The sequence below is a fragment of the Salmo salar genome, chromosome ssa03, assembly GCF_905237065.1.
Source record: "Salmo salar chromosome ssa03, Ssal_v3.1, whole genome shotgun sequence".
NCBI classification, from domain to species: Eukaryota; Metazoa; Chordata; class Actinopteri; order Salmoniformes; family Salmonidae; genus Salmo; species Salmo salar.
Window position 1 is genome coordinate 18,384,218 of NC_059444.1, and position 101,942 is coordinate 18,486,159.

A 101,942-nucleotide genomic window follows, 5' to 3' on the forward strand; every position below is an offset into this window, starting at 1 on the left:
AGGAGTCCCCTCGAAGCCTACCATCGACTACGTACATACCCAGCGTGTGACAGAGCAGCTGGTTATGTTGTCATAGTTGTGCCTAGGTGGGCATATGGGGGAGGGAATGTTGTCACCTCCAGACAGGTGTTTGTCCACCTGTGTGCTGAGGGTGTCAGGTTCTTGTCCAGTTCTGGCATTTAGGTCGCCACAGACTAGTACATGTCCCTGGGCCTGGAAATTATGGATTTCCCCTTCCAGGATGGAGAAGCTGTCTTCATTAAGGTATGTGGATTCTAGTGGGGGGATATAGGTAGCACACAGGAGGACATTTTCTCTGTTAAGATCATTTCCTTTTCAATTTCTAGCCAAATGTCAAATGTTCCTGTTTTGATTAATTTAATGGAGTGAGTTAGGTCTGCTCTATACCAAATTAGCATACCCCCTGAGTCCCTTCCCTGTTTCACACCTGGTAGTTTGGTGGATGGGACTATCAGCTCTCTGTAACCTAGAGGGCAACCAGTGGGTCCGTCTCCTCTATACCACGTTTCTTGTAGAATGACAATGTCTGTATTTCCCATTTCTTTGATGAAGTCCTGGTTCCTGCTCTTTAGACCAAAGTCAGATGACCTCAGGCCTTGGATATTCCAGGATGAGATAGTGAAGGCTTTGTGTTCCATAAAGTGTTCAATGTTGTTGGTCGTGTGGTTTGGCCTCAGGCCAGTAAGTGTGAGTAGAGCCTGCTGAGCATCTGGCACATGCCATTGGCTTGGGCTAGTGTAAGAGTTGGGGTTGGGCCTGATTGCACACTCACGGCCTGGGCGTATGTGTGACTTCCATGTTGAGGCCCTCTTTGTGGCAGTGGGGTACATGGGGTGGGCAGGAGGGGCATAGGTCTGATCTGAGGGGGCCTAAACAGCACCACCATCCACACCCCCCAGAGCTACACCTAGAGGACCTACATCCAGACCATAACACCACCATCCACATCCACACCCAGACCTACACCTAGAGGACCTACATCCAGACCATAACACCATGACAACATTTGGTGCGATTATTCGCAAATGGAAGAAACACAAAAGAACAGTCAATATCCCTCGGCCTGGGGCTCCATGCAAGATCTCACCTCGTGGAGTTGCAATGATCATGAGAACGGTGAGGAATCAGCCCAGAACTACACGGGAGGATCTTTTCAATGATCTCAAGGCAGCTGGGACCATAGTCACCAAGAAAACAATTGGTAACACACTACGCCGTGAAGGACTGAAATCCTGCAGCGCCCGCAAGGTCCCCCTGCTCAAGAATACATATACATTCCCGTCTGAAGTTTGCCAATGAACATCTCAATGACTCAGAGGACAACTGGTGAAAGTGTTGTGGTCAGATGAGACCAAAATGGAGCTCTTTGACATCAACTCAACTCGCGGTGTTTGGAGGAGGAGGAATGCTGCCTATGACCCCAAGAACACCATCTCCACCGTCAAACATGGAGGTGGAAACATTATGCTTTGGGGGTGTTTTTCTGCTAAGGGGACAGGACAACTTCACCACATCAAAGGGACGATGGACGGGGCCATGTACCGTCAAATCTTGGGTGAGAACCTCCTTCCCTCAGCCAAGGCATTGAAAATGGGTCGTGGATGGGTATTCCAGCATGACAATGACCCAAAACACACAGCCAAGGCAACAAAGGAGTGGCTCAAGAAGAAGCACATTAAGGTTCTGGAGTGGCCTAGCCAGTCTCCAGACCTTAATCCCATAGAAAATCTGTGGAGGGAGCTGAAGGTTCGAGTTGCCAAACGTCAGCCTTGAAACCTTAATGACTTGGAGAAGATCTGCAAAGAGGAGTGGGACAAAATCCCTCCTGAGATGTGTGCAAACCTGGTGGCCAACTACAAGAAACTTCTGACCTCTGTGATTGCCAACAAGGGTTTTGCCACCAAGTTCTAAGTCATGTTTTGCAGAGGGGTCAAATACTTATTTCCCTCAATAAATTGTAAATCATTTTATAACATTTTTGACATACGTTTTCTGGATTTTTTATTTGTTATTCTGTTTCTCACTGTTCAAATAAACCTACTATTAAAATTATAGACTGATCATTTCTTTGTAAGTGGGCAAACGTACAAAATCAGCAGGGGATCAAATACTTTTTTCCCTACTGTATGTCCCTGACAAAAAAAATCCAAGTTTATCTAACTCTAAATCTATCTTTTTTTCCGAACATGCTGAAAAATGCAGGAGCTCATCTGCTCATGACCTCTCTGCTCTGTCTCTCTCTCCCTCTCTCTGTCCTCCTTCCCGCTCCCTATCCTCCCTCTTTCTCCCTCTCTCTCTCCCTCTTTCTCCCTCTCAGTCCTCTCTCTCTCTCCCTCTCTTTCTCTCCCTCCCTCTCTTTCTCTCCCTCCATGTTCAATTCAATGGGCTTTATTGGCATTCTCCCTCTTTGTCTCTCAATGTTCAATTCAATTCAAAGGGCTTTATTGGCATGGGAAACATGTTTACATTGCCAAAGCAAGTGAAATAGATCAATCAAATCCAATTTTATTTGTCACATGCGCCGAATACAACATAGACCTTACAGTGAAATGCTTATTTACAAGCCCTTGACTAACAATGCAGTTTTCAGAAAATACCTAAAAAAAAGTAAGAGATAAGAATAACAAATAATTAAAGAGCAGCAGTAAATAACAATAGCAGGTCTATATACAGGGGTACCGGTACAGAGTCAATGTGCGGAGGCACCGGTGTCGAGGTAATTGAGGTAATTATGTACATGTAGGTAGAGTTATTAAAGTGGATAATAACAGAGATTAGCAGCAGTGTGGGGAAGGGGGGGCAATGCAAATGGTCTGGGTAGCCCTTTGATTAGCTGTTCAGGAGTCTTATAGCTTGGGGGTAGAAGCTGTTTAGAAGCCTTTTGGACCAAGACTTGGCGCTCCGGTACCGCTTGCCGTGCGGTAGCTGAGAGAACAGTCTATGACTAGGGTGCCTGGAGTCTTTGACAATTTTTAGGGCCTTCCTCTGACACCGCCTGGTATAGAGGTCCTGGATGGCAGGAAGCTTGGCCCCGGTGATGTACTGGGCTGTACGCACTACCCTCTGTAGTGCCTTGCGGTCGGAGGCCGAGCAGTTGCCATAGTAGGCTGTGATGCAACCCGTCAGAATGCTCACGATGGTGCAGCTGTAATAAACAAAAGTTAAATTAACAATCAGAAATGAACAGTAAACATTACTCTCACAAGTTTCAAAAGAATAAAAGACATATTCCTGGCTATTTAAAGTGTTGTAACAATGTGCAAATACAAAAGGGAAAATAAATATTATTTTCTTGTGGCAATAGGTCACACATCTTGCTGCTGTGATGGCACATTGTGGTATTTCACCTTATAGATATGTATTTGTTTTCAAATTATTTCTTTCTCTAACACACACACACACACACACACACACACACACACACACGCATACGCACACACACACTCACACTCACCCTCTCCCACACACCCCACCCCCTCTGCGTTTGACACTATTGTCCCCTCTCCTCCTCCTAATGACAGTGTGAGTGTGAGAGGAGTCTCAGTGTGAGGGCCCTAGCTGTCCTCTCCCTCAGACACTGGCTCTTTGTAGTGTAATGTAGTGGCAGTGCTAAGCAGGTGGCTGGGTCTGTAAGTATGGCTGCTAAACATTCAGCAGCACCAACTCCTCATCCCCTTAGCAACAATATAAGATGGGGATTGGAGGGGTGGGGGTTGGAGTGATAAACACACATCAATGTCCCAGTGTGTGTTGCAGTGATGTCAGTGCAGACAGAATAAAAAAAGAACTGTAATGAAAAATATACATTTTATCTATAATAATTTTGTCATCTTCATGATTCATCATCTCTTTTTTGCATGATAACATTTCTGAACTAGTACTTACTTCCAAAATGTGTGGTGATGTGGTACAAAATGCGCAAGGAGGCCAGAGAAAAGGTAGCCTTTCTCCCGCCCTTCAAACTCCATCGACATGACTTCTACCTCATACTGCCAGCTAACAGATGCCGAAAGGCAGGCAGAGCGCTTCACTGGCTTTCATGTGTCAATATTTCCCATTCATGGCCTCCGAGTGGCGCAACGGTCTAAGGCACTGCATTGTTTGTGGCGTCACTATAGATCCGGGTTTGATACTGGGCTCTGTCGCAGCTGGCCGTGACCGGGAGACCCATGAGGCGGTGCACAATTGGCCCAGTGTCGTCCGGGTTAGGGGAGGGTTTGGCCGGCCGGGATGTCCTTGTCCCATCATGCTCTAGCGACTCCTGTGCGGGCCGGGTGCATGCACGCTGACTTCGGTCTTCAGGTGTACAGTGATTCCACTGACACATTGGTGCGGCTGGCTTCCGGGTTAAGCGAGCAGTGTGTGTCAAGAAGCAGTGCTCTCGACCTTCGGCTCTCCCGAGTCCACAGGGGAGTTGCAGCGATGGGACAAGACTCTAACTACCAATTGGGGAGAAAAAGTACAAAATAAAATAATTCATTTTCAATGCACTCAAATAATAAATGTGCATGCGTATTAGCATGAAAAAAGTCATGGGAATGAATGGCAGGAGGACAGGCAGGAGGACAGGCAGGAGGATAGACAGACCTGTGAACGTCACGTCATCTGCCGCCTTTTGGCTGTTACCTTCATTTTCCTGCTAGCTAAAGTAAGCTGATCAGGATGGTAACATATTGTATCTGGAAACAGTTTTCAAAGTTGGATTTTCTAACGAAACAGGGTGATGAGAGACCAACCCCTGAGCTTAGGAACCTACAGTACATCAATATAGAAGGTGAGTATGTGTATGTGCACTGTGCAGGCTAAGCGTGTGTATGTGCACTGTGCAGGCTAAGCGTGTGAGCATACATTAGGCGTCACTGCCAGAATAATGTAGCGACCTTAACCCAACACCTAGTGACCTCATCGAGGGGTTTGGACCTCTTAGCGTAACGGTTAAGGTGTTGGCTTGACAGTCGCTGGACCCGGGATCGAGTCTCGGTCCGGGCTAACCCCTGAATTTGCTACAATATGTCTGTGCAGGCTTACATGTTCTGCACACCAGTGTTGATGACATTATTATGGATGTAATATTTGTCCTCCATTCTTGTGGAGCTTTCACCATACATCTGTATTTTTTGGGATAGTGACTGGATAAATATCAGAGGAGGCTGGTGGGACCGTGGGAGGACGGAATGGAATACATGGAACGGAGTCAACACACACACACACAGAGAGAGAGAGAGAGAGAGAGAGAGAGAGACAGAGAGAGAGACAGACAGACAGACAGAGACAGAGAGAGACAGATAGAGACAGAGAAAGAGAAATGACTCAATTAAGCCCCAAAACAAAACAGACTGGGTAGTATAAACATCACTCAGCTCACAGTGGAGATCCATCTTGGCACAATCAATATTCAGTGTCATGATGAGGTCATTTATGGGGCCAGAATCTTTATGAGACAGAGCGAGACATGATAAAACACTGTAGCAGCTGCCTGAAGATGGATGCCTCTAAAAACCTGTGCTCATATTTCACCGGGCCGCTCCTTTAATTTCACACCCAGGTCCCAAAATCTGAGCGACAGATATCACCCAGGTAAAGTATGTGTAATGAGCGTATCGGCATGGCTTGATTTTACTGTGAAATACGGCGCCTAGATAAGGTCTTTATTGTGAATTACTGCACCCTTAATCCCAATGGTCTCTCAAAGATATGGGATGTTGGAATGCTGGGATTTACCTCCTGTTTGTTGAAAGTTGATTGGAATTTCAGAGATAGGAGTGATTAATTGATTTTGTAGGAGTATTTACATCAGAATGTCTCTGTGAAATACAACGGTTTATGTCATCCAATCAAACACAGCCCCTAGATTTGTGGGATAAGTCAAAAACATCTGAAAGTGCTTGTGGTGAAGGATTACGTGCAACCATTCAATCCGTAGTGCTGAAGATCTGGGCTACAGCATGATTGAAATTTAAAGGCAAAGTTTGCACATTTGCAGAGACCGCATTCATGGTAAACACTGCATATTCCGGCTCAATCAGAAATGACTTAAACATTTCAAGCACGCTGCAGCACAGCTCCAGCTCTAGGGATTGTATCTAGCCCTAACTCAGCAGTACATTCATTCAAACACACTTTCCCACCTCGTGGGGAGAATGTCCTTTATTGTCTTTCTCCAGGAATCCAGTTTCCATTTTTGATTGATTTGGGCCCTGAGTCTTTGTTAGGCCTTCAAGCTATAGGGAATCCCAATGGTTACATACAGTTTCTTTCTGACTTTACAGTTGTATATCTGCCCCCAATGCCAATTCAGTGTTTCCCAAACTCAGTCCTGGGGACCCCAAGGGGTACACGTTTAGTTTTCTTGCCCTAAAACTACACAGCTGATTCATATTATCAAAGCTTGATTATTAGTTGATTATTTGAATCAGCTGTGTAGTGCTAGGGCAAAAACCAAAATGTGCACCCAGGGGGCCCAAGGACCGAGTTTGGGAAATCCTGCGTTCATTTCTATGAATAATATTGTTTGTCAGTCTGGCCCTCAAGCTACAGAGACGCTTTCACTGACTAATACAGCACAGTCTCTCTTGGGCCTCAGAGCTACAGGGAAGCTTTGCAGTGAAATATGGTTTATTTTCAGATTTCCTAGCTACAGGAGGGATACTTTCCAAGGCTTGCTAAGGATTTAATATCCCTGAGATAGTGTTTTCTCACTCGGGCCCTAAAACTACAGGGAAGCGGAATTTTACTACTATAAATTCCCTGGAGGACCATTGAGTGAAAGGCCCCTGGTTGGTTTCTCTCTCTGGGTTTTCACAGTTAGAGTGGCTGCTAAACTTCAGAGTGAAATCTGGTGTCACTGTAAAGGCCTTAAGTGACAGTACTGGAGGACTGTGTGTGGGTGCATGTGTGTGTGTTGTCTCCATGGAGTCCAAAAGGATAGAAGAGCCAACACTAATCAATGAAGCCATGATGAGTCACCACCTCAGGCCTGATTCAAATGACAGTGTTGTGCTGCAGCATATCTTAAACCATAGATTCAATTTGCTAATAATGTAGAATTATAGGACAGAAGTATGTTGTGCTGTTGTCAGGGACTGTATCAAATCCTAGAGTTTGTTTGTACCCCTTATGTATGATACTTGACCCAAACCTTCCCATAATGCTGGCTAACTGCATGAATGACAGCTGACAGGAAAAGTCGAAGAGCATTAGCAAGGTGTGGAGGTGAATAGTACTAACAGGGGTTTTCTATTGCAGTGTGAATACTGGACAGGTTTTGTGCTGTTGTTCTTTCAGCAGAAACCTAACCTCACATCCAGGGCCTGATGGTTGGTTCTCTGTAAGTGAGAAAGTGTGCATGCATGAATGTCAGTGTGTAGGTGTAGGAGGGGAGAACTTATGTACACGTGTTTAAGCGTGAGTGTGTTTTACTGCCCCCAAGTGTATGTGTGTGTGAGTGTTTGTGTGTGCGCATCAGTGGGTCTTTGAATGAGTGGGGCAGGGGAGCAACTTTCACTGGGGACAGGGGAGACATGTCCCCCCACATTCTGAAATGGCATTTTTGTCCCCCCAGTTTTATCATTGGAATGTGATACAAAACTAGGCTACGGTGTGCTTTAGGACCATGCGGACGCCTCCGAGCGTCAGACAGGCTGTTTGGAGTGTTTATCCGACTCGATAAATTTTTTTAAATAATTATGTCCCCCCCAATTCTAAAACAAAAGTTGCGCCCCTGGTGTGAGGTGTGTATAAGTGTGTGTGTGTGTGTGCATGCGTGTGTGTGCAGTGACAGAAGCAAGATACTCATCATGCAGCCCGCCCTCAATGTCACGCGCCACTCATCCGTCTCCCGGGGAACCGGGTGGTGTGAGAGCGTGTGACACTTAAATCCCCTCAGGTGGAGAGGAGGACATCTGCCCCCCTCCTTTCCCCTCCTCTTTTCTCTCCTGCCCCCTTTCCCACCTCTACCAACTGGTGTCTCCAGCACAGGTTACTGCGATCAATCACGTTGCCGTGACTGCGAGGCCCTGGGTCATCATGGCGATTGCAGATGGATTTTTATCTGCGAAGAGCAGAGCCCCCGCCGCCATGGATGGGCTGAATTAGGATTTATCCGGCTGGTCTGCACTTTCAACAAACAGCCTTCTGGACTGACTAGGGCTGCAGCCTGCAGCAGTATCTGGTGAGAGGTGGACCTCTGGGCAGCTTTAGGCCTGGAATAGCTATTTTGCCTGCTGAAATACTGGACTGACCAGATCTAGTTTGGAATAACTATTCTTTCTGTTGAAAAACTAGACTGGGCAGTTCTAGGTCCGCAATATCTATTGTATTTTGTCTGGTGAATGGGTGGGCTGGCTGGATATAGCCCTGGTATGTCTACAGATCTATCAGGCATAAAGGTATATACGTAGATAGTAGTAGCTAGCTGGTAGCTTACCTAGGTTAGGGACTATGTAAATTCACTAGTACTAGTATATTGTCCAAATAATGTGAAATAGTCTGAAACACACTAGATTATAGCCAGGTTTGTATGCAGACCAATGGAAAGGTGCGTGCATGCAGAAGTAGGCCCAAATGGCATCTACAGATGTGTATTAACTCATTAGGGCCTCACAATTAGGATTAGTCTCACTCCAGCAGGCCAGCCTTCTATCCTGAGCACTGAGCAGACACAGGCTGCATCTCAATAGTGTTCATGGTTTCCTCTCCTAGTCTCCTTTCACCTTATCTGAACTTATGTGAAAGAGCTGAACAGTACAGGAGAGATTCTCTATAGAAGGACATTGCATTGCTTTCACCTATCCTTTGTTTTCAGGACCAGTGCAGATGAAAATGAAGATATTTAGGAGAGGAGGCTGTTTATATACAAACCATTGAATAACAGAATCAGGGAGGTTAGCTTGCTTCTGTCAATCTTGACTTGCTTTTAGAAGGTTTGACCTTGTTGTATTGAAGTGCTTTGTGACATTAGGGATGTGAGGGAGCCCTGCACTTCAATGAAATCTAATCTAGCCTACAGTAATTATTCTGCTCTTTGAATCGAGCGTACAGTACAGAGTACACTCAGCTTCCACTACACTTAACCTTGAATAAATGCAATACGTTTGTCCTGTTAATAAGTACATGCATGAATTGAGGGTGTATTGAATAATGGTTATAAGGAGACTGATATAAAGCTGTCATTGTGTCATATTAAATGCAATAACTTTACATACAGTTGAAGTCGGAAGTTTACATACACCTTAGCCAAATACATTTAAACTCAGTTTCACAATTCCTGACATTTAATCCTAGTAAAAATTATCTGTCTTAGATCAGTTAGGATTACCACTTTATTTTAAGAATGTGAAATGTCAGAATAATAGTAGAGAGAATTATTTATTTCAGCTTTTATTTCTTTCATCAGATTCCCAATGGGTCAGACGTTTACATACACTCAATTAGTATTTGGTAGCATTGCCTTTAAATTGTTTAACTTGGGTCAAATGTTTCGGGTAGCCTTCCACAAGTTTCCCACAATAAGTTGGGTGAATTTTGGCCCATTTCTCCTGACAGAGCTGGTGTAACTGAGTCAGGTATGGAGGCCTCCTTGCTCGCACACGCTTTTTCAGTTCTGCCTACATATTTTCTATGGGATTGAGGTCAGGGCTTTGTGATGCCTACTCCAATACCTTGACTTTGTTGTCCTTAAGCCATTTTGCCACAACTTTGGAAGTATGCTTGGGGTCATTGTCCATTTGGAAGACCCATTTGTGACCAAGCTTTAACTTCCTGACTGATGTCTTGAGATGTTGCTTCAATATATCCACATCATTTTCCATCCTCACGATGCCATCTATTTTGTGAAGTGCACCAGTCCCTCCTGCAGCAAAGCACCCCCACAACATGATTCTGCCACCCCCGTGCTTCACGGTTGGGATGGTGTTCTTCGCCTTGCAAACCTCCCCCTTTTTCCTCCAAACATAACGATGGTCATTATGGCCAAACAGTTCTATTTTTGTTTCATCAGACCAGAGAACATTTCTCCAAAAAGTACGATCTTTGTCCCCATGTGCAGTTGCAAACTGTAGTCTGGCTTTTTTATGGCGGTTTTGGAGCAGTGGCTTCTTCCTTGCTGAGTGGCCTTTCAGGTTATGTCGATATAGGACTTGTTTTACTGTGGATATAGATACTTTTGTACCTGTTTCCTCCAGCATCTCCATAAGGTCCTTTACTGTTGTTCTGGGATTTATTTGCACTTTTCGCACAAAAGTATGTTCATCTCTAGGAGACAGAACGCGTCTCCTTCCTGAGCGGTGCCATGGTGTTTATACTTGCGTACTATTGTTTGTACAGATGAACATGGTACCTTCAAGTGTTTAGAAATTGCTCCCAAGGATGAACCAGACTTGTGGAGGTCTACAATATTTTTTCTGAGGGCTTGGCTGATTTCTTTTGATTTTCCCATGATGTCAAGCAAAGAGGCACTGAGTTTGGAGGTAGGTCTTGAAATACATCCACAGGTACACCTCCAATTGACTCAAATGATGTCATTGACTCAAATGATGTCAATCAGAAGCTTCTAAAGCCATGACATCTGTCACGTCCTGACCATGGTAAGCTGTTATTTTCTATGGTAGAGTAGGTCAGGGGCGTGACAGGGGGGTTTATTCTATGTGTTCTATTTCTATGTTCTGAGGTTCTAGTTTTTGTATTTCTATGTTGGTTTGTTTGGGATGATCTCCAATTAGAGGCAGCTGGTCCTTGTTGTCTCTAATTGGAGATCATACTTAAGTAGGGGTTTTTCTTCCTGGATTTTGTGGGTGATTATTTTTGAATAGTGTTTGTTTTTCTCCTCTGCGTCACGGTTTGTTGTTTTGTCTATTCAGTTAGTTGATGTATTGCATAGTTTCACAGAGTAAATCAAATGTGGAACTACACACACGCTGCACCTTGGTCCTCTCCTTTTGACAGCCATGACAGAATCACCCACCACCAGAGGACCAAGCAGCGTGATCAGGAATTGACCTGGGAGGAGATTCCGGACGGGAAAGGACCCGGGAGTCAGGCTGGGGAGTATCGCCGCCCGAGGGAGGAGATTGAGGCAGCAAAAGCAGAGCGCCGTTATTATGAGGCACTATTCCAACCACGAGGCAAGTGCGAGAGGCACCCCCAAAAAAGTTTTTGGAGGGGCACACGGGGAGTTTGGCAGAGTCAGGGTGGAAACTTGAGCCAACTCCCCGTGCTTACCATGGGGAGCGAGTGAAGAAGCAAGCACCGTGTTATGCGGTGATGCGCACTGTCGCCAGTGCGCATTCACAGCCCGGTGCGATCTGTGCCCGCAACCCGCATTCGCTGTGCTAGGTTGAGCATTCAGCCAGGAGGGGTGGTGCCGGCTCAGCGCTCCTGGTCTCCAGTTCGCCTTCTCGGTCCAGGATATCCTGCGCCGGCGCTGCGCAATGTGTCGCCACAGCGTGTTCGCAGCCCAGTTCGTCCTGTGCCAGCTCCCCGCGTTTGCCGGGCGAAAGTAAGCATCCGGCCAGGACGGGTTGTGCCAGCTATACGCTCGAGACCTCCGGTGCGCCTCCACGGCCCAGTATATCCTGTGCCTGCCCCACGTACCCGGCCTCCAGTAAGTCTATCCAGCCTGGTACGTCCTGTGCCTGCTCCTCGCACTTGCCCTGAGGTGCGTGTCACCAGTCTGGCGCCACCTGTGCCACTCCCACGCATCAGGCCTCCAGTGCGCCTGCCCAGTCCAGGGTGTCTTGTTCCTGCTCCCCGCACTCGCCCAGAGGTGCGTGTTACTAGTCTGGCGTCACCTGTGCCAGCCCCACGCATCAGGCCTTCAGTGCGCATTCCCAGTCCAGAGCTTCCGGCGACGGCCTGCAGCCCGGAACCTTCCGGCGGCGGCCTGCAGCCCGGAACCTTCCGGCGGCGGCCTGCAGCCCGGAACCTTCCGGCGGCGGCCTGCAGCCCGGAACCTTCCGGCGGCGGCCTGCAGCCCGGAACCTTCCGGCGGCGGCCTGCAGCCCGGAACCTTCCGGCGGCGGCCTGCAGCCCGGAACCTTCCGGCGGCGGCCTGCAGCCCGGAACCTTCCGGCGGCGGCCTGCAGCCCGGAACCTTCAGCGGCGGCCTGCAGCCCGGAACCTTCAGCGGCGGCCTGCAGCCCGGAGTCTTCAGCGGCGGCCTGCAGCCCAGAACCTCCAGCGATGATCTACGGTCCAGTGGCACAGAAGCAGAGGGATCAGCGGGCGGAGTGGGTGTTACGCCCCGAACCAGAGCTGCCTCCTCTACTGGAGGATGCGATGGATGATAAGGTTCTGGGTACTGCACCAGAGCCGCCATAGACACTGGTTACCCTCCCTTTGTTTTTTGTTTTTTTTTGTTTTGTTTTTGCATTCGGAGTCTGCACCTTGGGGGTGCAAGGTCGCTGGGCCAGGCGGAATACCAGGATGTGTACTCAGAGCACGCACTGACCAGCTGGCAAGTGTCTACACTGACATTTTCAACCTATCCCTGATCTGATCTGTAATACCAACTTGTTTTAAGCAGGCCACCATTGTCCTGTGCCCAAGAACGCTAAGGTAACCTGCCTAAATGACTATCGCCCCGTAGCACTCACATCTATAGCCATGAAATGCTTTGAAAGGCTGGTCATGGCTCACATCAACACCATCATCCCAGAAACCCTGTATGCACTCCAATTCGCACACTGCTCCAACAAATCGAATCAAATTGTATGTATCACATGCATCAAATACAACAGGTGTAGACCTTACAGTGAAATGCTTACTTACACGCCCTTAACCAACAATGCAGTTTGAAGAAAAATAAGTGTTAAGAAAGTATTTACTAAGATAAACTGAAGTTAAAAAAATTAAGAAAAAATAAAATATACAAATTAAAGCGCAAGAATAAAATAACAGTAGCAAGGCTATATACAGGGGGTACGGGTACAAAGTCAATGTGCGGGGGCATAGGTTAGTCGAGATAATATGTCATGTAGGTAGAGATAAAGTGACTATGCACAGATAATAAACAGAAGCTGTTACGAAGCCTTTTGGACATCAACACCATTATCCCAGAAACCCTAGAGCCACTCCAATTTGCATACTGCCCCAACAGATCCACAGATGACGCAATCTCTATTGCACTCCACACTGCCCTCACCCACCTGGACAAAAGGAATACCTATGTAAGAATGCTGTTCATTAACTACAACTCAGCATTTAACACAGCCTATAGGGAGGAAGTCAGAGACCTGGCAGTGTGGCGCCAGGACAACAACCTTTCCCTCAACGTCAGCAAGACAAAGGAGCTGATCGTGGACTACAAGAAACGGAGGGGCGAGCACACCCCCATCCACATCGATGGAGCTGTAGTGGAGCGGGTCGATAGCGTCCAATCACAAAGGAATTAACATGGTCCACATACACCCACACAGTTGTGAAAAGGCACGACAGCACCTATTCCTCCTCAGGAGACTGAAAAGATTTGGCATGCGTCCTCAGATCCTCAAAAAGTTCTACAGCTGCACCATCAGAGCATCCTGACTAGTTGCATCACTGCCTGGTATGGCAACTGCTCGGCCTCCGACCGCAAGGCACCACAGAGGCTAGTGCGTAAGGCCCAGTACATCGCTGGGGCCAAGCTTCCTGCCATCCAGGACCTCTATACCAGACGGTGTCAGAGGAAGGCCCTAGAAATTGTCAAAGACTCCAGACACCCTAGTCATAGACTGTTCTCTCTGCTACCGGACGGCAATTGGTACCGGAGCGCCAAGTCTAGGTCCAAAAGGCTTCTAAACAGCTTCTACCCCCAAGCCATAAGACTCCTGAACTGCTAATCAAATGGCTATCCAGACTATTTGCAATGCCCTGTAGGCTGCTGCTACTCTGTTTATTATCTATGCATAGTCACTTTTACTCTACCAACATGTAAATATTACCTCAATTACCTCGACTAACCTTATATTTCTTAAAACTGCATTGTTGGTTAAGGGCTTGTAAGTAAGCATTTCACTAAGGTCTACCTGTTGTATTCGGCACATGTGACAAATACAATTTGATTTGATTTGATTTAGTCCAGGTAGGCTTTTGATTAGCTATTTATCAGTCTTGTTTAGCAGTCTTATGGCTTGGGGGTAGAAGCTATTCAGGGTCCTGTTGGTTCCAGACTCGATGCACTGGTACCGCTTGCCATGCGGTAGCAGAGAGAACAATCTATTGCTTGGGTGGCTGGAGGGGAATAGGCTTTGTCGTGCCCTCTTCACGACTGTCTTAGTGTGTTTGGACCATGATAGTTTGTTGGTGATGTGGACACCAAGGAAGTTGAAGCTCTCAACCTGCTCCACTACAGCCCTGTCAATGAGAATGGGGGCGTGCTCGGTCCTCCTTTTACTGTAGCCCACAAACTTCTCCTTTGTCTTGATCATGTTGAGGGAAAGGTTGTTATCCTGGCACCACACGGCCAGGTCTCTGACCTCCTCTCTATAGGCTGTCTCATCATTGTCGGTGATCAGGTCTACCTACCACTGTTATGTCATCGGCAAACTTAATGGTGTTGGAGTCATGCCTTCACTGAGCTGTAGTCAATGAACAGCATTCTTACATAGAAGTTCCTTTGGTCCAGGATGGAAAGGGCAGTGTGGAGTGCAAAAGAGATTGCATCATCTGTGGATCTGTTGGGGCGGTATGCAAATTGGAGTGGCTCTAGGGTTTCTGGGATAATGGTGTTGTGAGCCATGACCAGCCTTTCATAGCACTTCATGGCTACAGACGTGAGTGTTACGGGTCGGTAGTCATTTATGCAGGTTACCTTAGTGTTCTTGGGTACAGGCACTATGGTGGTCTGCTGAAACATGTTGGTATTACAGACTCAGTCAGGGAGGTTGAAAATGTCAGTGAAGACACTTGCCAGTTGGTCAGCGCATGCTTGGAGTACACGTCCTGGTAATCCGTCTGGCCCTGCGGCCTTGTGAATGTTGACCTGCTTAAAGGTCTTACATTGGCTACGGAGAGTGTGATCACACAGTCGTCCGGAACAGCTGAAGCTCTCATGCATGTTTCAGTGTTGCTTGCCTCAAAGCGAGCATAGAAGTAATTTAGCTCGTCTGGTAGGCTCGTGTCACTTGGCAGCTTGCGGCTGTGCTTCCATTTCTAGTCTGTAATAGTTTGTAAGCTCTGCCACATCCGACGAGTGTCGGAGCCGGTGTAGTACGATTCAATCTTAGTCCTGTATTGACGCTTTGCCTGTTTGATAGCTCGTCGGAGGGCATAGCGGGATTTCTTATAAGTGTCCGGGTTAGAGTCCCGCTCCTTGGAAGCAGCAGCTCTACCCTTTAGCTCAGTGAGGATGTTGCCTGTAATCCATGGCTTCTGGTTGGGGTATGTATGTAGAGTCACTGTGGGGACGACGTCATCGATGCACTTATTGATGAAGCCAGTGACTGATGTGGCGTACTCCTCAACGCCATCGGAAGAATCCCAGAACATATTCCAGTCTGTGCTAGCAAAACAGTCCTGTAGCTTAGCATCTGCTTCATCTGACCACTTTTTTATTGAACGAGTCACTGCTGCTTCCTGGTTTAGTTTTTGTTTGTAAGCAGGCGGATAGTATTATGGTCAGATTTGCTAAATGGAGGGCGAGGGAGAGATATCTGCATTGACCCTTTTTTTTTTTTAAATAACCCCCTTCACTGACCCTATGCACATACACTGGACTCTACCCACACACTCACACATACTTACACCCTAAAACACACACACGCCCACACATGCCATGCGAACATATGCATACTGATGCCACACACACACACTTTCCCACTCACCACATATGCTGCTACAGCTCAGTCCATGATCTATCCTGTTGCCTAGTCACTTTACCCCTACCTATATGTACTGTACATAGCTACCTCAATTACCTCGTACCCTTGCACATCGACTCGGTACTGGTACCCTGTGTATATAGCAGAGGTGGGACCAAGTCATTGTTTTACAAGTCACAAGTAAGTCTCAAGTCTTAGCACTCAAGTCCGAGTCAAGTCTCAAGTCAAGACCAACAAGTCTAAAGTCCTAAACTTTGAGTTTCGAGTCCTAACAAGTCATAATGTGCTCTTCACCAAATGTAATACCATTTCATATTTTTAACAAGAGTAATAGTTAGTATATTACATTTACGCAAATCATGAATGCTTTTAAAAATATTTAAATGTATTACTTTCCAAATAAACTCTATATTTCCATGGAAATACATGGGTAGCCATGAGAAAGACCCGCCCCCCAATAGCAATCGACTATCGAGGATCGCAATCGGGCGATGTAGGTTTGTACACAATTGCCCAACCTTCACTCTCACACACACACACTCTCTCTCTCTGTGTGGTTACAGTAGGCTAACGTATGTCAATGGTTTTAGGAACAGCAGTAACATCAGGCAGGATTTAGGCTACCAACAGCCTGGCCAGCTGTAGCTCAATCCTGGGAGCAATGATCATGTTCCCGCACTGACTGACTGTGTGGAGGCTCATTGATTTAACGTTACGTTAACCTACATGCTACACTAGCAAAGTTATAAATTATATAGCTGTTGGCTATATTAGCCATGACTTACCGTTCCTTGTGCAGCTTCAAATGTCGAACAAAGTTGGAAATTGTTGCACCTCCATCTGTCATTTTCTTCCCGCATGTTTTGCAAGTTGCAATTCGTTTTTTGTTGATACAGCGTAGGCTTTATATCTGAAAATAATCATTTGGGGTATCATCTTTCCAAGAGCTCCATCTGAATTCACCTGCCGACGTTCCTCTGCACTTCCATGCGCAACATTTCTCAGCTGGCACAATTTGATTGGCTGCTGTCCGATTCAAACTGTAATCCGTTAAATGAAGAGTTGATGTGCTGCACACTTTTTTTAATAGCATAATTTTTTATATTTGGGCTTGGGGAGGGTATCATCGGCTATGAAAAGCCAACTGACATTTACTCCTCACAGGCTCGCCACCCCTCATAGCCTGGTTTCTTCCTAGGTTCTGGACTTTCTAGGGAGTTTTTCCTAGCCACCGTGCTTCTACACCTGCATTGCTTGCTATTTGGGGTTTTAGGCTGGGTTTCTGTACAGCACTTTGTGACATCAGCTGATGTAAGAAGGGCTTTATAAATACATTTGATTGATTGATTGATTGACTGACCAAGTCAGTCCAAGTTAAGTCACGAGTCATTGGTGTTAAAGTCAAAATCGAGTTGTAAGTCATCATATTTGTGACTCGAGTCCAAGTCATGTGACTCGAGTCCACACCTCTGGTACATAGGCATGTTACTTTTACTCGTTATTTATTATTCACTGTGTATTTATTCGTGTCACTATTTCCTTTTTGTCCATCTTTAACTCTGCATTGTTGGAAAAGGACTCTTAAGTAAGCATATCACTGTTAGTGAACACTTGTTGGCTTCGAAGCATGTGACAAATACAATTTGATTCGATTTTTTATTTAAACGTGTTTTTGTTTATTCTTCCTTTTCAAGTGTCCCTGTCTATCACGGAAAGCTTCCCAGACACAATGAATGCTGGGAAAGCACAGGAGAACTATGTATTTCACGACCCACTTCATCGAGAGAGCACGATTATGAGAGACGTCTGTCAGGAGAAAACCAGTCCCCCATCCAGTCTCCTCTCCATCCGTAAACACACACAGGGTCTCCAACTCCCCACCACACGGGCTGCCACGTCTGCCCCTCCTGTCAGTGTGTCACATCAGTAGGTCCATTGGGAGAGCTGCCATTTATGACAACCGCCCGAGTTACCAGACCGACAGCCACCAGCCAGCATATGGGGCCTCCAATGTCCCAGTTGGTTGGAGCATGGTGTTTAGAGCACAAATCTTAGATTTGATTCCTGCATGGGCCAAATATGTTCAAAGGCCCAGTGCAGTCAAAATTATGTTCTGCCTGTGTTTATCACATTGTACAACAGCTGATGAAACTAACACTGAGTTTACCCCTCCCCACTCAGACCACTCCCAGACAGTCCTAGCAAAATTCTTGCTGAAGCCCCCCCCCCATTTTAATAGAAATCAATTGTAGTAAGGTACTTAATTTTACCCAGAAATGATTTTATATTGAAATAAAAACAGCAGAGTTGGGTCTTTTAATGTAAAAGTATTGAGACCCCTTGACTTTACCAATGTTGTGACATTAGAGCCTTATTGTAAAATTTATTGAATAAATGTTTTTCCTCAATCTACACACGATACCCCATAATGACAAAGCAAAAACAGGTTTTTAGGCATGTTTGCAAATGTATTAACAATAAAACAGAAATACCTTATTTACAGAAGTATTCAGACCCTTTGCTATGAGACTCAATTTAGCTCAGGTGCACCCTGTTTCCATCCATCATCCTTGAGCTGTTCCTACAACTTGGAGTCCACCTGTGATAAATTTAATTGATTGGGCATGATTTGGAAAGGCACACACCTGTCTATATAAGGTACCACAGTTGACAGTGCATGTCAGTGCAAAAACCAAGCCATGAGGTCGAAGGAATTGTCCGTAGAGCTCCGAGACAGGATTGTGTCGAGGCACAGATCTTGGGATGGGTACGAAAACATTTCTGCAGCATTGAAGGTCCCCAATAACACAGTGGCCTCCATCATTCTTAAATGGAAGAAGTTTGTAACCACCCAGACTCTTCCTAGAGCTGGCCGCCTGGCCAAACTGAGCAATTGGGGGAGAGGGGCCTTGGTCAGGGAGGTGACCAAGAACCCGAAGTTGCTTCAACAAAGTACTGAGTAAATGGTCTGAATACTTATGAAAATGTTATATTTCAGTTTTTCTTTGTTATTATAGATTGAGGGATAAAACAATTTTTTTGAATGAGGGTGTAACGTAACACAATGTGGAAAAAGTCAAGGGGTCTGAATACTTTCCGAATACACTGTACATTGCTCTGGAAGCATCTGTTGAAAGACCATATCATGAGGCATATGCTAGAACGTCCCAGTAAGAACCCAAGTTCATGACCTTTAGGACTCAATGACTGTGGCCAAATTCTCAAATAGCCTCACTACATCCATATTGGCTCCTTCTCATGACGAAGATAAGGACTAATTAGGGTTGTATGAGATTGCGTTCACCTATAAAGACCTTCTCATCAGGTGAGAGCAGAGCTGGCAATCAGCCAACGTCTCTCGGCAAGTGTCACCTTTCCTCATGTAGGGTAGATGGATAGCGTGGCTGTTCTAGTGTTTTGCAAAATTACAACATATGCAGACAATTACTTTGCTATGAAATTAAATATGTCTGAAATGTGATTCTTAAGTGAATGTAGTTGATTTTATTGAATCGTTAGTGGATATTTGTAATAGACAGAAGCAATGAACAGATTTGGCGAAAAGTGGTCCATCTGCACTTAAAAACCCTTTATTTTCAGATTCTGGGGTATTTACTTCATTTTCTGCTGCTTTCTGACAATATCACCACCATGAATCAACCAACATCATTTAACACTCAAAATAGACATCTACATTTAACATCTAATTTCAAAACAGTCACAACAAGCACTCTGGGTTTGGTTTCCTAGGCGAATATCATGATTCACTTTTATTAAAAGCGTCATAACAACAGTTCATCGTACGATGTTCCAAAAAAATAACAGACACACAAAAAAACCCATTTACAACGTATGTCTGTAAACTTCAAGGCTAGTTAGAATTGAGGTAATGCTGTTCAGCTTGGTGGCTAAAAGAAAGAAAAAGTCCATTCAAAGATAAAAGGTACCTGATTATTTTACTCGTACACCAATGCATCATCAGAAAGAGAGTGAGACGAATTGATTGCAGAACTTTTTAATGTCATCATTTGTATGCAATTTCGTTTCTCTTTTTCACCAACACTTGTGGTTGTAGTTGTGTTAAAATGGGAGAGCGATGTTTGAAACATTCAAAAGCTGCCTTCGGTTATTGCTGTCTCCCTCCGCGTTGTGGGAGAGAGGTCTCTCCTCTGCTCGGCTTTGTCAGTGTCAGACTAAAAACAGGCAGGAGAGTCAGGGCCATCGGTCGCTGTGAAACTGGAAAACTGTTTCTAAAACCAGTGTGACTTGGAAGAGTCAGACAATATGGGTGTTAATAGTGGACAGAAAACTGGTACTGAGAAGGGTAATGGGACAGGAACGGTTGGAAGGTGACGGTAGGACCGTCCGATTGAGACGGGGGAACAGTCAGGTAGGATTGTTTAGAGTGTAAGACTACAGGAATAGACAGACGTGTGTGTGTGTGATCGTCAGTGAGAGACTGGGAACAGTCAGATTATTAGGCCATCTGATTTGTGAGAACTTCCTCCTGCTCTTCAAAGCAGAACAGTACAACAGCAAAATCTAAATTACCCATGATTCTTTTCATCAGCAGCATATAGACAGATGCTTAATGCCGTTAAATTGTGCGCCACTGGAGAGTTACGAGATGCTACTTACTGTCACAATATCCACCAAAAAATTAAATAACTGAAACAGAAAAGCAGCATAGCACTATTGGAACGATTAATTCCTATAATAATATTTGAGGAAATTTCCCATTTCATCTAGAATGCACCATTCAGTGAACAAAGACCAAAAATAACACCCTTTTAACATCCGCAAAACTCTACTTCAGTTAGCTTTTTCCCTGACTATGCCATTAACAATACATTAAGAGCCTTTAGCTACATATGCTCTCCCTGATTTACATTTTTACCTGTCAAAGAAACAAAAACAATGAAAACAAATTCATATGTTTGGATATCAAGTTGGTGTGTGGGGGGTCAAAGCCCAGTTAGATTCAGTCACTCTTCTCTTCCTCCTCAAGGGCATCCTCTCCTTCCTCCTCTTCCTCGGCCTCCAGGTCTTCTGGTGAGTCGGCTTCCTCGGCCAATGCGGAGGCCTCATCTTCTAGCGCAGACGACTCTGCAGTCTTCTCCAGGCTCTCAGCTGAGTCACTGTCATCAGGAGTCTCTGGGTCTGCGGTCGCAGCAGCAGGGCGGTCCAGGGCACCCTGGCTGGGCTCCTTCTCCTGGCCCTGAGCTCCAGAGGCAACCCCCATGGCTCCAGCCATGGCACTCTGCAGGTCGGCCAGGGCAGTGGGGGGGAAGCCAGGCAGGGTGAGACCTCCCAGGCCAGGGGGCAGGAACATGTAGGGGGAAAAGAGCCCCGGGGCCATGGTGGAGAGCAGGAAGGGATTGAAGGCCAGGGAGTTAGCCGACATGCCGGAGGCGGCCATAGCGGCAGCAGCCACATTCAGAGCCACGGCCTCCCCATTAGCCTTGCTCGACGCTGTCTCCTTCCCAGTGTCGTCCTTCTCCTCATCCCGCTCTTCTCCACCCTCCCTGGCATCTCTCTTCGATGTCTCGTCCGAATCGCCCTCGTCGTTGGTGCCGTTGGAGGCTGCAGCAGGCGTGGCTGCAACAGGGGTGGCTACAGCCAGGTTGCTGGCGAACAGGCCTCCCAGGCCAAACACGTTGGGCAGACCACCCATACCAGCCATGCCAGGCAGCACGAGAGGCAGCATGGCCGAGACGTGTTTAGCATCAGCCCCCCCCATGCCGGGGAAGCCCATGAGCTGCAGCTGCAGGCTCTGGAGGCTCTGTAGGCCCTGCAAGCTGGTGAGGTCCATGCCTCCAAACAGGCCGTTTATCAGCAGGGGGTTAAGGCCCCCAGAGGATGCAGCCTGGGCCGCTGTTGCCTTGGCGATCTCCGATTTGGGACGTCTTCCCCGACGACGGACGCCTTCCTCACGCACCAAGGGCCCAGTCAGGAGACGGTCGGACATGGCCTCAGGGAGGAAGCCCTAAGGAAGGGAGAGGAGACCACAGTTAGTTTGACCTTACACTCATGGCAGTCAATGACAATTTAGCATTTAGGCATCAATTTCTGCTCAAACAGAGTTCAAACTGCTTGTTGAAATTCCATCAGATAAAGTCAAAATATAAAACAAGTGCTGATTGCCATCATTTGATGGCTAAACAGGAGAAGGACAAATGACTCACCGATTGCTTGACAATGTCAGTCCACTCTGGAGCGACAGCAAAATCTGGGTTCTCCAGGAGCCATCTGGGAAGATCCTTCATGGGAGGGGCCATGGCACCACCCATCTGGGAAAGAAATGGGACAAAATGGTTCTTAAGCTACCAATACCTTCAGTTTGCCATGAAAAGCCAAATTAGGTCTTTGAAACTGTTGCTACACAGCGACCAATGCATTTGTGAAAATTGATTTGTACCGAAATGAGCCCAAACCTTTCTGTACCAAAATGAGCCCAAACCTTTCTGTACCGAAATGAGCCCAAACCTTTCTGTACCAAAATGAGCCCAAACCTTTCTGTACCAAAATGAGCCCAAACCTTTCTGTACCAAAATGAGCCCAAACCTTTCTGTACCAAAATGAGCCCAAACCTTTCTGTACCAAAATGAGCCCAAACCTTTCTGTACCAAAATGAGCCCAAACCTTTCTTCCGTTTCTTCGGTTGACCACGGGAACCCTCTCTTCTCCGGTGAGCGTGTTGATGTCGATCTTGTTGGGGTTCCGGCAGCGGTGTCTCTTCTGCTTGGGTTTGGGGAACTGGGAGGAGAGGAGCGTCTCCTCACTCTTCTACAGTGAGGCAGACGGGGGAAGGGACAGGGTTTAGGAACCATGACAGGACATCTGAGATTCTTTAATACACTACAACCGTTACAAAATAGAATAGCTAAATGTTATATTTTGTAACCATAGTTGAATCACTGAAAGGGTTGTGGTAAGATTTGATTTAGGAAAGCGACCAGGGGGTTGAAGGTAAGTCATATGCCACATGAATGGATAGTTCCACTGGATAGGGAAATCTGATAAAAAATATTGTATACAAAAAAAATCTAGTACATACTGGTGTGTACGCAGTAGGCATGTCCATGGTGTATGTGGGGTGCTGTCTGAGCCAGTCACTCAGGTCTTTGTTAGAGGGGGTACCAGCCTCCCTGTCCTCCATAGCGCTGACAGAGGGGACACGGGCGGAGGTGCTGGGAATGTTGTGGCGGTGGGAACGTGGTGACATCCCCTCCACTGAAGCTTTGGTCCTGTCTGAATCTTCCTGTTGTGGGAAGGCAGGAGAAACTCTGTTCATTACCATGTCAAATTACATCATGATCTGTTCATTACCATGTCAAATTACATCATGATCTGTTCATTACCATGTCAAATTACATCATGATCTGTTCATTACCATGTCAAATTACATCATGATCTGTTCATTACCATGTCAAATTACATCATGATCTGTTCATTACCATGTCAAATTACATCATGATCTGTTCATTACCATGTCAAATTACATCATGATCTGTTCATTACCATGTCAAATTACATCATGATCTGTTCATTACCATGTCAAATTACATCATGATCTGTTCATTACCATGTCAAATTACATCATGATCTGTTCATTACCATGTCAAATTACATCATGATCTGTTCATTACCATGTCAAATTACATCATGATCTGTTCATTACCATGTCAAATTACATCATGATCTGTTCATTACCATGTCAAATTACATCATGATCTGTTCATTACCATGTCAAATTACATCATGATCTGTTCATTACCATGTCAAATTACATCATGATCTGTTCATTACCATGTCAAATTACATCATGATCTGTTCATTACCATGTCAAATTACATCATGATCTGTTCATTACCATGTCAAATTACATCATGATCTGTTCATTACCATGTCAAATTACATGATGATCTGCTCATTACCATGTCAAATTATATCATGATCTGTTCATTACCATGTCAAATTACATCATGATCTGTTCATTACCATGTCAAATTACATCATGATCTGTTCATTACCATGTCAAATTCAATCTGAGTATTTCTGTGATTTATTTAAAAAAAAAATTTTATCAAATATATACTGAAAAAGAATAAACGCAACACCAGCTACTTCGAAGATTTTACATAGCTCACAAGGAAATCAGTCAATTGAAATAAATTCATTAGACCCTAATCTATGGACTGGGAATACAGATATGCATCTGTAGGTCACAGATACCGTAGAAACAATGGGCCTCAGGGTCTCGTCATGGTATTTCTGCCCATCCCATAACCTCACCTCCACCATGAGGCACTCTGTTCACAACTTTGACATCAGCAAACCGCTCGCCCACATGGTCTGCGGTTGTGAGGCCGGTTGGATGTACTGCCAAATTCTAAATCTACGTTGGAGGTGGCTTATGGTTGAGAAATGAACATTCAATTCTCAGGCAACAGCTCTGGTGGACATTCCTGTAGTCAGCATGCCAACTGCACGCTCCCTCAAAACTTGAGACATCTGTGGCATTGTATTGTGTGACAAAACTGCACATTTTAGAGTGGCCTTTTATTGTCCCCAGCACAAGGTGCACCTGTGTAATGATCATGCTGTTTAATCAGCTTCTTTATATGCCACACCTGTCAGGTGGATGGATTATCTTGGCAAAGATTAAATGCTCACTAACAGGAATGTAAACACATTTGTGCACCAAATTTGAGAGAAATAAGATTTTTTGTGCTTATGGAATATTTATGATATCTTTTATTTCAGCTCGTGAAACATATTTTTCTTCAGTGTAATTTGATGTTTTCATTCCTATCAAATTTATTTGAATGTAGTTTAGTCTAATTGAGAAAGCATGCCTTTTCCCAAAAAGATCCAATACGTACAATGTTCAGGGCATCTTACAAAAACGTTCAAAACTAAATCCATCTGTGTATTTTCTTTAGAATTATTGACATGTATTTCTCTAGTAATGAGTCCTGTACCGTGGCTCCTCTCATGAACAGCAGCTCCAGCCCCTCCACATTTTTCCTGCGGCCCCGCCTCCTCCTGGTGGGCAGGTCAGCCTCGACCAATGAGCAGTTGGCCCTGTGTCTGGAGGGTGTGGACGCCTGCAGAAGCTCCATCTGTGCCTTGAGGGCAGCAGGTGACACCATGCTGCTGGAGGAGCTCGCCGGGGACGGCGCTGAAGACTTGTGGTGCTGGTGCAGAATACCCTGGAAAAGATAAACCAGTATGGAAACTTTTAGAGTAAATGAATAGACTAAATACAATACCCGTAACAAAAATGGAAACTTTAATATAATACAGTCCATAGTGCTTTACATATTTGATTAATTTATATAAATAGATGTTATGATAAATACATTTTATTTTAATGATATCCATTTTACTCCTACACCTGATCCCATTGAGATTAAAAGTATTTAAAATCAGGGACCTGACCCAAAACTATAATTAAAAAATGAAACAATGCAGTTGTAAAAAGTGACGCATAATTCTCATTTCTGAATTGAGTATTAATTCCTAACTCTAAAGACCGTGCCTTGGTAAGATCCATGGCCTGGCTCTGGGACTCTGCAGCGTGAGACTCTCTGAGCTGGGCCACCATATCCATCAGGTTCCTGCGCTTGGCCACACGCTCCGCCTCTATCTCCACCTTCCTCCGCCTGCGACGACGCTGCTTCGGCAATGATATGCTCAGAGCATCCTCCTGTACGGAGGAAGGGAAGAAGAGAGGGATGATTAAGATGTGATCACAACAACAATTAAAATCAATGAAAGTAAATTGCAATGATGTAAGGAATGTGTTTTTATGATTAATAAAGGAATATCTATTTACAGACCGCATCAATACATTAACTTCAATCAATTTATTGTGAAGGACTAATATCTTGATAAATTGTGCAGTTAGAACAAACTAAACCTACTTTGGGAGGGTAGGGATAGAGTCTTCGGTTAGCAGTTTCGGGCCTAGCTAGCGACTTACATTAACCTGGGGCGACAGGGTGAGGTCCTCGCTGCCACTGAAGCTGGTCTGAGCGGCCGCTGCCATCGACAGTTCGGCCAGGCTTCGCCTCGGCATGGGGCTTTCAGACGTCATGGGGCCGGGGTATCCAGGCAACAGGCCCGGGAAGTCGAAGAGCTGGCGTCGGTTGGCGGGCCACTTGCCCATGATGACCACATCGCAGATGTTGTCCATGCGATTGATCATGACACGATCCTGGAAGGTCGGGACAGAGCAGAGAGAAATGGGTTCATTCTAGAGCAGGGGTTGGAACTTTTTATAGAATACCACTAGGGCACTGGACTAGTACCTTCATGATGGAGTGTAGTCTGACTTGAACAGGGTTTTGCTTGTTTTTCAAAAATTCTTTACATAAACTGATTCGTGTTATATCAATACAGAACTTAAAGGGAACTCATGGCTACCATGTTTATGTCTGTGTGTGCAGTTTGACAAAAGTATGTATGCTTGTCAGAAATGTCATTACAAAATCATGGATATTAATATGGAGTTGGTCCCCCCTTTGCTGCTATAACAGCCTTCACTCTTCTGGGAAGGCTTTACATTAGCTGTCGGAACATTGCTGAGGGGACTTACATCTATTCAGCCACAAGAACATTAGTGAGGTCAGGTACTGATGTTGGGCGATTAGGCCTGGCTTGCAGTCGGCATTCCAATTCATCCCAAAGGTGTTTGATAGGGTTGAGGTCAGGGCTCTGTGCAGGCCAGTCAAGTTCTTCCTCACTTTGTGCACGGTGGCATTGTCATGCCGAAACAAGAAAAGACCTGCCACAAAGTTGGAATCATCTAGAATGTCATTGTATGCTGTAGCGTTAAGATTTCCATTCACTGGAACTAAGAGGTCTAGCCCAAACCATGAAAAACAGCCCCAGACCATAATTTCTCCTCCACCAAACTTTACAGTTGGCACTATGCATTGGGGCAGGTAGCGTTTTCCTGGCACCCGCCCAACCCAGATTTGTTCGGACTGCCGAACAGTTAATGTGCTGACGTTGCTTCCAGAGGCAGCTTGGAACTCGGTAGTGAGTGTTGCAACCGAGGACAGAAGATTTGTATGTGCTAATTGCTTCAGCCCTCGGCGGTCCCGTTCTGTGAACTTGTGTGGCCTACCACTTTGCAGCTAAGCTGTTGTTGCTCCTAGACGTTTCCACTTCACAATAACAGCACTTACAGTTGACCCGCTAGCAGTTACGCTAATGCTAGTTAGCAACTTCCTTCAAACTGCAGACAGACATAAAAATGGTAGCCACGATTTCATCTGACTCCGGGGAAGTAGATAACGGGCTTCATTGCCAAAATATTGACGTATCCCCTTAACACTCTGTCCAAGGAGTACAGTCGTGGCCAAAAGTTTTGAGAATGACACAAATATTAATTTCCACAAAGTTTGCTGCTTCAGTGTCTTTAGATATTTTTGTCAGATGTTACTATGGAATACTTTAGTATAATTACAAGCATTTCATAAGTGTCAAAAGCTTTTATTGACAATTACATGAAGTTGATGCAAAGAGTCAATATTTGCAGTGTTGACCCTTCTTATTAAAGACCTCTGCAATCCACCCTGGCATGCTGTCAATTAACTTCTGGGCCACATCCTGACTGATGGCAGCTCATTCTTGCATAATCAATGCTTGGAGTTTGTCAGAATTTGTGGGTTTTTGTTTGTCCACCTGCCTCTTGAGGATTGTCCACAAGTTCTCAATGGGATTAAGGTCTGGGGAGTTTCCTGGCCATGGACCCAAAATATTGATGTTTTGTTCCCCGAGCCACTTAGTTATCACTTTTGCCTTGTGGCAAGGTGCTCCATCATGCTGGAAAAGGCATTGTTTGTCACCAAACTGTTCCTGGATGGTTGGGAGAAGATGCTCTCGGAGAATGTGTTGATACCATTCTTTATTCATGGCTGTGTTCTTAGGCAAAATTGTGAGTGAGCCCACTCCCTTGGCTGAGAAGCAACCCCACACATGAATGGTCTCAGGATGCTTTACTGTTGGCATGACACAGGACTGATGGTAGCGCTCACCTTGTCTTCAACGGACAAGCTTTATTCCGGATGCTCCAAACAATCGGAAAGGGAATTCATCAGAGAAAATGACTTTACCCCAGTCCTCAGCAGTCCAATCCCTGTACCTTTTGCAGAATATCAGTCTGCCCCTGATGTTTTTTCCTGGAGAGAAGTGGCTTCTTTGCTGCCCTTCTTGACACCAGGCCATCCTCCAAAAGTCTTCGCCTCACTGTGCGTGCAGATGCACTCACACCTGCCTGCTGCCATTCCTGAGCAAGCTCTGTACTGGTGGTGCCCCGATCCCGCAGCTGAATCAACTTTAGGAGACGGTCCTGGCGCTTGGTGGACTTTCTTGGGCGCTCTGAAGCCTTCTTCACAACAATTTAACCGCTCTCCTTGAAGTTCTTGATTAGCCGATAAATGGTTGATTTAGGTGCAATCTTACTGACAGCAATATCCTTGCCTGTGAAGCCCTTTTTGTGCAAAGCAATGATGACGGCACATGTTTCCTTGCAGGTAACCATGGTTGACAGAGGAAGAACAATGATTCCAAGCACCACCCTCCTTTTGAAGCTTCCAGTCTGTTATTCGAACTCAATCAGCATGACAGAGTGATCTCCAGCCTTGTCCTCATCAACACTCACACCTGTGTTAACGAGAGAATCACTGACATGATGTCAGCTGGTCCTTTAGTGCCAGGGCTGAAATGCAGTGGAATTTTTTTTTGGGGGGGGGGATTCAGTTCATTTGCATGGCAAAGAGGGACTTTGCAATTTATTGCAATTCATCTGATCACTCTTCATAACATTATATGGAGTATATGCAAACTGCCATCATACAAACTGAGGCAGCAGGCTTCGAGAAAATTTATATTTGTGTCATTCTCAAAAAGTACAGTCGTGGCCAAAAGTTATGTACACCAAACATTAGGAACACCTTCCTAAAATTGAGTTGCGCGCAATTTTTGTCTTGATAATTCACCCTCTCAACGTCACACATACACAATCCATGTCTCAATTGTCTCAAGGCTTAAAAATCATTCTTAACCTCTTATGGACAGGCGTTCCGTTACCAATATCCAATGGTAGCGCCTGGCGCGAAACACGAAAAACCTTAAAAATGCTATAATTTCAATTTCTCAAACATATGACTATTTTACACCATTTGAAAGATAAGACTCTCCTTTATCTAACCACATTGTCCGATTTCAAAAAGGCTTTACAACGAAAGCAAAACATTAGATTATGTCAGGAGAGTACCCAGCCAGAAATAATCACACACCCATTTTTCAAGCTAGCATATAATGTCACAAAAACCAAAACCACAGCTAAATGCAGCACTAACCTTTGATGATCTTCATCAGATGACACTCCTAGGACATTATGTTATACAATACATGCATGTTTTGTTCAATCAAGTTCATATTTATATCAAAAACCAGCTTTTTACATTAGCATGTTTTGTTCAGAACTAGCATACCCACCGAAAACTTCCGGTGAATTTACTAAATTACTCACGATAAACGTTGACAAAAAACATAACAATTATTTTAAGAATTATAGATACAGAACTCATTTATGCAATCGCGGTGTCCGATTTTAAAATAGCTTTTCGGTGAAAGCACATTTTGCAATATTCTGAGTACATAGCCCAGCCATCACGGCTAGCTATTTTGACACCCACCAAGTTTGGCACTCACCAAACTCAGATTTACTATAAGAAAAATTGGATTACCAAGAAATGGTCAGACAGGGCACTTCCCATATAGAATCTTCTCAGGTTTTTGCCTGCCATATGAGTTCTGTTATACTCACAGACACCATTCAAACAGTTTTAGAAACTTTAGAGTGTTTTCTATTCAAAGTTCTGAATGTTTTGTACACTCAATGTACATAGTGTACGCCTATCGTTCACTGACAGTTCCCACAATGTGTGTTTTTATATATTTGAATACATATGTTGAGAAAAATATATTTGTATATATTTTTTCATTTGTGTGTTCATTTAATTCACCACTACATTAATACATATGAGAATGTATATGGTTTACTACCAACCTTGGGCCAGAAGGATGAGGTGGTTCTCTCCTGGAGGGCCGGGATGGCAGAGGGCTCTCCGTCCTCGGGGCAGAACCCGTCGCGGGTCTCGTCTCTGGCTGTGGTGCTCAGTGAGGCGTTGCTCTCCTCGTCAAAGTTCTTCTGCTCTGAGGTGGCGCCCGCTGAAAAACAACAACAGTGCTTTGTCAATACCAGCCAGAGGAAAATCTACAAATGGCTTCAAATATAGTACTTCCTTAATACTAGCCACAGCAGAATACTACGAGAACCATACAGTGTCCTCAATGCAAGCCTAAGCAGCTTAATTATACAAACACACAGCCATGTAGTCCTTTCTAAATGCCATCTAAAGCAGACCAACTACACACCACCACTAACTGTTGTGGCTGGCTTCAACACAAAGCAGTAGACCCAACTCTTTGTCTAGACTTTTACAGACTCACTGTTGACGGTTTAAAATGAATTCAAACACCAATTGCCCTAAAATACTTATTTAAGCAATGGAGTTAGGAGTAGGACCTACCTTCAGCTTGAGAGGACTTCTCAGAATTGTCGTCTTCCTCCATCTTCTCCTCATCGGGCCCTTTCTCAGCCACTGGTTTAGGAGACTTGGCAGGGCTTCCTTCTTTCTCATCTCTCTCTTCCTTCTTGGTTCCCTGCTCTTCTGATGCTTTAGGAGACTCTGGTTTCTCCTGGAATTCCAGCTTTTTGTCCTGGTCGTTGGTCTCCTCAGTGGGGGCTTTGTACTCCTTCTCGGGTTTGGCCTCCTTGGAAGTCTCTCCGTCAGCGTCGCCGTTGACCTCCATTTTCTCCTCTTTGTCTTCCTCCTCTCCCTTCTCCTCCTCCTCGTCCTTCACCTTCTTGGGAGACCCGGACTTCTCTTCCTTCTTCGCCTCCATCTCTTCTTCCTTGCCTTCATCTGGTTTCTCAGTTTTAGTACATGGAATGTCGTCACCTTCCTCTTTCATCTCCTTCCCTTCTTCCTCCTCTTGGACAGGTAAGGATTTCTCAGCACCAGCAGTAGTTGAGGCCAGCTCAGTGGAAGAGGAAGAAGCAGTAGAGAGAGCTCCATCGCGGGGCGGCTGAGGCACCCCAGCCGATCCACCCTTGGTGAACTTCCTGTGGGCCTCCAGGAAGCCCAGCGCAGGGTCGTTGAGGATGTGGTAGTCAGTGCGGCTCACGCCGTGCTTGGAGGCGCCCAGGAGGAGGTCGAGGTCGTGCCGGCCGCAGTCCCACCACTCGGGCAGGTCGGAGCTGGGCTGGCAGAGGCGCAGGCGCTCACCCAGCAGGGGATTGGGCAGCACCTGCTCGCGAATGCGACGCAGCAGCTCAATGCGGTAGAGGGTGCGCGAGGCGCGCTCCTCCGTGATGGGGTCGATGATCAGGGTAGGGTCTGGGAGCTCTGCCAGACAGAAAAGAGGGAGGGAGGAAGAGGGTGGGGGTAGGTAAGGAGTAATAGGGTGGGGGTAGGATGGGAGGAAGGAGGGTGGGAGGAAGAGGGTGGGAGTAAGTAAGGAGTAAGAGGGTGGGAGGGAGGAAGCAGGGTGGGGGGGAGGTAAGGAGTAAGAGGGTGGGAGGTAAGGAGTAAGAGGGTGGGAGGTAAGGAGTAAGAGGTTGGGAGGGAGGAAGGAGGGTGGGGGGAGGTAAGGAGTAAGAGGGTGGGAGGGAGGAAGGAGGGTGGGGGGGAGGTAAGGAGTAAGAGGTTGGGAGGGAGGAAGGAGGGTGGGGGGAGGTAAGGAGTAAGAGGGTGGGAGGGAGGAAGGAGGGTGGGGGGGAGGTAAGGAGTAAGAGGTTGGGAGGGGAGGAAGGAGGGTGGGGGGAGGTAAGGAGTAAGAGGTTGGGAGGGAGGAAGGAGGGTGGGGGAGGTAAGGAGTAAGAGGTTGGGAGGGAGGAAGGAGGGTGGGGGGAGGTAAGGAGTAGAGGTTGGGGGGAGGAAGGAGGGTGGGGGGGAGGTAAGGAGTAAGAGGTTGGGAGGGAGGAAGGAGGGTGGGGGAGGTAAGGAGTAAGAGGTTGGGAGGGGGGGAAGAGGGTGGGGGGAGGTAAGGAGTAAGAGGGTGGGAGGGAGGAAGGAGGGTGGGGGGAGGTAAGGAGTAAGAGGTTGGGAGGGAGGAAGGAGGGTGGGGGGAGGTAAGGAGTAAGAGGTTGGGAGGTAAGGAGGAAGAGGGTGGGAGGTAAGGAGGAAGAGGGTGGGAGGTAAGGAGGAAGAGGGTGGGAGGGAGGAAGGAGGGTGGGGAGAGAGAGAGATGGGGAATGGAAAACAGAGGGGATAGAGAGAGGTGTTGAGAAAGGAAGAGTTGTTTGTCTTCTCAGGGAAAGGTCCTTTGCTTTAGCACAAGCAAATTTAACTACGAGTGAGGGTTGTTGTAAGGAGACACAACAGAACTAGATAATTGAGGGCCCTTACCTGTGTTGGTCTTGACCTGCATGCGACACACCCGCTTGCACATGGCCACGAAGGAGAAGTAGTATTTCTCCAGGCTCTCGTCACTCTTCTTGTCCAGCCGGGCGAAGGCCCTGAACTGGGTCCAGTCAAAGCGCTGGCGGTCCGTGTCATAGATCACACCAAACGTAGACACAACCCGGTAGAAGTCTGATTCCTCACGCCTGGTCCACCTCAGGGAACAAGACAAGGGAAGGGTTAATCCAACAACCAATGGGACAAAAAGCAATGCATGAGTAGTGTATTGATAAGGAGACTGGAGCATTGTGGGTACTGTAGTACAGTTAGAAGTAGGGCTTCTCAAACGATCATACAGGAACAGTTGATATTCGAGAGCTTCTTGTAGTTCTAATGCCTTCTATACAGCAGGCTAACAAATTCTACTGTTTATTATACACAAGTCATCATAAACTGTTCATATTGTTTATCTTGTACAGCATCAGTCATAAGAGATCTATACCTCTGACGCCTCTCTTTGAAGGCGGCCGGGAGCCCCGTCGCCTCAGGCATAAAAGCTCCGCCCTTGGCCATATAAGGACTTCCCTCTGCCATGAAGGCTCCGTCCTCCTGCACGTAGGCCCCTCCTCCGTCTGTGACCATAGAGAAGAGATGTTCTCGGGGCCGGCGGCGGCGTCCGTCAGGCCGGGCCATGGCTTCCTGGCGGAGCTGCTCCCTCTTGTGTGTGCGCTGGTAGGCCGTGATGAGGCGGCGGAGTCTAGCGGTGAGGGCCGAGGCCGCCGGCCAGTACAGACGACCCACCCCTCTGCTGCCTGCTACATTCTCACCTGGTTTAGCTGGGAGGAGGAGGAATATTATTATTATACACACCTGGTTTAGCTGGGAGGAGGAGGAATATTATTATACACACCTGGTTTAGCTGGGAGGAGGAATATTATTATTATACACACCTGGTTTAGCTGGGAGGAGGAGGAATATTATTATACACACCTGGTTTAGCTGGGAGGAGGAATATTATTATACACACCTGGTTTAGCTGGGATGAGGAATATTATTATACACACCTGGTTTAGCTGGGAGGAGGGGGAGGAACATTATTATACACACCTGGTTTAGCTGGGAGGAGGAGAAACATTATTATACACACCTGGTTTAGCTGGGAGGAGGAGGAACATTATTATACACACCTGGTTTAGCTGGGAGGAGGAGGAATATTATTATTATACACACCTGGTTTAGCTGGGAGGAGGAATATTATTATACACACCTGGTTTAGCTGGGAGGAGGAGGAGTATTATTATTATACACACCTGGTTTAGCTGGGAGGAGGAATATTATTATTATACACACCTGGTTTAGCTGGGAGGAGGAGGAATATTATTATTATACACACCTGGTTTAGCGAGGAGGAGGAGTATTATTATTATACACACCTGGTTTAGCTGGGAGGAGGAGGAATATTATTATACACACCTGGTTTAGCTGGGAGGAGGAGGAATATTATTATACACACCTGGTTTAGCTGGGAGGAGGAGGAATATTATTATTATACACACCTGGTTTAGCTGGGAGGATGAGGAATATTATTATTATACACACCTGGTTTAGCTGGGAGGAGGAGGAACATTATTATACACACCTTGTTTTTGCTCGGAGGAGGAATATTATTATACACACCTGGTTCTAGCTTGGAGGAGTATTATTATTATACACACCTTGTTTAGCTGGGAGGAGGAGGAATATTATTATTATACACAGCTGGTTTAGCTGGGAGGAGGAGGAATATTATTACACACCTGGTTTAGCTGGGAGGAGGAATATTATTATACACACCTGGTTTAGCTGGGAGGAGGAATATTATTATACACACCTGGTTTGTTTAGCTGGGAGGAGGAATATTATTATACACACCTGGTTTAGCTGGGAGGAGGAGGAATATTATTATACAAACCTGGTTTAGCTGGGATGAGGAGGAGGAACATTATTATACACACCTGGTTTAGCTGGGAGGAGGAGGAGGAACATTATTATACACACCTGGTTTAGCTGGGAGGAGGAGGAACATTATTATACACACCTGGTTTAGCTGGGAGGAGGAGGAAGATTATTATACACACCTGGTTTAGCTGGGAGGAGGAGGAGGAACATTATTATACACACCTGGTTTAGCTGGGAGGAGGAGGAATATTATTATACACACCTGGTTTAGCTGGGAGGAGGAATATTATTATTTACACACCTGGTTTAGCTGGGAGGAGGAGGAACATTATTATACACACCTGGTTAAGCTGGGAGGAGGAGGAGGAACATTATTATACACACCTGGTTTAGCTGGGAGGAGGAGGAGGAACATTATTATACACACCTGGTTTAGCTGGGAGGAGGAATATTATTATACACACCTGGTTTAGCTGGGAGGAGGAGGAATATTATTATACACACCTGGTTTAGCTGGGAGGAGGAGGAACATTATTATACACACCTGGTTTAGCTGGGAGGAGGAGGAACATTAGGACTACTAAATGAGTCTGCATACTGTTGAGATGATTCTGAAGAGAAACTTTGGTTTCTTTGGATGCGCACATTGGTGGTTTGATACAAAATAGAAATGTTTAAATGAAATGATGGATCATGAATGGTAAATGATCCTCTGATTTGTATCAGATTGCTAGCAAATGTCATTGTCAACCTTTTTGTTCCACTTATCCCAAATGGTGTTTTGTAATATATGACAAAGCTAGACAGGCCAGTCAATCACTTACATTCACCACTCTCAATGACCACAGTCTCCTCTTTGTCATCCAGGGGTGAGTTTGCTAAGTCCTCCATCTCATCTTTAAAGGTCATGCGGAGAGGCTTGTACTCTGGGTCTTCATCCTCTCTGTACACACAAAGAACCAGGGATGGAAAGAAAGAGAAAGAGGGAGAAATGACTTCAAATTAAAAACAGAATGAAACAAAGGAGCGGGGAAAAGAGGGGAACACGGGAAAGAAAATGGAAAGATGAGGGAGATGGGAGGTCAGAATGAAAAAATAAAAAAAGCTGGTGAGAGAAAAGATGAACAAATGGAGAGAGACAGGAGGAAAAGAGGAGGAGGGAAAAAGTGGAGGGAAAAAGTGGTGGTGGTGAATATTGGCTGAGTGTCTTACCCCTCTGGACCATCTGCCATCATGTCCGCCCCCCTCTGCTCTGCAGCGATGGCCTTGGCGTCGGGCATGCCCACCCGCTCCAAGAAACACAGCGCAGGGTCAGCACGCATAGAGTTATACTTCTCATAGCCTGGACAGACAGACAGGAAGACAGACAGGAAGACAGACAGGAAGAGAATGAGAAAAAATGGGTAAGACAGTGATTGAATTACTGAGTTCTACTTTTCACATCGGGGGAGGAGGAGAGAGGGAGTGGGTGAGAGATTATTGAATTATTACCACTGGGAACCTACATGCACAGGAACAAGGCCTAGAACTAAGTCCAGTTTCAATGACAATTCACATTGGAACTATATAGGCTGCACACACCTAGCCGTCAATCCCGAAAGACAACGAACTGCAATACCACGCCAGAAAGATCCGCTTGCATTCAAACAGAGCTAAAACTAAACCATTATGAAGTTCACAGTTAGAATAAAACCCAACTGCCGTCCGTATGAAATGCAGCTGAAGAGGAGAGAAAAACAGACCCAGACAGAGGGCAGAGCCTGTTGGAGTGTCTGACTGGTTGTTTCAGTGGGCAAGAAAATCTTTGTGTCTAAGTGTGTGTGCGCCTTTGCCCAAGTGTGCCAGCGAACGAGAGAGAGAGATGCCCGTTGAAGTCCTCCAAGCAGAACAGATAAGAGCCTGCAGATCCTACTAAGCACGGTGGGTGGGAGGAGGGAGGGAGGAGGGAGGGAGGAGAGAGGCACAGGCTGGACAACCGTGACAGTGAGCAGACCAGACCAGGCCATCAGCCCCCCGCCCCCAAAGCCCCCGGCAGAACATCACATTTCAATTAGGATTTATGTGGTGACACATTGTTCCTAACCGCTGCTGCGCCCCGAGCCTAGCGCTAATCATGAGGGGGTTTATAGGCCATCACTCTTCCCTCTTGCAGTCCTGGAGAGTGCTGTGTGAGACAGTGTGTGTACGTTGTGTAGGGTGTGTGAGTGCTGTGTGAGACAGTGTGTGTATGTTGTGTAGGGTGTGTGAGTGCTGTGTGAGACAGTGTGTGTACGTTGTGTAGGGTGTGTGAGTGCTGTGTGAGACAGTGTGTGTAGGGTGTGTAGTGTGTGTGAGTGCTGTGTGAGACAGTGTGTGTAGTGTGTGTGAGTGCTGTGTGAGACAGTGTGTGTAGGGTGTGTAGTGTGTGTGAGTGCTGTGTGAGACAGTGTGTGTAGGGTGCGTGAGTGCTGTGTGAGACAGTGTGTGTAGGGTGTGTAGTGTATGTGAGTGCTGTGTGAGACAGTGTGTGTAGGGTGTGTGAGTGCTGTGTGAGACAGTGTGTGTAGAGTGTGTGAGTGCTGTGTGAGACAGTGTGTGTAGGGTGTGTGAGTGCTGTGTGAGACAGTGTGTGTAGAGTGTGTGAGTGCTGTGTGAGACAGTGTGTGTAGGGTGTGTGAGACAGAGAGCAGCTTCCTCCCCAGGCCTCCCAAGTGAATGAGGATTATGATTAACTATAGGCAAGCTCTATTGTATCCATTTGTGTTTGAGACAGCACCCGTGTGTGTGTGTGTGTGTGTGTGTGTGTGTGTGTGTGTGTGTGTGTGTGTGTGTGTGTGTGTATGCTCGTCAGTGCTGAGGCACAGGGTGGCAATTACAGAGAATAATGACAATTATCCCAAATTAATATTAATCACCATCAATATAATTACCACTATTAAATCATTACAATTCTAGCTTGTAATCTTGTTTGGCACTGTAATACAATTGAAATGGTCCAATGTAAACCAGCTAGCTCATAGCTAGCAGAGATCAAACAGAACACCGTCTAACCATGAAGTAGAACACCTCCACACACTGACAGCCTCTTCTCAGGCGGCTGGACATGGCCACCAATCAATCTCCTGACGTCTCACTGAGCCAGCTGTGCTCCGCGGTCGCTATGGGAACACCAATCAAGCTGAAGAAGCCAGGGTGTGTGTGACGCAGAGGGGTGGGGCTTACCGTGTTTGAAGACACCGATGAGCAGCGATCTGTCTGCCTCGCTGTCCCACCAATCGGCGGGCACCTCGGCGTGGAAAGGATGAGGGATCCAGATATCCATTTCACTGTGGCCCCAACCAAGGAGAGGGAGAGAGAAAAAGACAGGCGGAGAGACAGGCAGAGAGACAGGCAGAGAGACAGGCAGAGAGACAGGCAGAGAGACAGGCAGAGAGACAGGCAGAGAGACAGGCAGAGAGACAAGCAGAGAGACAGGCAGAGAGACAAGCAGAGAGACAGGCAGAGAGACAAGCAGAGAGACAGGCAGAGAGACAGGCAGAGAGACAGGCAGAGAGACAGGCAGAGAGACAGGCAGAGAGACAGGCAGAGAGACAGGCAGAGAGACAGGCAGAGAGACAGGCAGAGAGACAAGCAGAGAGACAGGCAGAGAGACAGGCAGAGAGACAGGCAGAGAGACAGGCAGAGAGACAGGCAGAGAGACAAGCAGAGAGACAAGCAGAGAGACAGGCAGAGAGACAGGCAGAGAGACAAGCAGAGAGACAGGCAGAGAGACAGGCAGAGAGACAGGCAGAGAGACAAGCAGAGAGACAGGCAGAGAGACAGGCAGAGAGACAGGCAGAGAGACAGGCAGAGAGACAAGCAGAGAGACAGGCAGAGAGACAGGCAGAGAGACAGGCAGAGAGACAGGCAGAGAGACAGGCAGAGAGACAGGCAGAGAAACAAGCAGAGAGACAAGCAGAGAGACAGGCAGAGAGACAGGCAGAGAGACAAGCAGAGAGACAGGCAGAGAGACAGGCAGAGAGACAGGCAGAGAGACAAGCAGAGAGACAGGCAGAGAGACAGGCAGAGAGACAAGCAGAGAGACAGGCAGAGAGACAGGCAGAGAGACAGGCAGAGAGACAGGCAGAGAGACAGGCAGAGAGACAGGCAGAGAGGGGAATGGATTAAAAGGGTCTAAAATCAACACGCAATCATTTACTCTGATGTGTCTCTGTAATGGGCCCCATCTCCAGGGGTCTGGAGGAAATATGGTCATTAGACAATTCTGGAACATCTCCACAGAGGCCAAATGGCACCCTATTCACAACATTGTGCCTTGACTAGAGCAAAAAGTAGTGCACTAAACATGGAAAAGGATGCCATTTAGGAAGCAGAACTCATCTGGAAGGAGACATAAGCAGAGGAGGCCGAACATCATGACCCCTACCAGACTACTGTCCCCACCACCATCACCCCTACCAGACTACTGTCCCCACCACCATCACCACCCCTACCAGACTACTGTCCCCACCACCATCACCCCTACCAGACTACTGTCCCCACCACCATCACCACCCCTACCAGACTACTGTCCCCACCACCATCACCCCTACCAGACTACTGTCCCCACCACCCCTACCAGACTACTGTCCCCACCACCCCTACCAGACTACTGTCCCCACCACCATCACCCCTACCAGACTACTGTCCCCACCACCATCACCCCTACCAGACTACTGTCCCCACCACCATCACCCCCTACCAGACTACTGTCCCCACCACCATCACCCCTACCAGACTACTGTCCCCACCACCACCACCCCTACCAGACTACTGTCCCCACCACCATCACCCCTACCAGACTACTGTCCCCACCACCATCACCACCCCTACCAGACTACTGTCCCCACCACCATCACCACCCCTACCAGACTACTGTCCCCACCACCATCACCCCTACCAGACTACTGTCCCCACCACCATCACCCCTACCAGACTACTGTCCCCACCACCATCACCCCTACCAGACTACTGTCCCCACCACCATCACCACCCCTACCAGACTACTGTCCCCACCACCATCACCCCTACCAGACTACTGTCCCCACCACCATCACCCCTACCAGACTACTGTCCCCACCACCACCACCCCTACCAGACTACTGTCCCCACCACCATCACCCCTACCAGACTACTGTCCCCACCACCATCACCCCTACCAGACTACTGTCCCCACCACCACCACCCCTACCAGACTACTGTCCCCACCACCATCACCCCTACCAGACTACTGTCCCCACCACCATCACCCCTACCAGACTACTGTCCCCACCACCACCACCCCTACCAGACTACTGTCCCCACCACCATCACCCCTACCAGACTACTGTCCCCACCACCATCACCCCTACCAGACTACTGTCCCCACCACCATCACCCCTACCAGACTACTGTCCCCACCACCACCACCCCTACCAGACTACTGTCCCCACCACCATCACCCCTACCAGACTACTGTCCCCACCACCATCACCCCTACCAGACTACTGTCCCCACCACCATCACCCCTACCAGACTACTGTCCCCACCACCATCACCCCTACCAGACTACTGTCCCCACCACCACCACCACCCCTACCAGACTACTGTCCCCACCACCATCACCACCCCTACCAGACTACTGTCCCCACCACCACCACCCCTACCAGACTACTGTCCCCACCACCATCACCCCTACCAGACTACTGTCCCCACCACCATCACCCCTACCAGACTACTGTCCCCACCACCACCACCCCTACCAGACTACTGTCCCCACCACCATCACCCCTACCAGACTACTGTCCCCACCACCATCACCCCTACCAGACTACTGTCCCCACCACCATCACCCCTACCAGACTACTGTCCCCACCACCATCACCCCTACCAGACTACTGTCCCCACCACCACCACCCCTACCAGACTACTGTCCCCACCACCATCACCCCTACCAGACTACTGTCCCCACCACCATCACCCCTACCAGACTACTGTCCCCACCACCACCACCCCTACCAGACTACTGTCCCCACCACCATCACCCCTACCAGACTACTGTCCCCACCACCACCACCACCCCTACCAGACTACTGTCCCCACCACCACCACCACCCCTACCAGACTACTGTCCCCACCACCATCACCACCCCTACCAGACTACTGTCCCCACCACCATCACCCCTACCAGACTACTGTCCCCACCACCACCACCCCTACCAGACTACTGTCCCCACCACCCCTACCAGACTACTGTCCCCACCACCATCACCCCTACCAGACTACTGTCCCCACCACCATCACCCCTACCAGACTACTGTCCCCACCACCCCTACCAGACTACTGTCCCCACCACCATCACCCCTACCAGACTACTGTCCCCACCACCCCCTACCAGACTACTGTCCCCACCACCATCACCCCTACCAGACTACTGTCCCCACCACCCCTACCAGACTACTGTCCCCACCACCATCACCCCTACCAGACTACTGTCCCCACCACCATCACCCCTACCAGACTACTGTCCACCACCACCCCTACCAGACTACTGTCCCCACCACCATCACCCCTACCAGACTACTGTCACCACCACCCCTACCAGACTACTGTCCCCACCACCACCACCCCTACCAGACTACTGTCCCCACCACCATCACCCCTACCAGACTACTGTCCCCACCACCATCACCCCTACCAGACTACTGTCCCCACCACCATCACCCCTACCAGACTACTGTCCCCACAACCATCACCCCTACCAGACTACTGTCCCCACCACCATCACCCCTACCAGACTACTGTCCCCACCACCATCACCCCTACCAGACTACTGTCCCCACCACCATCACCCCTACCAGACTACTGTCCCCACCACCATCACCCCTACCAGACTACTGTCCCCACCACCATCACCCCTACCAGACTACTGTCCCCACCACCATCACCACCCCTACCAGACTACTGTCCCCACCACCATCACCCCTACCAGACTACTGTCCCCACCACCATCACCCCTACCAGACTACTGTCCCCACCACCATCACCCCTACCAGACTACTGTCCCCACCACCCCTACCAGACTACTGTCCCCACCACCACCACCCCTACCAGACTACTGTCCCCACCACCCCTACCAGACTACTGTCCCCACCACCATCACCCCTACCAGACTACTGTCCCCACCACCATCACCCCTACCAGACTACTGTCCCCACCACCATCACCCCTACCAGACTACTGTCCCCACCACCATCACCCCTACCAGACTACTGTCCCCACAACCATCACCCCTACCAGACTACTGTCCCCACCACCATCACCCCTACCAGAATACTGTCCCCACCACCATCACCCCTACCAGACTACTGTCCCCACCACCCCTACCAGACTACTGTCCCCACCACCATCACCGCTACCAGACTACTGTCCCCACCACCATCACCCCTACCAGACTACTGTCCCCACCACCCCTACCAGACTACTGTCCCCACCACCCCTACCAGACTACTGTCCCCACCACCCCTACCAGACTACTGTCCCCACCACCCCTACCAGACTACTGTCCCCACCACCATCACCCCGTACCAGACTACTGTCCCCACCACCATCACCCCTACCAGACTACTGTCCCCATCACCCCTACCAGACTACTGTCCCCACCACCACCACCCCTACCAGACTACTGTCCCCACCACCATCACCCCTACCAGACTACTGTCCCCACCACCATCACCCCTACCAGACCACTGTCCCCACCACCATCACCCCTACCAGACTACTGTCCCCACCACCACCACCCCTACCAGACTACTGTCCCCACCACCATCACCCCTACCAGACTACTGTCCCCACCACCACCACCCCTACCAGACTACTGTCCCCACCACCACCACCCCTACCAGACTACTGTCCCCACCACCACCACCCCTACCAGACTACTGTCCCCACCACCATCACCCCTACCAGACTACTGTCCCCACCACCATCACCCCTACCAGACTACTGTCCCCACCACCACCACCCCTACCAGACTACTGTCCCCACCACCATCACCCCTACCAGACTACTGTCCCCACCACCACCACCCCTACCAGACTACTGTCCCCACCACCCCTACCAGACTACTGTCCCCACCATCCCTACCAGACTACTGTCCCCATCACCCCTACCAGACTACTGTCCCCACCACCATCACCCCTACCAGACTACTGTCCCCACCACCATCACCCCTACCAGACTACTGTCCCCACCACCACCACCCCTACCAGACTACTGTCCCCACCACCACCACCCCTACCAGACTACTGTCCCCACCACCATCACCCCTACCAGACTACTGTCCCCACCACCATCACCCCTACCAGACTACTGTCCCCACCACCATCACCCCTACCAGACTACTGTCCCCACCACCATCACCCCTACCAGACTACTGTCCCCACCACCATCACCCCTACCAGACTACTGTCCCCACCACCATCACCCCTACCAGACTACTGTCCCCACCACCATCACCCCTACCAGACTACTGTCCCCACCACCATCACCCCTACCAGACTACTGTCCCCACCACCATCACCCCTACCAGACTACTGTCCCCACCACCATCACCCCTACCAGACTACTGTCCCCACCACCATCACCCCTACCAGACTACTGTCCCCACCACCATCACCCCTACCAGACTACTGTCCCCACCACCACCACCCCTACCAGACTACTGTCCCCACCACCATCACCCCTACCAGACTACTGTCCCCACCACCATCACCCCTACCAGACTACTGTCCCCACCACCATCACCCCTACCAGACTACTGTCCCCACCACCACCACCCCTACCAGACTACTGTCCCCACCACCATCACCCCTACCAGACTACTGTCCCCACCACCATCACCCCTACCAGACTACTGTCCCCACCACCATCACCCCTACCAGACTACTGTCCCCACCACCATCACTCCTACCAGACTACTGTCCCCACCACCATCACCCCTACCAGACTACTGTCCCCACCACCATCACCCCTACCAGACTACTGTCCCCACCACCATCACCCCTACCAGACTACTGTCCCCACCACCATCACCCCTACCAGACTACTGTCCCCACCACCATCACCCCTACCAGACTACTGTCCCCACCACCATCACCCCTACCAGACTACTGTCCCCACCACCATCACCCCTACCAGACTACTGTCCCCACCACCACACCCCTACCAGACTACTGTCCCCACCACCATCACCCCTACCAGACTACTGTCCCCACCACCACCACCCCTACCAGACTACTGTCCCCACCACCATCACCCCTACCAGACTACTGTCCCCACCACCATCACCCCTACCAGACTACTGTCCCCACCACCATCACCCCTACCAGACTACTGTCCCCACCACCATCACCCCTACCAGACTACTGTCCCCACCACCATCACCCCTACCAGACTACTGTCCCCACCACCATCACCCCTACCAGACTACTGTCCCCACCACCATCACCCCTACCAGACTACTGTCCCCACCACCATCACCCCTACCAGACTACTGTCCCCACCACCACCACCCCTACCAGACTACTGTCCCCACCACCATCACCCCTACCAGACTACTGTCCCCACCACCATCACCACCCCAACCAGACTACTGTCCCCACCACCATCACCACCCCTACCAGACTACTGTCCCCACCACCATCACCACCCCTACCAGACTACTGTCCCCACCACCATCACCACCCCTACCAGACTACTGTCCCCACCACCATCACCCCTACCAGACTACTGTCCCCACCACCACCACCCCTACCAGACTACTGTCCCCACCACCATCACCCCTACCAGACTACTGTCCCCACCACCACCACCCCTACCAGACTACTGTCCCCACCACCATCACCCCTACCAGACTACTGTCCCCACCACCATCACCCCTACCAGACTACTGTCCCCACCACCATCACCCCTACCAGACTACTGTCCCCACCACCATCACCCCTACCAGACTACTGTCCCCACCACCACCACCCCTACCAGACTACTGTCCCCACCACCATCACCCCTACCAGACTACTGTCCCCACCACCATCACCCCTACCAGACTACTGTCCCCACCACCATCACCCCTACCAGACTACTGTCCCCACCACCATCACCCCTACCAGACTACTGTCCCCACCACCATCACCCCTACCAGACTACTGTCCCCCACCACCCCTACCAGACTACTGTCCCCACCACCCCTACCAGACTACTGTCCCCACCACCCCTACCAGACTACTGTCCCCACCACCCCTACCAGACTACTGTCCCCACCACCCCTACCAGACTACTGTCCCCACCACCATCACCCCTACCAGACTACTGTCCCCACCACCATCACCCCTACCAGACTACTGTCCCCACCACCACCACCCCTACCAGACTACTGTCCCCACCACCATCACCCCTCCCAGACTACTGTCCCCACCACCATCACCCCTACCAGACTACTGTCCCCACCACCATCACCCCTACCAGACTACTGTCCCCACCACCATCACTCCCTACCAGACTACTGTCCCCACCACCACCACCACCCCTACCAGACTACTGTCCCCACCACCACCACCCCTACCAGACTACTGTCCCCACCACCCCTACCAGACTACTGTCCCCACCACCATCACCCCTACCAGACTACTGTCCCCACCATCACCACCCCTACCAGACTACTGTCCCCACCACCATCACCCCTACCAGACTACTGTCCCCACCACCATCACCCCTACCAGACTACTGTCCCCACCACCATCACCCCTACCAGACTACTGTCCCCACCACCATCACCCCTACCAGACTACTGTCCCCACCACCATCACCCCTACCAGACTACTGTCCCCACCACCATCACCACCCCTACCAGACTACTGTCCCCACCACCATCACCACCCCTACCAGACTACTGTCCCCACCACCATCACCACCCCTACCAGACTACTGTCCCCACCACCATCACCCCTACCAGACTACTGTCCCCACCACCCCTACCAGACTACTGTCCCCACCACCACCACCCCTACCAGACTACTGTCCCCACCACCATCACCCCTACCAGACTACTGTCCCCACCACCATCACCCCTACCAGACTACTGTCCCCACCACCATCACTCCCTACCAGACTACTGTCCCCACCACCACCACCACCCCTACCAGACTACTGTCCCCACCACCATCACCCCTACCAGACTACTGTCCCCACCACCATCACCCCTACCAGACTACTGTCCCCACCACCATCACCCCTACCAGACTACTGTCCCCACCACCATCACCCCTACCAGACTACTGTCCCCACCACCATCACCCCTACCAGACTACTGTCCCCACCACCCCCTACCAGACTACTGTCCCCACCACCATCACCGCTACCAGACTACTGTCCCCACCACCATCACCCCTACCAGACTACTGTCCCCACCACCCCCTACCAGACTACTGTCCCCACCACCCCTACCAGACTACTGTCCCCACCACCCCTACCAGACTACTGTCCCCACCACCATCACCCCTACCAGACTACTGTCCCCACCACCATCACCCCTACCAGACTACTGTCCCCATCACCCCTACCAGACTACTGTCCCCACCACCACCACCCCTACCAGACTACTGTCCCCACCACCATCACCCCTACCAGACTACTGTCCCCACCACCATCACCCCTACCAGACTACTGTCCCCACCACCATCACCCCTACCAGACTACTGTCCCCACCACCATCACCCCTACCAGACTACTGTCCCCACCACCACCACCCCTACCAGACTACTGTCCCCACCACCATCACCCCTACCAGACTACTGTCCCCACCACCACCACCCCTACCAGACTACTGTCCCCACCACCATCACCCCTACCAGACTACTGTCCCCACCACCACCACCCCTACCAGACTACTGTCCCCACCACCATCACCCCTACCAGACTACTGTCCCCACCACCATCACCCCTACCAGACTACTGTCCCCACCACCACCACCCCTACCAGACTACTGTCCCCACCACCATCACCCCTACCAGACTACTGTCCCCACCACCACCACCCCTACCAGACTACTGTCCCCACCACCCCTACCAGACTACTGTCCCCACCATCCCTACCAGACTACTGTCCCCATCACCCCTACCAGACTACTGTCCCCACCACCACCACCCCTACCAGACTACTGTCCCCACCACCCCTACCAGACTACTGTCCCCACCACCACCCCTACCAGACTACTGTCCCCACCACCATCACCCCTACCAGACTACTGTCCCCATCACCCCTACCAGACTACTGTCCCCACCACCATCACCCCTACCAGACTACTGTCCCCACCACCATCACCCCTACCAGACTACTGTCCCCACCACCATCACCCCTACCAGACTACTGTCCCCACCACCATCACCCCTACCAGACTACTGTCCCCACCACCATCACCCCTACCAGACTACTGTCCCCACCACCACCACCCCTACCAGACTACTGTCCCCACCACCATCACCCCTACCAGACTACTGTCCCCACCACCATCACCACCCCTACCAGACTACTGTCCCCACCACCATCACCCCTACCAGACTACTGTCCCCACCACCCCTACCAGACTACTGTCCCCACCACCCCTACCAGACTACTGTCCCCACCACCATCACCCCTACCAGACTACTGTCCCCACCACCATCACCCCTACCAGACTACTGTCCCCACCACCATCACCCCTACCAGACTACTGTCCCCACCACCATCACCCCTACCAGACTACTGTCCCCACCACCATCACCCCTACCAGACTACTGTCCCCACCACCATCACCCCTACCAGACTACTGTCCCCACCACCATCACCCCTACCAGACTACTGTCCCCACCACCATCACCCCTACCAGACTACTGTCCCCACCACCACCACCCCTACCAGACTACTGTCCCCACCACCACCACCCCTACCAGACTACTGTCCCCACCACCACCACCCCTACCAGACTACTGTCCCCACCACCATCACCCCTACCAGACTACTGTCCCCACCACCATCACCCCTACCAGACTACTGTCCCCACCACCACCACCCCTACCAGACTACTGTCCCCACCACCATCACCCCTACCAGACTACTGTCCCCACCACCACCACCCCTACCAGACTACTGTCCCCACCACCCCTACCAGACTACTGTCCCCACCATCCCCTACCAGACTACTGTCCCCATCACCCCTACCAGACTACTGTCCCCACCACCATCACCCCTACCAGACTACTGTCCCCACCACCATCACCCCTACCAGACTACTGTCCCCACCACCACCACCCCTACCAGACTACTGTCCCCACCACCACCACCCCTACCAGACTACTGTCCCCACCACCATCACCCCTACCAGACTACTGTCCCCACCACCATCACCCCTACCAGACTACTGTCCCCACCACCATCACCCCTACCAGACTACTGTCCCCACCACCATCACCCCTACCAGACTACTGTCCCCACCACCATCACCCCTACCAGACTACTGTCCCCACCACCATCACTCCTACCAGACTACTGTCCCCACCACCATCACCCCTACCAGACTACTGTCCCCACCACCATCACCCCTACCAGACTACTGTCCCCACCACCATCACCCCTACCAGACTACTGTCCCCACCACCATCACCCCTACCAGACTACTGTCCCCACCACCATCACCCCTACCAGACTACTGTCCCCACCACCATCACCCCTACCAGACTACTGTCCCCACCACCATCACCCCTACCAGACTACTGTCCCCACCACCATCACCCCTACCAGACTACTGTCCCCACCACCATCACCCCTACCAGACTACTGTCCCCACCACCATCACCCCTACCAGACTACTGTCCCCACCACCATCACCCCTACCAGACTACTGTCCCCACCACCATCACCCCTACCAGACTACTGTCCCCACCACCATCACCCCTACCAGACTACTGTCCCCACCACCATCACCCCTACCAGACTACTGTCCCCACCACCATCACCCCTACCAGACTACTGTCCCCACCACCATCACCCCTACCAGACTACTGTCCCCACCACCATCACCCCTACCAGACTACTGTCCCCACCACCATCACCCCTACCAGACTACTGTCCCCACCACCATCACCCCTACCAGACTACTGTCCCCACCACCATCACCCCTACCAGACTACTGTCCCCACCACCATCACCCCTACCAGACTACTGTCCCCACCACCATCACCCCTACCAGACTACTGTCCCCACCACCATCACCCCTACCAGACTACTGTCCCCACCACCATCACCCCTACCAGACTACTGTCCCCACCACCATCACCCCTACCAGACTACTGTCCCCACCACCATCACCCCTACCAGACTACTGTCCCCACCACCATCACCCCTACCAGACTACTGTCCCCACCACCATCACCCCTACCAGACTACTGTCCCCACCACCATCACCCCTACCAGACTACTGTCCCCACCACCATCACCCCTACCAGACTACTGTCCCCACCACCATCACCCCTACCAGACTACTGTCCCCACCACCATCACCCCTACCAGACTACTGTCCCCACCACCATCACCCCTACCAGACTACTGTCCCCACCACCATCACCACCCCTACCAGACTACTGTCCCCACCACCATCCCACCCCTACCAGACTACTGTCCCCACCACCATCACCACCCCTACCAGACTACTGTCCCCACCACCATCACCACCCCTACCAGACTACTGTCCCCACCACCATCACCCCTACCAGACTACTGTCCCCACCACCATCACCACCCCTACCAGACTACTGTCCCCACCACCATCACCACCCCTACCAGACTACTGTCCCCACCACCATCACCACCCCTACCAGACTACTGTCCCCACCACCATCACCACCCCTACCAGACTACTGTCCCCACCACCATCACCCCTACCAGACTACTGTCCCCACACATCACCCCTACCAGACTACTGTCCCCACCACCATCACCCCTACCAGACTACTGTCCCCACCACCATCACCCCTACCAGACTACTGTCCCCACCACCATCACCCCTACCAGACTACTGTCCCCACCACCATCACCCCTACCAGACTACTGTCCCCACCACCATCACCCCTACCAGACTACTGTCCCCACCACCCCTACCAGACTACTGTCCCCACCACCCCTACCAGACTACTGTCCCCACCACCATCACCCCTACCAGACTACTGTCCCCACCACCACCACCACCCCTACCAGACTACTGTCCCCACCACCATCACCCCTACCAGACTACTGTCCCCACCACCACCACCCCTACCAGACTACTGTCCCCACCACCATCACCCCTACCAGACTACTGTCCCCACCACCATCACCCCTACCAGACTACTGTCCCCACCACCATCACCCCTACCAGACTACTGTCCCCACCACCACCACCCCTACCAGACTACTGTCCCCACCACCATCACCCCTACCAGACTACTGTCCCCACCACCATCACCCCTACCAGACTACTGTCCCCACCACCATCCACCCCTACCAGACTACTGTCCCCACCACCACCACCCCTACCAGACTACTGTCCCCACCACCATCACCCCCCTACCAGACTACTGTCCCCACCACCATCACCACCCCTACCAGACTACTGTCCCCACCACCATCACCACCCCTACCAGACTACTGTCCCCACCACCATCACCACCCCTACCAGACTACTGTCCCCACCACCATCACCACCCCTACCAGACTACTGTCCCCACCACCATCACCCCTACCAGACTACTGTCCCCACCACCACCACCCCCTACCAGACTACTGTCCCCACCACCATCACCCCTACCAGACTACTGTCCCCACCACCATCACCCCTACCAGACTACTGTCCCCACCACCATCACCCCTACCAGACTACTGTCCCCACCACCATCACCCCTACCAGACTACTGTCCCCACCACCATCACCCCTACCAGACTACTGTCCCCACCACCATCACCCCTACCAGACTACTGTCCCCACCACCATCACCCCTACCAGACTACTGTCCCCACCACCATCACCCCTACCAGACTACTGTCCCCACCACCCCTACCAGACTACTGTCCCCACTCACCCCTACCAGACTACTGTCCCCACCACCCCTACCAGACTACTGTCCCCACCACCCCTACCAGACTACTGTCCCCACCACCCCTACCAGACTACTGTCCCCACCACCCCTACCAGACTACTGTCCCCACCACCACACCCCTACCAGACTACTGTCCCCACCACCATCACCCCTACCAGACTACTGTCCCCACCACCACCACCCCTACCAGACTACTGTCCCCACCACCATCACCCCTACCAGACTACTGTCCCCACCACCATCACCCCTACCAGACTACTGTCCCCACCACCATCACCCCTACCAGACTACTGTCCCCACCACCATCACCCCTACCAGACTACTGTCCCCACCACCACCACCCCTACCAGACTACTGTCCCCACCACCATCACCCCTACCAGACTACTGTCCCCACCACCATCACCCCTACCAGACTACTGTCCCCACCACCATCACCCCTACCAGACTACTGTCCCCACCACCATCACCCCTACCAGACTACTGTCCCCACCACCATCACCCCTACCAGACTACTGTCCCCACCACCCCTACCAGACTACTGTCCCCACCACCCCTACCAGACTACTGTCCCCACCACCCCTACCAGACTACTGTCCCCACCACCCCTACCAGACTACTGTCCCCACCACCCCTACCAGACTACTGTCCCCACCACCATCACCCCTACCAGACTACTGTCCCCACCACCATCACCCCTACCAGACTACTGTCCCCACCACCACCACCCCTACCAGACTACTGTCCCCACCACCATCACCCCTCCCAGACTACTGTCCCCACCACCATCACCCCTACCAGACTACTGTCCCCACCACCATCACCCCTACCAGACTACTGTCCCCACCACCACCATCACTCCCTACCAGACTACTGTCCCCACCACCACCACCACCCCTACCAGACTACTGTCCCCACCACCACCACCCCTACCAGACTACTGTCCCCACCACCCCTACCAGACTACTGTCCCCACCACCATCACCCCTACCAGACTACTGTCCCCACCACCATCACCACCCCTACCAGACTACTGTCCCCACCACCACCACCCCCCTACCAGACTACTGTCCCCACCACCATCACCCCTACCAGACTACTGTCCCCACCACCATCACCCCTACCAGACTACTGTCCCCACCACCATCACCCCTACCAGACTACTGTCCCCACCACCATCACCCCTACCAGACTACTGTCCCCACCACCATCACCCCTACCAGACTACTGTCCCCACCACCATCACCCCTACCAGACTACTGTCCCCACCACCATCACCCCTACCAGACTACTGTCCCCACCACCATCACCCCTACCAGACTACTGTCCCCACCACCATCACCCTTACCAGACTACTGTCCCCACCACCATCACCCCTACCAGACTACTGTCCCCACCACCATCACTCCTACCAGACTACTGTCCCCACCACCATCACCCCTACCAGACTACTGTCCCCACCACCCCTACCAGACTACTGTCCCCACCACCATCACCCCTACCAGACTACTGTCCCCACCACCATCACCCCTACCAGACTACTGTCCCCACCACCATCACCCCTACCAGACACTGTCCCGATTCACGCAATACAGACATGCTGGCTGGCACTTGCACACACACCATCCATCAACTGGCACATTTATAGGCGTACACAGACACACACACTCTTAGTCACTAACTAGCTGGCACATTCACAGATACACTACATGACCAAAGGTATGTGAACACCTGCTCGTTGAACATCTCATTCCAAAATCATGGCCATTAATATGGAGTTGGTCCCTTTGCCGCTATAACAGCCTCCACTCTTCTGGGAAGGCTTTCTACTAAATGTTGGAATATTTCTGCAGGGACTTGCTTCCATTCAGCCACAGGAGCATTAGTGAGGTAAGGCACTGACGTTAGGCGATTAGGCCTGGCTCACAGTCGGCATTGCAATTCATCCCAAAGGTGTTTGATGGGGTTTAGGTCAGGGCTCTGTGCCGGCCAGTCAAGTTCTTCCACACGATCTCGACAAACCATTTCTGTATGGACCTCGCTTTGTGCATCAGGGCATTGTCATGCTGAAACAAGAAAGGGCCTTCCCCAAACTGTTGCCACAAAGTTGGAAGCACAGAATCTTCTAGAATGTCATTGTATACTGTAGAATTAAGATTTAAATTCACTGGAACTAAGGGGCCCGAACCATGAAAAACCGCTCCAGACCATTATTCCTGCTCCAACAAACTTTACAGTTGGCACTTTGCATTCAGGCAGGTAGCGTTCTCCTGGCATCCAGCAAACCCAGATTTGTCTGTCGGACTGCCAGATGGTGAATCACTCCATAGAACGTGTTTCTACTGCTGCAGAGTCCAATGGCGGCGAGCTTTACAGCCGAAGCTTGGCATTGCGTGTGATCTTAGGCTTGTGTGTGTTTGCTCAGCCATGGAAACAAATTTCATGAAGCTCCCGACGAACAGTTCTTGTGCTGAAGTTCCTTCCAGGGGCAGTTTGGAACTCAGTAGTGAGTGTTGCAACCGAGGACAGACGATTTGTACACGCTACGCGCTTCAGCACTCGGTGGTCCCGTTCTGTGAGCTTGTGTGGCCTACCACTTCGCGGCTGAGCTGTTGTTGTGCCTAGGTGTTTCCACTTCACAATAACACCACTTACAGTTGACCGGGACAGCTCTAGCAGAACAGAAATTTGACAAACTGACTTATTGAAAAGGTGGTGTCCTATGACGTTGAAAGTCACTGAGCTCTTCAGTAAGGCCATTCTAATGCCAAATGTTGTCTATGGAGATTTCATGGCTGTGTGCTCAATTTTATACAAGTGTCAGCAATGGGTGTGGCTGAAACAGCCAAATCCACCACTAATTTGAAGGGGTGTCCACATACTTTTGTATATATGCGCGATTACACACATATGCATGCACACACAATAACGGCATTTTAAGTATTCAGCGAAGAGCCTCAGGTGCCATCAATACGGAGCACACATTTCTGCATTATACATGCATGCACATCTGGGTGAGGGGCGGAACGAGGGGATAGAAGAGGGAGAGACGGAGAGGGAAGATCAAGCAGGCAGGGGCTTGGGAGTGTTGGAGGGAGAGATGAAGAGATGGAGGAGCATGGATGCCAACCTTGAGTCTGTTCCCTCTAGGATCCTGTCGGCGTGGTCACCGATGACTTCCTGTCGCAGATAGTAGAGCATACGGACCCTAAGGAGAACTCTGTGGGAGGGAGAGAGAGGGGAAAGAGGGGGAGGAGAGAGAGAGAGGAAAGTGGGGAGATATATAGAGAGAGATTGGAGGGAGAAAGAAAATGATATGAAGAGAGGGGGAGGGTAAAAAAAGGAAAGAGTGAGTGTTTAACTCTGGTTGGTGCACGTGTGCCAGCAGCAGTAGCTGGGTAGAGCGACAGTAGTGGCTCTTTGGCACGAACCCCTGGCCATCCATCATGCTGCCAGGCCTGATTAGCCACGCTGCGCACCAGCCTGACAGATGGCACCACATAATCACCCCTGTGTGTGCCGCCTTTCACCCGCATCCAACAGGTCTGCCTGGCACCTGGCCTGGCGCCAGCCTCGGCCCCAAAAACCTGGCCGTCGCAAAATCTCCCCAACAACAGCAGATTAGAAAGAAAAAGAGCGGAGAGGAGAAGAAGAGTTGTGGCCAAGGAAGAAGGAGGAGGAGTAAATAGGACACTGCCTAGAACTAAACAAAAGAGTGAAGTGAAAAGTGTGTTGGTGTCTGTCACTAGCAGCTAACTCATGGGAAATAGGATTACTGGGGGCTGTGGATGGGGACTGTGTTCTAAATGAAACCACCAACTGTGTTGGCCTATCCATGTGTGGAAACTTGGGTGTTTTGTGTTTGGTTTGAGGTTCGAGGTCAAAGGGCTGACAAAAGGCTCACTTGTTCTTGTGGTGTTTCAGCGACAGCGTTGGGGTTAGAGGTCAGGATTTGGGTTTAAAGGTCAGTTGTGACTTACTTGTTACAGTGGTGTTTGAGGTGTCTCTTGTAGCTGTCCTCCTGCAGTAGCAGGTCAGGGTTACAGCTGGCCAGCCACTCTGCCCTGGGGAGCTGGGGAGGGGCAGGCAGGGCTGGTTTTCCCTTCTTCCCCTTACGACCCCGCGGTACTGGAGTAGACAGACCTACAGGAGTGGGGGGAGTATAACAATGGTCAGACAAGTCCACACTCACATGTTAAAAATGTCAAATTCAGATGACATCTCTTTAAACAAGAGACCTGGGTTGGCCAAGTCTAGTATCAGCAAAGACTTGATTATTTATTTAAACCATTTCAAATGGATATTTGCAAACTATAATTGAAAACAATAGCAACTAATTGGGCCAATTGGAGTCCATGTTTTTTTTTTAACCAATCAGACTCTAGTGTTGGCTTCTGAGCGAAACCAATGAGGATTAAGGTCAAACAAGTCCAGAATCTGAACCAGTTGGAACCAGACCGCCACAATGTTAGACTAAGGTCAGGTCAGGTGTAGTGGGGAGGACTGTGAAAAATCCTATGGAATTCAATGGATGTTTTTGGGAAGGCCTTGCGGAGCAGTTCATCAGGGTGTTACTGAGCGGAAAGTGTGTGTTTATGTTGTAGCTAAGCTATGGTTGTGCTGCGGTAGGAGTGTGTAGGAATACATACCGGAGTGGTTGGTGAGTGTGCGACTCTGTCCGTCCTCAGAGGGCGTGATGAGGTCCCAGATGAAGCGCTTGATGTTCTCGTCTCCACGGTAGTGCAGCAGGCAGTAGGCCAGCAGGGCGCGGCAGATGGTCTCCACGTCTTGCTCCTGCAGGGGCCGCTTGAAACGCCCGCGGGACAGGATGTCTCCCCAGCGACCCCACCTAGCAGGGAGGGAACGGGGGAGGATAGAAAAAGGGTGAAGGAGAGGGGGGAGGGAGAGAGGGGAATTTAGTCTGTCTGGAGTATTATCATTTATCCCGATGATTGACATTTACAGTGTCGGGCTGGGAGGTTCCATACTGTTCCATCCCTCCTCATCCACTACAGTAAATGAAGAGAGGAGGGGGTAGGTGTGGCTGGGTCTGTGTTATGTCTGGCTCTCTGAACTTCAACCACGGTCCAATGTCACACCGCGATCTGATTCCGTGACACACTTCATTCATGACTGCACACTCAACTGACATCACATCTCACTACTGTGGGTGACCCAGAGTAGAACAACTGGCCGAAGACTTGTCTCTCCCTAAACGCTTTGACACAACGGTGAGATAACCCTAGTTGGCATGCAGCCCACCAATCCCTCAATTCTAGTACGATCAATTTGACTTTGTGTGTGTTTGTGGGTCGATGGAGACTAGGTCTGGGTTAGGGAGGAGGATCGAGAGAGGGAGTCAATGGCAGCAGCGTCAGTTGAGGGGAAGAGTTCTCAGACGTGATGGCCCTATAATTTGCCCTATAGCCCAGGGGTCTAGACAGTAGTCGAGTCGGTCAGATTGTGAAAAACAACTCCACTGCTGGTCAGACGTGGTTGGTGCGTGCAGCCAGCCGTGATCTGTCACTGTAGAGGGCAGTCGGGCATGGCGACTAATGAGTGTGTGTGTGTGTGTGTGTGTGTCAGGTCACTGTGCATGTGTGTGATTGGTTCACTGTGTGTGTGTGTGTGTGTGTGTGTGTTGGGTCATATTAGGAGTTGGGTTCGTGTGTGTGCAAGTAAGCAGGCATGTTTAATGGTCCCATGCGTATCAGAGCATCAGATTGCTGTGTATGTTAAATGACCCTACATGTGAGTGGACAAGCATTAGCACTCTATGACCATTATTCTCCCCAGACCACCGCAGCATGTGTTTAGCCAGACGCAAGCATACATCCTCAGCCTCATCATACTTCAAGGACCTGGCAGACAATAAACCAGACAGGATATGACATCTCTCAGGTGGACATCCTGAGCGAGATGTAGATATGGTAATAGCCCTCTGGTAGGCTTGTGGCAGTGTCTGACATATTTCTTCCATCCCCCTGCAGTCTCAGGAATTTAGCGGTAGATAATAGAATGGGCACGTCTCCATACCAAATTTACCACTATGGCAAAAATCAGGTCGATCGCCTAGTCTGTGAAGACTGCAAAGTGGATAGTTAACCAAATCACTAAAAACCTACTAAATTGGCTCAGGTCTACGAGGGGTATGTAGTAGAGATGTTCTGACCTGCCCATACTCTTAATCGTATCCGTAAAATGACAGTCGGATTGGATGAGACTAGTGATCGGAAAAAACTGTTTTCATATGCCTAAAATGATCATCTTTTTCCCTACCCTCTCCCCGCTAGTTAGATATTATGCACATTGATAGCTTGCTAGATATTATGCACATTGATAGCTTGCTAGATATTATGCACATTGATAGCTTGCTAGATATTATGCACATTGATAGCTTGCTAGATATTATGCACATTGATAGCTTGCTAGATATTATGCACATTGATAACTTGCTAGATATTATGCACATTGATAACTTGCTATCATAGTATTAGGCTAGCAGGAGGCAATCTAAATGATTAAACCGAAAGAGAAGTGATCGGGTGAAATTATTAAACAAGTGAGTGGACACAGAAATACAACTCCAATCAAAGCAGCAGGATCAGCGTACAGCCCGCCCTTCTATTTACAAACAGACAAACTAGCCAGTTGAGTTTAGACTACGTAGCACTTCGCACTTGATTGAAAGACGTAAATTGGCACCCATAAATATACGTTTTAGATCACAGATAATTACAAGAAAACTCTTGATCATATCAGGAAAACTGCTAGTATGTAGAGTTACCCTTCCAAAAGGGCCAGGGTTTAGAGAACAGTCAACCTTTCTGAAAGAATAACAAACATGTTAGAGATGTCCACTCACCCATAAACCAGCAGGTTCTTCTCCACCCTGAAGCACTCGCTGCGGGGGTACCCATGGGCTCGGTCCTGGGGCCGCCTGGGTTTGGTCAAGGGCTTCTCGTTCTCGCCGTCACTTTCCAGCTCGGAGAACTCGGCCAATTCGTCCTCCTTCATCGAGCTGTAGTGGCGTGTCTGCTTCCGCACCCTCGGAGTGTCAATCACAAGGGTGTTCTTGGAGAAAAGAAATACGTGTCAAAAACCCCAATCACACTTTCCTCTCTCCTCCATCTCCCAAGTGTTAAAATGCACAAAAAAAAGGTAGCATGATGTTTTTATTATTGACCTCATTAGCATAGTTTCCCTACTAAGCTCAATATAGCTATAAAAAAACAGCTGACGTGTCTGTTTATGCGGCTGGATTAAGTGCTATACTCCAGGGCCCTTGAGGAGAGGGAGGGCGAGTACGGGAGCGGCGTGGGGTAGAGGAGAGAAAAGGACTTGCTTTCGACTGACTAAGTGATGTCTCTGTTCCCCTCCGGAGGCAGCGTAAGCTGCTTACTGCCTCTGGGTCCACTGAAGAGGGGAACGCAGGGTAATTAAGGAATATAAAGAGATTCCCACGGCCACCATTTTAAATTAGCTTGCCGTAGCCCAGTTATGACTGGGGCTCCACACATGGCTAGCCTGGGGTAATAAGACAAATTAATTAACGCTTTAGATTTGCGTATGAGGGAGAGAATACCACTGACCTCTGACATTGTAACGTGGTGTCTACAGGGAGGGGAATGCTGGTGTGGTTTCTACCATTCCCATAGCGGTTAAGAGCGTTGGACCAGTAACCGAAAGGTAGCTGGTTTCAAATCCCGAGCCGACAAGGTGAAAAAATCTGCCGATCTGCCCATTAGCAAGGCAGTTAACTCCCCAAGGTCGATGTCCGTGCGGAAATCTAATTAGATTAATACAACAGTCTATTTAAGGTAGAGATGGTTTTTTTTTGCATTGGATGAATATTATTTATCGGCTTTTTTATTTCTTTATTTTTATCATCAGACAAAAGCCGGCTATTACCGGCTAATGGAAACCCTTGCATCGGCTACATCTTGATTTACCCAGTTTATCAATGGAGATTTAGCAGTAAAATAAATGACCACCATTATGTGGTTGTAGTTATATTGGTAAAAACAAAGTCAAATTGATTGTAAACTCAGCAAAAAAAGAATGTCTCCTCCTGTCACCCGTAAACTTGTGACTAACAAATGGAATAATGTATCCCTGAACAAAGGGGGGGGGGTCAAAATCAAAATGAACAGTCAGTATCTGGTGTGGCCACCAGCTGCATTAAGTACTGCAGTGCATCTCCTCATGGACTGCACCAGATTAGCCAGTTCTTGCTGTGAGATGTTACCCCACTCTTCCGCCAAGGCACCTGCAAGTTCCCGGACATTTCTGGGGGAATGGCCCTAGCCCTCACCCTCTGATCCAACAGGTCCCAGACGAGCTCAATGGGATTGAGATCCAGGCTCTTCGCTGGCCATGGCAGAGCACTGACATTCCTGTCTTGCAGGAAATCAGTACAGTACAGGCCTCGGTGTAACGCTCATTCCTTCAACGATAAACGCAAATCCGACCATCACCCCTGGTGAGACAAAACCGCGACTCGTCAGTGAAGAGCACTTTTTGCCAGTCCTGTCTGGTCCAGCGACGGTGGGTTTGTGCCCATAGGCGACGTTGTTGCCGGTGATATCTGGTGAGGACCTGCCTTACTACAGGCCTACAAGCCCTCAGTCCAGCCTCTCTCAGCCTACTGCGGACAGTCTGAGCACTGGTGGAGGGATTGTGCGTTCCTGGTGTAACTCGGGCAGTTGTTGTTGCCATCCTGTACCTGTCCCGCAGGTGTGATGTTCGGATGTACCAATCCTGTGCAGGTGTTGTTACATGTGATCTGCCACTACGAGGACGATCAGCTGTCCGTCCTGTCTCCCTGTAGCGCTGTCTTAGGCGTGTCATGACGTTGGCCTGTTGGTGAGGTTTATGATCCCCATAAATACCTTTCCTCTCTCTCTAGTCTACAGAGTGACTCTTGGAAAGCCCTTTGTTAACATAGAGAGTCTGGTAACATCAAAAGGGTGGTGAACAGAACCATATTTCGGTAATCCAACCAGCTGAAAATATGCGTTGGTACTTAAAGAATATGATGTCAGTTCTGTTGTCATCTGAGACATTATTACTGATGATAGGATGACAAACTGTAACTTGGAAAGTCTACACATTCTAGTTATCAGATTCACATGGAATTGTTGTGCAATTTAAATGTTTAAATATGAAACTATTTGTGAAAAGATGAAATGTAATTTTAGCTTCTAAATGAGAGAATTGTTTCCATAAGGTAAATTCTGTTCACTCCGTGGCCCCGCCCAAGTGAACAGACATTGGTTGTAAACTATGAAACACGCCCTTCTCTCCCCACTACATAAGCCCCCCTTAACTTCTTTGGGATAGGGGGCAGTATTTTCACGTCCGGATGAAAAGCGTGCCCAAATTAAACTGCCTGTTTCTCAGGCCCAGAAGCTAGGATATTCAATTGGTAGATTTGGATAGAAAACACTCTGAAGTTTCTAAAACTGTTTGAATGATGTCTGTGAGTATAACAGAACTTATTTGGCAGGCGAAACCCCGAGGTCACTCTCTTTTCAATGGGGTTTCTTTGGGAACCTACATTTCTAAGGCAGTTGTTTGCAGTTCCTATCGCTTCCACTGCATGTCAACAGTCTTTAGAAATTGGTTGATGTTTTTCCTTTGTGTAATGAAGAAGTACGGCTGTCCAGAACGAGGCTCGAGGGAAGTGTACTGTTTGATAGAGGCGCGTGACCAGAAAGCACGCTCCACATTATTTTCCCCGGGTATTGAACGCTGTTTATCCCGTCTTAAATTTGATCGATTATTTACATTAAAAAATACCTAAAGTTGTTTTAGGAAAGTTGTTTGAAATGTTTGGACAGCGGTTACAGGTAACTTATTACATATTTTGTAGTCATGCTGGGCGAGTTGGAACAGGTGTTTTTCTGGATCAAACGCGCCAAATAAATGGACATTTTGGATATATAACGATGGAATTAATCGAACAAAAGGACCATTTGTGATGGTTATGGGACATATTGGAGTGCCAACAGAAGAAGATCTTCAAAGGTAAGGCATGCATTATATGTTATTTCTGACTTTTGTGTTGTGCCTGGCGGGTTGAATTCTGATCGTCTGTATTTGTTTGATTGTCCTCAGATAATAGCATGGTTTGCTTTTGCCGTAAAGCCTATTGAAATCGGACACTGTGGTTGGATTAACAGAAGTATATCTTTAAAATGGTGTATAATACTTGTATGTTTGAGGAATTCTAATTATGAGATTTGTTGTTTGAATTTGGCGCCCTGCAATATCACTGGCTGTTGTCGAGGTGGGACGCTAGCATCCCACATATCCCAGAGAAGTTAAGCTTTATTTTGATGTATTACACTTGTGATTTGATGAAAGTTAAATATTTATAGTAATTTAATTTGAATTTGGCGCTCTGCAATTTCACCAGATGTTGGCTAATGTAATGATATTGAACTCAAAAGATACCCAACGATTAAACAGAGCAGTAGCTAAGTGTATCTGTCTGGATCAAGTGCCACTGTGACTTTGGCTAATTAGCCTTCTTGTTTTTGCCTTGGTATCATTTTGGAATAGAGTATCTTGATGGTATCTAATATCGTGATATTAAACCAAAATTCTGGTATCGTGACAACACTACCGGTTACAGTTCAACCCTCAGCATTTTATTTTGCATTCCTTGAGAGACAAATACTGACCAAGCCAAGTCTTTGCCCCTTAGGTCATCCCTGTTACACTACATTTCCCACAATACAGTTTCCCGAAGCTCACCCGTCCATTGATGGCTTCCATGTCGAGCTCCGCCTTCTTGGCCCACTTCTGCCAGAAGTCCGGGTCCTCCAGGGAAATGTCCGTCCTGTTCCCAGCGGCCACAAAGCTCGCCTGGGGAGAAAGGTAAAAGAAGAAATGGTCCCAACGGTGAATCTCCTGAATGCATTTTCTCCGCCTTTCTTTTCCAATTACGCTTTTGATCTCAAATAAGTGCTGCTGGGTTGGCCACTGGAACAAGCTCCCAGTGACACTGCACAGTTTGATTCTGAAAGAGCCTGGCTCTCTACTGGTAATGAGCATAGAAATATAATTACTAGAATGGGCCATCAGTACACCTAGACCCATTGACTTGAATGGGAAATCTGTTATAGTAATTCAATTCCTATGTTACTGACCACTAAAATGAAGGAACACGCTACAAAAAGGGTGCTAAGAACACATGGGAGACAGCGTATTGAAGCTACCTTGGCGAAGGTGGACCCCTTGCCCTCGGACTCAATGGTGATGGTCTGGGTTCGTCTCAGGAGGATCTGGTCAATGTCCTCTTCGCAGAACTTCGAGCCCTCGTCCTCCTCGTCCATCAGAGCTCCATAGGCTCCTTTACGGAGGAGGTCCTCCACCTCCTTCTTAGACAGCTGTGGCACCTGAGGTGGTGGAGCACATTTGATGGTTTAGACAACTGAGCTCAGCATATCAACAATAGTTCACCTTTATTAAGACAATTAAATATGGTTGAGAAGAACCTCTCTTCACAAAGGCAGGTGAGCAATCTAACTGTTTTAGAGATGTATTCAACAGGGGGGGGCACACAGAACGTTGAAAAACAATACTAACACGTCCCCAAGCCTGGTCTTACTATTTAACTGTGTCAGATCTGTGTTAACTGTGCGTGTGTTTGTGTGTCTTACCCCGTTGGCTGCATTTTCTCGGCCACTCATGGACTGCAGCACAGCCTTGTCGAGGCCCAGCTTGAGGCTGGCCTTGTCAAACATCTCCCTCTCATAGGAGTTCCTGGTGATCAGTCTGTAGATTTTCACTGCCTTGCTCTGGCCAATCCTGTGGCATCTGGCTTGTGCCTGAGAGAGGGGGAGGAAAAGAGAGCGAGGGAGAGGAAAAGAGAGCGAGAGAGATGGAGAGAAAAAGCTTGCTTAGATTGAGTAGACCAACTGACAACAACAAACAAAGTCATGTAGTGGTGTACCAGCGGTGTGATCATTGTTTCCTGTTGTTCTTGTTTTATGAACCTGTGTACTGCGTTTCCACATGTGTCTCTACTGTATCTTAACAGGACTGTCTTCTTTCAAAGTCTACTGAAGTAGCACTGTATTTACCTGTGTGGTAGTGACCACAGTATTCCATAAATTGCATCTTCAACTTGAGTATTTAACAAAATGGTAACGCTCTATTTCCAAGCCCAGCCCACTCACCTGTAAGTCATTCTGTGGGTTCCAATCCGAGTCAAAGATGATGCAGGTGTCAGCAGCGGTCAGGTTGATGCCCAGGCCTCCGGCCCGGGTACACAGCAGGAAGACAAAGCGGTCAGAGTCCGGACGAGAGAAGCGGTCAATCGCAGCCTGCCGAAGGTTACCCCTCACACGGCCGTCGATACGTTCATACGGGTACCTGGTCGGATGGAGACAGCCATACACAGCTTTATCAACAGATTCAACACAATCATAAAAAACTACCCACAATGACTTTGTCATTGATGTGCTCGCTGTCATTGATGTGCTCACGCAGATGACTAGTAAAATACATTACATTTATATATAGTATGAAATACGGTGAAGCTCAAATGCATCAACAATTAAAATCAGAAGATTAGGGTAGGGTTCTCAAAATCACAATTTCTTTCGTTTTTGTTTTAAGAATTGGCTTGCAGGCCGCATCTGGCACACAGGGCCCCAGTTTCAGTCCCCTGGGTTAGGTAAGAGTGGAATGGAAGACAAAATCTGGAAGAGGACATAAAAGGGGTACTTCAAATCAAATCTTCAGGGGTAAAAGGTCAGATCCGTACCGTTTCTGGATGAGGTAGTCCTCCAGAATGTCCAGGCAGCGCACCATCTGGGAGAAGACGAGGACCCTGTGTCCCCCAGCCTTCAGCTTGGGCAGCAGCTTGTCGATCAGCACCAGCTTGCCCGCTGCCTGGATCATGGCCTGTAGGTGGAACTGGGGCATCTCGGCATGGTGGTTCTCACGGAAGTCTTCCAGGATCTTCTCCTCTGCACCTAGAACATCATAAAACAAACGGCCATGCATCAGAATCATTCAAAGCAGTGAGACTAAACCCAGCATGTTCACAAACCAACCCAAGCCAAGTACCAACAGAGGTTGGGGGCATGTCCTGTGCCACACCCAAGAAAAATCAACACTCAGAGCGTCCAAAATAAACACTTTCTAAGCCAAAAGACTGAGTGAGGACTATGTTAGTAGTGTGTGTTAAGCCTTCCGCATGCTTCGGTTGGCACCTAGCTTAACTCGGCTAGGTGACCTGAACAGATGTGTTCACATACTCCCTTAAAAGACCTTCGCTTGAAGAATTTGAAAAAAAAAAAGCACCAATAGTACTGTTTGTCCATCTTGGAGATGCCGTAGCCAGTATAAACGACCTCAAAATAGTCCGACTTCATCTAAGATAACTCAAGAAAACTGTCACTCATTTCATTTGTTGAGGAGATCTTAGACCAATCACCAACGAAGGGACGTAGACTTAGAGAAAAAATGTAGTGTGCACGAACAGCTGAAGAAACCTTTGCTGAAGACCAAAACGTTGTCATAATATATGCACAAACTGTTCAGACGGAAGCATGCGGACGCCTTTCGTGTGCGTGTTCCATACCATTGATGAGGTAGGGGTGGTTGCAGCACTTCCTCAGCTCCATCATGGTGTTGAGCAGGTTGGGGACCTGAGCACCGCCGCCTCCCCATGCGCCACCTCCTCCTCCCGGTCCTCCTTTAGACAGGAAGGAGAAGTTCTTCTCCAGGATGGCCCGGTAGTACTTCTTCTGGATGTTGGTCAGCTCCACCTGAGAACAGGAGATGGGAACAACATCAGTTAGTTAAACTCAGTAGAGAGAAATGACATCAGTTAGGTAAACTCAGTAGAGAGAAATGACATCAGTTAGGTAAACTCAGTAGAGAGAAATGACATCAGTTAGGTAAACTCAGTAGAGAGAAATGACATCAGTTAGGTAAACTCAGTAGAGAGAAATGACATCAGTTAGGTAAACTCAGTAGAGAGAAATGACATCAGTTAGGTAAACTCAGTAGAGAGAAATGACATCAGTTAGGTAAACTCAGTAGAGAGAAATGACATCAGTTAGGTAAACTCAGTAGAGAGAAATGACATCAGTTAGGTAAACTCAGTAGAGAGAAATGACATCAGTTAGGTAAACTCAGTAGAGAGAAATTACATCAGTTAGGTAAACTCAGTAGAGAGAAATGACATCAGTTAGGTAAACTCAGTAGAGAGAAATGACATCAGTTAGGTAAACTCAGTAGAGAGAAATGTCATCAGTTAGGTAAACTCAGTAGAGAGAAATGACATCAGTTAGGTAAACTCAGTAGAGAGAAATTACATCAGTTAGGTAAACTCAGTAGAGAGAAATTACATCAGTTAGGTAAACTCAGTAGAGAGAAATGTCATCAGTTAGTTAAACTCAGTAGAGAGAAATTACATCAGTTAGGTAAACTCAGTAGAGAGAAATGACATCAGTTAGGTAAACTCAGTAGAGAGAAATGTCATCAGTTAGGTAAACTCAGTAGAGAGAAATGACATCAGTTGACCATGAGGAACACACACACAAAGTCAAAACACAGAAACAAACACCTCGATGATGGTCTCCTCCTTGGGGGCCAGGTTCTTCTCCACGTCCTCCTTGAGACGTCGCAGCATCATGGGCTTCAGGATGGCCTGCAGCTTTTGGACCTGCTCCTCAGTCTTGAGGTCTCCAAACTCCTGCATGAAGGTGTTCTCCGAGGGGAAGCGTTCAGGTTCCAGGAAGTTGAGCAGACTGAAGAGCTCCTCCACCGTGTTCTGCAGGGGGGTCCCGGTCAGCAGCACCTTGTGCTCCTTTACAGAGGGAGAGGAGGACTTGGTTTTTACTATACTTAGGTCCTTCCAGTAGGTCATTATAGATGGGTTTTTTATTACTCCTGTTTTTTTATTACTCCTGTGGTAGGAGAGGATGAAACGTCCCATTGATGTCCATAAAATATTAGCATTTTATCAATAACTATTGCTTATTTTCCAACAGGTTCAATGGCAAGTCTTCCAAAACAACCACAGGAGAAATGGAAGTTAACAACTAGACATCTCCCCATGTCAACACACCATGTCCATCATCTTGAGTCCCTCCAGCAGCTTGCAGTTCCTGTTCTTGAGGCGGTGAGCCTCGTCGATGACCACACAGCGCCACGGGACGCTGCGCAGCTCCGGGCAGTCTGTCAGAATCATCTCAAATGTGGTGATGACCGCATGGAATTTGTACGCTCCCTTTATCACACGACCCTGAAGATGGAGGGAGAAGTGGGAGAGCGAGGTCAGAACACAGGGAAGAGCGTCATGGTGTATGGCCAGTAGTTTTTCCTACTTAACTCAATCGAGAAAACTCTGGACGCTGGTCAGGGAGATCTGGCCTTTGGTCAATTTACTGAATCAAAATGGACTCAACATATAATGTAATAAACATATTTGCTCAAGTATGAGGTTAGTGGAGTAAGTTTACACATTTAAATGGTTAGTGGAGTAGGTTATGGTCACATTTCAGTCACTCTTTATTTGGTCGGTACGGTCAGCGTGGAGCTCTGATTAATGTTGTTAAATACCTGACTGTCTAAGGTGCTTCTTGTGGGATTATTCCTATATTAGGGTTAAGAACGGACTGTACCATTCTATATCCATGTATCCAGTCCAACGCTCTAACCACTAGGCTACCCTGGGTCTTGTTACCTGTGCATCTGGCCTTAATGGTCTTGTTACGTCAGGTCATGCCTGTAGTGGATGGTACTGTTATAGTTATGGTATGGTTAAGGTCACGGTTACAGTATGGTCACGACGTACCTGCACGTCGCGGTAGTTCATTTCGTAGGCCTGGATGGTCTTGCGGCTGGCCTGGCTGCCGTGGTAGACGATCACGTTGAGTTCGGTCCAGGTGCGGAACTCCCTCTCCCAGTTTGGAATGGTGGAGAGGGGGGCGATGACCAGGAAGGGCCCGTGGATCCCCTTCAGGTAGATCTCATAGAGGAATGTGATGGACTGGATGGTCTTGCCCAGGCCCATTTCATCTGCTAGGATGCAGTTCCGTCTGGAGGGGAACAGAGAGAGAACATGATGAAAGGGGAACAACCAGTCACTGTATTAGCAGTAGTGAGTAATCTGAATGGGTCTCCTAGGCGGACAGAAAGGAGAGAAAATAGTGCAAATGAATGAGATGTAACAGGGATAGTCTGCTGTCTCAAATTACACCCTATTCACAGTGCAGAGACCTAGATAGAGCACTATATTGGCAATAGTGTGTCCTTAAGTCTCTGTGCACTCTATTCGTGAGTGAGTAATCTAATGAACAGCTAGATAACCCTGTAAAGGCAGATCAACGACACTAACGAACAAGTTGGCTGTGTGGCTATTGCATCATACTGACTGAGTGTGTGTGTGTGTGTGTGTGTGCAGCAGTGGTAGATCACACATTAATGATTGGTGTGAGAAAAGCACAGATTGGGTACACACATGTCCCTGCAACACATGGGTTGCAGGACACAATATGGGGCATGGATGTGTTGATTGTATTTACACATGCTGGGTGACATGGTTCAGTATTATCTATGGGAGTGTGTTGGATAAACACATAGCATATATGGTCCTACTTGTTATTGAGTAATTGTGGGTTATAAAGACAGACTTTAGTCAGTAGATATCTTGTATATTATACTATGTAATAGTTCCATAATATATACAGTACCAGTAGATATCTTGTATATTATACTATGTAATAGTTCCATAATATATACAGTACCAGTAGATATCTTGTATATTATACTATGTAATAGTTCCATAATATATACAGTACCAGTAGATATCTTGTATATTATATATGTAAAGTTCCAAAAAAGACATAGATATCTTGTATATTATACTATGTAATAGTTCCATAATATATACAGTACCAGTCAAAAATGGTACACCTACTCATTCCATTGTTTTTCTTTATTTTTTAGTATTTGCTAAATTTTTGGAATTTCTTTCCTTCTTAATGCGTTTGAGCCAATCAGTTGTGTTGTGACAAGGTAGGGGTGGTATACAGAATATAGTCATATTTGGTTAAAGTCCATATGGCGAGAACAGCTCAAATAAGCAGAGAAATGACAGTCCATCATTACTTTAAGACATGAAGGTCAGTCAATACAGAACATTAAGAACTTTGAAAGTTTCTTCAAGTGCAGTGGCAAATACTATCAAGCACTATGATGAAACTGGCTCTCATGAGGACTGCCACAGGAAAGGAAGACCCAGTTACCTCTGCTGCAGAGGATAAGTTCATTAGAGTTACCAGACTCAGAAATTGCAACCCAAATAAATTCTTCACAGAATTCAAGTAACAGATGAATCTCAACATCAACTGTTCAGAGGAGACTGCGTGAATCACGCCTTCATGGTCGAATTGCTGCAAAGAAACCACTACTAAAGGACACCAATAAGAAGAAGAGACTTGCTTGGGGCAAGAAACACAAGCAATGGACATTAGACTGGTGGAAATCTGTCCTTTGATCTGATGAGTCCAAATTTCAGATATTTGGTTCCAACCACAGTGTCTTTGTGAGATGCAGAGTAGGTGAACGGATGATCTCTGCATGTGTGGTTCCCACCGTGAAGCATGGAGGAGGAGGTGTGATGGTGCTTTGCTGGTGGCACTGTCAGTGATTTATTAAGAATTTAAGGCACACTTAACCAGCATGGCTACCACAGCATTCTGCAGCAATACACCATCCCATCTGGTTTGCGCTTAGTGGGACTATCATTTGTTTTTCAACAGGACAACAACCCAAAATACAGTCTGTGTAAGGGTTATTTAGTTTTTTTTATTTAACCTAGGCAAGTAAGTTAAGAACAAATTCTTATTTACAACGACGGCCTAGGAACACTGCCTTGTTCAGGGGCAGAACGACAGATTTTTACCTTGTCAGCTCGGGGATTCGATCAAGCAACCTTTCGGTTACTGGTCCAACGCTCTAACCACTAGGCTACCTGCCTCCCCTATTTGACCAAGAAGGAGAGTGATGGAGTGCTGCATCAGATGACCTGGGCTCCACAATCACCGACCTCAAACCAATTGAGATGGTTTGGGATGAGTTGGACCACAGATTGAAGGAAAAGCAGCCAACAAGTGCTCAGCATATGTGGGAAGTCCTTCAAGAATGTTGGAAAAGCATTCCTCATGAAGCTGGTTGAGAGAATGTCAAGAGTGTGCAAAGCTGTCATCAAGGCAAAGGGTGCTTTTTGAAGAATCTAAAATATATTTTTATTTGTTTAACACTTTTTTGGTTACTACATGATTCCATGTGTTATTTCATAGTTTATGTCTTCACTATTATTCTACAATGTAGGATAAAGAAAAACCCTTGAATGAGTAGGTGTCCAAACTTTTGACTGGTACTGTACATGTTATATAAGTGGGTCTCACACACACACATCATATATCTTAACACATGCACACACGAACAGTAGGTTTTAGTACTTCTCCTTACGTATTGTACCAGTTGAAGAGCAACCAGTTCACTCCCTCCAGCTGGTATTCCCTGAGTGCGTTGTCGTTTTTATAATCCCTGGAACTCTGGGATTTCTGCCAGTTTTCAGTGGGAGGTCGCTCCTGTTTCAAATAAAAGTCTACTGTTAGTGGTTTCTGTGTGACCGCAGGAGACCTAGCTGGCTCCGCGTTAAAGGGCTGGGGCCAGAAAATGTAAGAAAAAGGCAGCAGGAGAGTGTATAGTGTGTGTGAGGTTTTTATTTTACGCACCACGCGTTTGGTCTCGGGCTGACGGGCCGCGACGGCCTCGTACTCATCGATCTTGGCCTGGTCGATGTCCGTCTTCAGCTCCCAAGTTCTATCCTCATAGGGCAGGGAACACCACTTCACCAGATACAGCTTTACAGGCTGGGGGGGGGCAGAGAGAGGTTGAGGTTAGTGTGTGTGTTGGGGCAGAGAGGGCGTTAGTATGTGGGGAGGGGTAAGTGTGTCTTGGGGATTAGTGTGTGTGTGTGCGCGTGCGTCCGCGGGGTTTAGTGCGCAAGCCGGGGGGAGATAAGTGTGTTGGTTAGTGTGTGTGTTGGGGGGATAAGTGTGCGCGCGCGCATGTTGGGGGGTTAGTGTGCGCACTCGCGTGTTGGGGGGGTTAGTGTGCGCTCGCGTGTTGGGGGCGTTAGTGTGCGCTCGCGTGTTGGGGGGTTAGTGTGCGCTCGCGTGTTGGGGGGGTTAGTGTGCGCTCGCGTGTTGGGGGGGTTAGTGTGCGCTCGCGTGTTGGGGGGGTTAGTGTGCGCTCGCGTGTTGGGGGGCATAGTGTGCACTCGAGTGTTGGGGTGGTTAGTGTGCGCCGCGTGTTGGGGGGTTAGTGTGCATGTGCGTGTTGGGGGCGTTAGTGTGCGTCGCGTGTTGGGGGTTAGTGTGCGTGCTCGCGTGTTGGGGGGTTAGTGTGCGTGCGTGTTGGGGGGGTTAGTGTGCGCTGCGTGTTGGGGGCATAGTGTGCACTCGAGTGTTGGGGGGGTTAGTGTGCGTGGGCATGTTGGGGTGGTTAGTGTGTGCGTGTTGGGGGTTAGTGTGCGTGTGCATGTATTGGGGGATAGCGTGCGTGTTGGAGGATAGCGTGCGTGTGCGTGTGTTGGGGGTTTGTGTGTGTGTTGGGGGTTAGTGTGCGTGTGTTGGGGGTTAGCGTGCGTGTGTTGGGGGGTTAGCGTGCGTGTGTTGGGGGGTTAGTGTGCGTGTGTTGGGGGGTTAGCGTGCGTGTTGGGGGGGTTAGTGCGCGTGTGTTGGGGGGTTAGTGCGCGTGTGTTTGGGGGTTAGTGTGCGTGTGGTGGGGGGTTAGTGTGCGTGTGTTGGGGGGTTAGTGTGTGTGTGTTGAGGGGGTTAGTGTGCGTGTGTTGGGGGTTAGTGTGCGTGTGTTGGGGGTTAGTGTGCGTGTGTTGGGGGGTTAGTGTGCGTGGTGTTGGGGGGTTAGTGTGTGTGTGTTGGGGGGTTAGTGTGCGTGTGTTGGGGGGGTTAGTGTGTGTGTGTTGGGGGGTTAGTGTGCGTTGGGGGGTTAGTGTGTGTTGGGGGTTAGTGTGTGTGTGTGGTTAGTGTGTGTTGGGGGTTTAGTGTGAGTGTGTTGTGGGGTTAGTGTGCGTGTGTTGGGGGGGGTTAGTGTGCGTGTGTATTGGGGGGCTTAGTGTGTGTGTGTTGGGGGGTTAGTGTGTGTGTGTTGGGGGGGTTAGTGTGCATGTGTGTGTGTTAGGGGGTTAGTGTGAGTGTGTGTGTGTGTTGCGGGGTTTAGTGTGAGTGTGTTGGGGGGTTAGTGTGCGTGTGTTGCGGGGGTTAGTGTGAGTGTGTTGGGGGTTAGTGTGCGTGTGTTGCGGGGGTTAGTGTGCGTGTGCGTTGGGGGGTTAGTGTGCGTGTGTGTGTGTTAGGGGTTAGTGTGCGTGTGTTGCGGGGGTTAGTGTGAGTGTGTGTGTGTGTTGCGGGGGTTAGTGTGCGTGTTGGGGGGTTAGTGTGCGTGTGTTGGGGGGTTAGTGCGCGTGTGTTGGGGGGTTAGTGCGCGTGTGTTGGGGGGGTTAGTGCGCGTGTGTTGGGGGGTTAGTGCGGCGTGTGTTGGGGGGTTAGTGCGCGTGTGTTGGGGGTTAGTGCGCGTGTGTTGGGGGGTTAGTGCGCGTGTGTTGGGGGGTTAGTGCGCGTGTGTTGGGGGGTTAGGTGCTGCGTGTGTTGGGGGTTAGTGCGCGTGTGTTGGGGGGTTAGTGTGCATGTGCGTGTGTTGGGGGGTTAGGTGTGCGTGTGTTGGGGGGTTAGTGTGCGTGTGCGTGTGTTGAGGGGGTTAGTGTGCGTGTGCGTGTGTTGGGGGGTTAGTGTGCGTGTGTTGGGGGGTTAGTGTGCGTGTGTGTTGGGGGGTTAGTGTGCGTGTGTGTTGGGGGGTTAGTGTGCGTGGGTTGGGGGGTTAGTGTGCGTGTGTTGGGGGGTTAGTGTGCGTGTGTTGGGGGGTTAGTGTGCGTGCGTGTGTTGGGGGGTTAGTGTGCGTGCGTGTGTTGGGGGGTTAGTGTGCGTGCGTGTGTTGGGGGGTTAGTGTGCGTGCGTGTGTTGGGGGGTTAGTGTGCGTGCGTGTGTTGGGGGGTTAGTGTGCGTGCGTGTGTTGGGGGTTAGTGTGCGTGCGTGTGTTGGGGGTTAGTGTGCGTGCGTGTGTTGGGGGGTTAGTGTGCGTGCGTGTGTTGGGGGGTTAGTGTGCGTGCGTGTGTTGGGGGGTTAGTGTGCGTGCGTGTGTTGGGGGTTAGTGTGAGTGCGTGTGTTGGGGGTTAGTGTGAGTGCGTGCGTGTGTTGGGGGGTTAGTGTGAGTGTGTGCGTGTGTTGGGGGGTTAGTGTGAGTGTGTGCGTGTGTTGGGGGGTTAGTGTGCGTGTTGGGGGGTTAGTGTGCGTGTGTTGGGGGTTAGTGCGGCGTGTGTTGGGGGGTTAGTGCGGCGTGTGTTGGGGGGGTTAGTGCGTGCGTGTGTTGGGGGGTTAGTGCGCGTGTGTTGGGGGGTTAGTGCGTGCGTGTGTTGGGGGGTTAGTGCGCGTGTGTTGGGGGGTTAGTGCGGCGTGTGTTGGGGGGGTTAGTGTGCGGTGCGTGTGTTGGGGGGTTAGTGTGCGTGTGTTGGGGGGGTTAGTGTGCGTGTGCGTGTGTTGGGGGTTAGTGTGCGTGTGTTGGGGGGTTAGTGTGCGTGTGTTGGGGGGGTTAGTGTGCGTGTGTTGGGGGGTTAGTGTGCGTGTGTTGGGGGTTAGTGTGCGTGCGTGTGTTGGGGGGTTAGTGTGCGTGTGTTGGGGGGTTAGTGTGCGTGCGTGTGTGGGGGTTAGTGTGCGTGCGTGTGTTGGGGGTTAGTGTGCGTGCGTGTGTTGGGGGGTTAGTGTGCGTGCGTGTGTTGGGGGTTAGTGTGCGTGCGTGTGTTGGGGGGTTAGTGTGCGTGCGTGTGTTGGGGGGGTTAGTGTGCGTGCGTGTGTTGGGGGGTTAGTGTGCGTGCGTGTGTTGGGGGGTTAGTGTGCGTGCGTGTGTTGGGGGGTTAGTGTGCGTGCGTGTGTTGGGGGTTAGTGTGCGTGCGTGTGTTGGGGGGTTAGTGTGCGTGCGTGTGTTGGGGGTTAGTGTGCGTGCGTGTGTTGGGGGGTTAGTGTGCGTGCGGTGTTGGGGGGTTAGTGTGCGTGCGTGTGTTGGGGGGTTAGTGTGCGTGCGTGTGTTGGGGGTTAGTGTGCGTGCGTGTGTTGGGGGGTTAGTGTGCGTGTGTTGGGGGGTTAGTGTGCGTGCGTTGGGGGTTGAGTGTGCGTGTGTTGGGGGTTAGTGTGCGTGGTGGTTGGGGGGTTAGTGTGCGTGTGTTGGGGGGTTAGTGTGCGTGGTGTTGGGGGTTAGTGTGGCGTGTGTGTGTGGGGTTAGTGTGCGTGTGTTGGGGGGTTAGTGTGCGTGTGTTGGGGGGTTAGTGTGCGTGTGTTGGGGGTTAGTGTGCGTGTGTTGGGGGGTTAGTGTGCGTGTGTTGGGGGGTTAGTGTGCGTGTGTTGGGGGTTAGGGTGCGTGCGTTGGGGGGTTAGGGTGCGTGCGTTGGGGGTTAGGGTGCGTGCGTTGGGGGTTAGTGTGCGTGCGTTGGGGGTTAGTGTGCGTGCGTTGGGGGGGTGTGTGCGTTGGGGGGTGTGTGTGTGTTGGGGGTTAGTGTGCGTGTGTTGGGGGTTAGTGTGTGTGTGTTTGGGGGTTAGTGTGTGTGTGTGTTGGGGAGTTAGTGTGCGTATGTTGGGGGGTTAGTGTGTGTGTGTGTCTTTCTGTGACTCCAAGATTAAAGGAAAGGGCAATGTTTTTTCGGAACTTAAAAAGGAACGTTTAGCCAAAGCATCAACTTCAATCAACGACATAACCAAACTTATTCCCACTTTTGAGGTTGATTAGAGGCCATATAGAACAGGAAGGAGGGAGAGGGCAAGAACAGGAGCGCACCTCTCCGTTCTCATCTGTGCTCTCTGACACGTCCAGTACCCGGTCCACCTCAACGTAGTCTGGGTTGAAAGGCTCGTCATCCATCTGGAGGAGGGAGGGAGAAAGGAATGAGAGAAGGATGGAGACGTTGAGGTTAGTGTTGTCATAGCAGAGAGTGAATGGCCTGGTTTCGTTCTGTGCAGTCTAGGTCCAATTCACCCAACCAAATATAACATGTCATTGAATCCTCTGAAGTTGAAAGTGGGAAGACAGAACTGTGGGACTGACCTCTGTCACGAAGGTGGGGAGGGCCTGTTTGGCCCTGAACCGCTTGACCTTCTGGTGGATCCTTTTGTCCTTCTCCAGCTCCTCCAGATCTGCCCAGCGACAGTGCAGGTAGGAGCTACACAGAGAGAGTGGGGGGAATACACACCATTACATAGATATACACTATGAACTCTCACTCAAATACACCCACCCGTGACAGATGCAATCTCATACACCATAAACACACCCCACAAAAAGAAAACGAAAAATACAGACGCACCATCACAAAACCCAACGTGCTAATCTAGAGATTTATAGCATTATACAAATTGCTCTTCGGTCCAAACATTAAACCTGTGGTTTACAGAGCGTTTATTTGATTTCACGTTAATCCACCATTTCCCCTGAAGCTGGAAGAAATAAAATGAAACGGTGGACCAAGACCACAGTCGTGTTGGTACTCACAAGCTCTTGAACTTCACATAGAATTCTTCCACTTCCATTTTCTCTCCCGATTCCATCTTTGGAAAAAGTTACATTTGTGTCAGTTGTTGATTAGAGTCAGAAGATGGGTGAGTATTAATGTTTCTCTAAAAATATATAAAATCAAGGCCACCGTTTTCTCTAACAAAGTAGTCATTTAATAAACGTCTTCTGGCAGAGTTGTGTATACTTTAGGAGACAATAACACTGACCATACCCCCTACCAACCATCTCCACATGGTGCTGTGTGATGACTCACAAAGCCCTTACCCACGGCCCCCATGCCCCTTCCCTGATACGTGGAAATGTTGGACTATATTATATGACTTCCTGTATTATACCTGTGCTAAAATGTTAATTATATTCTACTGAGCCATTTACTTTGTGTTGAAATCCTTCTATTACTTTTTATTGTTGTTGACCTGCCAGTAAGCATTTCATTGGACAGTGTATACCATTTGTATCCTGTACATATGACTAATAAAACTTAAAACACACACGGGCACGCTCACAGACACACACGGGCCCGCTACACTGTGCATGCTCACAGACACACACGGGCCCGCTACACTGTGCACGCTCACAGACACACTCGGGCCCGCTACACTGTGCACGCTCACAGACACACTCGGGCCCGCTACACTGTGCACGCTCACAGACACACTCGGGCCCGCTACACTGTGCACGCTCACAGACACACACAGGCCCGCTACACTGTGCACGCTCACAGACACACTCGGCCCGCTACACTGTGCACGCTCACAGACACACGAGGTGGGGGTGGAGTGGATGTGAGTGGGTGTGCACGTGGAGGTGGGGGATGTGGAGGTGGGAGAGGCAGGTGTGGGGCGTGGAGGTGGGGTGGGGGCCGCGATGAGGTGTGTGTGGAGGGGGAGGAGGTGGAGAGGTGGGGGGATGAGTGGGGTGGAGGTGGGGTAGGTGGGGAGAGGTGGCGGGTGTGGAGGGAGTGGAGGTGGGGGGATGTGGAGGGGGGATGTGGAGGGGGTGTGGAGGGGGGGATGTGGAGGTGGAGGGGGGGTGTGTGGAGGTGGGGGTTACCCATTCACAGCTGCTTTAAGTAGAGTTCCACCAGACAGCCTGTGGGAGTGTTCAGATTGTTTTGGCAGAGATGAACCAAGCTTTAGTTTGGAGCAGCCTTTTCAAAGGGTGTGAATAAACAAACTCTCCCCCACACACTAACTCCCCCACACACACACTAACTCCCCCCACACACACACTAACTCCCCCCCACACACACTAACTCCCCCACACACACACTAACTCCCCCACACACACACTAACTCCCACTACACACACTAACTCCCCCCCACACACACTAACTCCCCCCACACACTAACTCCCCCCACACACACTAACTCCCACTACACACACACTAACTCCCCCCACACACACTAACTCCCCCACACACACACTAACTCCCCCACACACACTAACTCCCACTACACACACACACTAACTCCCCCACACACACACACTAACTCCCCCCACACACACACTAACTCCCACTACACACACACTAACTCCCCCCACACACACTAACTCCCCCCACACACACTAACTCCCCCACACACACACTAACTCCCACTACACACACACTAACTCCCACTACACACACACTAACTCCCCCCCACACACACACACTAACTCCCACTACACACACACTAACTCCCCCACACACACACTAACTCCCCCACACACACACTAACTCCCCCACACACACACTAACTCCCACTACACACACACTAACTCCCCCCACACACACTAACTCCCCCACACACACACTAACTCCCACTACACACAACTCCCCCCACACACACACCAACTCCCCCACACACACACTAACTCCCCCACACACACACTAACTCCCCACCACACACACACTAACTCCCCCACACACACACTAACTCCCCCACACACACACTAACTCCCCCTACACACACACTAACTCCCCCCCACACACACTAACTCCCCCCCACACACACTAACTCCCCCACACACACTAACTCCCCCACACACACACTAACTCCCCCCACACACACTAACTCCCCCCCACACACACACTAACTCCCCCCACACACACACTAACTCCCCCCACACACACACTAACTCCCCCACACACACACTAACTCCCCCACACACACACTAACTCCCCCACACACACACTAACTCCCCCACACACACACTAACTCCCCCACACACACACTAACTCCCCCACACACACACTAACTCCCCCCACACACACTAACTCCCCCACACACACACTAACTCCCCCACACACACACTAACTCCCCCCCACACACACACTAACTCCCCCCACACACACTAACTCCCCCCCCCCCACACACTAACTCCCACCCCACACACACTAACCCCACCACACACACACTAACTCCCACTACACACACACTAACTCCCCCCACACACACTAACGCCCCCCACACACACTAAGTCCCACTACACACACACACTAACTCCCCCACACACACTAACTCCCCCCCACACACACACTAACTCCCACTACACACACACTAACTCCCCCCCACACACACTAACTCCCCCACACACACACTAACTCCACCCACACACACACTAACTCCCCCACACACACACACTAACTCCCACTACACACACACTAACTCCCCCACACACACACTAACTCCCCCACACACACACACACTAACTCCCCACACACACACTAACTCCCCCACACACACACACACTAACTCCCCCACACACACTAACTCCCCCCACACACACACTAACTCCCACACACACACACACTAACTCCCCCCACACACACACTAACTCCCCCCCACACACACACTAACTCCCCCACACACACACACTAACTCCCCCACACAACACTAACTCCCCCACACACACACTAACTCCCACTACACACACACTAACCCCCCCACACACACTAATCCCCCACACACACACTAACTCCCCCACACACACACACTAACTCCCCCACACACACACACTAACTCCCCCACACACACACTAACTCCCACTACACACACACTAACCCCCACACACACTAACTCCCCCACACACACTAACTCCCCCACACACACTAACTCCCCCCACACACACACACTAACTCCCCCACACACACACACTAACTCCCACCACACACACACTAACTCCCCCCACACACACACTAACTCCCCCCACACACACACAAACTCCCCCCCACACACACTAACTCCCCCCAAACACACACACTAACTCTCCCACCCAAACACACACACTAACTCTCCCACCCAAACACACACACTAACTCTCCCACCCAAACACACACACAAACTCTCTCCCACCCACACACACACACTCTCTCCCACCCAAACTCTCCCCACACAAACCTCCCCCCACACACAAACCTCCCCCCACACACAAACCTCCCCCCACACCCCTCTCCCACACACAAACCTTCCCCCCACACACATCTCTCCCACACCCCTCTCCAACACACACCCCCTCTCACACACAAACCTCCCCCCACACACACACAAACCTCCCCCCACACACATCTCCCACACCCCTCTCTCCCACACACAACCCCCTTCTCCCACACACACACACAAACCTCCCCCTCACACACATCTCCCACACCCTCTCCCACACACAACCCCCCTTCTCCCACACACACACACACCCCCCACACACACACAAACCTCCCCCCACACACACACCTCTCCCACACCCCCGCCTCACACACACACACATCACCTACCCCCCCCACACACCTCTCCCCATACACACACACATCATCTCTCCCGCCCCCCACACACACACGCACCCCTCTCTCACACACACACACCCCTCTCACACACACACACCCATCTCGCACACACAAACACCTCTCGCACACACAAACACCTCTCTCGCACACACCCACCCACCTCCCGCACACACACCTCTGCCACATAACCATCTCACACACACACCCCCACCACACCCCCCACACACCTACATCTCACACACTCTCCCACACACCCACATCTCGCTCACACACACACAAACACCCCTCTAACACACCTCTCTCTCACACACATACACACCTCTCTCTCTCTCTCTCTCTCTCTCACCCAAACCCCACTCACTCACCCACCCAAACCCCACTCACACCTCTCCCTCACACAAACCCCACTCACACCTCTCCCTCACACAAACCCCACTCACTCACACAAACCCCACTCACTCACACAAACAAACATCACCCCTCTCTCGCACTCCACCCCCCACCTCTCTCCACACCCCCTATCTCCCCAAACACAAACACCCCCCACCTCTCTCCACACCCCCCCACACCCCCCACACTCTCCACAAACCCCCATCCACCCCCCCTCACTCCACACACACCCCCATCTATCCACACACCCCCCTTCTCTCTCCACACACCCCCACACCCCCTGTCCGCCTCTTACTCCACACCCCCCACTCACACACAAACAAACCCCACTAACTCAAACAAACCCCACTAACTCAAACAAACCCCACTACACTCACACACATACACCCCGCACACCAACACAAACCACACCCCACCTCCACACAAACCCCACTCACACACCTCTCACACACACACATACACACACAAACCCCACTCCCACACACAAACACCACTCACCTCTCACACACACACGAAAAACAAACCCCACTCACTCACACAAAATACAGACACCACACACACACCACTCACAAACATAACTCTCCCTCACAAACCCCACACAGTCACTCACAAACTCACTCAAACACACCACTCACACACATACCTCACTCACTCAAACAAACCTAACTCACAAAATACACAGACACTACAAACAAAAAAAACACCTCTCCCTACACACACACACACACCTCTCCCTACACACACACACACACACACCTCTCCCCACACACACACACACACACCTCTCCCTACACACACACACCTCTCCCTACACACACACACCTCTCCCTACACACACACACACCTACACACACACACACACACACACCTCTCCCTACACACACACACACACCTCCCCTACACACACACACACACCTCTCCCTACACACACACACACACACCCCCCACACACACACACCTCTCCCTACACACACACACTCTCCCCTACACACACACACACCTCTCCCACACACACACACACACCTCTCCCTACACACACACACACACCTCTCCCTACACACACACACCTCTCCCTACACACACACACACCTCTCCCTACACACACACCTCTCCCTACACACACACCTCTCCCTACACACACACACCTCTCCCTACACACACACACACACACACACACACACCCCTCCCTACACACACACACACACACACACACACCTCTCCCTACACACACACACACACACCTCTCCCTACACACACACACACACACACCTCTCCCTACACACACACACACACACCTCTCCCTACACACACACACACACACACACACCTCTCCCTACACACACACACACACACACACACACACCTCCCCTACACACACACACACACCTCCCTACACACACACACACACACACACCTCTCCCTACACACACACACACACACACCCCCCTACACACACACACCTCTCCCTACACACACACACAACTCTCCCTACACACACACACACCTCTCCCTACACACACACACACACACACACACCTCTCCCTACACACACACACACACCTCTCCCTAACACACACACACACACCTCTCCCTACACACACACACCTCTCCCTACACACACACACACACCTCTCCCTACACACACACACACCCTCTCCCTACACACACACACCTCTCCCCACACACACACCTCTCCCTACACACACACACACACACACACACCTCTCCCTACACACACACACACACCTCTCCCTACACACACACACACACCTCTCCCACACACACACACACACCTCTCCCTACACACACACACCTCTCCCTACACACACACACCTCTCCCTACACACACACACACACACACCCTCCCCACACACACACACACACACCTCTCCCCTACACACACACACACACACCTCTCCCTACACACACACACACACCTCTCCCTACACACACACACACACCTCTCCCTACACACACACACACACACCTCTCCCCTACACACACACCTCTCCCTACACACACACACACACCCTCTCCCTACACACACACACACACACACACACCTCTCCCTACACACACACACCTCTCCCTACACACACACCTCTCCCTACACACACACCTCTCCCTACACACACACCTCTCCCTACACACACACCTCTCCCTACACACACACACTCCTCTCTCTCTCTCCACACACTCACACAAACAAACCCCACTCTCTCACACACCTCTCACCACACACACTTCTCCATCCACACCCCCCTGTCCACACCACCCACAAACATCTCACTCACTCAAAAAAACCTCACACACACACACACACACACACAAACCCCACTCACTCACACAAAATACAGACACCACACAGACACAAATCCCACTCACGCACCTCTCACACACACACACACGAAAAACAAACCCCACTCACTCACACAATATACTCAGACACCACACACAACTCTCCCTCAAAACCCCACAGTCTCTCATCACACAAACCCCACAGTCTCTCACCACACAAACCCCACTGTCTCACCACACAAACCCCACTTTCTCACCACACAAACCCCACTTTCTCACCAAACAAACCACACTTTCTCACCACACAAACCCCATCTCACCACACAAACCCCACTTTCTCACCACACAAACCCCACTTCTCACCACACAAACCCCACTTTCTCACCACACAAACCCCACTTTCTCACCACACAAACCCCACTTTCTCACCACACAAACCCCACTGTCTCACCACACAAACCCCACTCTCTCACCACACAAACCCCACTTTCTCACCACACAAACCACACTTCCACCACACAAACCCCACTTCCACCACACAAACCCCACTCTCACCACACAAACCCCACTTTCTCACCACACAAACCCCACTTTCTCACCACACAAACAAAATAGACAGACACTACAAACAAAAACACAACTCACACACACACACCTCTCCCTACACACACACACACACACACACCTCTCCCCACACACACACACACACACCTCTCCCTACACACACACACACACACACACACACACACACACACCCCCCTACACACACACACACACACCTCTCCCTACACACACACACACACACACACACACCTCTCCCTACACACCACCTCACACACACAGCTCCTACACACACACACACACACACACACCTCTCCCTACACACACACACACACCCTCCCACACACACACACACCTCTCCCTACACACACACACACACACACACACCTCTCCCTACACACACACACCCTCTCCCTACACACACACACCTCTCCCTACACACACACACACACACACCTCTCCCACACACACACACACACAAACACCTCTCCCTAGCACACACACACACACACCTCTCCCCACACACACACACCTCTCCCTACACACACACACACACACCTCTCCCTCACACACACACACCTCTCCCTACACACACACACACACACACACACACCTCCCTACACACACACACACACACACACACACACACACACACACACACACACCCTCCCTACACACACACACACACACACACACACACACCTCTCCCTACACACACACACCTCCCCTACACACACACCCTCCCTACACACACACCCCCTACACACACACTCTCCCTACACACACACACACACCTCTCCCTACACACACCCCCCTACACACACACCACCACACACACTTCTCCACCACACCCCTCCACACCACACACAAACATCTCACTCACTCAAAAAAACCTCACACACAAACCCCACTCACTCACACAAAATACAGACACCACACAGACACAAATCCCACTCACGCACCTCTCACACACACACACACACACACACACACACACACACACACACACACACACACACACACCTCCCTACACACACAAACACCTCTCCTACACACACACACATCTCCCTCACACACACACACACACACCTCTCCCTACACACACACACCTCTCCCTACACACACACACACACACACCTCTCCCTACACACACACACACACCTCTCCCTACACACACACACACACACCTCTCCCCACACACACACCTCTCCCACACACACACACACACACACCTCTCCCTACACACACACACCTCCCTCACACACACACACACCCCTCCCTACACACACACACACCTCTCCCCACACACACACCCTCCTCACACACACACACACCTCCCCACACACACACCCTCCCTCACACACACACACACCTCTCCCTACACACACACACACACACACACACCTCTCCCTACACACACACACACACACACACACACCTCTCCCTACACACACACCTCCCCTACACACACACACACACACACACACCCTCCCTACACACACACACACACCTCTCTCCACACACACACACACACACCTCTCCCTACACACACACACACCCCCCACACACACACACACCTCTCCCTACACACACACACACACCTCTCCCTACACACACACACACACCCTCCCTACACACACACACACACCCTCCCCTACACACACACACACACATCTCCCCTACACACACACCTCTCCCTACACACACACACACCTCTCCCTACACACACACACCCCCCACACACACACCTCTCCCTCACACACACACACACCTCTCCCTACACACACACACCTCTCCTACACACACACACCTCCCTAACACACACACACACCTCTCCCTACACACACACACCTCTCCCTACACACACACACTCCTCTCTCTCTCTCCACACACTCACACAAACAAACCCCACTCTCTCACACACCTCTCACCACACACACTTCTCATCCACACCCCCCTGTCCACACCACCCACAAACATCTCACTCACTCAAAAAAAACTCACACACAAATCCCACTCACGCACCTCTCTCACACACACACACACACACACACACACGAAAAACAAACCCCACTCACTCACACAACATACTCAGACACCACACACAACTCTCCCTCAAAACCCCACAGCTCTCATCACACAAACCCCACTTTCTCACCACACAAACCCCACTTCCACCACACAAACCCCACTGTCTCACCACACAAACCCCACTGTCTCACCACACAAACCCCACGCTCACCACACAACCCCACTGTCTCACCACACAAACACCACGTCTCACCACACAAACCCCACTCTCACCACACAAACACCCACTCTCACCACACAAACCCCACTCTCACCACACAAACCCACACCACACAAACCCCACTCTCTCACCACACAAACCCCACCTCACCACACAAACCCCACTCTCACCACACAAACACCTCCACCACACAAACCCCACTTTCTCACCACACAACACACACAAACCCCACCTCACCACACAAACCCCACTCTCACCACACAAACCACCACACAAACAAAATAGACAGACACTACAAACAAAACACAACTCACACACACACACACACCACTCCCTACACACACACCTCTCACCACACACACACACACACTCTCACCACACACACACACACACACCTCTCACCACACACACACACCTCTCACACACACACACACACACCTCACCACACACACCCACCACACACATCTCACCACACACACACACACACACCCTCTCCCTACACACACACCTCTCCCTACACACACACACCTCCCCACACACACACACACACCTCTCCCTACACACACACACACACCTCTCCCTACACACACACACCCCCACACACACCCTCCCTACACACACACAACCTCTCACACACACACAACCTCTCCCTACACACACACATACTCTCCCCACACACACACACACACCTCCCTCACACACACACACACACACACACACACCTCCCCTACACACACACACACACACACCTCTCCCTACACACACACACCCCCCACACACACACACACACACCTCCCCCACACACACACACCCCCCTACACACACACACTTCCCCCACACACACCCCCCTCACACACACACACACACACACCTCTCCCTATCACACACACACACCTCTCCCTACACACACACACACACCTCTCCCTACACACACACACACACACACACACACACACACACCTCTCCCTACACACACACCACCTCTCCCCACACACACACCACTCCTCCACACCACACACAAACGCCACTCACACACACACACCTCCCTACACAATTACCACACACACACATCTCACCACACACACACACACACACATCTCACACACACACACCTCACACACACACCTCTCCCTACACACACACACACACCTCTCCCTACACACACACACCTCTCCCTACACACACACACACCTCTCCCTACACACACACACACACACACACACACCTCCCCTACACACACAACACACACACAAACACACACACACCCCCCTACACACACACACACCTCTCCCACACACACACACACACCTCTCCCTACACACACACACACACACACACACCTCTCCACACACACCCTCCTACACACACACACACACACCTCCTCCTACACACACACACACACACACCTCCCTACACACACACACACACACCTCTCCACACACACAAACCTCTCCTCTACACACACAAACACACACACCTCTTCCTACACACACACACACACCTCTCCCTACACACACACACACACACACTCTCCCTACACACACACACACACACACACACTCTCCCTACACACACCCTCCTCACACACACACACACACACCTCTCCCTACACACACACACACACACACCTCCCTACACACACACACACACACCCCCCCTACACACACACCCTCCCACACACACACCTCCTCACCACACCCCCACACACACACACACACACACACACACCTCTCCCCACACACACACCTCTCCCTACACACACACACCTCTCCCTACACACACACACACACACACAACTCTCCCTACACACACAAACACACACACACCTCTCCCTACACACACAAACACACACACAACACACACACCTCTCCCCACAACAACACACACCTCTCCCTACACACACACACACACACTCTCCACACACACACACACACCTCCCCACACACACACACACACACACCTCCCCTACACACACACACACACCTCCCCTACACACACACACACACACCCCCTACACACACACACACACACACACCTCTCCTACACACACACACACACACACACCTCCCTCCACACACACACACACACACACCTCTCCCTACACACACACACACACACACCTCTCCCTACACACACACACACCTCTCCCTACACACACACACACACCTCTCCCCTACACACACACACACACCTCTCCCTACACACACACACCTCTCCCTACACACACACACACACCCCTACACACACACACACACACACCTCTCCACACACACACACACCTCTCCTACACACACACCTCCCCCTAACACACCTCTCCCTACACACACACACCCCTCCCTACACACACACACACCTCTCCCTACACACACACACCCCCCACACACACTCTCCCTACACACACTCCCACACACACCTCTCCCTACACACACTCTCCCAACACACACACACACACACACCCCCTTTCACACACACACACCCCCCTCCACACACACACACACACACACACCACTCCCCACACACACCCACCTCTCCTCACACACACACACCACTCTCTCTCCACACCCCCACACAAACCGCTCTCACCACACACACACCTCTCACCACACAAATCCCACCACACACACACATCTCACCACACACACACACACACACATCTCACCACACACACACCTCTCCCTACACACACACACACACACACACACACACACACCTCTACCTACACACACACACACCTCTCCCTACACACACACACACACCTCTCCACACACACAAACCTCCCACACACAAACCCCCCCTACACACACAAACAACACACACACTCCTACACACACACACACACCCTCTCCTACACACACACACACACACCTCTCCTACACACACCCTCCACACACACCCACACACACACACACACACACTCTCCCTACACACACACACAGCTCTCCCTACACACACACACACACACCTCTCCCTACACACACACCTCTCCCTACACACCTCTCCCACACACACACCTCCCCTACACACACACACCCCTCCCTACACACACACCTCTCCCTACACACACACACACACCCCCCACACACACACACACACACACACACACCCTCCTACACACACACACAACTCTCCCCTACACACACAAACACACACACACACACCTCTCCCTACACACACAAACACACACCTCTCCCCACACACACACACACACACACACACCTCTCCCTACACACACACACACCTCTCCCTACACACACACACACACACACCTCTCCCTACACACACACACACACCTCTCCCTACACACACACACCTCTCCCTACACACACACACACCTCTCCCTACACACACACACACACACACACACACACACACCTCTCCCTACACACACACACACACACACACCTCTCCCTACACACACACCTCTCCCTACACACACACACACACACACACACCCCCCACACACACACACACACACCTCTCCCCACACACACACACACACACACCTCTCCCTACACACACAAACACACACACACACACCTCTCCCTACACACACACACACCTCTCCTCACACACACACACACACACACACCTCTCCCTACACACACACACACACACCTCTCCCTTACACACACACACACACACACCCTCCTCCACACACACACACACACACACACCTCCCACACACACACACACACACACACCTCTCCCTACACACACCTCCCCACACACACACACACATCTCTCCCCTACACACACACACACACCTCTCCCTACACACACACACACACACCCCACACACACACACACCTCTCCCTACACACACACACACACCTCTCCCTACACACACACACACACACACCTCTCCTCCTACACACACACACACACAACACACACACACCTCTCCCTACACACACACACACACCTCTCCCTACACACACACACACACCTCTCCCCACACACACACCACTCTCTCTCCACACCCCCCCACAAACCGCTCTCACCACACACACACCTCTCACCACACATACATCTCACACACACCTCTCTCTCTCACACACACACCCACATCTCGCTCACACACACACAAACACCCCACTTTCTCACCACACAAACCCCACTTTCTCACCAAACAAACCCCACTTTCTCACCACACAAACCCCACTTTCTCACCACACAAACCCCACTTTCTCACCACACAAACCCCACTTTCTCACCACACAAACCCCACTTTCTCACCACACAAACCCCACTTTCTCACCACACAAACCCCACTTTCTCACCACACAAACCCCACTTTCTCACCACACAAACCCCACTTTCTCACCACACAAACCCCACTTTCTCACCACACAAACCCCACTTTCTCACCACACAAACCCCACTTTCTCACCACACAAACCCCACTTTCTCACCACACACAAACCCCACTTTCTCACCACACAAACCCCACTTTCTCACCACACAAACCCCACTTTCTCACCACACAAACCCCACTGTCTCACCACACACAAACCCACTGTCTCACCACACAAACCCCACTGTCTCACCACACAAACCCCACCACACAAACCCCACTTTCTCACCACACAAACAAAATAGACAGACACTACAAACAAAAACACAACTCACACACACACACACACACCTCTCCCTACACACACACACACACCTCTCCCTACACACACACACACACACCTCCCCTACACACACACACAAACCTCTCCCTACACACACACACACACACACCTCTCCCTACACACACCTCTCCCTACACACACCTCTCCCCTACACACACACACCTCTCCCTACACACACACACACACACACCTCTCACACACACACACACACCTCTCCCTACACACACACACACCTCTCCCTACACACACACACACACACACTCTCCCACACACACACACACCCCTCTCCCTACACACACACACACACACACCTCTCCTACACACACACACACACACCTCTCCCTACACACACACACACACACACCTCTCCCTACACACACACCTCCCACACACACACACCTCTCCCTCACACACACACACACCTCTCCCCACACACACACACACACACACCTCTCCCACACACACACACACACCTCTCCCTACACACACACACACACCCTCCCCTACACACACACACACACCTCTCCCTAACACACACACACACACACCTCTCATTACACACACACACACCTCTCATTACACACACACACACCTCTCATTACACACACACACACACACACACACACACACCTCTCTACACACACCTCTCCCTACACACACACACACACACCTCTCCACACACACACACACACACACCTCTCCCAACACACACACACACACACACTCCCTCACACACACACACACACCACTCACACACACACACACACCACTCCCTACACACACACCACTCCTACACACACACACACACACACACCACTCCCCACACACACACACCACTCCCCACACACACACACACACCTCTCACCACACACACACACACACACACCTCTCACCACACACACACACCTCTCACCACACACACACACACACCTCCTCACCACACACACACACCTCTCACCACACACATACATCCACACACACACACACACCACTCCCTACACACACACACCTCTCACCACACACACCTCTCACCACACACATACACACACATCTCACCACACACACACTACACATCTCACCACACACACACACACACACCCTCTCCCTACACACACCTCCTCACACACACACACACCTCTCCCAACACACACCCTCCCTCACACACACACACACACACACCTCCTCCTACACACACACACACACACACCACTCCACACACACACACACACACCACTCTCTCACACACACACCACTCCACACACACACACACCACTCTCCCACACACCCCCACAAACCACTCTCACCACACACACCTACCTCTCACCACACACACACACCTCTCACCACACACACCACCTCTCACCACACACACACCTCTCACTACACACATACATCTCACCACACACACACACACACCACTCTCACACACACCTCTCACCACACACACCTCTCACCACACACATACACACACATCTCACCACACACACACATACACCTCACACACACACACATCTCTCACCACACACACACACAACACCACACACACACACATACACCACACACACACACACACACACATCTCACCACACACACACATTACACCACACACACACACACACACACACCTCTCACCACACACACACACACACCTCTCACCACACACACACACACCTCTCACCCACACATCTCTCACCCACACACACACCTCTCACCCACACACACACCTCGCACCCACACACCTCGCACCCACACACCTCTCACCCACTACCACACACACCACACCTCTCACAACACACACACCACACCTCTCACAACACACACACCTCTCACAACACACACACCTCTCACAACACACACATACACACCTACCTCTCACCACACACACACCCACACACCTCTCACCACACACACACACACCTCACCCACACACACCTACCCCTCACACAGACACCTACCTCTCTCACACACACACCTACCTCTCTCACACACACACCTACCTCTCTCACACACACACCCACCTACCCTCACCACACACACACACACCTACCACTCACCCCCACACACACACACACCTACCTCTCACCACACCCCCCCACCCCACCACACACACACACACCTACCCTCTCACCACACACACACACCTACCGCTCACCACACACCTACCTCTCACCACACACACACACCTACCACCACACACCTACCACCACACACACACCTCTCACCACACACATACCTACCTACCTCTCACCACACACACACACACACACACACACACCACACTCTCAACCACACACACACACACACCCACCACCTCTCACCACACACACACACACCAACCTCACCTCTCACCACACACACACACACACACCACCTCTCACCACACACACACACACATACCTCTCACCACACACACACACACCTCTCACCACACACACACACACACACACACCTACCTCTCACCACACACACACACCTACCTCTCACCACACACACACACACACACACACACCCACCTACCTCTCACCACACACACACACACACACCTCTCACCACACCCCCCACACACCTACCTCTCACCACACACACACACACACACCTACCTCTCACCACACACACACACCTACCTCTCACCACACACACACACCTACCTCTCACCACACACACACACCTACCTCTCACCACACATACCTCTCACCACACACACACACTACCTCTCACCACACACACACCTACCTCTCACCACACACACACACACACACACACCTCTCACCACACAACACACACCCTCTCACCACACATACACACACACACACCTCTCCCACACACACCTCTCCCTCCACAACACACACACACACCTCTCCCACACACACCTTTCCCTACACACACACACACACCTCTCCCAACACACACACACACACACACCTCTCCCTACACACACACACACACACCACTCCCTACACACACACACACACACCACTCCCTACACACACACCACTCCCTACACACAAACACACCACTCTCTCTCCACACCCCCCCACAAACCGCTCTCACCACACACACCTACCTCTCACCACACACACACACCTCTCACCACACACACACACCTCTCACCACACACACACCTCTCACTACACACATACATCTCACCACACACACACACACCACTCCACACACACCTCTCACCACACACACCCCACACACACACACACACCACCCTCTCCACACCCCCCCACAAACCGCTCTCACCACACACACACCTCTCACCACACATACACACCTACATCTCACACACACCTCTCTCTCACACACACACCCACATCTCGCTCACACACACACACACAAACACCCCACTTTCTCACCACACAAACACCACACCTTTCACCACACAAACCCCACTCCACCACACAAACACCCCACTTTCTCACCACACAAACCCCACTTTCTCACCACACAAACCCCACTCTCTCACCACACAAACCCCACTTTCCACCAAACAAACCCCACTTTCTCACCACACAAACCCCACCTCTCACCACACAAACACCCCACCTCTCACCACACAAACCCCACTTTCTCACCACACAAACACCCACTTTCTCACCACACAAACCCCACTCTCTCACCACACAAACCCCACTTTCTCACCAAACAAACCCACCTTCTCACCACACAAACCCCACTTTCTCACCACACAAACCCCACTTTCTCACCACACAAACCCCACTGTCTCACCACACAAACCCCACTTTCTCACCACACAAACCCCACTTTCTCACCACACTAACAAAATAGACAGACACTACAAACAAAAACACAACTCACACACACACACACACCACTCCCTACACACACACCTCTCACCACACACACACACCTCTCACACACACACCTCCACACACACACACACACCTCTCACCACACACACACACACACCTCTCACCACACACACACACACACACACCTCTCACCACACACACACAACACACACCTCTCTCACCACACACACACACCTCACACCACACACACACACCCTCACCACACACACACAGCCTCACACACACCTACCTCTCACACGCACCTACCTCTCACCACACACACCTACCTCTCACCACACACACACACACACCACACACACACACACACCTCTCACACACACACACACACTCTCTCACCACACACACACCAACACACACCTCACCTCTCACCACACACACACCTACCTCTCACCACACACACACACCACACACACACCTACCTCTCACCACACACACACACACACCTACCCTCACCACACACACACACCTACCCTCACCACACACACCTACCTCTCACACACCCACCCCACCACACACACACTACCTCTCACCACACACACACACACACACCTACCCTCACCACACACACACCTACCTCTCACCACACACACACACACACCTACCTCTCACCACACACACACACACACCTACCTCTCACCACACACACACCCTACCTCTCACCACACACACACACCTACCTCTCACCACACACACACACACTACCTCTCACCACACACACACACCCACCTCTCACCACACACACCTACCTCTCACCACACACACACCTACCTCTCACACACACACACCTACCTCTCACCACACACACCTACCTCTCACCACACACACCTACCTCTCACCACACACACACACACACCTACCTCACCACACACACACACACCTCACCACACACACACACACCTCTCACCACACACACACACCTCTCACCACACACACACCTCACCACACACACACACACACACACCCTCTCACCACACACACACACACACACACACCTCTCACCACACACACACACACAGACACATCTCACCACACACACACACACACACACACACAGACACATCTCACCACACACACCTCTCACCACACACACACACACCTCTCACACACACACACACACACACCTCTCACACACACACACACCTCTCCACACACACACACACCTCTCACACACACACACACACACACCTCTCACCACACACACACACCTCTCACACACACACCTCTACACACACACCTCTCACACACACACACACCTCTCACCACACACACACACACCTCTCACCACACACACACACACACACACACCTCTCACCACACACACACACACACAGACACATCTCACCACACACACACACACACACACACAGACACATCTCACCACACACACCTCTCACCACACACACACACACCTCTCACACACACACACACACACACCTCTCACACACACACACTGACCTCTCACACACACACACACACACACCTCTCACACACACACACACCTCTCACACACACACACACACACACACACACCTCTCCACACACACACACACACACCTCTCACCACACACACACACCTCTCACACACACACACACACACACACACCTCTCACACACACACACCTCACACACACACCTCTCACACACACACCTCTCACACACACACACCCCACACACACACCTCTACACACACACACCTCTCACCACACACACACCTCTCACACCCCACACACACCTCTCACCACACTCACACACACACACCTCTCACACACACACACACCTCTCACCACACACACCTCTCACCACACACACCTCTCACACACACCTCTCACACACACACCTCTCACACACACCTCTCACACACACCTCTCACACACACTCTCACACACACACCTCTCACCACACACACCTCTCACCACACACCTCTCACCACACACCTCTCACCACACACACTCTCACCACACACCTCTCACCACACGCACACACACCTCTCACCACACGCACACACACCTCTCACCACACGCACACACACCTCTCACCACACGCACACACACCTCTCACCACACGCACCTACCTCTCACCACACGCACCTACCTCTCACCACACGCACCTACCTCTCACCACACGCACCTACCTCTCACCACACGCACCTACCTCTCACCACACGCACACACCTCTCACCACACGCACACACCTCTCACACACACCTCTCACACACCTCTCACACACACCTCTCACACACCTCTCACACACACCTCTCACACACACCTCTCACCACACTCACACCTCTCACACACACACACCTCTCACACACACACACCTCTCACACACACACACCTCTCACACACACACTCCTCTCACACACACACCTCTCACACACACACACCTCTCACACACACACACACACCTCTCACCACACACACACACCTCTCACCACACACGCACACACACACCTCTCACCACACACACACACACACCTCTCACCACACGCACACACACACCTCTCACCACACGCACACACACACCTCTCACCACACGCACACACACACCTCTCACCACACGCACACACACACCTCTCACCACACGCACACACACACCTCTCACCACACGCACACACACACCTCTCACCACACGCACACACACACCTCTCACCACACGCACACACACACCTCTCACCACACGCACACACACACCTCTCACCACACGCACACACACACCTCTCACCACACACACACACACCCCTCTCACCACACGCACCTACCTCTCACCACACGCACCTACCTCTCACCACACGCACCTACCTCTCACCACACGCACCTACCTCTCACCACACGCACCTACCTCTCACCACACGCACCTACCTCTCACCACACGCACCTACCTCTCACCACACGCACCTACCTCTCACCACACACGCACCTACCTCTCACCACACGCACCTACCTCTCACCACACGCACCTACCTCTCACCACACGCACCTACCTCTCACCACACGCACCTACCTCTCACCACACGCACCTACCTCTCACCACACGCACCTACCTCTCACCACACGCACCTACCTCTCACCACACGCACCTACCTCTCACCACACGCACCTACCTCTCACCACACGCACCTACCTCTCACCACACGCACCTACCTCTCACCACACACGCACCTACCTCTCACCACACGCACCTACCTCTCACCACACGCACCTACCTCTCACCACACGCACCTACCTCTCACCACACGCACCTCACCTCTCACCACACGCACCTACCTCTCACCACACGCACCTCACCTCTCACCACACGCACCTACCCTCACCACACGCACTACCTCTCACCACACACGCACCTACCTCTCACCCACACGCACCTACCTCTCACCACACACACACACCTACCTCTCACCACACACACACACCTACCTCTCACCACACACACACACACACCTCTCACACACACACACCTCTCACACACACACCTCTCACACACACACCTCTCACCACACACACACCTCTCACCACACACACACTCCTCACACACACACACCTCTCTCACACACACACATCTCTCACACACACACACACACACTACACACACCTCTCACCACACACACACCTACACACACCTCTCACCACACACACACCTACACACACCTCTCACCACACACACACCTACCTCTCACCACACACACACACACACACACACACACCTACCTCTCACCACACACACCTACCTCTCACCACACACACACACACCTACCTCTCACCACACACACACACCTACCACCACACACCTACCACACACACACACCTCTCACCACACACACACATACCTACCTACCTCTCACCACACACACACACACACCTACCTACCTCACACACACACACACCTACCTCTCACCACACACACACACCTACCTCTCACCACACACACACACACACACACACCTACCTCTCACCACACACACCTACCTCTCACCACACACACACACACACACCTACCTCTCACCACACACACACACCTACCACCACACACCTACCACCACACACACACCTCTCACCACACACACACATACCTACCTACCTCACCACACACACACACACACCTACCTACCTCTCACCACACACACACACCTACCTCTCACCACACACACACACACACACACACAACCTACCTCTCACCACACACACACACACACACACCTACCTCACACACACCTACCTCTCACACACACACACACACACCTACCTCTCACCACACACACACACACCTACCTCTCACCACACACACACACACCTACCTCTCACCACACACACACACACACCTCTCACCACACACCATCTGAAGTGTAATGTGACAGGAACACAAAGCAAGCTGGAATGCTCTTCTCCTTTTCTCATCCCCTACTTTACCTCTACACAACCATTACCAGGACTACACTGTCACCCTTCACTGGAAACAACAGTTACAATGAAGTACCTGGACCTTTAAAGTGTCACTTCACACAGTTTTACATGTTGCCTTATTTTTCACTCTGATTATAGTGGATCCCCACCAAACTGTTCTCCTGGTTTCATTCGAGAAAATTGGGAGACATTTTGCTGAGTCATCACATGCCATTGACTATAATGCAATATGGAAATATGTCTGAAGCATATTAGAAAACACCAACTAAATGAAGTCTCTGCACTACATGCACACCAACTAAATGAAGTCTCTGCACTACATGCACACCAACTAAATGAAGTCTCTGCACTACATGCACACCAACTAAATGAAGTCTCTGCACTACATGCACACCAACTAAATGAAGTCTCTGCACTACATGCACACCAACTAAATGAAGTCTCTGCACTACATGCACACCAACTAAATGAAGTCTCTGCACTACATGCACACCAACTAAATGAAGTCTCTGCACTACATGCACACCAACTAAATGATGTCTCTGCACTACATGCACACCAACTAAATGAAGTCTCTGCACTACATGCACACCAACTAAATGAAGTCTCTGCACTACATGCACACCAACTAAATGAAGTCTCTGCACTACATGCACACCAACTAAATGAAGTCTCTGCACCACATGCACACCAACTAAATGAAGTCTCTGCACTACATGCACACCAACTAAATGAAGTCTCTGCACTACATGCACACCAACTAAATGAAGTCTCTGCACTACATGCACACCAACTAAATGAAGTCTCTGCACTACATGCACACCAACTAAATGATGTCTCTGCACTACATGCACACCAACTAAATGAAGTCTCTGCACTACATGCACACCAACTAAATGAAGTCTCTGCACTACATGCACACCAACTAAATGATGTCTCTGCACTACATGCACACCAACTAAATGATGTCTCTGCACTACATGCACACCAACTAAATGAAGTCTCTGCACTACATGCACACCAACTAAATGATGTCTCTGCACTACATGCACACCAACTAAATGAAGTCTCTGCACTACATGCACACCAACTAAATGAAGTCTCTGCACTACATGCACACCAACTAAATGATGTCTCTGCACTACATGCACACCAACTAAATGATGTCTCTGCACTACATGCACACCAACTAAATGAAGTCTCTGCACTACATGCACACCAACTAAATGAAGTCTCTGCACTACATGCACACCAACTAAATGAAGTCTCTGCACTACATGCACACCAACTAAATGATGTCTCTGCACTACATGCACACCAACTAAATGAAGTCTCTGCACTACATGCACACCAACTAAATGGTTTCTCTGCACTACATGCACACCAACTAAATGATGTCTCTGCACTACATGCACACCAACTAAATGATGTCTCTGCACTACATGCACACCAACTAAATGAAGTCTCTGCACTACATGCACACCAACTAAATGAAGTCTCTGCACTACATGCACACCAACTAAATGAAGTCTCTGCACTACATGCACACCAACTAAATGAAGTCTCTGCACTACATGCACACCAACTAAATGAAGTCTCTGCACTACATGCACATCAACTAAATGATGTCTCTGCACTACATGCACACCAACTAAATGATGTCTCTGCACTACATGCACACCAACTAAATGAAGTCTCTGCACTACATGCACACCAACTAAATGGTTTCTCTGCACTACATCTTTTAAAGAAATGCTCCACTGTGCTATAAATCGATGTTGGAATGATTCCGTTTACAACAACAAAAAGATGCAACTATGGATTTATGGGACAGTGGACCATTTAAAAATAAATAATTACAAATTGTTGAGAGATAATGTTGATGATGTAATACTTTGTTCGTTTGGAGCATTTTATAACAAGCTTGAGACAGTTTCCCAACGTAGTCAGAGTGTTGACCAGAACAACGTAGTCAGAGTGTTGACCAGAACAACGTAGTCAGAGTGTTGACCAGAACAACGTAGTCAGAGTGTTGACCAGAACAACGTAGTCAGAGTGTTGACCAGAACAACGTAGTCAGAGTGTTGACCAGAACAACGTAGTCAGAGTGTTGACCAGAACAACGTAGTCAATGCCAAGTGTTAACTCAGAAATATTTGTCTACCAATTTTCTCTGTAATGAAACAAAATATAAAAACATCGTTTGAGGGATCAACTACAAGCACAGAAAGAGTGAAAATAAGTATACATGTAGAATTTGGTGACAAGTCTCGTAACTCTCATAACCCCGGCTCAAAGGTCACCAGACTTCAAGTCCACACAAGTGTCTCCTCTCCAGACCACTGCTAGACTGGTCTACGAAGTGGCTGTGTGGGTGTGTAATCTATTTGGAGCTGGTCGAGCAGCACATCATAAGATGACAGGGGCACTGGTACCCTCTCTCTCCACAGACCCAGATGTCTGGGAGGGTGTGCCTCACCTCTTTCTTCCCCATGCGTATGGACAGGATCTTCTCCACCACGGGCCCCTCTGTCTCCACCTCCTACAGTCACACAGATTGAACAACATTAGCACAGTCCAATGGAATGAAGAGCAATGAGCACAAACCTACTCACACATTTTCTCTGTGGAACGCATGCACACCTGCACACATTGTGGGTGCTGACCTGCTGTTCAGAGTTGGTGAAGGGCGGCTTGGGAGCGGTGGAAACATCTCCATCATCGTCTGAGATCCTGAACTCAAGTTCCTCTGTATAGCGCTTCCTCTTCACCTGACGACTGGAACGACGCTCTATAGAGAGCGAGGGTGAGGAGAGAGAGAGGGGTGAGGAGAGAGCGAGAGCGAGGGGTGAGGAGAGAGCGAGAGAGAGGGACGAGGAGAGAGAGAGAGCGAGAGAGAGGGGTGAGGAGAGAGAGAGAGAGGGGCGGTGAGGAGAGAGAGAGACGTGAGGAGAGAGAGAGAGAGAGAGGGGCGGTGAGGAGAGAGAGAGACGTGAGGAGAGAGAGAGAGAGGGCGGTGAGGAGGAGAGAGAGAGACGTGAGGAGAGAGAGAGAGAGAGGGCGGTGAGGAGAGAGAGAGACGTGAGGAGAGAGAGAGAGGGGCGGTGAGGAGAGAGAGAGACGGAGGAGAGAGAGAGAGAGGGGCGGTGAGGAGAGAGAGAGAGAGGGGCGGTGAGGAGAGAGAGAGACGGAGGAGAGAGAGAGAGGGCGGTGAGGAGAGAGAGAGAGGGGCGGTGAGGAGAGAGAGAGACGTGAGGAGAGAGAGAGAGAGGGGGCGGTGAGGAGAGAGAGAGAGAGAGACGTGAGGAGAGAGAGGGGCGGTGAGGAGAGAGAGAGAGAGAGAGACGTGAGGAGAGAGAGAGGGGCGGTGAGGAGAGAGAGACGGAGGAGAGAGAGAGAGGGGCGGTGAGGAGAGAGAGAGAGAGAGAGGGGCGGTGAGGAGAGAGAGAGAGAGGGCGGTGAGGAGAGAGAGAGACGTGAGGAGAGAGAGAGAGAGAGGGGCGGTGAGGAGAGAGAGAGAGAGAGAGAGAGACGTGAGGAGAGAGAGAGAGGGGCGGAGGAGAGAGAGAGAGAGAGAGAGAGACGTGAGGAGAGAGAGAGAGGGGCGGTGAGGAGAGAGAGAGACGTGAGGAGAGAGGGGCGGTGAGGAGAGAGAGAGACGGAGGAGAGAGAGAGGGGCGGTGAGGAGAGAGAGACGGAGGAGAGAGAGCAAGAGAGAGGGGCGGTGAGGAGAGAGAGAGAGAGAGAGAGACGTGAGGAGAGAGAGAGAGGGGCGGTGAGGAGAGAGAGAGACGGGAGGAGAGAGGGGCGGAGGAGAGAGAGAGAGAGAGGGGCGGTGAGGAGAGAGAGAGACGGAGGAGAGAGAGAGGGGCGTGAGGGAGAGAGAGACGTGAGGAGAGAGAGCAGAGAGAGAGAGAGAGGGGCGGTGAGGAGAGAGAGAGATGTGAGGAGAGAGGGGCGGTGAGGAGAGAGAGAGAGAGACGTGAGGAGAGAGAGAGAGAGGGGCGGTGAGGAGAGAGAGAGAGAGGGGCGGTGAGGAGAGAGAGAGAGAGGGGCGGGAGGAGAGAGAGAGAGAGGGGCGGTGAGGAGAGAGAGAGAGAGGGGCGGTGAGGAGAGAGAGAGAGAGGGGCGGTGAGGAGAGAGAGAGAGAGGGGCGGTGAGGAGAGAGAGAGAGGGGCGGTGAGGAGAGAGAGAGAGAGACGGAGGAGAGAGAGAGAGACGGAGGAGAGAGAGAGAGGGGCGGTGAGGAGAGAGAGACGGAGGGAGAGAGAGAGAGGGGCGGGAGGAGAGAGAGACGGAGGAGAGAGAGAGAGGGCGGTGAGGAGAGAGAGAGACGTGAGGAGAGAGAGAGAGAGGGGCGGTGAGGAGAGAGAGAGAGAGGGGCGGTGAGGAGAGAGAGAGACGTGAGGAGAGAGAGAGACGTGAGGAGAGAGAGAGACGTGAGGAGAGAGAGAGACGTGAGGAGAGAGAGAGACGTGAGGAGTGAGAGAGACGTGAGGAGTGAGAGAGACGTGAGGAGTGAGAGAGACGTGAGGAGAGAGAGAGACGTGAGGAGAGAGAGAGACGTGAGGAGAGAGAGAGACGTGAGGAGAGAGAGAGACGTGAGGAGAGAGAGAGACGTGAGGAGAGAGAGAGACGTGAGGAGAGAGAGAGACGTGAGGAGAGAGAGAGACGTGAGGAGTGAGAGAGACGTGAGGAGTGAGAGAGATGTGAGGAGTGAGAGAGACGTGAGGAGTGAGAGAGACGTGAGGAGTGAGAGAGACGTGAGGAGAGAGAGAGAGAGAGAGAGAGACGTGAGGAGAGAGAGAGAGACGTGAGGAGAGAGAGAGAGAGACGTGAGGAGAGAGAGAGAGAGAGACGTGAGGAGAGAGAGAGAGAGAGAGACGTGAGGAGAGAGAGAGAGAGAGACGTGAGGAGAGAGAGAGAGAGAGAGAGAGAGGGATATGAGAGAGGCTAAACAGGTGTACCATATTGGGCTAACGGCCCTGAATTAAGGCTGCAGTGATAACACACCTGGGTCCTGTTCAATACGCACACAAACAGGGCATAAAATGTACTTTTTGGTTTTTTAAAAATCTACCAGCCACTCAGATTTTTTACCAGGCCAAATAGTCACAACAAATTACACCAACAGAAAACTGATGAGCATGTGTTGTAATGTTTCTAAAACAATACATGTATTACTTGTAAGAAGTAAAGCGGTATATTGTTTCATTTAAGATTTTTTGTGACCTGGGCCTTTTAACCAAAATATCAGCGATTAGACAAATGTTCACCTGCCCCTTTAAGGGTGGGAGGTTACCGTGGTAATGCCAGGGTCATGTGCCTGTGAGATTGAGTCTGACTAATAGCAGTGTTGTCATCTCTTCCCTAGCAGCTGAAACTCTAACATAGAAAAACAACTTTGCTTGAACAGAACTATGTAAATAGACCAAGAAACACAAGGACAAAGTCTCACTGCAGTAGACTTTCCTTTCAAGTAAACTAGACCAACTGTTACGCCTGTGCACAGCGCTTGTAAAAACAAATGTGTCACTCAGCGCTTCACGTGCACACAGCCCCCAGCCAAGCAGTGTTGCAGAGCGAGGTGGGATAGGCTATAGGATTCATAGTTCTTTGACGTTGTGTGATTCATTTACCAGCTATGAAACAAGACAGCAGAAATACTTTCAACATAATACTTTTTATTCACACATGCAAGTGAAATGCTCACACTGGAGCCCTGAGCACCTGCCA

The 101,942-nt window shown here is 50.3% G+C and overlaps 1 protein-coding gene across 1 annotated transcript; it reads right to left on the reverse strand.

Moving 5' to 3' along the window:
- Positions 1-19,383: 19,383 nt before the first annotated feature.
- On the reverse strand, positions 19,384-99,003 carry LOC106598783 (chromodomain-helicase-DNA-binding protein 7). Its single transcript, XM_045714589.1, has 35 exons — positions 98,873-99,003; positions 98,686-98,748; positions 74,050-74,105; positions 73,606-73,720; positions 73,339-73,422; positions 69,174-69,311; positions 68,905-69,026; positions 66,224-66,467; positions 65,495-65,671; positions 64,991-65,233; positions 64,001-64,187; positions 63,179-63,389; positions 62,589-62,784; positions 62,070-62,237; positions 61,626-61,805; positions 61,162-61,272; positions 57,266-57,474; positions 55,050-55,249; positions 54,381-54,543; positions 53,531-53,620; positions 37,442-37,545; positions 35,453-35,582; positions 35,065-35,183; positions 34,785-34,793; positions 32,805-33,138; positions 32,309-32,517; positions 30,428-31,306; positions 29,905-30,065; positions 25,804-26,037; positions 25,360-25,527; positions 24,800-25,030; positions 22,873-23,076; positions 22,458-22,601; positions 22,001-22,105; positions 19,384-21,801 (listed from the first exon to the last, which is right to left on the reverse strand). The coding sequence occupies exons 2-35, from the start codon at positions 98,698-98,700 to the stop codon at positions 20,797-20,799; spliced, it is 6,945 nt and encodes a 2,314-aa protein (XP_045570545.1). The 5' UTR covers positions 98,701-98,748; positions 98,873-99,003; the 3' UTR covers positions 19,384-20,796.
- Between the last annotated feature and the right edge of the window lie 2,939 nt (positions 99,004-101,942).

Excerpts from the sequence above, each read along its gene's own strand:
- LOC106598783 (XM_045714589.1), bottom strand. Across the intron at positions 65,234-65,494 it reads GACTCAAGATGATGGACATG|GAGCACAAGGTGCTGCTGAC; the intron begins GTGTGTTGACAT and ends CCCTCTGTAAAG. Across the intron at positions 37,546-53,530 it reads CTAGAGGGAACAGACTCAAG|TGAAATGGATATCTGGATCC; the intron begins GTTGGCATCCAT and ends TTGGGGCCACAG.